This window comes from Gallinula chloropus (genome assembly GCF_964237585.1).
Source record: "Gallinula chloropus genome assembly, chromosome: 5".
NCBI classification, from domain to species: domain Eukaryota; kingdom Metazoa; phylum Chordata; class Aves; order Gruiformes; family Rallidae; genus Gallinula; species Gallinula chloropus.
The window spans coordinates 17,971,253-18,115,431 of NC_140090.1; the positions used below are offsets into that span (position 1 = coordinate 17,971,253).

General features: G+C 40.2%; 1 protein-coding gene across 2 annotated transcripts; it reads right to left on the reverse strand.

Annotated features, from left to right (window-relative positions):
• Nucleotides 1-4,045: 4,045 nt before the first annotated feature.
• RBMS1 (RNA binding motif single stranded interacting protein 1) lies at nt 4,046-78,454 on the reverse strand. 2 transcript variants are annotated; one of them, XM_084265740.1, is made up of 14 exons: nt 77,870-78,454; nt 69,697-69,872; nt 44,727-44,785; nt 41,800-41,891; nt 28,297-28,454; nt 25,002-25,081; nt 16,260-16,366; nt 15,340-15,389; nt 15,152-15,245; nt 11,963-12,013; nt 9,737-9,847; nt 9,065-9,145; nt 7,746-7,830; nt 4,046-4,921 (listed from the first exon to the last, which is right to left on the reverse strand). In XM_084265740.1, exons 1-13 carry the CDS (start codon nt 77,876-77,878, stop codon nt 7,753-7,755), a joined length of 1,146 nt encoding a protein of 381 aa, XP_084121866.1. In that variant the 5' UTR covers nt 77,879-78,454; the 3' UTR covers nt 4,046-4,921; nt 7,746-7,752. The 2 variants fall into 2 exon arrangements, with proteins under 2 accessions (XP_084121866.1, XP_084121865.1); XM_084265739.1 differs by having other exon boundaries at nt 16,251-16,366.
• Nucleotides 78,455-144,179: the final 65,725 nt, after the last annotated feature.

Below are 144,179 nucleotides of genomic sequence, written 5' to 3' on the forward strand. Positions count from 1 at the left end.
CTCTCACAATAAGACACTGCTGGACAGGATAGGATTGAGAGTCTTATTCCAACACATGTGAAAGTTTGCAAATAATTTTGGAGTGGTTGATCAAAGCAAAAGGAACGAGTGCAGTGAAGCGTGCACGGGAAGAGCAGGAGTAGCAACTCATATAAATATTCTGGCACATAAAATGCATTTCTCATATGATGTTTCTGCAGAAAGTGAGGTGACAGTTTTAGTCAATCACCACGTTTGTCTGGTGTGGTGGAGGTACCACAGCATAAATTAAAGCTAGAAGGGGAGAGCAGAACAGCAATTTTCATTTTTGTTTTCCTCTGAGATTACCTGACAAAGAGTGCCAGGAAAGTGCTTTAGACTACTCTGACTTACTCCACAAGTATTCTAGCCCAACACATGCAAACAGTCATTAGCAGAGCTCAGCTGATCAACACTCCTTTGTTCCGCTGCTGCTAATGCATCGCCTGCACTTGTCTTGCCCCTGCCCAGTTTAATTTAGAAAATAGAGGAAGATAAAAGACTTTGTACAGCACCTAAAGAAAGGCTACTTTCTAATCACTAGCAACCAAGAGGGTCTGTGCGTGGTCTCGCACAGAACATTTCTATCAGTATAAAAATCATTCTACATGGGCGTGATGCTTGTCGGCATTTGTTGACAGGTAAATTTTAGGAACAGCATGTCTGCAAGTAAGGTTCAAAACAGGTTGTAAGCAAGAGGATGGAGTCGACGTTTGAACGAGGCAGTTGGTAATAAATAGGAGGTTTATTATATATAATAAAAATATATTACATAAAGTCATTGCCTTATTGCAGATTGCCTGATAGAAGTGATACATATAACCTTATTACATTCAGGCAGAAGGCACTAATCTGAAAGCATTCATTCTTATCAAATATATTTGGGGTTACAGTAAGAGAGCTAAGTTTATCATAGGGCTAATTAGAAAAGCAAATAGATAGCAAGAAGTCTTTCCTACCTGCATTATTCTGAGTCTACTGTGCATAGCTTTTGTGAGGTAGCATTCATATGTAATTCAAAAAGGCTGCTTATAAATCCAAGATAAATTCTGTATGGTGGTGAACAGGAATAATGTAACAAAACCCTTTGAAAGTTTTCTGCATTCACCTTCCCATCCACTGCATTTTAGACAGGCAACATACTGGGCCAGTATCTAAATTAACACCAAATGGTTAAACAGCTTTTTTCCCCCCACAGCTGCAAAAGTCTAATTGTGTTTAGTAGCACACAGTGTGAGGGCCCTTTCTCTTCATTAACAATAAGAGCCATGGAGGATATCTTCACTGCAGAAGCCAATGCAAATCATTTCCTAACCTCTAGGCGAGTCCCTTTCGCTAACTCCACTGGAAACACATTCATTCTCAGTATCTTGCATCAGCATCCTGCGACTGATGCCTGTGGCTGCGCCCTGCCTGCAACGTGACCCCCAGTGACCCACCCTGTAGGCTTCCAGGCCAGGCAGAGTCCTTGGGATAGCTCAAAACCAGGAGCATGATGTCAGGGGCTGTCTCCCAAGCGGGACAGGGTTCTCCAGGGTGGCACAGCCTGCGGTGAGTGAGCCTCCCTTTTGCTTAGCCAGTGCAGGACCCCACTGTGTCACTCAGCCATGGGGTGCACCCTGGGGTGCCCAAGTCTAGGTCAGAGCCCCTCTCCTGCCATGGGTGGTCATACAAAGCTATGTTGAGGACTGAGTACCTGGAAAAACATTTGGCCGAGGAGACACAGTAGTTGATATTTTACTCTTTCTTTGCCAAGCCTTATGTTGGGTAGAGCAATCCTCTCATCAGAAGTGGTGATCTTGCCAGAAGGATAATAAAATCGGAGGTTATCTTCGAAGAAATAAAATACTCAAAGATTGCAGCTGGAAGGCGAACGCTTGGGATAATTTTTAATTCCTGTGAAGTCTCACCTCTGCTCTCCTGAGCCAGGTATGCCAGCCAACACCACCGCACGGGCCAGACGAAAGGACTTGCAGGCAGCAATTCAAGGTTATGAACTTCCAAAGTGACCTTCCATCTCCATGCTTACCTCTTGCTTTTACAACTATAGCGTGCAGGGCTGGTTATCCACAACCCACAGTGTGGGCTGACGCACAGAACAACTGAGTTCTGGTGTTCGAATCAAGTATTTCATGATGTCTTTCTCATGCATCTTTTCCTGTTGTGTCTGAAAGAACAGGTGACCGTAATGTGGTTTGAAAGAGTTAAAATTTGATTTTAACAAAAGATAGAGGAGGGAAAAATCCAGCAGAAAGCAACTCCGAGCACTTCAAAAGAAATGCTAAGGGTTTACCATAACCTGCTGGGGATTTCCCCCCAGTAAAGAGGTGGCTGAAGGAAAGAAGCAATGCATTTTCAGTTTTTTGGATCTTTTTTATTCAAAAGTTTTCAAAGAAATAAAACAGAAAAAAGCTAACAATCTAATCAAATTTACAGTTCAAAAATGTCTTTTGGCGTTTAACAACAAGTCCTAGGAAACAAAACTACAGAGTTATCTTGAACCGGACAAATAAGTTACCACTGGCAAGTTTGTGGCACTAGTAAAACAAAAATAAAAAATTAACTCTCTTGATCATATAGATATCTCTATGAAAATCTTTTTTTTTTTTCAATCTGTACAAAAGGTCTTTCTTCATAAATTAATTTTTTATAATTTAATGGCTGTCTACTATGTGATGTTTAAGTAACTGATTATTTCTTTATGTACAGAGGTTAAATTTCCCAAATCTTACCCAGACAATGAGTATGGCACTTAGTTCAGACATTTCTGGCAGCAGCTCTTCCCTCCCTCTAACACAGCTATCATACTGCAGTTTTAATTAACGCAAAAATATCAAGTAGTGAGAGATCCAGGCTTGGAAAGTTACCAGATACAGGCAAGGTGCTGCAGGAAGTCTGGACTTTTACAAAGCAGTAATATTCCAGGGAGCATAGAACCAATAATACCACAACTTTTTTTTTAAAAAAAAGAAAAAACAAAAACACATCTCTTATGACTATGTATTTCACTAGAATCTACACTTCTCAGAGCAGCAATTTACTTTTGAAACTATGAAATGTCACCGACATCTATACTCCAATACTCACACAAAATTTAAAAACTAAAAAATACTTGAAAGAAACAACTGCTTAGCCCTAGCTCCCGAGCTAGGATGATTTGGTCTGTGGAAACAGGGAGGGCCAGCAACCTGTCCCAATACAAAAGGAAATAAACTTTGAGGTAGATAACTGATCATATACAGCTGACCAGAGAAGTACACAGTTTTGGAAGACAACTTAATTTATCATTCGATTTAAAACATATGCAATTGTAATAAAGAGCTTTAGTAGCAGTGAATTATCTAATATGTGAAGTACAAATAACTGTGTATTTATGAATCAGGAATTTCATAGTTTCAAAATTGGTTTTCTTTACACTTAACACTTGTAGTGATGATGTAAAGTGTGGCACTGCTTGGATCCAAGTCTTCCTTCATGCTTTTGTGTCCATACATCAATTAAAATTATAAAACCTAAATGCAAATGTACAAAAAAGGCACATTCTCCTAACCGCAAACTGGTCCGGCAAAAATAAAGAGTACAGAAGACGTAATGCTGAGACAAATCAGAATTATTGGTTACTGGCTCTTTGTTCTTTGGTAAAGTTACCTTTTAAAAGTGCCAAGTCTTTTTATTTTTTTATTTACCTACTATAGAGAGCTAGTACCCAATCAATTATGCTTCCACTTACATCTCAGCCTATGTTTGAAAATGAGTCCTTTAGCTTTTGCCATTTCGCTGTAATAGCAACTTTTCGGTTTGCTAAGTCTCAGCACGATCCTCATCCTAAAGCACTATCATTAGTATAAAGGAAGGACAGAAACATTCGGTGATATCCCCACCCCAAACTCCCTACTCTACCTATGCTAAAACTAGAACATCAAGTTAGTTTCTGGGAAGAAAAAAAAAAAAAAAGGCGAAAAAAAAGAAGATTTTACATTGCGTCATACAGCAGAGTTCCTAAATCATTCAAACTACCAGAGGGACCTATTGGCATATGGCCTTACAAACAATTTATCCTATTAAAATTTCCCCAGTCAGAAAATGTGTTTCACACAAAACATTTTTCCCCCTCTTGCATTTCACTACCTTACATATTATGTGAAAAATCATTAAAAACACTTACTACACATTAAAAAAGCCAAATTTTCAGCAATTTTTATTGACTACCTTTAAAAGCCCTATGCTGCTGTTTTACAAGGCATAATAGACCAGCTCATTTGGTCAAAGCATTCTACACCATTAGTTTGGACTACTTACTGAAACAGCTACAGCATCGAAAGATTTAAGGCAAATTGGAATTCATAGAAAAGGATAAGACACTTCACACTACATTAAAAGAAAAACAGAAAGCTAAAAGACCAGACACTATAACTGCAACACAGCACTAAAGCAACACTCACACACTGCAAGCACAGAACATCATCTTAGATGTTTTACTATTTTAAACTTCAGAAAACCCATTTCATACAATTAAAAAAAAAAAAAAAGGAAAAAGAAAACAAACAAAATAAAAATAAACCAAAACACAAATTCTGTCATGCACGTGAATAAGTCTTCGTGGTCATCTGTGCATACCCAGAAATTTGAATATTTTTTTTTTTGCGTCATAACACTTGATAAAAATTTTTCTTTTTTACTAAAATAAACCTGTTCATGGGAACAGCTACTAGGTGAATTTAAGGTTTTTCTTATGCACCTTATAGAACTTATAGCAAAAATAGTTTTAGTTGATTTCATTATAAATAACATTTTCAAGAACCTGTGCAAAACTGTCAATAATTCCTAAAGCACAATTGATCAGTAAAATCCATGATTGTTTCAGCCTTTGCACCCTTCTCCAGGCCAGGTCAACACTGGGCATCTGTAAGACAGAAAGGTCAGAGCTAGAGCAGCGGTACAATTGCGCGGGGTTTTCCTAATGTAGCTCCCCTTAAATCCAAATCATTTGCTGTTTTCCATAGCTGTGAGAAGACTAAGGGAACCCAAGCACAGATTTGAGAGGCAACCCAGGCTGCAGCAGGGGTGCTCAGCCCTTCCCCGGATAAGGCTCTGCCAGGATCTGGCCGGTGCCGTGCTTGCCCCTCTAAGCCCCGCTCAGCATGCGGAGTTCCCGCTGGGGAACTGTGAGACTGCACTCAAAGCGATTTCCTTCTTTGTTGTTTTGTTATTGTTGTTTCCTTTTAATTGACCAAAAATGGTTGGGCGTGTGAGCTTATTCCTGCGGCATCTCCGAGGCTTTTGATCTCTATGGAAAGGGAACACAACTTTCTTTCGGTGCAGCCTCAGGGAGAGACTCTGTACAAGTTACAACAGCCAACGCAGAGACAGCTACTCCGTGTTGGTTAATACTTAACAGCAATTCAGGGCTCATTAAATTTGAAGGCAAACTTCTCAATTTACTGTATTGGCTTATTTTGCCATATGGGTTTAAAAAAAATACCCAGCTAATGAAAAAAGCGTAGGTGGCTTTTGAATTTCTCTAGGCAAGGCAAAGTCTGGTATTTTAAGGTTTGTACGTTTACAGGTGCATAATGATCACAAGCAGGTTTTATCAAAGTTCTTTCCTATTCTGACATGGTAGCAACTTTTTACAAAGAAGCTATAAAGTTACTGAATGCAGCCATGAAAGGAAAGAGGAAAGAGGCTGTGTATTTCTGATGGACTGAGTCCACTTGTGCAACTGTGCTAGCTGCCATTTACCTCTTATTTATGGCAGTATGTACACTGACTTTTAATAATGCCTTCCCAAAAGCGCTGCGTGTGCATTTAGAAAGACATTTTAATTTGACAATAGTAACGAAGCCACGACAATTAAGAGACCACACTGTTTCCCATATTTAGGGCAAGAAATAACTGTCCGTTCCCTCCCCTTCACACGTCCGAAAAATGACAAGTACCAACACGTTCCAGGGACAGAAATATCAAATGCCATGCTCTGAGGCTGAAATCAGCTGAGTAATATTAACCTTCCCCACGTGCCCGCTGCCAGAGCGGACGCAGATTTCACTGGCTCCCCACTGCATATAAACACAGGTAGCAGGTTCTTCTCTGAGGATTCAAATAGGTGGAAAATGGGCTTACAGCAAACACACAGAGCTGGGTATTCTACATGGAGTCAGCATTATCGAATGCATCGCAAAGGGCAACATATCTCACCCTTTATGGAGAGTAAAGGCCACTCCTCCTGCCTGGCCCCAGCCTATGGGAAAGATACTGACAGGCTGGGGGAGAGAGAGAAACAGGATGGGGAGATGACATGCGGGATTACGCTCCACTGCCTACCACTCATCTCTGGCAGTAAGGAGGTTTTACATGCCCACAGGGAAGACTTAGGGCAAAAGAAATAATTATTTGAAAAGTGGTTAACACCAGCTGATAGCCTTGGCATAGGAACCACGCAGGAGCCATGATTTTAACACTAGGAGGTGGGAAACAAGAATAGTCTGTGGCTTCGCTTTCTCCCTGTCCTGGATGCAAGTCAAGGATGTGGGCTTTCTCTAGATGCCGGCATTTGGCCAGACTACAATAATAAACACAGGTCATCTGTTGTGCTATGCAGACTGTGCCATCTGTTGAACATGCGAAGTTTCCCCATTAGTTTGTTTCTATCTTTACATTCTTGAACATATAAGAAGTTGTTATGTCAATAATGGGGAGGAGAGCAACGTTGTCAAATAAAGCACCTGACCTGCACAATCAAAAGCAGCAAAATGAGTGCACTATTAGTTCTATACATTTTAGAGAAGATCTCACACAATTACAAGTTCCTCACACATAACTGATTATGATTTTTGAGTATGTAACAAATGCTGTTAGAGCTGTAGAAAAACCCTTCTAAGACAGTCTCTAGCACACGACTGCAACTGAACATAATTTGTTAGTATGAGGTCTTAAAAAATTTGATTTAAAAAATGCTGCAGTCAAGTTGCCTGGTTTACAAAACACTGAAATGTGAGTCAAGGAACATCTAAATTCCAGAATTTTAAAACACAGAGGATGGAGAAGGGGGTGGTTAGTGCAAACAGTATTTTCAGGATGGCAATCTATGCTACATATTTTGCATGGAATGAGTTTGGGTAAAGCTAATGACTGATTAGTAAAGAAAGGCCTAGAGGAAACCTGGAGTGGGAAAGTAAAACAATTCTGGAATTAAAGCCAAGTAAAGATGGGGATTAAAATTTCTGGATCAAACTGCTTTTTTCTCAAATAAAGGGTGAGCTCCGGGAAAAAGGGTCAGCACGGATTTCTACCAGACCCCTGCCTGTGGTCTTTAAGTCAGTTGCAAAGCTGCTTCCAGATCTTACATGTACCACAGAACTAGGGGATGTTATATGTATAAATACAGTTCCCTTTAGCATTGTGACTCTAGTGTTTTTCACTAATTCAGTGTTATTCTTGTGTACAGCATGCTGCCAAGATGAACAAATTAAAATACAACACAATTCAGTTATGGTATAGAGAAATTATTAATACACTGTTACTCATAATTCATTAACTCAATTCTGGAACCTGAATGCTTTCTTTCCTGGCTTCTAACTCTGGCCAAATTCTAATTAACTTCACTGCCTGTCCCCAGATACTATCAGTGTTATTTATATGATACATATATTTTTTAAAAATCAATACAGAATATGGTAAATTATGAAACAAAATAACGTCTTTCACGTCACAGGATGAGCCCCTACCTCACAGTTACTTATTTTGCTGATACGTATATGGAGAATGGTCACTGGACGTCTCTACTGTAACCTGTTGTTGACCACTGGCTTCCTGCAAATAAAATGGAAGACAAAGACATGAGAGACAAAAATCAGGCAGTGTTAACCACAGTCTGTACTTCCATGCGGCTCGTGCAATTAACAGTTCTCAAATCTAAAGTCTTTCTAACATTTCTCAAGTGAGGTATTCCAAATTACAAGTGTTAACTTTGCATTGATTTACATTTCAGCAAACGGAGAAATAAAAGGATCATGCAAACCATGTATTCCTCCACTGCTTAGATGAAAATGTATAAAAACCCAAACCCTTTGACATTATAGAAATAAATACATAAAGGGAGCAAATAACCATTCGTATATTGTCTATTTGCAAATGCAAAAGAGCATTGTGCTCCACCCCTCTTGAGGGGCAGCAAGAAGAATGAGATCTACTTACCACACGTACAAACACTGCCGCCTTGAGTACTGTGGCACAACTGGCACTAGGCAACAAAAAGAATTGTAGCTGGGATGTCACCCACAGACCCCTGGAAAGCCGGGAATGAATCAACTGACTGGGCTCTGGCAGACAGTGCAAGGAGCAGCTAATTGCCACAAGGCCACGTGGGCAGATGCATACACTGAGCTGGACAAGTTCTGGGCTTTCTGGACAGAGACACTTTGAAGTTACAAATGACTTTTGTGCTCTGGAAGAGACAGTCTAGAGCTCGCTCTGAACATAAGTGCTGCAGCATACCCTGTCTGTCTCCTCTGTTACAGAAGTGTTGACCAATAAAAGGGTGCAAGGGAAGTCAAAAGAGCAGACAAACTGCTGTCTACCCTTTAATTACACCCTTTAACTGGACTTGTAGAGGAGTTTATTAGGCAAATATACATGGTGTTCTGAGATGCCAGGGAAAAATTGGGATTCTTTGCAAAAAGCTACAGTCAAGATGTGTTGGCAGAAATGTGTGCTGATAGGAAACATAAATGAAAGATCAAAACCAGCCTGTTCCTATTGGAAATTAGGCTTCACAAGACACAAGGTTCATCTGACCTACTGAGCTATGCTTACACAGAAGACTGCTCCAAGTACTGCAGTGCGACAAGCACAGGTCAGTGTTATAATCCTAGCTACATTAGATGAGAATGATGACACTTTCTAGTTTTAACATACACTGTGTCCAGAGCACACTCCCAGTTATGCTAGGCTTTAAATGGTAGTTCTCCTAGCAGGGAAAACAACAAAAAAAATCGAGTATCATATTCATATTTCTCCTCTCAAGTCTTTTACAGAATATACTGACCTCCACAGGAACCGCTGCTGTCTGGACATGTGTATACTGGGGTATGTAGGCTCCTTGCATAGCTGTTGTGGCTGGCATGTACTAGAAAGACAGACAGTCCATTAAGTTCAGTCAAAGCCCAACATAAATTTAAGAGTATTCAAAATACTGATTATGACATTTGTTAATAGATATTGAGGGTTTCCTAAAGCAACATACACAAGGGAAAGTGTTTTCTGTCTGAAATTAATAGGCCTTTCAGAATAACGAGATATCTGTCCTCTGTTAATCCCAATCATCATATTTTTGTTTTCTAATTCTATCTGCATAGAAAAGAAGGGTCCCTCAGTTTAGAAGCTAGACTGCATCTCTTCTGGTTCAGTTTCTGTTCCACATTTCGTATTACTTCCTGCATCTCTGATCTCCTGAAGAGCAAAGCCAACTCCAGAGTGACCTCCTTTCATTTTCTTTGGTCTGTTTTATTTACTCATTCCCAATTTCTGATCAGTTAGCAGATTGAATAAAAACTGCTAAATGCAATTTAAAACACCTAGACAGTTCTTAATATTTTACTGGATGAAAGACTACTTGAAGGATCACTTTTTTCCTACATGCAGGCTGCACATGCACTGTGATCTACACACAGTATTTTCTACTTGTGTAAGTTCTATTTTGTATTAAATTGCCACATACTGTTCCAGTACTGCCTAATGACAGATGACTCATCTGCTGTGTCAGAGGGCTTATCATCGACGCAGGCTGTAGTGACATGGTGTGGTCCATGGAGGGAGTCAGTACAGCACCCTGTTAAGAGATAGAAAGCAATGGTTGCAGCAACATTCATATTTTAATTACATTTTTGATTTGAGAGTCTAAATGCAGGCTGTTCTTTCAAGGGGATGTACCACAAGAGCTCTCCTTAATGCCAAGCACTGACTCAGGACACAGGTCTGGGCTCTCTGGAATATTGTGCTTGAGCAGATGTGCTTTGCACAGTTTGGTAATGGGGTAATCCTGCCCTGACTTCCTACTGAACATGCAGCCCGTGTGCTGGGGACACCTGCAGAAAACACTTTGTAAAACCTGAGCTTAAACAGACTCTAACTTCAAGGAAAAGGTTGGACGTGTTGCCAGGTACAGGTTCACTTAGCTGAAGCTTTGGACTTTCAGGCTTTCGGAAGAAAAGGTCATCTCATCTTTAGGAATGGAGGGTTTGGAGGAACGTTTGTATTAGGGGAAATCTACCTGTCACATATGACATTCACAGACAGGACTGAGCTGCCCTAATTAATGGCTGGTTTCATTAGCAGACACATTTTAGAAGAGTGGGTTAGCAATGCTGCGTAGAAGATTGATTCTGTGTCTAAATACTAGCTACTGCAATGACCTTTCTATCACTCTTGTACTATTTTGTTAACTTCATAAAATTTATACATGTAATTTTTAAACACTTGAGATTGCTAAATATAGAGGGCACACTCAGAAGCTTTCCAGAGTTATCTGAAATGGAGGGTTATCAACAAATGTCCAACCACATTCTACAAAAGCACACTTCCAAATATTTGGTAGGCTTGCAGAAGTGCTGATTAAAATTGATGGAGGCTCAAAACTAACAGAATTAATTGCTGTATACCAAAATCCAGTGTTTGGAGTCAACAGCTAATCCTTAAAAACTAAAAAAGAAAAAACCCTACAGAGTATAACTGGAAAAACACCATGTGATCAGTGTAGACGAAATGAGTCACAGGCACATCAAACACTAAAAGAATTTCCTGTCTGTAGACTGCAGGCTTCTCTGCAAAGCAAATGAGCAAGACAGCACCAGTCTTTGCACAGGCCAAAACTGAACTTAAGTCAGAAATCTAGAGCATTATTTTCAACTGTGAAATCTCCATCTTGTATACCTGTTACAGCATAGGAACATATTAACTTGTGTTAACAAGTTTTTATGCTTAACAGCATAAAAACAACATATATTTTTAATGAAAATCTGTGCTGACAAAGAAAAGTTAGAAACCATTTGTGTGTGTGTTTTACGCCAGAAAAATCACAAATACAACAACAATTAAGTGTGCGAGAGGGTCTTCTGGTTTAGTATCACCTTCTCTGCATGCACAAGAAGAAAATGTTCTGCCAAGAAGATTTACATTCTATAATCTGCATGGAGAGGTTAATTAAAGTCAAGACAATATCCTTTCTATATCTGGAAACAGGCTTGTTTGTTAACTACAGGACTGCATATATTAAAGCGCCTGTTATTATTTGTAATGCTCATCTCAAGAAATCTAATAAGTCTCAGATATAATGGTACTTAATTGACAAATGACATAGATAAGAAGCAAAATATCATGGGGGAGCATAGATTAGAATGCCTGACAGTCTGGTACAGATGCCACAGCCAGAAGTATAGGGAGACTTGCATTACTCATGAGCGGTGAAGCCAGAACAAGCTATGCAGGTTCTCTCAAGTGAGTGCCCATAACGTCATTTATATCATTTCATCCATCTGTCTCTCACAAATTATCCAGTCTGAACTATTCTAGACCCACTCTAAAACCTTGGATCTTCAACTCCAACTCCTGGTAGGGAGACAGCATGTAAAACATTGGTATTTACAAAGTACTTTTCATTTAAATAATAAAAAAGGAAGGTTTCCTCAGGAAGCTGACTTGCTAACTCTAATTGTCCTCATTGCCTTGATAACCTGAAGGCAACTTTCTTTTTTTTTTCCCCTAATAAAATGAGGCTCCAATTCAGGTTACTATCTTTGTTTCTCTTATCATTTTGATCCACGATTTAATCATGATGTAATTGTCAGAACTCTGGAAGTAATTGGGTGGGAATTGATCTGTTTCCTGTTGTTTATAAAGTATGTAAAGCGTTCATACTGCAGTAACACAACAATGCATAAAAACTTACTGGGTGCTGCATTATGTATGGTTGAGGCTGCATCCAAGAAGGACTCTGAACCTAGAACGAAATTAGAATTTTACTTTTTCATTTGTCATTCTTTTCCTGAATACTCCATCTGAGATATAGTAGTAATCTAACAAATCATGTTAACAAGCCCCTCCTTCATACAGTCATTTTCTAATGCAATCAGTGGAGCAACACTGATGTCTATGAAAAGTGTATGTATTGTACCTGTAAATCAGAAAAAAGATTTGGAGACAATATATCACATGCACCTTTCAGATCAGCACACTATGGTTTTAGTGCAGGTCTCAAACATTTTCAAGTATGCTGAAAGTTCCAAGAGATGCATGGGAGATTTCTGCTGTGTTCAAAAATGAGGCACCTTCTTTTGTGCTTGAAATTCCCTTTGGGAAAAGTAATTTGGATCTCAGAAGATACAGCATCATTTGCCTTCTAGTGTGATCAGAATAAAGTCAATTATTGGATTTTCATAAGGGAAAAAGAAAACAAATTCTGTAGGCAGCTTGTTTCAGGAACAAGGAGAAGCTTCAGGAGAACTGTTCTTCTCCAAGACCTTGTGGGTTGTTAGTCCCCAAGGACAGGAGAGGAGAAGGTTCTGAGGAGCACTTCTGCTCTTGCAACTCGCATGTTCACTCTCCAAAAACGCTGACTACCCAATTAAATTAAGGCAGGATGCTTCACTTTGCATGACAAGGTAAATTAAAAAGTTTCAAAGGTAAACAAATAGGTTGCATAGTTATCTTAGTTAAAAAGAGCTGGTTGCAACAGGATGCTGACCTGCACAGCACCAGCAGAACTGACTCGCCACTGCGGCCGGACAGTTAAAGCCCCTCAAACAGCTCTACCATCACTCCCAGAGTCCCGTGAGCGGGACAGGTGGACGGACAGTCTTGAAACAAATCCAGGTGAGGAATTTTCTGAAAGATGGAAGTATTTCTTCCCTCCTTTTGGTACTGACTTTCAGATCAGAGCTTTTTTAAAAATTATTTTTCAATCAGAAAAAAAAACAGCAAACAGGAGTTTAAAAATGGAAAACACTTGAACCCTCCCTATCCTCAGGCAAAAGTTGGATGGCAAAAATACTGGTACAGCCTGACTAAAGCTTTGGCTAATCTACTCATACTATGATAGTAACTTGATTAGTACCATCATGGTTATACACGAGTTGCAGAAACAAACACTAGCCAAAACTTTCTTTAATTTGTTTACCTTTACTAAGAATAAATCTAGGAACAGGTTATACCATACCTCAAAAGAAAAAAAAAATAAAAATCATGCTCTTGTGATATGTCCTGTTGTGTGCATCACAGAATGCTGCAGGTTTTAGTGGGAAGGGCTCAGTAATGAACAAGTGACTAATGCTCAGTTGTGAAACTCTTCTGGCCAAGAACCTCCTTCCTCCCCAGTACAGAATACTTGAATTTAATTTTCAGTTCCTATTACCATGGCACATTAAGTGTAATGGTGTTAATAACTCCATGCACAATAATTTAAATTCCATGGTGTGTACACTGAAATACTGGTAACAATATTCTTGGAAGCCCACTTTATTGTGGCCTGTCCATCTCAATAAGCCCAGAAAAGCAATACTATATTCCTAAGAAGCATGTTTCCATGCCAGCTCCTGACTTTTACTCAAATTCTGAATATCTGACAATCTTATATTGATAAATCATTTATATTTTAATAAAAAACAGTAGCTAATTCTACTTAAATATTTTTCTGGGTAAAAACTTGAGTAGTTTCTGAGATATTGCTGTACAAAACAGAATGATTCAATATACTGAAAAATACAGTACTAGCACTGTCTGCCAAGAGCAAACATCTTGTTGCGTAAGTCACCTCAGAAATTAATATAAAATTAATCCAGCTGCCCTTTACCCCATAGTACACTGCTTCCTACATAATGCTCTGCTCTCACAGGAAGACATTAGACCACCAAACTAATATTAGACAATTCTTCCTCATCTTTTTTACCTAGAATGGGAGGGTACGTGGAAGTTTCTGAAAGGGAATACTGACCAAACGTCCCACTGTGCCTCCATTAGTCTTCTATATGCCTTCAAAGTAGCCTTCTGTATTCATTTTCACCCAGAGCAAGCTAGCAAACTCAGCACATATCTCACTGAAAAGCAAAGAGCCTCTTCTCCTTTCCCTGACATAGAGGTAAGAATCTTCCAAATTTAATTAGTTTTGGTTATGTCCGACCCAAACCACTGATGTTGCACTGAAATGCCAAAATAGATGATCATTTCATTTTTGCTTGGATAATCAGCATCTCTTGAGTAGTCATTACAGAGAATCTAATCTGAGACTGCATTAAAAGCAAAGTTGCTTCTAAACCGAAATGTACGATGCCCTAAAACTGAGCACTCCTAAGGGATTTACATCAAAGTACAAAAAATGTTCTGCATAATTTCTCAGCAGGTTGAGTTGTCTGTCAGTGTCCCTTAGTGGAGACTCAAGATGACACCTATCAGAATTCCCTTTCAGCAAGCTTTGGACTTGGGTCTAATACAAAAAATATGTCTGATTAATATTTTCATTTAGTGTTCAAAGTAAAGTCACGCAGTTCTAGACTATTAAATTCTTCACTCCTAACATGAAAACACTGAAATTGAACGTGAATTGAATTTGAAGTCACAGGTCTCTTTCAAATTTCCTTCTCTCATGGCAAGAAAGTTTCTGTACCCTTCTTAGTACATCTATGTAACACTTCACTTGGCTTTTTTTTTTTTTTTTCAGTGAAACAACCTTGAGCTAAGTTCAAAAAGCATGGAGAAATATCTTTGAAATAGAATTTAACCAAATCATGAAGGTTTTAACTAAAGAATAACTATTTTTAAGATTATTGTTGACACTGAAAGAACTTGACTAAAAGAAAATGGAAAATCATACTTGAAATGCAGAAGTGGTTAAAATTACCTTAGCTATCAGCACAAGTTAGAGACTTTGTTTTGCAAGACACCATGTATTTCATTGAATTGTTGTGCTTCCTGAAACAAATACACCTTTAGTTTTTAAGGCCCTCATTTTCATGCTGTACAGCACAGAGAGGCCACTTCATTAAAATGAAGCATTACCGGAGAATTCATAAAACCAGACGTAGCAACTGTTTCATTGGAGCTTATGTTTATTTATCATTTCAGCTATGAAGTTCTAAACACAAACCTGGTACGTTGAAACCGGAGAAGCAATATATGGCGTAATAGATGTCTGGGTGATCATTCTGTTTGCTGTAATACTGTAAGGTGACGGATAAAATCTAGAAAAAGCAGAAATATTTATTAAATGCCAGTTCTGTACATCTTTCATAGTGCAAACTTTTTTTCCGCTTAGTGCAGCATTTTTTAACGTACCCATTTTGTAAAGCAGCTGTGGTTGGATCATACGTGAGTGTCATTCCAGCCTTTAAAAGAAAGAAAGTGGAAAGGAAGAGTTGACAGAATTTTGATTGTAAATTATTACTCATAGTTTTTCTTTAGTTGCATTCTTTTTAACTCAGAATTTGTACTTAAATAGTTTATTACTACCAGTTAGGGAAAGGTTAATTGACAGAAATAATTCTGTAGTGAAAAGAGTCCGTGGCATTGGCTGTGAATACAAGTTTCCAAGTTCCCAGCATGAGGAACAAAATGCAATCTATGAAATACCTGGCTAAGAGAACGCATGTTTCAGAGGCAGGGCATGAAGATGATTACGTTAGGGTGTTGCCTACAATATATTAACTATAAAAATGAATGGGGAGTGCTGTTTTTCAGAAGACACATTTGAATTTTCTTGTCTCATATAAATGAGGTGTCTAGGCTTGCTAACCGCAGTAAGCCTATGCAACTATTATCTTGAACATTAAAGATTAAAAAAGCTGTGACTGAAAAAAATTAATGCTGGACTGGTATACTATTTTAATCTTATGAAAGTGATGTGCATTTCAGTGCCGCATAAATCAAAGGATTACTTACTACATGTAAATAAAGTTATATTTCAGGTAGTTTTATAATATGAGAAGTCTCTCAGGCACATTCCTGACCAAGTTGAAGGAAATTTTATTGTTGACTTTAATACAGTAGGATTTAAGAGTTTTGCATTTTCCCTTCTTTCCTCTTAAGAAAGATACAGTTAGGTATTTTACAGAGTTGCAAACTGACAACTATGAGTTGCTTGCACGTTTTAATTTGCTAAAGAGCCAAGCCAAGAAGTACCAATGCCTATCATTTTCATAAGTATTCATTATTGTACACCCGCACTAAAGCTTGAAGGGAGAACTTACAAGTCTCACCTCGCCTTCTCTGTGCCACGCTCTTCCATTCTGTATATATTTGTTCTGATTCTGTCTCTTTTTCTGTCCTCCATCGGCAAACTTGCACAACAGAGGTTCTGCAGGAACTGAGAAGAAAGAAAGAAAGAATATTAAGTGAAGTAGTGTTCATACACTGGTGCTCCACACTCCAAACAAGGTATGGTTTTGAATTTATGGTCCCAGTATGACAGATTACATGGAAACATACTAGAACATCAATGCCTGTTCTGCTGAGCACAAAGATAGCTGCCACACACAAACAGAGCATCTGGAACGCCTTATGTCTTTGATTTTAAACTACTGCTCTAAACCTGTTGGAAAGAAACACGGTCTGTGTATCCTGGAGTATGTGTCTGGTGGTCTGGGCATGAATGAGAACTGCCATCTGAATTCTGAGCTTTGCCTCTTAGGAAGTACAACTAAGGAGGGTGGAGATTAAACCTAGGGAAAGGCCTTTAATGTATTTCCCCACCCCTTGGAGGTTTCCGTAATGTTCCAAAGCTTAATCTGTTCTGCTCATCCAGAACAGCCAGAAGAGCTGGCACAGCTCCTCCACATACTCCAGCCAGCAGGGTGGAGCGGGTACATTTATCTCCTGCCACCTTGCACTGAAAAAATGCCACAACTGTCCATTCCCTTTTTATCTCTGCTCAACGAAGAGCACACAATGCAACCAGAAATTCTTCTAGATGCCTCTTTTCTCATTTTCTGCATCCTGTAATGAAATGATATCACTATGCTTTTTTGGGTTTTGCGTAACATAATTCTGACCATCATCTCAAATTTTAACTGCAATATTTAAGCAATGAAAAAGAAAAGTTTGCACAGTATTCTTTCCCTGTTACTAGCCTAAATGGCAACAGCTTCTTAGTACCTATGGCTGAAGCACAGCTCTGCTACATCACACCACACCCTCCCTAATCACAGGGTGGAAGCACTGTTATGACTTGGATATGAACACTTCTCTGCCAATAATTCCTGACACATGAGCTGTCTCAGCTTTACCATGACACTCCTCCAGTCATTCTCTGTTTGGAAACACCTTCATAAGACACAGCTGGATCTGAAAACATGCAAGTTTCAAATGTAGAGTAAACGCACAGGGTGTGAGGGCCACCCGCAAAAACACAACCCCAAGAAAAAATCCAGCGCTCCCTAGCAGGCAGCAAAATCTATTCACATAACTATGGCCAGTGCCAACATGCTCCTCTTTCGTAAATACAGAGTGAGGATTGGTATTGAAAACCTTTGAGACTTATAACCTGGCAAAGAGCTTCTCTTATAAAACTTTGGCACAAAACTTACCCTAACGGCCAAGTCATTGCTGGCGTTGGGTGGCGTGCCTAAAACACTGGGAAAGCATCCACTTCCCACATGATACATCTTTTTATGGCCTTCTCTACAAAAGACAGATGGACTGGGAGACAGAACTGATGTGTGGCTCCCTGTCTCATCTCCAACAGTGACCACGCATCCATCAAGCTTGCATCTCTCCTACCTGTGCACTATTATTCAGCAGCCAAAAAGCTTGACTATTAGAGATTCAGATTTTAGTACTAAACATGACAGTTGCACTAATTTAGAAAGTATTACCTCACAAAGAATGGTAATTTAAATCCTATAATCATAAAATAAACCAGGGAAAGGCTAATGACACTGGAAAAAATACCAGAGATTTAAGAACAGTGGAATAAATGTACATGGAAATAGAAACATAGGAGACACTCGAAACCACTGTCTTCAGAATCTTTCATTTCTGAGGGGACTTTTCTGCATTTCCAAAATTGAGTTTGCTTTGTGGTCTTTTATCATGAGAAACAACTTCTATCTCTGTGTATTTGGGGCAAAAAGATAGTGTATCAATATGCTGATGATTCGTCATTACTATATAAAAGCTAAATCCCAATAATGTTGGTCATACCACATAGCATTTTTATCCACATACACTTTTGTTGAAATAAGAGTTCATCTCAGGTGTTAGTCAATATGGGTAAAATTTTCAGGTTCTGGTCTGAAATTATTTTTACTCTGATCTTACGCAGTGAGGAGGAAAAAAACTATTCATCTGAAAGGGAGAACTGAGATCCAAATACTAAAATTATCTGTACTTAATTAAAACACTCTTGATTTTTTTTTTTAAAGAAAAGCTCTTCCCCACCTTGAATATCTCTGGCTACTCATAAATTATTTCAAACCACCTGGTATTGCAGGAAGCAGGTGCGACTTCCAAAGTACACACTATAAATTTTTGGATGAAGTCAAAAGAAACTGGCATGAGAACAACTTATAAAGACACCAGAAAATACCTAAAAGTTTCTAGCCCCGTGATTCTTTATTGCAGCATTCAGCCAGTGAACACGCTAGAGCCGCATTATGCTTTCACTAAAAGTCCCCACAGTAAATTCTAGAAAACTTTTCTGAAAGCATATTTTGTACTTACCTTTCTCATTATTGTCTCACAATAAAGGTATTTTTTTTAAATGTCAGAATAAACCTGCCCAAATGTTTGAGTAAAATGTTCATAAAAGCCTATTTTAAGAATAAATACAAGTTTTTGTGTCAGTAGGCAACTGAAAAGAACTAAATTTTAAGTGATGAAGCAACTTCTGTGGTGTACTGGAAACACTCTCCTGACAAATTTAGAGACAAAGAAAAGCTGGAACAAGAATTGTCCCCATGTACTAGATTTTACTTATGTAACATCCAAATCCTGCAGCAATGAAAAAAAAAAATTAAAAGGCATGCATTTGTGATTTTCCATAAGTTGGCGCTCCATCTTACTCAACAAAGATCTGGTCATGGGAACCTTTGTTTGTCTGACCTTCCAGCTTCTCTTGCTTCACATTGTGTCCATAAATGAAGCCAAATGCTGTGAAAGTTCCAACTCACATTAAAAAAAAAAAAAAAAAATTAAAAAAAAAAATTTAAGTGGACCGCCTACTTAATACCACCAGCTGCTGTGAGAAGGATCTACAGCATTTGCCTTCCCTGATTCCAGTTCAAGATCTGAACACTTATAGTGAGGACTGCTGCAGTTGAAAGCCTAGCTGCAATTTTTGGCTGCTCTTCCCTACTTGTGACCCGAGTTCTTTGCTTCAGGGACACAATGACTGATGGTCAGATGGAGAGCTGTACGGAGATAAACCTTCCCGGGAGCCAAGTATGATCTATTGATTGTCCTCCCACCAAGGAATGAACATCATCCTTACTCTCTTTAAATCTGAAATTGATTTCTTCATCTTACCTTTCCTCATATTTTTCACAAGTACATAAAGATACTCCCTTGCACACACAAACATGTATATAGTATATATATATATATTAAAAAAAACTCCAGTAAGCTTACAGACAGGTCAAGCAATCTTTTTTTGTAGTCCAGGAAGGAAGGGAGAGTCATTTTTATTGTTTAATTGTTGGGAAGTGTGTAGGCCCAGTGATGAAAAGGATGATTAATCATGACTTGTCTGTATGTGCAAGACGGGGAGGCACAGTATAAATACTCAGAGCTGAATTCACAGCTAAGGGACAGCTGATACAAAAGGCTAAGACTCAGAGTGGACTTTTGCTTCTGCAGGTAAGGCACCATGTTTAAAACACCTGCTCACTGACACTTCATGAAAACCAAGGGGTTTTAGAGGCCCTCTGAGCTGCAGCTATGGAGGCGCCTGTCACTGTGAGCTTCAACGGCAGGTCAGAGCTGTACAACGTGGCTGTGGCAAAGTGCTGACCATCTCCTCCTGCCCTGAATCACCCTCCTCTAACGCTGATGTTTTTACAGTAAAAAAAGATGTGAATGCAATTGTTTGTCCAGAGAGTAAATACTTCCTTGTCATACATATGTTGTGCCCACGTATACGTTAGAATTCAGTCTTTGTTTAGTTCTTTGGTGTCTACCCAAATATGTGATACTACAAATGCATGAACAAAATTGATGTTATGTTGGGCTTTGTGCTTACACCCTTGACTTTACACAGCTAATTTTATCAACTTTTCAATAAATCCTGCTTTCATATATTAAAAATATACAACAAAATAGCTTAAAAATACTATCATTTGAATCAGTTTTCAGTTAAACTGCATCCTTTGGTGACTTTCATTGCTTATTTTCTATTAAGAGAGCAGATGGGACTAATGAATTCTAACATTAAAACTTCACTTTAATGATAGATCAAGGCTGTGCAGATAGAAACCTTTGCCAAAAGCTGTGGGAATTAAAAAAGAAGCACAAACCAAGATCTCAGATTTCAGTAGCTTTATATGTTTAAATTAAAATGAAATATATACTCCTTACCATCCTAATCTTCACTTAAATGCAGTGTTCAGGGTTACATTTCTTTAATAATTTACACAGGGTTTAGTAATTTGCCACAGGAGTGTATTTTGAGTGGTTTTAAATAGCATTTTTCTATTCAATTCCAATGTTGCTTTTAAAAACTAAGCAGCAATTACAAACGATGAGAACTAGAGCAGTGAAAGCTTCTAATCTTTAATGGGTAAAATCTTGGTTCCTCTGCCTTCAGTGTGACAATCAGAAGTAACACCAGCACCATGACCTCTTGATACTCTTTAGCAGTGGTTTACAGACAGTGGTTCATGGATTGTTTCTAAAGGATCTGTGAAAAATAACTAAGAAATGTGAGTTTATGGTCAAGAGGCTTTAATTTACCACACAGCGATCTGCAGTGCTGGATACTTTGTAAAGGTAAGTAAATAGAAACAGCTCAAAAAACAACTGCCACAAGGTAACTACTTCAAGGCTCCCTTTTCACTCCTCTCCTGCACAAGAAAGATGTCCAAGACCAGAAGAATTTCAAACAGTAGCAAGTACTATACCGAGTGGACCTCCTAGTCTACAAGTAGGAGCACGGTTCTCACACTTGTCTTCAATTTCCTCCCTACAACAAACCTGAGCGAAACAATATTTGTCCTAAGTAGGAAGAGGAGAGTGGGTCATGGATGACCCAATTTTATGGTCATCACCATAACCCACCATTCCTGAAGCAAAGATGGTATGAGTTGCTCAGAAAAAATGCTCTCTACCTTACACCCATTAAAACAAAATCACCCAAGTTATTTTTCAGTCAAAGTGTTAAATAACCATAGAATGCATAAGGTTGGAAGGGACCTTTAGAGGTCATCTAGTCCAACTCCCCTGCAGTGAGCAGGGACATCTCTACTAATCCATAAAGCCTATGCAATGCATGAAACTAACTTCTGTATTTATAATTTTAAATGTAAAAGAGGAAAATGCACTCAGACTTACACATACCTTACATATGCCATAGAACAACTGTTTTCTGTAATTATTTATATAATTATTCTCACGTATCATCATGTAGCTACATGCTGCTGTGATAGGGAGAAGATGCTTTTCATGATTTCGCCCAGCAGAGCGTTTCTAAAATTATTCTAGGTCCAACACAAGACAAAAAGACAGTGAACATTAAGTATCATCTTCAGAGGAGGAAGGCCAAGCGTGCTGCTCTGTCCTCACTATTCATCTTCCCTGTCTTGGCTCCTTATAATAGTCTAGTTACTGTTTCCTCCAATTCATGTCAAGAGGATCATGTCTCACGGGAGAGCAGAAAAGCATTAAGTATCACATTATTCACTGAAAACAATCATTCTTTAAAGAGCAAAGTAGAACTAAATGCATAAATTATTTCAAGATTATAGCAATCATGTAATAAACATACAGTTGAGAACTAAATACAAAAATGGAAGTCCTTAACTCACATAGCAAAAGTACAGCCCCCGACTTGTTCAAGTGGTGAAACTAATACACCACTCCTAGGAGTTCTAGGATTATACCAACTTGCAGTGCATTCAAAAGCACTCCAAGCTATCAACGTTCCTTCTTCCTGACTGAAGACAAATAAGGACACACTAAATATTGAATATATTTTGTTAAGTGAATATGGAGCCAGAAATAAAGCCTGAGTAGCTTGTTACATCTGGGTTCAGCTTGTTCAGTGTCACCAACACCTGGTCTCTTACTCAACTCAACAGCCAATGCTGTGACTGTGCTGTGCTACCTCTGTCCCTCTCAGGTTCACAGAGGTTTTTCTGTCCTGTCTTCTCATGCTCCTGAGCTGGTTTCACCTACACTTCCTATAACTGTGTTTAACCCATTCTTCCATTTAAATCCAAGCTTAGTTAAAATAACAAAGCTGCATTATGAAAGCATGTTTTTGTTGAACAGATGTTCTTCCTCCCACACCTATTTCATTATAGGCCCGTCTCTCCTACCCTCCTCATCCTGATAACACTGTTTTTATAGCCAGCTCCCTTTGCTGATTTTAGCCAAGTTTCTAGGACACAATGTTTTAATTTAAACATAGTTCCAGTTCTACGATTTTATTTTTTATGTATTTGAACTTGCTCCACTCCAACCCTGAAGGATGCTAATCTATTTCAAAACATTTCCCTAACCTTTGTTTGTCCAAGAGCTTTCCCATTATATCCACTATTCTCTGTGCAGGTAGTCCAAGACCACAGTCACCCCATGACTGCCCCACACTTTGGCAGCCTGCATTATAATATTATGCATAAGCTGCATCCTCTAAAAAGATTCCATTATTGGGCCTGTTCTTGCTATGTGGTAAGGAACTCCAGGAAGAATTTGAACTCCATAAAAACCTTTCCAAGGACAAATGTAACTTCACAGCACCAACATGGAAAAGTAGAGTTGGGGCTGTACCCTGCACCACAAAATTGTGTGTCTTAATAAACAAGGTTGTCAGGACTCCTTTATACACCTAATTAGCTGTGTTTTTCAGAGTCATGGAGGGTGGGACACATCTCACTTAACTAAATGTCTGAAAGACAGTTACCTAGTTCTGAGCAATAGATCTAGACACTCAGTAATCACAAGGACAGCTGACAGCAAAGATACAGCAGTCTTGGGAGGAGTGTGCTGCTTCACGTATTTTAGACAAGAAAACCCAGTAAAATGGCAGGTATGCTCTACAAGTTCAGCCTGCAAGGTGGATTACATCTTCAGACCCCTCTTTAGCATCCACTTTCTGACAATCACCAGTTCTGTACAAATTAATCCCACTTTTCTGGTAAATGTTTTCCTCCACATTGCAGAAATCATTCTTGCAGTTCCATGCAGCAACTTCTTATTTCTACCTGGCTGAACCCGATCATACAAGGGTGCAGCTCCAGCTTCAGCAATGGCCAGTAGAGCCAGAACATATTAGCAATGACATGCTTGACAGCTCATTCACTGAGAACAGGATAATGCAAGTGAAAGTAAACCCAAGCAAACTAAAAAGCACTAATAGGAGGTTCTGTTACAGCTTTTTGCTGGTTCTACTGGAACAGAAACCCCTACATGTTTCCTCTTGATTTCTCCATGCTTTTTACTCTTAATTACGTCCAAGCCATAGCAGCTCTATAAAACTAATCACGGAGGGTGGATCAGAGCACTGTCAGCGTTCAGAGCAAATCACTTCATGATCTCTTTGCCCCTAAAGTGATTTTCCATCCCATAAAACACAGATTGCTAAATATATGAAAGAGAAAAGTAAATGCTACAGCCCCTACATATACCAGAGTTTTAAGTAAATGATCTCAGCAATCAATCTCAACACAAAGGATCTGCAAAAGCCCAGCCAGGGAAGTCAAAACCCTGCGTTAGAATAGTGTTGGTGTAGGGAGTGGTTTCCTGTGCTCTGAAGCAGCTTTCCATCCCTACCGCAGCACAGGCTGCCCTGCACTGGAATAATCTTTCAGGGATGAGAGATGTACGTAGTTTCACTAAACAAGCTGCATTCTTGTCTGCCTGCTGGGCGCTGCTTTTCTCTTATTCAGTGTCAGGATCTGGCTGCAGAGAACATTTCAGAATCAGGATAAAGGTGGCTTCAACAACCACATCGACAATGAAATCCATAAAAGTCACACTTGGGATTCTCAGTAAAATGGTTACTGAAAGCTGCCTGGAATGTCAAGCATGAATTCTTTCCTCCTTTATTGTCCTCTTTTCTTTCCATTTTACTCTGCTGGTCTGAATTTCCTTTCCTCATTTTTATGTGTTTCTGGAATATACATTTTGTCGCTTAGAAACAGTGCTGACAAAGCAGGCAAACTGATGAGGAACTCGGTGTGATGACAAAGTTGCCCTACGTAGCTTCTCTGCATTTTGCCTTGCACAGTATTTCTAGAAGTAACATTCTTCACTGACTTCCTTCCATCTTCCTGAAGGACCTCAAAGCCTACTTCGACTCGAGAGTCACAGCTCCAGAGCAAGAGGAAGTGCCTGGCATTAAGGCACTGCTGCAGAATCTTTTTTTTTCCCTAGTGAAATCTCTTTTTAAAAAATTACTTCAAAAATATCATCAACAGATGGCAAAATAGTCCATTTCTGTGTCTCTCAAAAAAATACTTGTCCATGGACAACCAGCCAAATTCTGTTCTGATACACATACAACACATACTTCAACTGGGATTATGTGGGATGTAAATTTGTGCACAGCTGGTTTAAGGTATCGTAGCTGCTAGTCTGAACACTACTAGATTCCTAGAAAAGGTTTACAGTAGAAAAATGATATACTGTGTTCCAAGTGAGCAAGTATTACAGTCATCCAACAAGACACAGTTTGATTTTAATAAGCCTGCCTCTGAATGAGAAGCCAGATACAACAATCAGCGTAGCAGGCTTCCACTCTGTAAGCAGTAACCCATTCATACATCTTGTTAGAAATATATGCAACATACCAGAAACTCCTGCTGGTGTCTTTATGAATTTTCCATTAAAATGAGCAATCACTGCTTCACATTTTTCTGTTGACTCCATCCTAAGAAAATAAAGAATAATTTGCATAAATTAAACACTCATCCAGATTCCCACATTTGTGATTTTTTTAAAGCATATTTCTTGCATTTTCTTGCTTTGCTTTTGTAGCCTGCTTTCCCACATGTGAGCAAGAGAAAGGATGTTTTCTAAGAACACAGAACTTCAGAAAGGTAAAACTAAGCTCAGTTAACATTTTATGCACTATGAGACCAAAGCCAGCACCAAGCTACAAGGACAATACCCTGATTTACTGAGACATAAGGGAAAAGGTAACTTGGAGAGCTGCAGTACAAAGAGCCTATGCTGTCTTGAAGAAGCAGAAAGACCAACAGTCACTCATAAATGAATCCTTTGTCTCCACGATATATACAACAAATGTGAATGCCACTTTGAGAGAGGATTCTGAAGTGTCTGTACAGTTTAAGAGTAATAAACTCAAATATCAATGTGCCTAGCTGCATGGCCCAAACTGCCTTTGCAGCTTGTAGCTTATACTTACCATCCCAACTAAATGATGTACCCGTCTCTTTTTAAGTGTCTCCAAGTAACCTCCAAAACAGGAACCAATAACAGCATAGCTCTGACAACTAATGAGAATTTACCCAGCATCCTGAACAGGTTTGTGCACTTATGTTGTCAAAACTAGACTTAATAGACTGGATGGACGACTGGTGAACTACTGCTAGTCTGGGAGTGGCTCCAAAGGTTGAAGCTACATCCTTTTGTGGTAGTGTGGAGGTGTCAGTCCTAACTGCCACCTTGGACTAAGCTGCAATGGATGACTGAGACGTGCAAGTATAAGCACATTCACTTTAAAAGAATATCTTCTGCATCAGGATAATATTGAATAGAGACTTTCTTTTTGTTTTTTTCATTAAGTTCTGGAATTCAGATCCGTAAGTTAAGCCAATGGCCTCAGCTGCAAAGCAGCAGTACTAAAAATTACTGAGCCTTGGCACCTTTGTAATTCTGTAGCTTTTCTGCACGGGGCAACAAAATACCGCCATAGACAACAAGCAAAAACATTAAAAAACTAAACAAGAAGTGTTCTTCATGGGTTCAAAAATGCCTTCTAGAGAACTTTCAGAAGTTCTGGACTGTTGGATCTGCATCAAAGAAATTTTTTTTTTCTGACATGAAACAAACAATATAATTTAGTTTCAGACTCAAGTCTGGACTTGATAAAATATATTACCTCTTATTAACCTAATAAAATGCTCCCAGAGGCAAAAAATTAAAATCTTTATTTAATGTCTACATGTTTCTTGGACAATTTTAACTAACTATTATTTTCCAAAAATGTTCCAATACGTACCTTGCAGAAGGGGAGAAATTCTGATTAGATATGACTGCAACAGTTTATTCTATACATTATGTATAATATATGTATGTAGTTTAAAAATGTATATTAAAATAACTTCACATTTATGTATACATATAAAACATACGAGACATAATACTGAACATATTGAGAAAACATTTACGTTAAAACTAATATCTTCTAATGTCTTCAACGTAAGTGAGGTTTTGGATACATACATGTCTTTTGGACTTTTACATACAATTCTAAACCACTTCTGGCTATATTAGAATAAAAGCACTCCTAAAATACCACTAATTCAAGGTAAGGTTGGTAAGCAAGTTTAGGAAGAAAAGACTGAATAAATTCATAATACATACTGAATTTTAGTGTGCATTCTACTGGATTCTGCCTGCCCTTCATAGCGTCAAAAAGCAAAAGCTGCATTAAAGCAAGTGTCTGTATTTTTCAATACTAGTAAATACAACTTTGGGGTAAATATTGGTTTGTACATCATCCAAAAACACAGAGACATATTCTGTGTATAACTGTATGCAGTTCCCACTCAAAAACTTATGCATATGCTTATATGAAAAAAATACAAGTGTACAAATAAAATAAAAATGCCTAATTAAATTTACACACAAAAAATATTATAAATGCTTATTGATTTATTTAAAGGGGACAGGGAGAAATTTTGGAAGAAACCAGAGTTAAAGGAATATCATTCCACTTTTTAAAAATTTTACTCCTTTGTTGTATCTTCTTGAAACTCAACAGTTTACCAAGCAAATAAATCAGAGTGGAGGGTGTGGAGGTAATTTTTAAAATAAATAAATAAATAGCTGACTCACAGGGAAAACAATCCCTACAAATTCTGGCTTCATCAGGCAATATAATTTGTCCTGTGCATTAATTTTAGGTTCTGCAGTTCGTTCGAATACAGAGCTAATTTAATATTGGCTGAACATCTGAATTACTGGAATTTGACCGTTAAGACATTTACACCAAATATTCAGAATCCCAATTCTTTGCTGAAAGCACACCCCTATTTTTGCTGATGGAAATCTCCAATCTAAAGCCTGCAAATTTTGATTGCCATACTAGGTTTTAAAGCAGGACTTAATAAGAGATAGAAAAGTGTCAGAAAAGCACAGAAAAGGTTTTGCTGAAGAGACCCCAGAACAAATAACCGAATTAACTAAGAGAAAAACTAGACTCACATGTACAGAGTATTTGGGAGGTATCTACTAATTTATGGAAAATATTGTTGATTTGGGAGAGATATTTGACCAAGCTGTCAAATATTTTAAGGTGAGATTTACTGTAAGTGAATAAAAATATTTTCTTTCCCAGATGACAACATGTTAATGAGCCAGAAAATTCAAAGGGCTGACCTTCAAAGGGCAATGATGAGTTGATTTTCTCAGAGGAACTAATGAAGAAAGAAAAAAACCCAAACAAAACCAGAGGAGGGGAGGAGAGGTTCTTCTCTTGGTCTCCAGTCCCAAATTCAAGCCTCAAAGTCACGAAATGTTCCACAAGTTTCTGTGAACTACTGCACAACTCTTGCTCAATGGCTCAGAGATCCAGGAGAAAGTAGTACAGAGGAGGAAGTGGTGGAGAACGAACTCTTACTCTAGATAGTCGAACTCTTACTCTAGATAGTCATCCAATAAAAGCAACCGATTCAGATTTACTCATCTAAGCGAGATGAGACAGAGACATATTTACTTTACCAAGGGAATAATTAACAAAACAGAGCTGGTATCTCCATCTACATCTCCTTTTTCTATAAAAGCTTGATCATTTTCAATAATGTTGGCCTCTTCCTCCCATTTCTGTCTTTTTAATTAAAAAACCAAAAAGAAAGAAGAGGGGAAAAGCTGCCAGGGCAGCTAACTGCACTGAAGTACCTTGCAAAGCCAACACCACGGCTTGTCCCGCTTGAGTCCCGCAGTATCCTCGTAGAGATGACCTGCCCAAACGGTTTGAGCATGTTCTCCAGCTCCTGCTCATCCATTGAAAGCGGCAAATTGGAAATGTATAAGTTAGTCGGATCTTGTTCTTGTTGCTGAAAGAGAATTTAAAACAATTGTTACTGTTGTTGCCACTGGAAAGACATTCTTAATATAAAATATAACAATTACGTATAACTACTGGTACAGATTTCTACTTCTCAGGTCCCTTTCTAAAGGCTGCTCTTCTCTAGTATGAGTGACCTCCATATTCTCTCACTGTACACAGCATTCCTGAGAATAGCTCCCCTTCTCCTATTACTGCTGACAATGACATTTTTAAGTGGAGATAAAGGTGAATAATTGACCAGTTTATAGTCTCTGTTACAACTTCATGTTTCAGATTTTTCTGGAAGAAAAAAAAAGGCAAAAACAAGACAAAGGAAAGAAATTAGCCAACAAGGAAATAGAAGACTGGTGGAAAGACATTTAAAAAGCCAGATGTAAATTAAAAAGAGAATAGATTGGAATGACAACTTGAAAATAACACAGGGGAAAAAAGGAGACAATGCTTTTAAGAGTATGTACATTGCCAGAATAGGCTGATACACACAGAAATGAGTAGGGACACTGTTGACTTCTCCCACATAGGAACATTTTGATTTTTCATCAAACTTTTACATAATATATTTAGATAATACAAAAACTTTCTCTAAACAAAATGAGAGACAAGGGTAAACAGGAGATAAGGGAGGAGACATAGTCCCATCTTTGCCATTCCCCTGACCTTAGGCTATCTGCTTTGTGTAATCTATGTATGTACCACCAAATTCCATCTCAATCAAATAAACGTGTTTGTTGAGATTTATTGTTTCCACTGATTCTTCAGCTGTGGTTAGGGAGCATCTCACATCGCTCTCATACCCCTAACTCCTGGCCAAACTCCCTGATGAAATACATCCTGCATCTACACAGATCTATATTAACTTGACCCTCACAGTTGTGCAAAACTTTGATGTTGTCAGTGTGGCACCCTGTATAGATATAGTCTCTGCAGAACATTTTTGGCGTTAGGAATTACATGACCTGAAACAAACACAATTCTGCTGGCGTATCCCTCAGTGTATTTTCATTCCATACGAGAGGGTTAACTGATTTACAGGGGAGTTTGAATCAAACCAGAAAACAAAATGCAAAACCACAACACCTTCCTACTCAAATTAAAGCATTTATTAAAGTCATGATACCTGTATGGATGGTGATACCTTCTGACACAGATTAGACATCAATTTGTCCTTAAGCTGCCCTTACATTAATAACACTTTTGAACCTTTGGTAGTATATTGCATTATTTAATAATCTCCTATCCTGGATATTAGCTCTCAGCTGGGGTTTGTTTTCCCTTGGACAAAAAAAGAAGAAAAAAAAAGAAAAAAAATAAGGAGTGGAGGCTGGGGAGGGAGGTCATGCCTTTTAGGCACAGAAATCCATTCTTATATTCCAAAACCTAAAAAAAACCCCATAACCGTTAAAAATGAAGAAGCAAATTCTGTGCTTATGGACCTCCACTAATTGCATTTTCAAGCCAAGTCTCACATTCATTTAAAGAGTCATTTCAAGTTTTCTGTAGAGACTTTTAAGAAATGTCAGCATCAAAGGACCTACAAATGGGAAGTATGTTCCCATTACACCCTCCTGATCTTCACACCATGCCATGGACACGACTAATTCCTAGCCACACTGAAATCACACACACCTTATAAAGCATACTTTTCCAATGTCCAAGTGTTATCCCCGTCAGTCCCTTAACAGTCCATTAGAAATGGCATTTGACTGCTAAGTATGTTTTATCCTGCGTTACCTAGTGGGAATATGCACCCAACAGAAGTTTGTGATTTAAATTATCTGATTCCTCTTTCATATTAGAAAATCAGTTCAAAGAGAAGACAAGAAAATGGATTTACTGAGAGGTTGGAACTGATGTTAACATTCATTACAGAACTACTAAGTCAGAAAAGACCTTTGAGATCATCAAGTCCAACTATACCTGTCCTCTACTAAGGCATACCCTTGAGTACCTCATCTACCCATCTTTTAAATATATCCATGAACGGTGACTCAACCACCTCCCTGAGCAGCCTGTTCTAATACCCAATGACCTTTTCAGTGAAGAATTTTTACCTAATGTCTAATCTGAACCTGTCCTGGCACAGCTTGAGGCCAATCCCCCTCGTCCTATCACCTGTCACTTGGGCAAAGAGACCAACACCCACCTCTCTAAAACCCCCTTTCAGGTAATTGTAGCTGGTGATAAGGTCTCCTCTCAGCCCCCTCTTCTCCAGGCTAAACAACCTCAGTTCACTCAGCTGCTCCTCATAAGATTTGTTCTCCAGCTCCTTCACCAGCCTGGTTGCCCTTTCCTGAACATGGGCCAGGACCTCGATGTCTTTCTTGTAGTGAGGGGCTCAAAACTGAATACAGTATTTGAGGTACAGCCTCACCAACATTGCTGGGAAGTCTTCAACTGTGATGGGAAAACCTGCTATACAGTAGTGACATCCTTGACATACAGTCCACATTTCCTCAGGCAGGAATGTGAAATGAAGACAGCTTTCATGTTTTTAGAATTAGTTTGTTACTTAGACTGCATTAGTCAATTTGGATTTGTACCTTGAGATGTGCAGGCTTACTTCCTTCTTTAATGAACTCTATTAGCAAAAGCTTTATAGGAGGTTTTAGCCACAAGTATTGCAAAATTGCATTTGTAACTGTAGCATAATTTCCTGAAACTCAGAATAGTATTTGAAAGAAAAAAAAAAAAAATCATTTTTTTTTTCACTTTTTATTATAAACGGTAAAAGATAATGCACACAAATATCTTAAAACTTGCCTAAAAAATACAGAAACAGTATACAAGCTGGAAGACCAGACCCTTTGCCTATTTTTATCTAATTTGTTACTAATGTTTTTATTCTATATCAGAAAGTCTGAATTATATTATAAAAAACATTCTCACTAAAAAGCCTAAGAAAATTTGGAAAGATAAAAAAGGCCCCATTTTGCTCACACTAATAAAAAAGTAATTTACATGCAAAAAAGAAATGCTTACATTCAGAAACACCTAGCAGAGAAAGATAAGGCAGTCAACTGAAAGATGTCAGAGCAACCTCTCATCCAGGTAACTGGGGAAGATGACGTTCCCCATCTCTCGGGCTCTGTTCCAGCCTAGGGTGTTACTATGCTTTGCCTTCTACAGGCATTATATTCTGATTCACAAGCTTTCCTTGCCAAAAGGGATGCAAAGACCTGCTGCGATTCACTCTAACACATGAAGATGTTCCTCCATACACACTGGGAAGCTCTATTTTTTAGCTGTTCACCTGGAAAGAAAACTTCATACCACAAAATCATGTGACAACATTGTTAGAGAAGGGAATTCTCAACTTTGAAAGAGTATTAGTGACTTCACCACTAAACCACACGGCAAATGCTTTAGGAACGGAGAAAAAAAAGCTCATCTGGTGAAAGTGTTCTAAGGAAACCGCTTTCTCTCAACAGAAAGCATTTTGTGATGGAAAAAAATGACTTGCGGCCCATGAATCAATCTGCATTTTGTATTAGTAACTACATTGGGTTTTGGTCAGCTGTGTGCTGAATGAATGACTGGAAAGGCCTTACTTCTGCTTTCCTGACCCTTTCTCTATGTCAGTCTATTACAGCCTGAACACTCCCAGGGATTCAGTTATTTCTGCTTTTGATACTTTGACAGAACATACTGACCACAGTGGAAAAAGGGGAGTTTGAAGATACGCCTACATATGCCCATAGCTAGAACTGGTAAAGACATCAAACATGGGAGAGGAACAACAAGAGCAGGTGAGGATGTCACACCGGGATTCTGGGATACAAGCTGAAATGTCATTTACCTGTAATTGTCCCAGAACAAAACAGCTCAAATGCCCACAAACACATTCCACAGAGCACCAAGGCTGTATCTACACAGCAGGTGCAAACCCACAGGTACACTGGGGAGCAGCAGCAGTTCAGCTATAAGGACAGATCACTGAATATCTTACAGATCCTTATGATCATCGAGTCCAGCTGAGTCAGGATAGATTCACGTAATCCACTTTATCTTCCTTGAAAAAAAAAGACTACCATTGGTTCTCTGAAGACCTTGTTTACTATACTATGATAATACTGTTGGGTTAGACCTAAAGCAAGACTAAACTCTTCCAGGAGAGTATGTGGAATTTTATACAGTTTGGCAGCATAAAACATATGCTTATTAATGTGCAAAACACCTCCTCTTCTCCTGTTAATTACTTACATCATCATGCAACTACTATCATCTCCACAAGACTACTACGCCCTTAAACGTCTATCTGGGTACACTTTGGGAGATCATAAGTAGCAAGTCATTTCCTTCCCCTTAGGACATGGTGGATTTCCAAGCTGACTTCCAAATGGCAACCACAACTAGGATTCCCCATCCATCTTTACCCTGTCGTACACAAAATGCACCTTACAAGCAGATGTTTGCTTTTATACAAGGTTTTGTCACGGAAAATGATTACATGGTTAAAAAAATCAGGAAGTTAGGAGAGACACTTTTAAACTCATCCTTCTGCCTCTCTGGCAAACAGCAATTGAATATATTAAGCTCTGTGACTGACTGACTTCCTCACTGAAACCTGCCTAACTATAGTTCAATTCACATGGTTATCAGAGTTTTGTTTCAGGAGAGAAAAAATAATTCCTTTGATACTGAAGTTTCTCATTTTTACTCTGGAATTCAGAAAAAATACATGCAAACATAACAACTCGCACCAAACCTTGCCTTCAAAGGTAGGGTTTTTTCCTGTGCTTATATTTTCCTGTCCTTAAGCCTGCTTTCACCTTAGAAATCTTACATCTCTTGAAATAATTTGTACCATTTAATGGGAATGATTAAAAAGAGCTACTGAAGTCAGTGGAAAGCTTCCTACTTTAGGCTAGCAAGCTAACATTAAAATATAAGCCAATGAACCATTGAGAGCTTGGGGTGTTTTTTCAATTCTATGTGATTTTGGAAAACTGCTTAAATTTGAGAGTCTTCACATCTCTTGGGTTCTCCTCAGTTAACAGAACCTTCTGCAGGTCCTGAAAGACACTGAAAGTGCTCAATATTTGAAGAATATGGGCAACGTCAAGGAATTTGTGGGCTACTCTACATATCCCTATTACTGAGGAAACTAAGTCATCTTATTTTTAGGAATTCACATCAGCAAATTTCTATTGGTTTCTTTTCACCAAACACCTCTAGCCACATCTCCAGAACTTCTATAGCAAAGCATAATAACAGAGAGATGCAGAACAGTGCTCTTGCAGATGAATGCACTTATTCCTAAAAAGCATTAATTTAATAAGCTGACTATAAGATGCTGTATTTCTTATATGAGAGATAGGAATAATCAACTGCTAATGCTCATTTCTGTAGAAAAGTGGTGATCAGGAGTCCTACATAATGCAAAATGCTCCACCATCATCTGAAAGCAATTAACAAAAACCTCCCTGTGCGTGTGGAACCATTCCTAAACTGCAAGCCAGAAACTTGGCAAAACGATAAGACATCTGTTTTCTCTTGCTCTAAGTAAGGTCAGAGCGAACAGATAGCCATTCAGGAACATGTGACTAGGCACTGCTCACAGCATGGAAGATCCTCTGGCTGATAGGGAACGGATTAAATGCTTGTCTGCCTTCGTATAGAAACTACTTTAAAATTTACAATTGGCCTGTGTCTCACTGAAATATGTCTGTTTTAGCCACAGTTTTAATACTGTCTGACCACAGGCTGTTAACAAGACAATTCAGTGGAAAAAAATCACTGCCACAATCTTCACTTGTTCTCCAGAATTGCATAAACAGTCTATATGATTAATAAGCTGAACATTTTAATTCATCTTCACAGGCACATCTGTATTACAAAGAAGAATAAGAACTGTCTGAGAAGGAATTTTGAACTACAATAAGCACTGTGTTCACGTTTGGAATCAGAATTTCACTGCAACCATCCGTTCCCTTTTTACTCCTTGGCATTCTTGCTTTCTCTTTGCTAGAAGGGTACCAAGGTGCTCCTGGGGTGTTCTGCATCTTGCTCACAGATGCCACTGTCCTCAACAGAAAGATGAATGAGCCCACCATGGTTCACAACAGGGCACTGGACCCTCGTCTGAACAAGCCACAGCTCCGCTTCGCAACTGAGATAAGACTTTTGTGGGTTGAAGCTGTGTACTCAAGGGAAGTGGTTGCAAACGGTCTGGTTTAATGCAAATACAATTCCTGAAATGACGGTCATTTAGCCCCCAGGTAAGCAAAATTTGACTTACCTTCAATTTATTTTATAATGACTTTTAAGAACTTTTATGAATGAAAGGAGGAAAATTTATTATATTTACTGAAACTAGTCTATTACAGTAAGATTTAGTACTATTGCTTTCAGAAAGTAGTACAAACTGGGTAAAAAGAAAACTTTTCTTACAAAACAGTCACTGAAAACTGCTGTAGAAGTCTGCCTTAGTTAGCTCCTGTTTGCCTGTAATCTGTTCCTTGGCATTCAGAAGCCCAGATGCAGAATTAAAAAAAATTGCAATATGCCTACCTTCTCTAGTCAGATTAAGGGCACTAGCTGCCATGGTAACCTAAACTTACTTTCTTACTTTACTCTGTAGGAAAGAAAACTGATTTAATTCTCCAGAAGGTTGCCACAGTGAAGACAAGTACAAAAAGTAATACATTATTAAAAGCCATAAAAGTTAGCTGTTTCTCATTTTTACTAAACTCAAAACCATGTTCTTCATCAACAACATAAAGGAAGACTGCCTTTAATAGATTATGTTTACTAGCTGTGGAAAAGCCTTGATTTCTGTTTCAGAGATGAGGACAAGTGGGTAAGCAGCCTTTCCCTCCCCAAACCCTGTACCTGCTGTGCATTTCACACTTTATATAGTGTGACAGTTCCAAACATGCTTGAAAAAAAGTCACCTAAAGAAGTCTAGAACATTACAAAACACACATTGAACTTAACTGGAAAGAAAAAAATAAAGCTACCAGCACATAGGGAGTGCTGCACGAGTCTGCCTTTGTAAACATCAGATTGCAAATTTGTGTCACCTCTGGGTTCTGGAGGATTGATGTGAACTCAAGACAATGGGTGAATATTTATCACAAACTAAAACCCAACCTCAAGCAACAACTTTTAGAGTTTGGTCTGTTGCTTTGAGGGCCAACAGACCACTCCAGGAAACGGAAACTGCTTCTTAAGAACAGTGGAAGAGGCAGTACATCATGGTATAGCACACTTGGCTTTGTCATCACAGACATTCCTCTGAGACAACTCAAATAAGAAAAAATTTTGAAAATGGCCTTAATTTTTTGTACAAGCCTAAAATATATGAAAATATTAAGTGATTTTTTAATGTGAGAGCTAATGCAATATTCTTGTATGGAGCATGCTTGATTGCTTTCAGTGGACATGAAGATTTTAAAGGGAAGGAAATTACAACATCAATTTGGAGCCCAAATTCCCAAAAACGTGCAACTGTGGGGAAATCTCTGAATGGATAAACAATGAGTCTTTCCCCCCAGAAAGCACATCAGGACATGAAACAGCATTCCTTGGCTCAAATTAATGAGGTTACTGACCACAGAAATCCTCAACATCCACGACTGCTTTCAGGGGTGCTGTATTAAGCAGCATACATTTCCTAAAGGAAAGTTTGGTTTCTACAGAAAAAGATAAAATAGGAAAAGGCAAGCTGGAAAAGAATTAGTATCACTTTTTTGTTACACATGGTCTTGATGTCCTTGTAGTATAACAAAGTTGTATAGAGTGAACTATAAACCTCATGAACAGAGAAAGAATTGTGGAGGAAGCATGAAGGAAGCCAAGGTCTCCAACAACATAAAATCAGGAGGATTGGGCTCACTGAGTCTGTTGTATTTTTACTTTTTATATTTACATATTAGTTCACATCCAAAAGAATTAAATCCAATTTTAGATTTAAAACGGCCACTTTTCAAACCATATGAAACACAGTTACTTCAGTAACTACAGTTGAACTGAGTTAAGTAGCACTTGATGATACAGAATTTTGTCCAAGCGCTGACTCAAATGCCTTATGTTTAGTTCAAGGTCAAAAACTTGAGGATTTAGGTGACTCATACTTCCAAAGCATTTAGACCTCACCACCTCTAAAGCATCCCTTACACATTCTCACTACAAGAAAAACATTGCAGTGCTGGAGCATGCCCAAAGAAAAGCAACAAAGCTGGTGAAGGGTCTGGAGCACAAGTCTGATGAGGAGCAGCTGAGGGAACTGGGGTTGTTTAGCCTGGAGAAAAGGAGGCTGAGGGGAGACCTTATTACTTTTAACAACTACCTGAAGGGAGGTTGTAGTAAGGTGAGGGTTGGTGTCTTCTCCCAAATAACAAGTGAAAGGACAAGAGAAAATGACCTCAAGTTGCACCAGGGAGGTTTAGATTGCATATTAGGAAAAATTTATTCACTGTGTTATCAAGCATTGGAACAGGCTGCCCAGGGAAGCGGTTGAGTCACCATCCCTGGAGGTATTTAAAAGACATGTAGATATGGTGCTTAGGGACATGGTTTAGTGACGGACTTGGCAGCATTAGGTTTACAGTCAGACTTCATCTTAAAGGTCTTTTCCAAACTAAATGATTCTATGATTCAATTTTTTAAAATCTCCATTCAAAATGCCAATATGCAGTAGATTTTCTGTGTGCATCTATCTTCCTAAACAAAGTAATTTGCTATCTGCTCTGAACAGCGTAGAAACCTACAGTTATCTTACTGATTTTGCCTTCAGGGTGGGGGAAGAGAAGAGAAACATTTCTCAGAAAATTCATTCTGACAGCAACCATAACAACTTTTCTAACAAAGAAAATGGGCAAAGCTTTTTGACTCTAATACTAACCGTACATAAGAATGCACAGCTCTGTAAAATCAGAGCTTTTAAAGTTACTATTATTATTGGTTTATTATCAAAGCACTCCTTTAGGAGTAAGGACAATAATCTAAATACATTTCAAGAAATTAAAATTAATGAGAATTAAAAAACGTTAGACATTCAGGCACTTAGTAACCAGCTTTGAAATAACAGTACTCTTGCAAGACATGTATCTGCTCTTTCTGTATCTTATCTCTAGAGAAAGAGATAAGCTATTGGTTTTGTACTGGGTCCTGAGGCAAACTGGCTACCACTACAGCTCACATCATAGAAACAGAATCATAGAATAGCATGGGTTGGAAGGGACCTCAAGGATCATAGAGCTCCAACGCCCCTGCCACAGGCAGGGCCACCAACCTCAGGCCTGGATCTACACAAGGTTGCCCAGGGCCCCATCCAACCTGGCCTTGAACACTTCCAGGGACGGGGCATCCACTACTTCTCTGGGCAGCCTGTTCCAGCCCCTCACCACTCTTCCTGTAAAAAACTTCCCCCTAGTATCTAATCTAAACCTTCCTTCCTTTAGTTTTAATCCATTCCCCCTTGTCCTGCCATTGCCTACCCTTTTAAAAACTTGAATCCCCTCCTGCTTATAAGCTCCCTTCAGGTACTGGAAGGCTGCAATGAGGTCCCCCCACAGCCTTCTCTTCTCCAGGCTGAACAAGCCCAGCTCCCCCAGCTTCTCTTCATAGGGAAGGTGCTCCAGCCCTAATCATCTTTGTAGCTCCTCTGAACCCCCTCCAACAGTTCCACATCCTTCTCGTATTGGGGGCCCCAGACCTGGACACAGGACTCCAGATGTGACCTCACGAGGGCAGAGTAGAGAGGGACAATCCCCTCCCTGTCCCTGCTGGCCACCCCTCTTCTGATGGAGCCCAGGATATCATTGGCCTTGCGAGCTGCAAGAGCACACTGATGGCTCATGTTAAGTTTCTCATCCACCAGAATCCCCAAGTCCTTCTCAGCAGGGCTACTCTCAAGAAGCTCTTCTCCCAGTCTGTATCTGTGTCTGGGATTCTTCTGGCCCAAGTGCAACACCTTACACTTGTCAGTGTTGAACCTCATTAGGTTCCCCCGGGCCCATCTTTCCAGCCTGTCAAGATCCCTCTGGATGGCTTCCTTTCCTTCTGGGGTGTCTACCACACCACTCAGCTTGGTGTCTTCTGCAAACTTGCTGAGGGTGCACTCAATTCCATCATCGATGTCATTGATAAAGATGCTAAAGAGCACTGGTCCCAAGACAGACCCCTGGGGGACACCACTTGTCACCGGCCTCCACCTGGACATAAACCCATTGACCACCACCCTTTGGCTACGGTCTGTTAACGAGTTTCTTATCCACTGGATGGTCCACCCATCAAATCCACATCTCTCCAATTTAGAGATAAGGATCATCTCCTGATCGCTTTCTACAGCCATTTGCACACACTGAAAAATATGTGACAAGAGTGAATGCTGGCAATACTCAGTGTGAAGGGAGGAGGGGGCAATAGCCCACTACTTCCACGTTAGGTTTCCATTCAAAAGCTACTCCCATCCCCTGGCAATGCATTATCACCTTACGTAAGCTCTTAGCAGCATTGTCCGACCAACAGGAATCATTGGAGGCGTCTCCACTGCAGTAATGACCAGAAAATATTGTTAGCCAGCGCAGAACACTTCCCAAGCTCCTCCTTCTTAGTCAATTGTCCCCAATTCAGATCTCAGAAAGCAGAATAACTCAAGGCATACTGAAGACATAATGTTTCTTGACTGATGGTCTGACACTGGGTTCCTTCACTGATACTATCACCATGACATCTCCTGAGGGGTGGCCACTTCTCCACCAGCAGTGATATTCCTAGAACATAATTGGCAGGATTTGGCCCAAAGCCATGTCTCAGGCCCCAGGCCCTCCTGGTCTGCCCAGCAATAGCCAAAATATAGTGGGTGAGACTACATTTTTCTGGAGTCAAATCAGCTTGGAAGCAGACCACTGAGTACAGCGTGATCTTATAACCCACGGACAGGAAAAGCTCAAATATTTAAAAGTTATCTCAACAAACCAAATAACAAAGGTTTTAATATATTTATAATCTGAACCACTTCTTCTAAACTAGTATTTGCAGATGACCTTGCTAATGTGAGTAATTTCTAATTCACCAACATACAGCCTCTTTCCTTCCACTCCACCTCCTGAATGAAGGTGAGAGACAATCATCTCCTCTGGAAAGAGGGCAAGAATACTGAGGAGAGGTGCTGATGGCTGCCCCTGGGCACAGTGCAACACCACCACCTTCATATGGACAAATCCTGCCAACAGGTATTTATTTCTCTTTGAAACTGAAGCAGTTGTGGTGGTCAGCAAGGAAATCCATTGGCCAGACAACTGATAAACCCCAGCTCTTTCCCTGTGATTCCCTGCGACATTCACACTCAAGCCTGAACAGTTTCACTGCAACTAGCCCACTTGATGGTAACACCCAAAAGGATAAAATATTAAATACACAATCACAAGAAAACTTCTATAGTGTCCTGTACATGAAGAGTCTCATTTGCTCATCCTGCCAAAACAACTATAAGTGACAGGCAATTCCCTGTCTGGAGAATCCAAGAGCAAACAGGATTTTTCAGACAAAAGGAGAGCAGTAGTGCCCAGGAAAAAAATAAAAAAGAAACGAAACCCAGTGGCTCAAAATAGGCAAAAATCAAAGCACTCAACCCTTAATCACTTGTGACTGTTTGTTGTGGTACTGTTCATCAGGTTACTTTTTTAATAATTCAAACACACTTTCCATTAAGAAGCAGAACAAGTTTCACCAGAATGCAAACTTTATAGCTACAGATTTCCCACAGGCCGTCAGGCTTGACACAGTGTCAGAAAGATCAATTAAAACTGTCAGGTACTATGGCACACACTTTTTATTAATGCTAACAGAAAGAAATATTAGTAATATTCTAGCTAACTGTCAGAGGAAATGAGTCAGAAAAAGATACTATGGGAAAAAATAAGGAACTATTCATTAATTACTATAGTGAATTATTAGACCTTCTCCATCTACTCAAAAAGGCAAATCAGACGTCAAAATTCATTAGGAAAAAGAATTTACACGACTTGACATTCTCTTTTTTCCTCTCCTACCTAGATATCATATCCATAAGATGGCAGACAGAAGCTTTGAAAAATCTGCTGTATGTTTTGGAAGTACATACCCAAAACCTAAAGATTAATTAAAAGGTCTTTATTACACCTACATAAAACCTTATAAAAGAAGAAAAAAAAAAAAAGGAACCTCAAGCATTTTCCAGTAAGCATGTATGTTTGTGTCATGGCTGTAATGAAACATGCATTAAGTATGAAACATATGGTTTCCATTTTGTTGCCCTGGAATCCATCCAAAGACGTTTTATGTAGTTAGCTTAACTGTTCTCCTCAGCTGAGAAGCTGTGGAAAATATCTCATCTGAAAAAAATCTGTACCTAATGGATAACTATAAAAGATTTGCTAGAACTGCAGCAGACTACTTTATTAAAAAAAGCCTCCAAGATAATCACTTAATTACTAGATTATTTTTTGTAATTAGAATATAATTTTCTAACACAAAAAATTTGCTTTAAGAGGTACCATAAATAACATGGACAGATTATTTTGGTGATATTTTCTTTATTTAATAAATTTATACCTGTGTTTATGGCACCCTGTTGGATCCAGGCCATCTGACCCAACAAGAACGCCTGACAAAATCATTACTAATGTATCATCTCCCTGATTTTATAGATTTGAGAAACCTACCTTGTGCTGAAAAAGCACTGTTCTAAGGATCACTTTTGGCTAATAGCTGGATTCAGAGGAAAGGATCAGTAAAAATACGAGACAAAGAAGATCAGATTTCTTTAATTTTAATAATGCTTGTGCTTGCCCTGATGCAGAAATAGGTTGGGAAAGAGTCGGCTAAGAATTTCAAGACATCTATCACAAAATTTAAATTTTACTTATATAAGTAACAGAGAATACACTAGAAAGGCTGAAGACAGAGTCACAAAGTTAAATTTTGCCATGCTTAAAAATTCATCCTCAGTTTGTGAGGCTGCTAACCTCAGTAACAAGTAGGCAACTTCTAAAATCTTTCATGCCTTAGTGCTGTGAACTATTTCAGTTCCTGGAATTAATGTTGTATTTAAACCGTTAAGCCTGCTGTAGTTATTACAATTTCATTGCTAATCTTTCTTTTGAGAAAGCCAATGGAAAAACAGTATCATAAACAAACTCATAAATCCAACCAGATCAGGGTGGAGACTTTTCCTTGTTATGTTTCTTTATTTCCTTAGTTGAGATGAGCTACCTTAATATACCCTCTGCGTGCTCTGTAAAGGGCCTGAAACTTGAAAATCCACATTGCTGATGCTCTACTAACATACAACCTTGTTCATCTTCACAAGCTGTTGCAAGAATTATCCCGTTACTGTAACTCACCTTTGCCATCTGTGCTTGGACTCCACTAGCCTTTAGAGCAGAAACTGCCTTCTGAGCAGCCGCTGGGCTGTCGAAGTCGACAAAACCGTAACCTGAAATGTAAAAACACACTTCATAAACCAGGTGGCAACCAGCTTATAATCAAACAGTTAATATGCTACCAGCATGGTTATTGAATACAATTTTCTTGTTGTTGAAGAGGGCTAATTTGAACTCCAAAGTTCTTTGTGTAGTCCCAAAAAACCTATCTGTCCTTCAACCTTGAACTGGTGGGGACCCTACCCCAGAGGGACAAGTCCCTTCTTATGCCCACTCATTATTGGGATTTTGTTGAAATTGCTAACAGGTGGTATGGTGGTTTGCTTTATGTTATCTGGTATGTATCTTCTAAAAGCCAGTGCGACATCGTCATGAGTTTATTTCACAGAGAGAGATATCACAAAGTAAAGCATAAGCACTACATTTTCTAAACTAAATTCTCTGTCCAGTTTCAGTAACTGACTAGTAAGCCTCTAAGTTACATGTCTTTTATGCAAAGCTTGGAGAGGAATTTATTTTAAAAGATTTATGTCTGCTGCATTGCAACCCAATTTTTGGTTAATTAATTACTTCATTGTATGTACATAAAATAGTTAAATTTAAAAACTGAGCGAATACTCAACTTCAGTGAAATCAAGTGAGTTTTTCCCACTGTTGTTACTGAAACCAGGATGTAAAAAATTGTCCTGAAAGCATTTTCTATGCCATCTAATATAATCCTTAAATGCTAAAGTAAACTCAAAGTTAATTGCAACAATTTCTATATATTTTCAGTAATTTCTTTTCTTATTCTGTACAAGAACGTACAGCTAATGGATTCCAGAACACCTGAACAGCAATATGCCTTAGCCTTTACAGACACTGACCTTACAGGCTGGGATTTTTAATGCAACCTATGAAATGATTCTCACCAAAAAGCAGTCAAGAGTTTGGAAGACACTTCCCCTAGATACAAAACTAACTCGACATTTTTCAACCCCCTTCCTTCCCATCAGTGAACAGCTTTAAATATTAAAAGGAATCCCTCTCCAATGTCTAAGGTGGGTTAAAAGAAAACAAACAAAAAAGTATCAGTTAAAAGAAGTCCTAGAAGAGTAAAAAATGGAATTAATTCTTGAGAAGGTAGTAATACTGTCTTACTGAGGAGAAAAAGGTTGCGTAAAGATATAAGTGAATCAGTTTTGAAGTCCTTAAATCAGGAAAAACAACTCAAGCGGCCTTGTACATCAGTGCAAGTTTATTTAACCTGCCAAGAAGTTGAAGAAAGCAGCATATTGTTCTGTGTAACATGTGGTGTTGTGGACTGTTAAATCTTGACATGAAACAGAGTGAATTAGCTCATACAAAGTTTTGTGCTGCCAAGGCAAAACTAGCTTTCCATCCCCAAAACTAGCTCTCCAAACCCATGACAACACAGGTTATCAACACTACCCCACTGCAGCGTGCTATACGGATGAAGTTACATTCTGATACCAAGTGTGCCATTCCAGCTGGCTTTGCCATCTTCTAGGTGATATATAAACTCAATTCCTCATCACACCAGTTAGTTTAAATCCCATGGTACGTTTTTTGGGTTTTTTTTGGCAAGAGACAGAGATGCTGTCAACCTTTTGGTTAAAATCCAGTTAGATATCTCCATTCTGCCTACTTATGTTCCTACTGCAATTTCAATGACACACAGTGAGCTTCCCTGCAGCCTTACCTTGCTCTGTATTGTTATAACAGACTGTTAGGTACTGCTTTTTACCAGTGAGATTTTAAACCTGTATTGGAAAAGTCAGCTTAAATCTCTTAAAACATTAATTTGAGAATTCCTGTATCACTGACTGAGCTATTGAAGCCTTCAGGAACTGGGGGAATGGACAGACTAAACCAGTTAAGTGCTGTCACACTTATCAGCAAATTAAAATAATTGAAAAGGGCATCTCTTCTTTCCTAGCCATAATATATGCAGTGACATCTGCATACAAGCTAGGGAAAAAAATTTCTAGAAATTTCAGTTTCTGAACTGTCAGCACCTCTTTAATTGCTTAAGATGGGGAGCTGAGAAGCTGAGTCCTTGCACTGCTTCTAAGTTCCATATTAATGATGAACTTTCTTCTTCTGGTTCTACCTATCAGCTTCGCGCTCATTCATGAGCTTTATGCTTATTAACATTGCTAAATCAGCTGACTTAATTCTTCACTTTGCTTGAAAATTATCCTCTTAATTGTCAAGAAGAAAGTCTGACATCTGATATATCAGTGTCTGTTACCACACCTTCTCCCACCATGCAAGTTGCTGGGCTATGTATGATCTCACCACAGTTGCAGTGACTGATGAAAATCAGTGATCTGATGATGTGTCCAAACCATCTGAAGGAGTTCTAATTTCTTTCCAGCTACAATTACTTTGGTGAAAATGAACCCCCTCTTTACTCCCAATACATTCAACAAAACACAATTAGAGTATTGGAACATGTAATTAAGTGCTGCTTTAAACTACTCTAATCAATGGAGCTGATTACCACAATATATAATTTTTTCAGATGCTTAGTAGAGTTGAACGGTCTTCGGTGAGCTTCCCTAGTTTCTCAAGGCAAAAGGGGAAAAGCTGCTTTTAACTCCACTTTTGTTTTTAAAATAGAGGCGAACTGCCAGCCAGCACTGTGCATGTCAGCTTCACTCCGGCTTGGCGGCTCCGCTGACACAGGCTGTCTGCCAGCTCCACTGGAAAGAAATGTACTCAATATAGCAGGGCAAGAGCAAGGCTGGTTTAGAAATAAGACTAGGGAAGGCGGAGGGGGTGAGGGGGGGGGAAGAAAAAGGTTAAAAGCACTTTAAAATTAAACATTAGCATATTTTTAATAGAATCATTTGGGACTTTCAAGTGAATATAAACATACATACCTTTGCATTTGTTTGTTGTCTTATCCAAAATAGCCTTCGTGGATACAATTTTCCCATACCTACAAATGTAACAAACATATGTAAGGAAAATAAGAAAAGAACATCCCAATACAACAGATACCAAATTCTGTAACACCCTTTACTTTTACCAAAATGGAATAACGTCTAGACTATATAATTATACAGTAAAAACTCATGCCTAGATGGAAGTGACATAAAGAGTAACCATTTTTCAAGCATGATCTTGTTCTACTGTCCCGATGTTCTCAGCAGAATCACAAAACAAGCCAGAGAAAAAGGGCTTTATAAAAAAGAATACATTTAAAATATCAGTACATACAAGAAAGTATGTTTTAGACATAAGCTTGGACTCTCTCACAGTATATGGATTGGATAAAGCAGACAAACTGCCTTGTCAGCACCAGGCTTGCTAGCTAACATGGTATAGGAAAAAAAAACCCAAAACCCCACAACTTCGGGGGAAAAAAAATCAAATAAAAACCCTCTCACTTTAACCCATCTCCAGACAAATACAAAGGATTAAAAACTCTGTTCTGGAAGGCAACAAGTGCAAGCCAGATTTATGAAAATAGACCAACAAAGGTGGTAAAGATTTTCCCATATTATTAAAATGTTTTTTATTAGGGGGGTGGGGGATGGGCGTTTGTTTTGTGGTTTTCTTTAAAGAAAAGTACAGTTTCAATTTGAACAGAAGCAACTCCCTTTGCCTGCATCAGCAGTGGAAACAGAGCACAGGTTTCCCCAAGCTCCTTACCACAACCTCTTCTGCTTGCTTGTGAGCCACATTTGATAGTGTTGTGAGTTTGTAAGAGAGAAACAATGCAACGTGAGTATGTTTTCACTCAAGAATATAATGTAACTGACTATATTAACAGATATACCTAAGCACTGTGGGCTCAGAGGTTCTTTATCATTGTAAAAGTACTCAAAATGAACTGAAAATTATGAGAAATGTTTTCAGCATAAGCATGTTGAATTTGAAGATGAAGTTTTGTCAGCTCACCTGCTAAATATAACTTCAACAAGGTATCATTTCAAAGAGATGTTATTTGAAAAGACAACTCAATTTCTACAGTAGCTGTATCAGTCTTGAGCTCTTCAAAACAGGCAAGAAGCCTAATAAATAAAGTCACGCTTAAAGTACTCAAATAACTGTTCACTTGCCAAGTGATAGTTATTCAAGAATGTAGCCTATTTATAAAGTACTTTTCCCCTAAAGAACATTTAGATACAAGTTTCAGCATAGTTATCTGCTCTTTGTGACACATTTTAAGCACCTTCTGTTTCTTCAACCAGTTACTGTATGGCTTCAAATAGTTGTAAGGGGGCAAACCTAGGACACTAGTCACTGGGTATTGGCTTCCTTATTATGTCTGAAATCGTGAGCATCTACACTGACATAAAATAGAACTAACCAATCTATAGCCCCAAAACGTACAAGTGTCAATGAAAATCTGCATATACCCAAATATACCAAGCTAGAAGCTGTAATAAAGCAGCTTCTTTACTATAAAATAAACTTTGTGCCTAATGGTTGGAGCACGTGCTCCCTCATTGGTGCTTCTTGTTTTCCAACTGTGCCGTTCCACTCAGAACTGTCCCTGCATGTCAAAACTTTCCCCAGAACTTTTCAGAGTGTAAATGTGGAGAGAAACAAACTCTTCAGGGACAGTCTTCTTCCAGATCCATGATATTCTTGTGGCCGTAGGCACTTGCACCCAGCACTGTATTTGACACCAGCGTTCTCCATACCCTACCAGTGTCCCTAAGCTTCTCAAAGTGAAGAGCTTTCTAAGTTTTTTGGGGAAAAAAAAAATCCCTGATGGATGGTCTTGTCCCTGCTACTGTTTCAGTTCTTGAAAGTGTAGAAAGTGGTGGTGGTGAAAAGCTACAGCACTGGCTATCTATGTAAACCAAGTAACCGCAAGCCTTGGGCAGTTTGGTCACTGAGGGGAATCGGGGGCTGGCTCTGGACTGCACTGGCCCTGGACTGTGCTGGCCCACAGATGCTGACGCACACCAGCCCATAAACATGTGTCTGCATGTCTGTTCTTTACAACCACTTCATGGACTGTCTTCCAATGTGCAAGACAGCTAGTGATTTAATTCACTGTCCTAGATAGCACGGCTCCTGCAAAGAACCAGCTGCCATGGAAGACTGCCAAGAAGTGGGAGTCTAAGAATTATCTGGAGAACCAGCATAACAATAGCAGCTATCGCCAGGATTTCTCCTACGATTTTCCCTGTGAATACTCCTCCCAAGTGCTAGCTCTCCACTCAACAGAGTCTACCCCACCTCAGCCTGGGCAGCAGTATAAATCCCCTTCTTGCTCCCACCATGTGGGCTGATACTAGGAGACGTTATTCCTTGCAGTTCCTTTAAGTGCTTCCTTCAAATGGAGACTCTCATGAAAATCTACTTCCTTCCTCCTGAATTCCACAGTCCTAACACAGGCTCCTGTGCTCGACTGCTCATTTGTTAGGTGCAACAAATTGAGACTCACCAGAAACCAATGAGCTATGAAACACATATAAGTCACAGTGCAAACTAATATGCATTGCCTACTTACAAAAAGGAATATGCAAGACAAAACATATATTCCAAAGATGTCTATGATGGTAGGTCTTGCATCATCCCTCTCAAAGCTCACATGTATTTAGTTGTCTCAGAGACCCTGCTGAGGCTACCCTTCTGCTCCAAAGCCTTACTGCGTGCTTGGTGAGATTTGCTACCCAAGACAGAGCACGTGTCTCATGTTTGGCAGAATCAGTTCTACAATGACTAGTGACTGGTAAATTAAGTAGGTTATTTTTCTCCCAAAAATAACACCAAATGAATGTGATAAAGAGCTCTGGGGGTTGTTTGCTTGATTGGAGGTTTTTTTGTTTCGGTTTTGAGGGGTTTTGAGTGTTGTTAACACGTTTGCTGTTTAGTCTGAATTATCTTTGGAAAGGGAAAGATGTTTTCAGCTTTGCATCTCTTTTCTATACAGCACTTGTACCAATGTCAAATAACATTAAGGGAGGCGTGGGTAAGAGACAGGTAAAGCATTGCAAGGGTTCAGTGGCTATGGGATTAAAGGGGGTACGTCCAGTAAGAGTCTGTCTACTGGTGTACAAGCTATCAGCACAGTACAGAACAACAATACAAATGTATACTTGGGTATGAGATAAAGAAGAAATTCGTTCAAAAGCCAAGTTGGGAAGACAAGTGGTGCTGCTACTCAATAGGATAAAGCTTACTGCTGTCTATTACACACTCTTTGTGCAGAAAGGAAAAGGCAACCCCACCTACTCAGCTGCCCCAAGAAGATCTACGGGCTGGCAACATGAATGTCAAAACAGAGCCCTATACCTTTGTCTTAGATACTTTTCCCATAGAAGGCTTGAAGCAAAGCATCCACATACACTATTTAAAAAAAAAAAATTACATTGTTCAAAACATGGTCAAAGTGAGTGCAAATAATCACACTGACAGATCTATTACAAATGGTTAAAAATACTTTCAACATTTAAAAACATCTCTGGAGCCTAATTTTGGTGACTTCCATGTGACGATGAAGAAAGAAGAAAGGGTCCTTAGGAAACTAAGTACACTGGTCAAACCAAACCAGTGTTTATTTTTCTCCCTTTGTACATCTGCTAGTATAATGAACATACTTGCAAACGTGAGGGCGATAAGATGCCATCATGAGCATGACAAAGAATGGGGAACGAAGTAGCTTGAAGTCTCTGCCACAAGTGCTACTTTGAGTGTTGAAAGAACTTATCTCTGTGTGCTTTAGGGGAGGTACAATAAGAACAGGCAGCAAGAGGCTTGATAGGGGTTGTCTGGAATGAATTGTTCCAATCGTTGTCCATAATATACCTCATACCTTAACATAATATACCTCATACCTCCGAGCTCACAGTGCTCCCCTTTGCAGTACTTTCAAACAGTCTCCCAGTGTGTGCTGCAAAGGGTTTCTCTAGCACCTGGCACTGACTCGGACACCAGCAGGCCAGAACCACCCCTGCTACCATGAGACGGCTCCTTGCCTTTTAGAGCTGCTTAGGTCCTCCCATGCTGAACTGTCCACGACTTTGTGTTGAAGATGAACAGCGCTCTCTCTTTGTCCACTCCTGCTGTGAGAAAAGCATTCCTAGATGGCTGGAATGCTGTTATTCCCTGCATTCCTATAGTGCTGTCATAACTTCTCTGCTATGCAGAAACAATGCTGCCTATCTCCTGTGTTTATTCTGGATTAATTTTTACACCTTAGCATCTTATCACTGCCCTTCATGGAACACTATTTCTAAGAGCCAGAATCATGGGGCAAAGCCAGGCATGGATTTCATAACATATAAGTGGCTCTGAGTACATGAACTCACCATCAGGTAGAACTGTGAAAGGATAAAGAACCTGGGTGAACATAAACAGTTCAGTAGGGAGCCAATATTCTCATCAGGTGACCCAAAGACAAGAGACAACCCAACAAACAGGCAGATCCAGCATGGAGGGTCACGTGAGAAATGAGATCAGTTTATCCTAAAATACACTGCAGATGCTGAATGGATCCACATCAAAATAAACCTTGGGCTAAATAATTGGAACAAAATGGATAAAGCAAATACTTCCAAAGCAATTCCTGTATATTGATTGTAATGCTAAAAAGAACACGCAGGCAGGGGTGCTTAGTCTGTAAATCAGACTCACCTCCCCAAACACAGAGTATTGTATTTTGAAAATGTGTAAGTGAAACTAATGGTCTTAATAGCCAAGTCCCCACCAGAGTCTATCTCCCTTGTAGAGGATGTGGAAACCTGACCCATTCATGGTGACTGAGACCTGAAGCAGCAGCACCTGAGCAGTCCATGAAGCCTCGTCTCTTCTATAGCACCTGGTGCAAAAGGAGCCAAGAAAATTCCCTGTAACTGAGAAAAAGAGTCAAGGGAGTTGTCAAGCAACGGTGGACTTGGTACAGCTGGCTCCCACACCTCACTGCTCTTCCAGTGCTCCAGGCATTTCTAAGCCAACAGCACAGCCATGGGAATATAATCAGCCCCAGCAATCTTTTCTGCTGGATCCAGAAAACACCTCTGAGTAGTACAAAAGGTTTTATCTGGCTTCCATACCTCCCTCTCCATGCTGCATCTTGGGAAAGCGCTGTATTAAATCTTAAGCTCTTGCTCCCTTTTAAGCTCAAATAAACACACGGAGATTTTGTTTCTCTGTGTATCAACTTTTTTATTTCCCAGTAAGGGGAATTTCAGAAAATAACTGTCAATACAATGCTGCTAGTCCTTGTGATAGCCTATTCTAATCCTGCTATTTAATTATGAGTAAATGTTCTCTTACAAAAACTTGATAAAGCAATTTATTCAATCCAGCAGAATACCGAGTTTGGAGAACAGAACCAAACCATATGGTTTCCATTTTTAAATTCCTCTTCACCACATCTATGCCCTAGTGTGGAAGGAGACATTGCTGAGAACATTTTGTCCGCGTTTTGTTTCCTGTTGTTGGAAGCCACACGGTTCTTTGAGAAACTCTTTGGAACTTCTCAGTTGCTTTATGGTCATCGTGAACCTAAAGATTTGCTACTGGAACACAGTGAGGACCTAACTTCAAAAGCTGCAGTTACAGTCATTTTATTTGCATGGTTAATGGATATGCATAATCTACCTTACTACAAACTGTGTTTTGAAGTTTTCTTGATTCAGCAAAATCTCCTATACTCGACTCAGCCAGATGTCCCCTGTTTCAGGCACTGGATATTTTACACTCTGTGCAAAATCGGACTTCCCTATGAACCTGAAGTTAGAGCACTGTTTTGGTGACATGGTTAAATGTCAAGTATGTGGATTTAACACAAAGGTAGTTCCTTTCTTTCTTACTACTCATCCCTTTGACACTCTGGTACTTCAGAGAGAAAGATGGCATTATTAAAATATCAAAATATCCAAGAACTCCTCATTGACATTTTTTATTATTTTACTTGGGAGATCAATAGTATTTCCAAATAAATCAGAATTTATTATTCTGGAACCCAACTACAGTTTTGATTGTCTTCACAAAATGACTAAAATTACATTTTGTCCATTAATGTAAAGTCTATTTTGGATGAGCTAGAATCTGTGTGCTTAAAAAACCCCAAACGACAAGAAACAATCCCAATCCCTCATATCTTTGACTTTACTGACAATTCATTAGTCTTACATGCTGCTGTAAATTCTTCACAAGATCAAGAAAGCTTTCTTCACATTCTCTCCACCTTTAATACATCTACATACTTGTTTTCTTCATAAGAATCAGAGTATAAAAGCATAAATCACCATCACTGGTGAAGCAGTTACCAATACTAGTACAAATCAGTATTCCTTTGGTACAAACAATCTTTTCTTCAGGCTCAGACTTTCTCCAGACTTCCCCAATAAGTAATCAAAAGCAGGAAAACCAGATGCAAAATCAGATATACTATCAGCTCTATAGTTATCTGTCCTTAGAAGAGCAGATGCTCGGCATAATGGACATACAGATTTTGGTGAAGCGGAAAAAATGCCTTCTCAGTTTCTTGGACAGTATTAATTTTAATAGATAAAAAGTAGTGGTTTATTAGTAGATATTTGGTTTACAGTCTATAAGCCCTATGCAAATGTAACTACTCCATAGCTAGAAAGAACCAGGCATTGAAAACTAACAAATAGCAATGTGACACACAGAAAGAAGGTTTTGGAGATTATTATTTTTCAGCTACCCATTTTGTTTTTCTTCTGAGTAGTTATTTCCTGCCTTAGCCATGGGTGAGCTGTGGGGATCGGGAAGAAATGTTTTCAGAATCAGGAAACGCTTGCTTCCTCTTGCTTTGGAGAGATGGGAATGATCTCTCCATTCCTCAGAAGTGGACTCAAAGTCAAGGGGAAAATGTCCTATTAGTATCCTACAGCCATTTTTACGACATTTTGCAAAGTTTTTTAATTAGTATGTTCCTTTTTGCACCAAATTGATTATCTTAAAAGCATGAGCCACAGTACAACACCCTTTCATTTAGCACAACAGAGGAAAATTGCCTTTTTTTTTTTAGTATCTCTGGGCGTTTAAAATGTTTAAGACACTAAACAGCATTCCTAATGTGGCTTCCAGTGGGTACTAAACCAACAGTTTTACAGCCATTCCCTGCAGAAGTGTTTTCCCCTTAAATCTTAAATCAACAAATAAAGTAATGGCATGTTTATTTAGTTTTACTTTATAAGGTTAAAAATGTTGCAATATGTGAAAAAAACAGTTACTCTTCAGTACTCCGATGACACAATCATGGAGAGAGAAGAGAAAAGAAAATAAAAGAATCCATGAAGCCTCTCCCTTAAAGGCTTTTTGCTTTGGAGGGGAAGGCTCTTGTATTCTCCCCTGGCAGGCATTGAGAAGAATTCAACCCATGTTACTTTGAGAAAAATACAACATCACTAGAATCACAGTAATGAGAAATTTAAAAACCTAAGTATAAAAATCCTTACATTAGGGTTTGTTGGGAGGGGGAGCTATTTTATTAATTTAAAAGAAAGAAATAAAATAAAAAAAAAAAAAACCACAATGATCCTGTAACTTCTATTCTGGGCTCTGACAAGTTTATCAGCATCTGTTGCTTTAGTCGTTCCACTAAGGATGTGAATACAGATCTTTGGCAGAACTATGATTAATAGTCACCTACTCTTTTGGGTGAGATTCTTTTCAAAGCCCTGAATCTTGTTCAACTGCAACGTGATTTTTACTACTGAACACACAGTATTTCATTTTCATTTAATCTTTCATAGGCTAGCAAGATAATAATGCTCAACTTTTTGGGAGGGAGAGACCAAAACAACAGCTCTAGACACTGAAAAAGGAGAAAGTAAGAGCAGCGAAGGTGGCAGAGCCAACCTCCAACACTGCACAGATCATCTTTCACAGGCACCTAAGGATTCTCATTATCCCAACGATTATTATGAAAGCCAGGATGCTAACATGCTGGTCCTAAATTTCTTGATTACCTATCTCTTTTAGCTGAAAAGACACAAGATGCTGCATGCTGTGAAGAAAAATGGAATTTCAAGCAGCAAACTGAGGAAAATGATCCCATTCAGTGTTTGGTGCAGCCACTGCCCCTGCAGTAACCCAACCTAACTTCTGACAAGCTGTGGTGATTTAGCATAATCTCTGAACCATCTGCTCGGCTATCTATCAGTTCAGTAGCCTTGTTACTCTACAGTTTATAGGTTAAGCAGGATAAATAAGCTATCAGAAACACAAACGGATTTGCCTCTTTGACACACTTTGAAGTGCAAGTGTTGTCTCAGTGACCATAGCTTGCTTTCTCCCACACTGAAAATAAAGAAAATAAGAATCATAGTAATGCATTAACCAAAGTGCCTGTTCTTTCAGAAAATAAAATTGTCTGTCATCATCTTTACAGTTTATGAAATCAACAGTTCAGCAGAGCTAAGTAAATAGTTCATTACTTATTTTTGCCTACTCTTTTAGAAGATTTTTTCTATTTACCCATTTTAAAACTCACATGTGAAATATTTTAAAAGGTGTGAACTGCGTAGGGTTATGTTCCATTTCCAAACACCTGTTTGCAGGGACATAAATGTTGGTCGGCATTAGAAGTGCTGTTTCCTGCCAATGCTGGGCTGAGTTTAGTGACCAGCATCAGTGAAAGACCCCTCTGTGTTTTTCTTAGAAATTCTGTGACATTGTTCTTTGAGAAAAATATTTTCGAGTTGGGTGGAATACAAAGTGACGTGTGTAGATTAGATTGAGGGGGTTAGAAGCTGATTTCTTAATATATTACTTCTGATACAGCATATTGTAATTTATAGCAAGTACACTTACACTGCAAGAATCAAAGTTCTGTCACAGACACCGAATGGAGGATCATTCACATGAAAATGCAGTCATTCAGATAGTCACAAACAATAAATCTCAGAATTATCATAAATATATGGTAGCTGATTTATGATAATTTAAGACATTCACTTAAGAAATTATCATTAAATGCTCTAACATTAGGAAAGAAAATAATCAAGATGTTTGCCTCTCAACTCCTGGCTCACAAAGCAGGCTGCGCTTTCTAACCTGTATCATTCAGCATCCAGTTTAGCAGACCAAACTATGGAGAATCCTTAACTTGAGAAGAAGAGATAATTAATTTTAAAATCTATTTGGAATTCTTGGCTACCCCACTTTAGTACTATAATTATTCTTGCTCAAAAAACCAGAGGACACTCTACATTTTCTGCAGGAATTTGTGCATCTCCTGACAAAGCTATTCAGGTATAGAGAAAGGGTTTACAGTTTCCTACAGCCACAAGATGGAAGAACAAAGCCATGTTATTTTAAGAAAGCAAATGGTCTCACCCGGTTGTTTCCTTACTCTAACACTACAGAATGGACACCAATTATGCCTATTTTTTTTGCACAAGGAAAAAAAAATAAAATCTGCATTTTACACACAACTGAAGCAAACACTGAAGCAACATTCTCTGAAAATATATTACCAGAGTTCTTGTGATTCCCAGAAAGAATATAAAAATGTGAGAGCACAGTTTCACATAGCCATGAACGCTACAGGGTTTTTTTTTTAAAACATAGTTCATTTTTAAGCAAAATAATAAAGTTCTGAACAGGTTCAAATTACAAGTCTGGAATATTATTTCTACAGTGTAGTAATTTCTTCTTTTCATACTGAGAAATGATCACTAATCAAGACAATGATTTGGGAAGATGAGAAATTAAACCAGATGAATGCTAATGTGTATTTATAAGCCCAGCTCATGGCAGGTCTGCAGACGTGCATGTATTGATTTACCACTGCTAGCTGTTTTAATCCACAAGTAAGGCAATATTTCTACACGTAACCATAAATCTTGGCAAATTTCAGCCTTGCCAATTTTGCAGAGCCTACACTAACAGCTTGAAAGACTAAAACTCTGAAGATATAAGAGAGCAGTTCTTGTTATTCATAATTTATAACTCCTTTCTCTTCCCCATGCTAAACAGTACAGATCAGGTAGAGAGACTAATTTATGCTCCTGAGCTGAAGACCTTTTATTTTTCAATTCCTCCTCCTCCATCCAAGGAAGCCAAATTCAGTCATTGTCACTGTATGATGTATTGTCCTGTATTTTGGTTTTTCCTAAGCATATTTCTTTTTCTTGTGGGAGAGAATTAAGGACAAGGCAGGGGAAAACAAAATCATTTACTAACATTTTCCAATACTTTCTTCTTTTGTTTTAATCAGAACAGTATAAATCAAAAGGTGTTATTCAGCCTACAATCCTAAAGGTGTTACTCTGCCCACAATCCTAGCTAGTGTGAATCTACCTCCTAGGTGGACAGATATACAGACACCTGCTAAGGCTATAAGCTTGCATACTTGCAGAAGATTACTCTTTAATTTATTCTTACCTATTAATTTAATTTCTGGTGGAGGTTGCTAACACAGTCTTATATATCCTCAGTTTAATAAATGACGCCCCAAAGAATATGTTGGAGAAGTCTTGAAAACTGTAGAATTGGGGATCGCCAAAGTCCAAGAGCACTTTCAGCCACATCCCATTTCCTAAACCCTGACCCATCTGCCAACCAAATAATGAAAAAAATGGTCTCATATATTGTGTAAGTCATATATATACAAGAACAGACACATAAGCATATAATGACTGTTCTCACATTTATCTTGCACGAAAGACATTTGGTCATTGTCTGTCATGGATAACTTTTTTAAAGTGTCAGGGTGCTTTGTATTTTTTCCTTTCATTTTTGTAATATTAAGACAACACAAAGCTATCAGGATGAATCCAAGATGCAGCCTGCTAGGTTAAAACCCCTGCTACACAAAGATATCTATTTGTTCTTACCCACATCTTGCACTAATTTAACCACCTAATCTTGGATACTGCTGGCTGCCCCTCTTCTGTCAACGGGGCAGAAGAGGAAATAACCCAAATACATTAAGATAATCTCGAGTGTCTCTGAACTTCTTTAACAGTCTTTCTTTTATACAATACTAATGGTAAAATCCTGCTTTCAATGGCTATTCCATACTGGAATTGACACCTAATTATGAGGAAACTGTACAATTAATATTGGAGTCTGATCTCCTTTAATTTCCGATAACTTAATGTCAATCACACTAGAACAGCACTAAATGGACAAATTACTCAAAATCACCACTGAACCTTCAGAGGCCTTGCCCCCTTAATAGCACGGCATGTAGATGTGATCCCCATTTGAATCTGCTTCTCTAGTCTCGTGTCCCAGCTGTGCTGAATAGCAAATATCTCCATTTCAATAAGGAAAATGGTTGTACTAAAGTAGTTCTCTCCAGGGGTCAAAATACTTCAGAAGGGCATTTAAGTGGCTGTATGTTATTGAACAGAAACATCAGCTCACATATTACTGATTATAACTGCATGGCTCCATTGAAAAGATCTCTGCAGTAGTATTAAGTGCTGAGATAGGGACAGAGGAGTGTTATGCATTAAAAAAATACTATCCATCTGTTGCCAAAATTTAGATAGATGAGCAATCACAAGCTGTAACACAAAATCTGAAGTGCAACCTTTGTGGCTGATGCGTCAGGGTCACATTCGGTGACAGTTCCTCAGTTTCACATTGCTTAAGATAGACAGTCTTTTGAATATTGATTGAAGCAAGCAGGAGGCAGAGTTTGATTTCTGCAGTTTTGCAAAGAGAATGTAATAGACACTTAGCTGGATATTTGCTTTCAATAGCTTAAATATACCATTTTCTTTAAAAACACCATTAACCTGTTCTGATCCCATCACTAAAGCAGCGCAGCCAAGTACAGCTGATGTCTTCTGGAACCACCACACATCCAGCCTACTCTTAGCCCTGAGCAGCAGACAGGCAGTCACAGCATGCTGCCATCTGCCACAACAAATATACCCCCACTGCTCAAACTAATACAGTCCCCAGACTCTCATTTCCAGTCACTTTTGTATAATGACTATGTCAAGCACCACCTTGGTAGGATAAACCCCCAGACTTGCTTTGGCTGGTGTGCCTGAGGAAACACTTGGGCTTTGTTGGGCTTCACAGTGAGGAACACAGACAAGGGAGATTAATCCTGACCTAGCAGGGAAAAGCCAACCCATGAGCATCTGTGCAAAGGGGTGACTCAAGACTGGGTTGACTAGGCTCATGGGAAGCTGACATCTTCCAGTTGGCTGCATCAACTGCAAGTCTGGATTAAACGAAGTCTACATTAAACGAACATGGATTCAAAGTTTCTTAAAAGGAGCAGCCATGGTGGTTTCACAAGTCCAGAGCACCAGCAGCCAAAGAAGGGACTATTCACAAAACACATTCTCATACTGAGCCAAGAAAAATCAACCAACTACTGCATGACTGAAAAGCTGACAGGCAAGCCCGAAGTCAGTGAAGTGAATTCTGTATCACAGTTTTTCTTGAACAGATACAACAACACGTACCAACAAAAGATCTTGTATGCCATGGTGACAGTGTTTCAGGGCTTGACAGACCTTTTTTATTATTGAGAGCCTGAGATGTCTATTTCCTTGCCTGCAAGAGGGCAGCAGAATGAACTTCAAGAACTGTATGAAAGAAGCCGTAAGTTCTACTCAAGGATGAGTCTCAATGCCTATGCTTCAGTTTCTAGAACAGTTCATTTACTAACTTCTCCCATCAGTTTATCTAAACAAGATGCTTAAACCAACCCAAACAGAAATCTTAAAATATTTTTATGAAAACCACTCAGAAGCAGGAAAATGTATTGGATACAGCTATCTCTCAGAAAAGGACTAAGAATCCAAAGAGGTAATGGCTACATCCAGTGTCAGTAAGTCACTCATTAGTAAAGAGTTAAATGGTATCTAGGTCACTCTACAGTCTTTCCTGCACACCCTCAGCTCACTGCGTATCGGAAATGCTGTGTGGGAAGGCCAGGGAACCAAACTCACAGACCAACTATGACTCAGACTGCAGTAATTTAATGATACTTTTTTTCTCTTAAATTATCTTCGGGATTAAAAGAATCCACACCCTCTACATGAAACCAAATCATGGTGAAAGGAAGAAACCACAAATTCACAGGTCTCTGAGTCAATGAAAGGTATCTAGAGGGAAATTAATGATTAATGGTGAAGGTCTCAGACTTTTCCTATAAAATACTACAAGGCCAGAACAGCAGAAGGAGAATTTTAGCCCCAGTTAGATGTTCTTCTGAAAGCCCTAGTGAGTATGATCTCAGCAACAAGAATGTCAGAGAACTGGTTGCCAAAAAAATAAAGGAGAGGTGTCATAGCCAAATGCTGACCTCTTACACTAGAGGAAAGCAACTTGAGAGAAACAGCCTCACATTTCTTCCATCACTGAAGAAGCTGAACTTAAGAGTTGTGAAGCATGAGCAGAAGACCACTGTAAGATCCTGAAGAAGGCAGAACACCAACGACCCAGATACAAATACAAATTCAGTTAAATCCCTGAGGAACAGTTAAAGTTTCTGTAAATTCTGTCCCAGACGTTTGGAAAGGACACTAATAAGCAGAAGAAATAATTGCCCTCAGAAATACTCCTTCCTGATTACGATATAAAATTACGAAAATTTACTCTTCCCTCTGCACTTCAAGCTGCCTCCCTCCCCTTCACTTAAAGAGAGGACAAAAAAAGGCACACTAACTGCCACAAAAAGAAGAGCCAAGCTGAAACACTTTTACATGCCTTCTATCACAGGACCTCATAATTTTTCATCCAGAGAAACAGAAACTAATTTCCCTTTTTTGTGGCAAAAAATTAACTAGTTTTGTTGCAATGCTATAAACAGTAGTGGATCCCTTTTTCAGACGGGTCTGTGTTAGTATATCACAAAGCACATGGCAAGCCTATTATAAAGAATTGAGCATCTGGTTTTACAGCTATATATTTAGATGTATTATGATCTGTTTCTAATTAAATGATATCTCTTTTTTTTTTTTTTTTAATCCCATGAGATAAAGAAACTAACAACGTTCCCAAAACCTATATCCACCAGGGGATATAAAGCACCAAGCACCAGGATGCTTGGTCCATAACCAGTTACCTTTGAAACTGAAGTCCTGCTGCTGCTCACCTTTCAGATCCAACCACTGAGGAGTCCAAATCTCTAATCTACTCTGATTAAGTGAGGGGTTTGGACCCAAGTGAGGCCAGGTGGATGGCTCTATCTTGAGAATACAGACAGTGTCAGTTGATTAAGGAGTTCCAAATAACAATTAAAAGGGCAACATCTTCTATAGAAGAGACCAAAAGAGTCACCACAGATGAGTCTGAAGTCCCACATTCTATACTGTTTTAGACCAACACAACATCTGATTCAGGTCATTGTTTCAAAAAGGGCAATTTATTGGTTAAATGGAAACTTAAGAGGAGTTTTCAAAAAGGAATTGAACTCAAACTTTCCTCACCCTATCTGCCCAAGAACATCTTAACAACCTGGACATTTTTGTGATCTACTGAAACCCACCCAATTTTTCATATCATCAATTCTACTCCAGTTCAGTTGTCCAAAACAGTAAGCCTGTCCTTAAGATTGCCATCTTAATCTCAGTTCAAGCTGTAGATGGGAAACAGTTGATTAGGGACAGTCAGAGCTGTCCCCTCTTCCTGGGAGGGCCACTCTTTTCAAAATATTTAATGACATTTGCGAAACCGGGTAATTGAGAGTAAGTGTCTTAGACTTCAAAGAGAATTAACAAATACTTAACTGAAGAAGCAATTAATAAAAGGGGTGGGAAAAATTTCAGAATTTCTCACAGAACAAAGTAACACACAGTTCACTTGGGAAGAATGAAAGACTGGGACAGATTATTATGTATTTTCCTGATGTCACAGCTCTGAGTATTTGGAAGATGTTCAAAAAGAATTGATCCTAATTTACATAAGGAATAAATTCATGCTGGGGCCTTGGTATGATGATGGATTGTTTTCAGTAGCAGTCCTGGCTGATCATCTTTCACTCCTAGCACTGCACCTCTGTACTGCAACGTGAAAGCCCTGTAATCTGCCACTGAGGATAAAGGAACAGGGAGCAACACTTTCCCTCTCCGTATTTGATATCTTCAAAATACAGCAAATAGACCTTTGACAACAAGTAAAAAAGCTTTAACAAAGTTAAAACAAGGCTTGACACAGTGTAAAAGTAAGTAGCTTCAAGTGTGGGAAATGTAGGGGGTTGAACACAGAACATCTGGAGGGGAAAGAAAAAAAAAAAAAAAAAGCAGCTGCTTATTTACAAATACTCCTTTCCAGATCACAGCACCACAAACCATGATGCAGGGCAGAAAAGACACACCACTACGTCAGCCCCACTGGATAACCCACCATGCTGATACCTTCAGGCCTTGAAGACAAAGGGTCCCTCTCCTCTCTGCCAAGCAGCTCCTCCAGAACCCACCCAAGGCGTACAGACCTAACACAGGGCAGATTTCTGCCCCGGGGTGCTGCACAGCTAAAGGCTGAAAAGGAGGAGAAAAATGAAAAAAAAAAAAAAAACCCAACCCACACTAAAAGAATGCACTAGAGACCATGGATTTTATCTGGCACTGTGACATTATGCAGCTGACAGGCTCAGCCTTCGCTATCAAACAAATCCTAAATCTGTGCTCTGGAGCCAGCGCTAAGTGGTTTAAAAACCCAGTACTGGCACCACGGGCTGTGGCTCCCACGGGTGCTCCGTGCTTTCTAGGATCAGGCTTTGCAAGCACACTGCAAACAAACTGGAGTCACGCTTGCCATCACCTTAGGGGCTCAGGTAAGCGTTTCTGTTCCACACCAGGTTTGCTAAGGCACCGGTTCCTTGGCCATTTTACATACACGCTAAATAAAGTTATGCGCTGAACTGTAAAACTCTGCTCCAAGCCTCTTCAGTTACTCTACCAGCAGAGTCCTTGAAACCAGAAATATTAGCCTGGCTCTTTTTCCAGTGTTTAGATCACTTTATTTGACATTTAGGGTTTGCAAATAAAAGATTTGAGACCTCTCCAGTATTTGTATTACCCTGTATGAAGCTTTTTTCCCCCTCCTACTTTTATCTTCTATTAACACTTACTTCACAACTGCATTCAGAACTCAGGCATTGAAGAAAAAGTCATTACTAATGCCCCAGAATAATTGCTGATATTCTGATAGACTTGTGAAAGCTTGTTAGTGACTAGGTCTAAGCCAAAAACCAGGACCAGGATTTGAAACATTGATAATGTGTAAGGCCTTAAATCAACAGTGTTCTCCTAGGCAAAAACTCTGATCCAACTTCATAACTGCACAGAATAGAGAAAAAAAAACATTTAACAACAACAACAACAGGCATTTTTGGCTAATATGCTTTGATTAAGATGGTCACAACAGCAAACTAATTAAATGTATCAATAAATTATTAATAAATTAATAGTAAAAATTAATGAAAAAACACACAATGTTTATTTGGGGGGACTTCTCTTGTGGCAATAAAGCAACAGATTACAAATGTTTCCTCTTTTGGCAAAATAAGAGATTTAAGTAAGAGAAGAAATGGAAGGGCAGTATAGGAGTACAAATCAGAACACATTTCTTCCACCAAAATTGATTCTGTTAATCATTAACTCAACTCACCCAGGTTATTTCAAGTGGAATATTTGTACTAGTGACATTGTCAAAACAGACCCCAAACCAAAGTCTTCTCTTTTTTCTGTTTTTCATTGGTGCGTTTTGCTCTATGTCCATTATCATAACATTATCAACAGGCAAACTCATTTTTTTTCCAGGTACTGCACAGCTATCGAAAAAGATTAGATATTTAAATGATCAAATGTTAATTTTCCTCCTAGCAGCCCTTTAGAAATTTGATTTTCTACAGGGTTGGTCTGAGTTTTCAGTAAGCACTGCTCAAACTGAACTGAGGCATCTTTTGAACGTCAAAATGGCAGAATTTTAGGGTAGAAGTTGTGGGAAAGGATAAGCACTAATTTTCACTTTTCTCTCTTTTTACCTACATTACAAGTTTCATTGGAGGTAGTAGGATCTAAATTTGTATTTGTTATGGATGATTATTTAATAATCTGGGTTGCACGCAATTTGGGAGTGTAACTTTCTCAAGCCTAAATGCAGCTTTGCAACAATGTGTGTGGGGTAAAAAAAAAAGATTGAAAGGTTACAAAGAAATAACTGGACTTACAATGTGTCAACATCAGACAGCTCATTTTTTCATTTCAAGGAGCTAACATGACTGAAATCAGAGCTAAGCAGAACTAACCTTTAGCAAACAAAGTCAAGACTTCACCAGATTTCTATGAGTTATGTGAAACCACATGAGATATTAGACATTAGATAAAAGAATCTGTTTGCAAATACTGATTCTGCTTTCTATGCTGAATGAGAACAAGGGCAAGTTTAATATAAGCACGCACAGGCAGAAATCAACTTGAGCTCTAAGCTCACTTCTGAAATGGTTTGTGATGCCTGCCTAAGCAGTCTCTAAGAGAAGGGACAAGTTTTGGCATCTGCCTCATAGAGCCCACCGTGGAGCGTGATTAGTACTCATTAACGTTTTCGGTAGTCCACTGAAATTAAACAATCCCCTTCAAAGTGTTCTTGAATTAGTGGTTATTCCAATGAACAAATGCTGTGCTATCACCTCCCATCTGAGACAGGCCCCTGCCACGGGTAAACTCGGGACCGGGACCCTGATCAAAGGCATTCCAGCAGCCGCCACAGGACACTTTTTCCCTGCGGCTCAGTGATAGGGAACAAGGGTTGCATCTCCGGACAACAAATACCTGCAGACTTGCAAACACTCACAGAATTTACAGGCCACAGATGACCAAATCACCTTTTTGTTTTCCAGTGAGGGATCTTTGATGGCGGTAGCTTTTACCAGTCTGCTTTCCTAGTGCTGCTTTTACAAGCAGCTGTGTCTGAAACATTCCTTCCACTCTCCTCCCTCGCCCCCACTTCCTAAAGGAAATGCCATGGGATTGCCTCTCCTCCAGCCCCACACTGCAATACAATCCCTGTCTCCTGGGGGAGATGGTGCTTGCGCAATTGCCAGGTCCCGCATCTGTGACCGCGGCGCAGACGCAGTTCCTCGGTGCATTTGTACTCAGACTTTTTTTAAGAGGATGTGCTGAGGGGAACTGCTGATTACTGCTCGGCTAAATGAAATACTGAGTTGAAAAAAACTTCAATCTTTGCTTAATTACAAAATGGAAAGAGAAAATTAAAACTGTATTTGTTTTAAATCCGAGGCATCTCAAGAGACTGTCTGCATCCAGAGGATAGTGCTGTAGAAAACAACTCTTTTTACTTTTTTCCTCAATTACAATTTTCCCCAAAATACATATGGCTCCCTAATGACATTCTTCAAGAAGGCATTATTGTATGAGAAAAAATACCCTGAAACTCCTCAGAGAAGATTTCAGCATAGATTTCATTTGATCATGAATGTAAAGCTGTCTAAATTTTATTTCTGCCTAATTGAAGTGCAAATATTGTAGGGAAGATAGAGCGTCTTCTTTCTTCCATCACATCAGGCTAGACACTGCATAACATGACTGCTGAAAGCAGTTGCTAAAACATGAAGGAACTGACTATTTAAACCAAAGCTCACATACTTGGGCCAGTGGCCATTCCCATGGCACACCATGCATATGCCTTGCTACTGAATTCAAAGTCAGGTCCTAACAACAAGGAGCATTTCAGTCGCCATGTCGGGCCTACTTCCCTCCAGTGCATCTGGCAGAACTGAACACTATTTCATCTGGCTGCAGAAATGGGATACTTACTTTTGATAGCAACCTCTCAAAAGATCGCTAGCTCAGACATCTGTACGAGCATACTGCAGCCTCACGGAAGCTCGCAGAGCCGGTTCACATACTGTACTGGCCTGCAACTCCTCCTCTGGCAGTTTTCTAGCTGAGAAACTGAATGCATCAGCTGTGCAGAACACGGGTCAGATTATCTACCACGGGTGTTTCTCTGCAGCGCTGAGTTGGTGTCCCACACCAACGTGCACCGGCACAGCCAACGCAGCACTGCCACTACCACCTATTACCTCTAGGGAACACACCTTCATCGTTCTTGGTGTTATGTTTTGTTAGGAAAAACAGTTGGAAAAAGTACATTTAAGGGAATTCTGCTGCAGTTTATACCAAACCCAAGCCATGCCACAGTCCCTGAGGAAGGAATAAAGACAAAGACGATGCTGGGACCACACCGCATACAGCCAAACACTGCAAATCACATACTGTGCAACTCCTGAAGAATCTCTTTCTGCTACCAAATCATATTCTACAAACCTGGTGTTATTATTCAGAGATGTATGCGATAATATTATTTAAAAAGTGCATACAGAAATGTCTAAAAGCACTAATTGTAGAGACATGTAGAGGACATCTTTCCAACCTAAAAAAAAAAAAAGTATGGATAGGCTACTGCTGCAGCATAATCAGTATTAATACTCATCTCAAAAGGAACAGTTTCAGAGACACTGATGTATGACACTTAATTATATGACGTGAAATCGTATTCCACATAATTATGACCACAATATTTCACTGTGGCTGACAAACCATGAAAGAAAAATGCAAGAAAAATGGACAATAAAGGAGAAAGGAATGAAGAAAAATGCCTTTAAAAAGTTGGAGGAGTTTGGTTTGAAATCTGCCATTCTGCTTTCCCTGACCTACATCATCTAAACAGGGTCAGATTCACGTGCCCCAGGCATTTCCTTAGACCCAAGTGAGCAGCAATCACCTGCCTGGATCATTCTGAGAGGTAAATGCAAAAGACAGACTATTTCCTACAGACCAACTATGTTCTTTTTCTAATGGGCTACGCTGAGTAAAATTAGCAGATTTCTTGCTTTTAACTGACCACAGGGACAACAGCTCCCTGCTACACTAAATGCTTGAGCCCCAGTTACCACTTCTTGGTTCTGAGTGTATTTGAAGGAGATGGGAAATGGCAGCACAGTGAGAGGTCACAATTACACAGCAGGGGAAAAACACGGAAACATTATATGTCATTAGATGTCATGTGACTTAATGAAAGAGTGTGGTTTATTAAGAGCAGGGAATTGAAACAACTTCGAGGTGCTCCTGCCCCAAAACAGGGGAACACTGGAGTATGCAACTACAAAAGTGTCCCGTGCTGTGGAAAGAAAGCTGTATAGCACACCTGGCTCAAAGTTTTCAAAACCACCATTAGGTTGTTGTTAGTTTTAGCCATGCTGGTGCTCGTGGTGGTGAATGTTTGAAAAGGAATTCTTAAAATACTGTCTCAAGAAGAAATATGATTTCCCAACACACATAAGCAAAAGCAGCGCCTACCAAGGGTCTGGTTTTGTGTTCCGACCATCCTGGTGCAGAAACAATGGTCTGTTGTGGCAATTATATCACTAACTTTGTTACCTTAAACCAGCTGCTTTCCTAATTGTAATCCCATTAAAAACCCACATTACAACCAAACAGCAATAATGTAAGGGGGAAGCCTTAAGTGAAATTGTCCAGAGCAAAACCAGATATTAAAAAAAAAAAAAAAGTTTAAAAAAAATAATCACATACTACAAACAGCTCAATACAAGTGACACAGAATGAGCAAACAGGCTGGCAGGGACCGTGCCAGTGGGTGGGCTGGTGTGAGGATGTGTGCTGAAAAGAATAGGGGAGACCTGGGTAAAGCCTCAAAGCTTAAAATCTCACCCTTGGACTGGGGATTGTTAGGAGTATCTGCCTCATCATCCTCATTTAATGATGTAAATGGGACAAAAGGAGGTCTCTGGAGAAATTCAGTTACAGAGATGTCATGCTGCAAGCTAATAAGAAAATAATAAGCAAGATGGTGGAAAGCACGGGGCTTTGGAACTGTGTGGCTTGGGCATAAAGTGATCCCAGCGAACCACAGTACTTAGTGAAAGTCTGGAAAGCACCTAGAAAACCTGTCAAAGCAAGTTACAAACTCCTGGCTGAATCTCCTAAGGCACAGTTTCTTATGTCCCTAATCACATAAGCAGTCTCAACGATTTCAGTGAATAACTGGAATGGATTTAATCTTGCATTTTCAGACCTAGACATTAAATAAGGTACAAGAAATTGCTGTCATTGAATAAGAAAGTACAATTAAAGCCTAAATAGTGTATTTATAAGCAAAACCCCCAACACAACAGCTAAAGGATGTACATCAAGCACCAGCAGCCATGCCAGGGGAAGGGAGTACAATCGGGCATGGCTGAGCCCAACACCACCCCAGCAACCCTGGAAAACCAGTGCTTCATGGCAAGAGCCTCACTCAGTAAAGTGGAGCTCATGCAATGGCACTGTGTAGTTTGGGAAAAGGAACTGCATGGCAGAGACAGGCTGTGAGGGTGGTTGCAAAAATTCGGTCCAAGTCCCACAGCCAGTGCTGAGGTCAGGCAGCTTCCTGCAGGCTTCCCCAGACCGTGCTCATCGGCTCCTTACTCTATTTTTTCCCTTCCTCTGCTCTTGTCCTTCTATTTAGCTGATTTCTCCTGTCTAGCCTCCTACGTGAAAGACAGTATCTGTAAACCATTGCATCATTGCTTTGCCTACCCTCACATACCCGATGGAAAGCTCCTATGGCCAGGACTGACTCATGCAGTGTACCCTCAAGACTCCAGGCTCTGTTTCCGTGTTGGCTGTTGTGACATCCTTGCAACAAACATAATACCTACCTTATTCTTCCCCACACTTCTGCCTCTGGCACAACTGATATGAAGAAATTTGTTTTCTCAATGCAGAACTGGAGCAGCAGGCTCGAGTTTGAATGAACTATTCAAAAACGTGGCAGCTTCATTTCCCACACAAAAGCCAATAATGCTCTCTGAAAAGAGCTGTACTCAGGTAAGCCTTCACAACAAAATTATAATATGCTCTTTTCATCTTGGAAAAGAGGAAAATGCTTCACCTAACAGAGCACTAGAAAGAATTAGGCTGATGAAGGTGGAGAGCAGATACTGGCAAACTGCGCTCCTGCCAGGAAAGTGCTTTTCCATAAAACTGGTGAACACGTGCTCACTGCGTTCATAAAAACTGCGCAGCTGTGTTACAACAGGAAAGCAAGCCCAACACTCCTATAATATGATAAGAGGTTTCTCTAGTGATTCATCAAAAATACTTAATCAAAATAAAAACATGGCCAAAATTAGCACTGTAGCTATTGTGACTGAGAACTGAAGTAAACATATTGACTCCAAGTCACTGTATAATCAGACCAATACATGAGAACTCTGTATATTCTTCTACCTCATATTCTAAGGGGTTATATTGAAAGCAATATATTTCTCTAACAACCATCACTGAAAATAACTCTTCAGTACAGCATATGATACAAGCCCATGACGATCAGAGGGGAAAATCTGTGCAGATGGGATGTTTCTGGCATTTGTAGTGACAATGACATTTTTCAACCATTATTTGCCGACCCACAGGTGTTTTTCTGTCCTGCCTGACAAGAGCCAAAAGGTATAAGACAAAAGCCAGTGACCTTTTTCTCTATAACCACTGAAAACTGCTTATTGACAGCTAGCAAGACCATTTCTGCAATATGCAGAGCAGCTTTTCTACCCATTCTATCCATCAAGGGCTCCAGTCGACACCTTCTTAGGATGACAAGTTCCACTCTAAACAGGGGAAAAGGAGCTAAAATCCTCTAAAAACTCCCAAGTAAAACCTTAGGCATTTGAAAAGAGTACATGAAATTATTTCAGAGATCTGGAGTAAACAGCAACTTCTTCATTGACTTCCGTGTCCAAGATTTTATTGTCAATTTTTGTGATGTCTCAGCTTAAACAATGAACATGGCAGGTTCACTTTCAAGAATATCTTGTCCTCTGTGTCGTAGAAGTTTAGGCAAATTTGTGGAAAGGAAGCATTTTGCATTTGTATCTTTCCATAGTCTATAAGAGTGGGTTACTGAGCTTCTGCAATAAAGAAGAGTGTGTTGTCATTTCTATCTTACTGCAGCGTCAAGTGAGTTGCTAAGGGGCTGTTTTGGCAGAGGAGCCCAAGGCTCTTAATAGATTACCCAGATTTTTGAAAGGTGTTCCAAGCCTAAAATTTCTGGACATCCCACTTGGTTCCTCAGCAGAAATGGAGAATTTGGAGACAGGGCCTCCTTTCCTCTCAGTAAGACATTTCGGAGAGAAATAGCTCACAGGAAGAAACGCCACAACCTTCCAAGTCTGTAAATTCACGTCAGAACTGATTTAATAACTTGATGACTCCAGATCTTGCCTTTATTTGCAAAATGCGAGCTGTTCCAACTACAATTGTATATTGGACAGCAACTACAACAAAATCAGAATCTTTGGCTACCCAAGAAGAAAAGGACCGGTTACAGCTACATATTGAACACGTTCTTTTCTAGGATGTCCAGGCATCGATGACATCTAAGACTGTGCAACCCAAAATGTCTTCAGAAGGAGATTAAGGAGCTATAGTAACCACTGCACAAATAGTAGTTACTGGGCGGCTCCAGTGCAAAATAACCTCACAACTCTGTCCTAACATAACATGAGTGAGCAGGCCAAGGTTTCCTCATCAGTTCAAAAGACAAAAATGGGAAGGAAAAATCCACTTCTGTAGAGTACGCATTGGCAACAAAAATTCAAGTGACAAAAGGTCACTGTCGCATGGGAAGCTGTAATGTTTAATTTATCAATGAATCTTTTCACTGATTGATAATTCATTCTCTTTTCTGTAAAACACATGGATTGCATTTGCTGTGGGAAAATGACCAAATGGAATCTATTTTTTTTTCTATAAAGACCCGAGACCAAGTTGTTTGTATTATAATATTATGACAACTGCTACACAACTACTATCCTGAAAGGCCAAGTTTCATTTAAAAAAGAAAAAAATTCTTCTCTATAAACTAGATGTCAGAACTTTTAGAATATTCAAAATTAAATGTGCCTCATACAAGCTGAGATCCAAAACTTACAGGTTTTTCTAGCTATTTCACTAACCTCTCTTGAGCATGTATTTTTGTATTTGCCTAGTTATTTATCAGCTAAATCAGACAAAAAATTACTTTGAGAATCTCAGGCAGTACTGTTATATACAAATCTTAATGATTCTCCTTTCATTCAAGAGCAATTTGGACATTTTCTTACAGCTATCATTGAAATTTTAGCTAAGTACTTTTGATTTCAAAATAACCCCAAAAGTGCCCTATAAATTTCAGTAGTAAGGGTTTTAAAAATTCAGTAAAACATTCAAGAAAAGTGATTTTAAACAGTGCAAAACCAAGCTAGTTGCAGTCTCTTGCCATCTGACCAACATTTGAAAGTAACTAAAAGGAACGTTTTGCTGTTAAAGTTAAAAAGCAGATGCAAAAACTCACATAAACAAAACAAAAAAATATCCCATGTTAACAGCATTGCCTGAAAAACTTCTGCTAAGCAAAGTCTACCCAGAACTCCAGCCACTAGAGCGGATTCTTATGTGGATTGACTATTTATAATCAAAAATATAATTGTGCAGTAATGTACAGCCAACATAAACTAGTCTGACACTAAGATAACCATTCAAATACACACCTGAAATTTACAGATCAATTACTTGTGGAGTTGTATCAACAGATTATCTCAGTAGTGAACAGAGGAGACCCTCTCTTGCAAGTTCTTAATAGCATGTTTCACATTCACAGGTTTTAATTTTCATTTATCTGTGGTTTCAACAGCATCAGGCAGCAGTATGGGTGATGACAGCTCTTAGTAAAGCAATGGGTTGCTTCTGTTCACCACTATACTTCAACTTTCTTTGCTTCTCCAAAGCGCCAAACACACTCTTCCTTCTGATTGCCAGGGAAGTTGAATCTGGTTTTCTTCCCTCGTAATCCAAACATTAATTTTGTATACCTACTAATAAAAGCTTTTAAGGTATGACATTATAATTGATATTTAGGCATAGTACTTACGGTTGGCATAATTTTACCAGGTCCTGATCAGTGGTGTTTGGAGGCAGTGCTCTGATGTAAAGGTTTGTTTTACTTAATTGATCCCATCCTGAGTTGCTGCTGCTACTACTGTTGTTATTACTGCTGGTGGTGCTGGGACTAGGAGGAGCCATTGGGTGGGCTGGTACAATGGACTGCTGCAAAGGAAAAAGCATGTTAGAGGAAACTACAGATAGCAATTGCAACATGCACATTAGCTCAGTCTGAAGTAGCCTGTTTACCTTTCAGAGCACTGGGATGAATCTGTACATAATTACTCATGTACTTAAATACACCTGCTTTCACACCACGTTAGGGGACAGGATGCACAGGCACTTTTGAATACACCCAACCACCACCTGAAGCACACTCAGTGCATGACACAGGCTCAGATTATTTAGAAACCTCTGCTGAATATTACTCACAGGATTTTATCACTCTTCATTCAGGCATCTGATGTGAAAATGAAATAAGGGATATTATTCCTCTAGGTTCCAGCAGGTATAAACTAAGTCTATATCACTATTTCACATGTCATAAATTAATTACTGTGGCAGAGATGAAGATTATACTATTTCCCTAATCCATTCAGAAATATACAAATAATTAGAAGCCTCTTTTGTATCTTTTAGCTTCTAGGACTTCCTACAATACTGCGAGTGTGGCTTTTTAAAGATCAAGAAGGAGCAGAGACAGCTTAAGGACACGACTTTTTATTAACTGCATGCCTTGGCAGAACTTTTCTACTGCCACTGATCTCAGTATCCGTGGATTATTTCAAAAGTGTCAAGAAAAAGAATCTGTAAAATGGCAAAACATTCACGTATCATAAGGAGATGAGCACATAAGCATTTCTACAGAGTCCTCAAGCTATCTAAGGCTATTGCTCTTAAAATCAGACCCTAATGAAATGGGAAAACATCCTACTAGAGAAAAATCTGCAGTTGAGCAGTCTCAGTCACTTACAACAGCATTGCAGGGCACTGCACAGAAAATATTACAAACAGGTCTGTGTAAGGGAGGACTACTTTCACAAATACACCAGGGAACTGCAGCGACCAGTAACAGGTCTTGTGACTGCAAGGGTTTGACTGACAGAACGAACGGGCTGCTTTGCAGCCCCTTCCCTGCAAAGCCAGAGCCTCCACGGCTCCAGGAGCTCAGAGCGAAGAACCGCCCAGTGAACTGCAGGGGAAAGGCACGGTAGGGGGAAGAAACAATAAGTGGAATATAAAAGGATATGTCCATGTAGACTCACTTCTTCCTACCCTGGTTCCACAGTTGTGCAGCCACAGCCTGAACTGAAACAATTAAAAAAAAATACCTTCCCTGATCTGGTTCACCACATGTGGGTTTGCACTACGCAAAAGCTTCGGCTGTCACAAGGCAGGGAACAGGACTGTGTAGGCAGAGAGGAGGGGGTTACAGTTTGCCACGGTTTAAAGCGCCCACGAAACTACAGCCTAGTTAAACTTTCTGAAGATAATCGGGAAACTGGAATGAAATTGTAAGTGGGGAAAAAAGTACAAGGGCATGCATGCCTTGTATCAGATACTTTGTGACAATAGTGTGTTTCTTTTTTGTGTTTCCCTAGGACCGTTTTGAAATCTTCCAATTTGGTAGATTGCAAAGTTTGCTGTGCAGCAATCACAGCCTGGAACAGCAAACTGCAATACTCACCACAAAATCAACATTGATATGTAGAAAGGTTGTTGTTGCCTAATTGAATTGAATTGAAAATTAAAAAAACCCACCCCAGACCAAACCCCCTCATCATTTAAAATTTCAAAACTCTGTATCAGTATTTCATTGCCATAGGAGACCGATTTGTTTTTAAATAAAGATTTTTAGAAACATCAAATGTCTTTTAAAAGACTTATACTTGGAGTTGAAGAGCTGATCTAGAGTTTCTTCCAGGCACGATTTAAAATGGGAAAAAGATTAAACCCTCCCTCCAAGTTTGTAATGGAAACACTGACGGATTTTAACTATAGCACCACAAGTCGGGTTGTCAGATCCTTCTGCTTCCAGTAACACCAGGCAATTATTTTTAGGGTTATAAGCAGTGCAGAATGACAGAGCAACTAGTTTCAAAACATTTTCATAACAAACTGAACAAACTTCGCCTGGCACGGTGCTACTCCACTCTTTTAGAAGCCTTCAGCAGAGTTCTCAACATGCACACAGACTTCAGATGCACAACTGCTGTGGTCAAGGTTTCAAGATGCGCACTTCCCCCGTGCTGCCATAAAAGTCAGCACACACGTACCAGTCATCATCTTAACCGGTAATTGCTATTGGAGACTGAGAGCCTCTATTCTGTTTTTCAGTACCTTTGGTTCAGTTTGCTTTTACTACTTGCAATGTTTTTCCCTTAAAACCTTTGGGTTTCTACACTATGAATAACTGGAGTTTTGTAAACTTGTCACCAGCTGGCCAAAGGCAGGAGAGGAGAATGTGTGTGTCTGCGGAGGGAGAGCAGGAGTCCCGACTCTGTCTTCCTGCGAAGCATAAACACTCTGTTCTGAGAAATTTAAACTTTTATTTAAACATGAGGATGCTCTAGTGATAGTGGTCACACCCAAATATGATGGGAATGTAAATGTGATTATAGTTGTCTTGCTCAGTTTACAGACAGAGGGTTTTTCACTGCTCCCACAGACACACATACCTTCACCAGACTTAAAGGCTTTACGAAACACAGATGCTCCCAAACCCTGCAACCCAGGGACACACAGACAACTAACCATTAAAGGATGGTGACATCTTAAAGCCATACAACTTAAACACATTTTTTACATTAAGACCTAATTTTAAAAGCCGAATCACTCTTTCCGATCTGTTCCTCATCGACAGCTACTTGTAAGAGCTAAATGACAGAGGTCCCTCTTTTGTTCAAAGGGGCTTTTCTTTTCCAGTTGCAGTTGCTGTAAAAGGCTGGGCAGCGGCGGCGCGGGGCCTGGCGGCAGTCGCTGTGCTGGCACTGCCTCCTACGCTCACAGCGCACGCCAACAGAAGAGTTTTTCTGCTGGCGTAGTTGCATCACCTCCCCAAACGACAGAAGCTAAACTGATAAAAGTTCTCTTCTGCCGGCGCAGCTGCATCCATGCCTGGGGTTTTGCCAACCTATGGATGTCAGCAGGGATGTATGACTTTTTTTCCACACCCCTGGCTGATACAACACTCGCTGGCAAGACTTTCTGCAGTGGAGACCTGGCCAAAGTTTGGGGTTGTTTGTTTAGAAACAGCTTTCATGAACATTAAATGAAAGCTTTTTATACTACCTGAAATCAATTTCAAAAGTTTTGTTTTACAAACTGTAGTCTCTGCTGCAAATTCACAGCAAAAACTGTACCTAAGATTTTATTATACAGACTTCACAATAACGTAACACACATAAACCCACAATCATTAATTATTCTTTTTTTTTAACTGCCTCTTAAATTAAAACACTGAACACAAGTAGAGTAAGGACAAAATGAAGTAATGGACCCTTATTTCTTGCGACAATATTCCTGTTCAAAAAAAACCCAATTTTCGCAGTGGTTTGCCATTTTCTCCTTAGTCTTCACTCCCAAAGGTAATGAGCAATCACTCTTTCTCCACACCAGTTTCCTCACTGTCTTCTTCAACAAATATTTTAACAAAAGAGGTCAGTGGTGTAACAATCATCCTATACACTGTATGATCACCCCATCCCGTTCTGAAGCCAGCTGTGAGGAACTCCCAACACCTGATCTCTGAGGGACCTTCCCTCCATCCCTTCACAGTATGACAGCAGGAAAACCACAGGTACTCATTGGGAAAAGGAAAAGCTCAGCAACAGAACAGGCGCCATGGAGTGCCTTGAACCAAGGAAAACTGCCTGCCTGTGTTTTCTTCTTGATATAAAAACCCAAATGGGAATAATCACAAGTATTGAAAAACAACTGGAGAATATTCTCATCTTTATATGAACCATTCCTGTCTTTCTTATAAACCACTCTATGCTTCAGGACTGGAAATGAGTCAGAGCAGCATTTTGCCTGCCAAGGAGAAGACTCTCTTTGCTGTCAACAGGAAGAAAAAAAACACACCAAAGGACTCAACCACCCAACCAAAACAAAACAGAACAACCCTGAGAAATTCCTTTGACCTGGGAGTTGAGACACTGATCCTTGCTGCCTTCAGACTACAAAAGTCCAATCAAACTCCAACAAGCAAAAGATAACTTGGATAATGAGTGTCCCATAACAGAGCATGATTATTATGGTAGCAATCCATTTAAATCTAACTTTGTGTTAGAAAAACACATCTATGAAGTTATATAACATGCTAGCATTTAATTATAAATTCCTTCGCTCAGCTAAAATTCCTGGTGGGAAAAGTACCGTGACTTTTAACAACAGAGCTAGTTCTCACACTTCAGCTCTAAATTCAAGCCATAAATTACAGCATACATTAACTATCTGATTTAGCCTGAACTGCTATTCGGATCATCTCATAGTTTCAAAATCTTGTCGCTGGTGTTTGCCTAGCGTTGGTCAGGCGATTAAGCTTCAAGTACCTGCTCACCCTGCCTGACTTGGCCTAACCTCCCTGATTTCACTAAACAGCATTTCAAAACAGCACCCTCTGTAACTGGCATTGATACAAGAACTACCATGCATTTTTGTGGATCTGTGCAAGTGATAAAAAGTATTAAATTACATGATTTTGGAAATTTTCTGGATATTACTAGACTTAACAAAATATTAAACTTTGGTCACCTAGTCTCAGCCTGCAAACTGATGGCTGTCGTAGAAGTGCCTATGTCCCTTGCACTACTCTATTTCACCATTTCTATCATCCGATCTGAGATGTTATGGCAATCAAAACTGAATTTCTGGAGGCTTCTCCATGTCCAATTCTCAGTGGACATGAGTCAACCGTAGAAACAGAAAGATCTGCTGCTGCTGTCTTGACACCTCCTGCCTTTGGGTAGGTTCTCTGTTGTTCTGCCTTCTGTCAGCACTTGTCACTAGAAGATTCAGCAAGTCAACTGCTTTCTAAGCATTTTCAGGATGATACCAGTATAAAGCATAGAGAGCATCTCAAAAGCTGGGTCCTCCAGACTCCTATTGAATACCTCCTCAGGAGGGAAAGAACCCTGAGACCTGCCCCCTTTTTCTCCTTTAAACCACTGACCTATACCTCTCTTTGCACAAGTAAAGAACATGGTCTCATAGCAACACTTGCAAGGGTCAACAGAGCTACTGCAGCAAGGGCTGAGACCACAGATACAGTGTCTCGTGATCAGAGCTATTTGCACACCCAGGATCCAAGCCTACTCCATCTACCCTTAGATAGCAAACATGGGTACTGGTGCTCCAGCCACACAAAGCAAAAAAAACTAGGTGCTGGGAAGAGGCAGGACCCCGTGGGTGGAGTTGGCATCAAGCAGAGACTCTCCCTGTTATGAAATATCACTGACAGCCCTGGAGCACCTGGAGATCCAGCCCTGAGTTTCTCCCAAAAAGCTCTCTAAACCTTCCATATCTTGGCATGAAAGAACTAAATACTACAGCTGGCATTATGACAATGATGGATAGCAATAAACAGGTTGAAAAATCAAATGTTTAAAAAACAACTCCACCAACCAACAATGAACAGGAAAAAGCAGCCCCTCAGTTTTAATTTTATTCCTTAGGTGTTAAGTTTTAGGACAAGCTTTGCAAGATAAAAATAGAGGGTTATGCCCTTTTTCTTGCCTGTATGTTATCTCCAAGTCCTATGAAAACTATTTTTCTAAACAAAGCTGACAGGCTTCTCCATACTAAAAAGAAATAAAAGGAAATGAAAACACAGATGGGTATCATTGCTTATCTGTGAAAGTTTAAAAAAGTTATTTTCACTTCAACTTTTTTTTTATTTAAATCAACATTGTCTTTTCTCTCAATCCATTGTGTTTTAACTAATTTGCACCACGTTGCCAGTAAGAACAAGGAACATTTCTGGCAAAACCCTGGAAAGCATTCCATCCACCTTTTTTCTGAGCCATTTAAGAAGCCCTTCCTTGAAATACAGATAAACAGGAGTAGGTGCATTTCTCAGCTTCCTTTTTGAAAGATCTTCACGAAGAGTGGCTCTGTCAGCAATGAAACAAGACAAAGTCTAGCATAAACCCTTAGTCACAGCTCAGTTGCTCCTAACAAATTTCTACCTAGGCTATGCTGATAGCTCTCCCCACTGGCAGCTATTTTGCTTCTTTTTACTCAGGATGGTGAGAGGACAAACCACCCTTCACAGTAACACGATAGGACTAAACCTATTCTCAACAGAAAGCAACAATTACTAACGACACAGAGTACAGAAGCAAACCTTTCCAGCTTGTTACAAAATGTCACGTTCCCATGTTTTTAAAGGGATCACAGAATCACAGAACCAACGGACCAGATGGAACCAATATTATTTAAATTCTACATACTAAACCTTAATGCAACAGCAACCTTCTGCTACAAACCCTCTGCAACAAAACTCCAGGTCTATGTATTTCCTATTTACGAAGACACTTGAAGAATGGGAGCATAATCCTGCCCACAGTGAAGTGTGTGACAAAGCCCATGCTGATGGTAATGAACAGGCTTTCCTCAAAAAAAAAAAAAAAAATATTATTACTACTTACAAAAAAGTTTCTAACTTGGAGATAGCAGGAGAGATTACAACAGATCAAGCAATGGGTACAGGAAGCTCCTCCTACTTCAGGTAGCTCTTCTACAGTCTCAGTGATGATGAAAAAACTGGAGCTCACCAACTGTATTGATTTTATCCCATCAGGGATTTTTAAGTGCTCCACTGACTCCCCTACTTCAGAGACAGTAACAGGGGCTGGATAGATGACACCAGCCACACTGCAGCACAAAAGCCATGACAAAGGAGAGAGACAGGAGTGCTGAGCTGGGCTGTGTCCTGTTCCTTTGCAGAAGCTATCAACCCTTCGCCCTTCTACTTGCTCATCATGAATCAGAGCATCCTCTTCCCTCTTGGTTTTATACCTGGATTTCCTGGGCAATCCCCTGAAACAATACATTAGTACCATGTCCCAGCTGTGACGGAATTAGACACATCTGAAGCAAAACATTTGAGTTTTAGTTTCTGAGACTTCAACGTGCTGCAGCAATCCAACAGCTAGTCTGCATTAAAAGAATATAAAAAGAAAATCAAGATGCTGAAGTACCTGAAGAAAAAAGAGCTTGGTACTAAGATCTTCCAGACAAAAAAGCATGTAGATGTTTTTGTGGTTAGCCCTCCATTGAGCAATAGACACAAAAGAATTCACTGCCAGCTTCCTTCTTAACTCTAGTAAATACGCAGACCTATTTGCCTTCAGTGAAACCAGCCAAAACTTTTACTCTGGACCCAGAGAGAAAATGGCACTGAATCCCTAGACTACATTAAAGTTTTTCTTCCACCCTGAGGACTGAAATGGCAATTAGAAGAAAAGCACATCCATTTTCAGGGAGGCTTACCTCACATACGAATGGGTTTATACAAGCCACACTGAATACAAATAATAAAAATAATCCCTCCCTTGCACTACACATCTGCTGGTACACATTAATAGCACGGTATAAAATCTTACCATGTTCTCCACAACAGGAAACATCGAAGGTATCACTGGTAGGAGAAATGGTTCAACTGAAACTGCAATTAACTGAGAATCTCCTGTGTCAGACAATAGGTAAGACTAGACCCAAGGATGGTCACATCAGAGCTGGCAAGTCACATAAAACTCACAAACACTTCGATGGCAGCTCAGAATAAAGAACTTCAAGACTAAGTAAAAAATAAACCAATAAGCTTTTTATGACTCAGGATGTGTGATTGAAGAGGGGCCACACTGAGTCATGTGCTAGTAGGGAAGTCCTACATAATGACATGGGCACTATTTCCAGCAGAGCCCATGAAACACCAGCAATAAGCACATGGAAGGTTTCCTGGGGCATTGATGGCAGCAGCTACGAGGTTTAAGAGGAAGAGCGCAGAAATGTAGTATTTTCATCTGCCTCTTGGACTATTTCCACACTCGCAGCATGAAGAGGTCCAGAAGTCCCTAAACTCGAGGGTCACAGCAGTCCCTTCTTACTGTATATAGGTCTCTGCTTAAGCATTCATTAAACAGGAAACTCCTACTCACCACCACCATTTAAAAACTCTCCAGGCATCAGCCCAAAACAGATGTAAAAATCAAAGAAAAGAAAAAACATTCAGGCAGTTGTTCTGCTTCATGAAAGCTGTCGCATTCCCAGGACAAGTAAAAGTCATCCAGCCAAACTGCAGCTGGCACATATAGGATTCCCATAAATAGTTTCACTTCTCCATCAGCCATCGAGTGTCTTGCAAAATTTTTTTAATTTTTTTTTTTTTTTTTTTAAAGGGGAAGAGGAAGACTGAGGGCATTTCACAGCACTCAGACCAGCTTCAATTCCCGGAAATATTCTGGAACAAATTATTGAACAATCAGCTTAAAAGAATCTAGAAGATAACAAAATTATTTTTTAAAAAAGCAGACAGAATAGATCTGTCAAAACCAGATCACATCAAAACAATCTCGTTTTCTTCACTGCCAGCGCAACCAGCTTAGTGGATAAGGCAGAAGCACTGAATATCTACAGATCTTGACTGAGACTTCTGACACTGTCCCCATGTGACATTTTCATCAGCAAAATAAGGAAATACTGCCCAGCTGAGTGGTTCCCTTTCTAAGGCACTCTGTAGCAGAAACAGAGCTGGGGACGGGAGTGGAGCACACCCAAGTAAACTCATTATTAGCTCTTGGCTTGCGCTGCTACGGGAGGGGAGGAAGCAGCACAAAGGGCACACTGAAAGGCATCATCGATCCCATCACTGCCTCATCCATCCCAGTCCTCAAATTCAGAGTGCTTCTGAACCTTTATGGTTTTAACCACTGCACAGTAAGCACAGTTACCCTAAACGAGACTGATGATCAGGAGGCACACCCCCTACATGAAAGTACAAAATACTGCTCTGATTAGGATAACATGAAGTTCAGGTTTTTAAGAATGAAAAAACCCTAAAACAATCAGATATCTCCTATTAAAAAAAAATGCAAAGGAAAAACAGGGATTATTTTTTCTTCATCATGGAATCAGGAAACAAGTGCCCTGAGATCTGTAAATAAATAATTCATAATATCTTCTTACTGCATTTATAGTGTAATGGGAAGAAGTAACATACAAAAAGCAGCACCACCAGGTAGAACTTAAATGTACGGAAAATGAGTCAGCTGAATTCATCCTGAGTATGTTTTGGCTCCCTTGTAGGAAAATAAGGGACAGCAAGTAACCATTTCTCCTAGTGAAACCCACAAAACTAAGCTCCAGCAGTAAGACTTCCCTGCATCACACAAGGCAGTAACTTCTGTTCAGAGGACAGACTCTTCTGGCAGAAGAATGTGGATCTCCAGTTCAACTGCTGTGGTGTTCACTATTTTTGTCATTACCTGTGTTGAACCTTTACCCCCAATGCCAATGAATGGGGCCACGGACAATATTCAATGCGATTGAAAACTTCCTGTTTTCAAGTACTTCTATTTAGGAAATGTTCAAATGTGCTTTTTTGTGGGCAAAAGTAACTAGGGCTTTAATTCCTTAAAGTAGTAAATATGCAACATTCATGAGGCTATCATCTTTTCTTAACAATTAAGGATGCCATCCATGATTGGTTAGTCCAACTAAGTCTGTAAGACTCATCAGCAGCTTTATGAGATCAAGTGCTACGTTAAAAGATAGCACAGTACAGACATTTAGATACCTCAGTTTACTCAGAGAACTGCTTGGATACCTGCATTACAAAGACTGGCAGTACAGTCTTTGGCTGATCTTTAGTTCTTTAAAAAAAATAGAGAAGGAAATGATTTATTTTGAAAAGTTGAAAACTCTGCAGAAAAGTTTCTAGATGTTATTTACTGTTCTTCCATATTGTATTAGACTTAAGATTTCTGATAAGCTCTTCTAAGTATTGCCTCTTACTTAAGAAGTGTCACGGGTTTAATGAAACACAGGAGAATTTCACAGTTCTTTATCTGAGTTTTTATAATAATAATTATTCATTTTAATAATAATTTAAAATAATAATAGGGGGAGTGGTTTGTTATTGTTTTCCAAACTCTCATTTTTTCCCTCAAAACTACGATTTCATCACTCTGCTCATCTGGCTATCGTATCCACCCTCCCTCCATAGACAGCAATTAGAGGATAGAAACAGCACTGCACTGAAGATGCATGTCAAAAGAAGCATCTGCTTTTTTGGCAAACTCCTCACTGTTGGTGGCATTGGAATTACTGCTATACTGTTTGTCACAGGGTTAGACCACAGATGGCTCTTTTGGCTGACATGGGATCTGCTATGTCATTTTTTGTTTATTCAAGTTAAAAAATAAATTGAAGAACTTGTGCCCGACCAAGTACGAGAGAGTCAGTTCCCATCAAAATCCCTTTGTCTACACTTGCTGGTTCCATATGGGCAGCGTACTATACCCAGCACAGCCACAGCATTGTTACTGTGCATCCCTCTATTCTATTCGAAAGGAGAGTATATACGTTCTTCTTAGCAAGGCTTTCTGCTACCGCAGTATCCAACAGGTAGCCCAGTGCAGTATAGCCCAGACTATTCCAGCTTCTCCTGATCTATGACATCATAGGTGGGACAGTGCAGGCAGCTGGCTCTGGCCCTTTCTATCATACTAATTCTTAATCTTCCTCTGACAGACTATACCTACTTCACTGCAGCCAGTCTCTCCAGCTGAAGACTGGCATGTCAGAAAAAAAACACCTGTATAAAAAGAAGCCAGTTTTTTAAGTCTTCACCATCAAGACCGAATCCAGATGATCCCATGAGCCAGCTCCTTTGAGCTACACAATTTAGGCTTTCAAGTAGAGCTCAGTATAGGTACTTTATCCTTCCTACTCAGTTTGCAAATGTCTTTCCTTTTATAATTGTCTGATGTATTTCTGTGTCTCCAGACCTAGCTATCATAGAGGTACCAGCACAGATATACCACACAAGCACAGCACAAAGGTTATTGTAACACTGACACTGAGACAGTCCAGTTCTCTTGCTCAGCAGCTTGTTATATGTCTATGCCAAATGACAGTTAAACAGACATCAGTGAGAATGGTAGCTGCTTACATCACTCTCCATGGGAATGAATGACTCCTCCAGGAGCTGGTCCACAGGAACACATATTCTGATTATCACTGCACTTCCTAGTTACTCCACTGTGAGTATTTCCATAGTCTTTTACAGCATTTGCCATAGAAGCGAGGTCAGCATGATCTGTGCTGGGCTGAACATGCCTTTCACCTTTTTGTTACTCACTTCTGACGCTTAAAAACAATGTGCTTGTGGTTCTCATACTCTGCAGCATGATAAAAAGCAGCAGATCCAATATATGGGCTGTAGTGAGTTGTAAGAGGACACACATAACACTAACTAGTAAAGCGTCAGGTCGCCAGTGTAACTAGGGGAGTCAGAAACAGTAACAGTGCCAATCAAATACAACTTGAGCATTCCATACCCCACTGCCTTCCATGCTCTGCAATCACATGAAAGGGAAGTACAAGACACTTCTACAATTATTCCAGCGTAGGTTGAAGTGACTATCAACTAAATTTCATCAGGAATGGAACTAAGAGTTTGTGCTAAATTTGTCATGGTATTTTGACATTTAAGGAGCCCATGGTTGAGATGGCATTGCTGCAAGTAGGATATGTATATATGACACTACATACATGCATATATACATCCACGAGAACATGAGCAAGATCAGTAGCAACTTTTTCACTTATGTAAGGAGCTGCCTGTTTTCTGCACTTGCACACATCGGCCTTGCTCCGCTCTCTGCCAGTGGGTCTGCATTTATTTACACAAGCTCAAAATCTGCCCAAAAGTTTTCTACATTTCAACACTGTATAAAACTGACAGACCAGAAGACACGAGTGCATAACCTTGGCAAAACTCAACATAGGGCTTTTCTACAGAGTACCAGGGAGGAAACTCTGCTCGGTTTACACACTCCAACGAAGTTTTCCTTAGATTTTAACAAGACTGTATGTAGTGTGTCCCACACTGCAAATGAAATTCCAAGACTTTACTTGTCTGCCTACAATACAATGTAGAAGGTCAAATCTCATTAGAAAGGAACTAGAGTTGAACTTGATTGTTTTTAAAACATCTGCCTGTTGCATCGTTTCCCGTTCGAGAAGGGGAGCGTTGCAAACCCCATGCAAACCTCGGTGTGGGCGCCCGGCTGCACTGCCCGCAGCGTGGGTGTGACACGGCAGTAGTACTTACCAAAGATTTTCATTAATGCAACTCTATCACTGCACTTACATGTGTTAACTCCAGAATGGACGAGCTGCCAGCTGTATCTTCATGGAAGGCAACCAATACCTGGCACAAGTGATCTAAAGCAAGAGCTGAGGAGGAGGTGTGTGCAGAAAGACCTGATGTAAGTGTCAAGGACAAGTCTCTAAATTTCTGGGGCAAACGGATACCCATAAGCTTTGGCATTTCTCAGAGATGACCTGGCATGGTTACACAGCCATAGCAAAGTTCATTACATCCAACCTTTTTGGCCAGATGTTCACTACAAGGATATTCAACATAAGAGGCATAAAAGGTACATTTTCTACAGATGTATGACATAATATACAGTCATCTTCAGGACACCCTCTGCTCATCAGTAAAAGAGAGAGTGGTCTGCTGTGCCTAGAACAGTTTGCACAACTTTCTCCTATGGAGCACAGAGATTTACCCACACCCCGGCACCACAGAACAAATTACAATCCGTTCAGCGTGATGAAAGCAGCTACACTTAACTCCTGGGAAAGACAGAAACAAGAACTGCTCATCCAGACGATGAGCAGTTCGGATAGATACCAATCAACAGCCATCCTGCAGCTGCCATTACTACAGAAAACTGCTAAGATGTTACAGACAACTTGAGATGGCTCCAGCTGATCAGGAAACACAGGCAGCAGAAAACGCAGCTTGACAAGCAGCAAGAAACTATCAATGTTTTTCTGATTTTTTTTATCACCATTTTGCCCCATTGTCTTTAAAAAGCGTGTGTGTGTGAGTAGACACATATTGTATCTCTTATAGCTATGTTATTTTAGGTCTGTGTATCCTCTCTACTCAAATTTTGAATAAAGCTACAGGCTGGTTGTGGTACTGTCTTAGTATCACACACTTTCTACTTCTACTTTCCACAAGCTTTTATGACCTGCTTTCTTGAAACTATGTGCTGAGAAGAGTACAAGGAAAATGTTGACATTTGTACAATTTTCTCCTGGAAAAGACAAGGAGGTCAAATTTTTTGTTCCCAGGCATCACCAGATTCCTAACTTGAAAACGTAGCTTGGTTCAGCTGCCTAGAAGTTAGAAACATTTTCTTCTCACATTTCCAGTCAGTACTCCTTTTGGATCTCACAATACTCAGTGATTATGCCCCTCAAAACCTTTTTCTCTCAGTTACAGTAACAGAGATACCGCTTATTACTTCACAGAGAGATCACTTTTCCAGCACCGTTTCAGGAAACAAGACTAGGACGCTCCAGAACACAATGCTCACTATAGTACAAATACTATTTAATCCCATTCAACTTGGATCAAGCAGGGCTTGTTAGCATTTGCTCAGCATCAGTCTCAACAGATCCAGGCTGTTTCTAGCAAAACCATTCAGCTGCTGTTTGATGAATGCCAGTTCAGGCAGGATGTCTACCTCCACGGCCCAGAGGAGTTGTAGAAGTCTGTTTAAAGCACAAAGTTACTGAGCACCAATTTAAGATGATCTGTGTGTTAACTCTTGACTTTTAAGCCATAATAAATAGGAGCATGACACATTTAATTTAAAAGTAGCAGTTAGGGAATCAAACCAACTAGTAAATCTAATCCTCTTTATGCAAAGTTATTAAAAACATAAATGTTTTCCTAAATGCAAGTGAGGAGTCCTTTCATACATAAGGCAATTCACCACAATACTGAGAACTCAACAAATCTGGGGACTTGAAGAAACACAGCAAGGAGTTTGCTAAAATCAGCAAAGCAAATGCCAGCATGTGAGCCTGTTTTTGTAAACAGCAGTTTGCTCCTCTTTGTACGTAAGGAAACTTTCAGTAGAATGAGTCTTTAAATTGGAAACGTAGGGCAAGATTTTGAAGGTTAGGTAACTTCCGGTGGAGCTCCCCGATAGATGTCTAGTTGTACATGCCGTGGTTTAACCCAGCAGGCACCCAAAACAACCACACAGCCATTCACTCACTCACCCTCACACACAGTAGCACAAGGGAGAGAATTGGAAAGGAGAATATAAAAGCTAAAACTCATGGGTTGAGATAGAGACACTTTAACAGGACAGAAAAGAAAGAAGATTAAAAAAAGTGATACACAACTTATTTGCTCACTACCTGAAACTGATGCTCCAATCATTCATGAGCCATCTCACCTCCTACCCAACCCCCAGTTGCATATGGAGCATGACATCGTATGGTATGGAATATAATATCCCTCTGGCCAGCCTGGGTCAGCCACCCTGGCTGTGTCCCCTCCCAGCTCCTTGGGTGCCCCTCACCTTCTCACTGGCAGGGCAGTACGAGAAGCTGAAAAGTCCTGACTGCTTGGCAACAACTAAAACATTGGTGCGTTATCAACATTGCCCTCATCCTAAACTCAAACCACAGTGCTACTATACCCACTGGTAGGAGGAAAATTAACTCTATGCCAGCCAGGACAGCAATTAGGTCTGAACTGATCTTTGACGGCCTGAGCGTGGCATTGAGTCAACAGCATGTAAAGCTGAAGTCTTTCAAACATTATCAATAGAATATTTTAACATGAAAAGCCAATTCCTAATAAAAGTTGCGAAGTAGAAGTTACACTCAGATCTAAGACGTTCAGATAGGGAAAAGGAAAAGGGTGCTATAAGGAAGTCAAAGTTTTAACACTAGTGGTTAGATCTGCTGGTCTGATAAGCTGGCTTTGGTGCAGAACGAAATAAAGAACAAAGATGACTTTGCCGACTCTACTGGCAGCTCAGTTTTCCACCCAACCTTTCCCTAGCTTTGGCTGAAAGACCAACGTGTGATGGAGGCTGCTTGCCCTTCCTGCCTCAGCTCAATCAGCTCCGTGACCTGCATTGCCCCAGAGCCTCAAGGCAAGAGAAGGCAGAAGGCACAGGGACAGGAATGAGGGAGAGGCATGACTGATGGCAGGCTAAGGAGAACTGTAGACAAAATCCACACAAACTGAGACTGCAGTTCAAGGAATAGCTTGAGCTGGCACTTCTGCCAAAAGCAGCAGCAGCCTTGCCCCCATGGCTGCTCTTTCTCCCTCAAAAAAACAAAAGCAGCTCAGACTGCTGCTTTTACCATCAGAGCTGACTCATGAAAGTGGTAATGAAACAGCATCAGGCTGTCAAGCAATCAGGAATTAAACCAACTTTGGTTTTACATACACAAACTAAGACAACTGCAGCAAATACATGTGGTACCTACATCTGTAACTAAGCCCTACAAGCAAGGCAAGAAGCAGCACGCACAGACCTGTCCGCTAAAACTTTGGTGAAATCCTGTGCACATACCACATACAGCAATGCTGCTCTGGCCTTAGGGTCAGATTTTCTTTACAACCTTATCTGAAACATACCCAAGTCAGTCTTTTCTTTAAAGGATGATGTTTTGGTAGATGTTTATCACTTATTAGATCCAATACTTTGACTGCTGAAAACATTCTGGTTTTCCTTTAGAAATGACAATCTTTTCCAAAATCCTCATGCACACACTTCCAAAATGTAAGTGTACTTATGTCTCCTTTACTTATCATTTCCTGTTCTTCTTGAAATCTGGAATTTATATTTGGGTAATGCAAACAGAGGAGCTATTCTAACTGGCTCCCACAGAACTCATCAATTTCTCTTGCATTTTGCCTTCCAATTTGAAACTCCATTTTTGGTTCAAACCAAGAGTGAAGTTTAGTGGGTTTTTTCAGTAAACTACAGTTTTAACTCATGCTAGTTTTTAAACTCTCAGAGATTTTTAATTCTGAAAGAAAAGTGTTTTTTAAGTCATTAAGAATATCACTCAGATGTCTGAAACTCAAGCAACACAATATGACTTATTCTAAAATTAAAATGTTGGTGACTTCACAGTGCATGAAAATTAATGATTCCTTTTTACATCCCAGAAACTTAGTTCTGAAGTTAAGATACAAATGTTTAGCAACAGTAGGCTGAACAAATGCAGGATGCTGCTCCTCAGCACATCCTAAAAGTCATAGGAACACTCCAAATAGCTGCTGGGGTGAATGTCTGACTGCACAATGAATCATTTTCATACACTACAGATCATTGTTAGTTCTGATATTAAAAACAACACAAGAATTAGATAACACCTAGGAAAGCTTCCAGATGTGCTGCTAACACAACACTTCAAATATATGAGGAATTCAACTGCCAAGATGAACTGGTCCTGGCAGCACCGGTAAAAGTCTAACTCAGATGTAAGAGCAGTTATAGGTGAAGTCGCAGAAGTGATGCCAGTGCTTACAGCAGTCCCCAGTGCCTTTAGAAGCCTGTGTGTGAGCACAGCTGGCACATACAACTGCAGCATCTGTGTGAGAGTCTCCATCTCTGCAAGGGGAAGGGCCATTTCACTTGAACCACATCTGGCGTTACGTGTGGCTAGAGATGACGAACACCATGGCAAACACTAGTCAGGAATAAACCAGTTGATGTGGGCACAGAGCCCAACTCATCCACAGCTTTATTAGTCATATTCTTGTCCCTAGTACAAGAATTCAAATTGCTGCGGAATCACGCCTCTCAACACAGCAGAAAGTTACAGATAAAGGAAAATACTTTTGATAAGTACACTTGGAACTGATAAGTAACTTTATAACACTGCAGTGAAAGGGAATGTGCCCAGCTAACGGCTAACAATTTCAGATCAATTCATCACTTGCCACCACTTCCTGCACAACAATCTGAGCTGGCCCTACACTCTGGGCAATTTCACAGAACTGTATTTTTAATAAGCACATTCAGCTCCACTTTTCTTTGCAGCAGACCTACCTTTGCAGCTTATCAATCTGTGCATCCGTTGGATGATTAACACTAATAATCTTGTAAGTCATCATTATTTGCTACAACACTCACAGTAAATTGAACTTGGAAAACCACACACTGCATTTCCTAAAAGAATAAACCAAATGTTTGAATTTATGCAATTTAATTGGATTTCAAAATTAAAATGGGACCAATGGAATATTGGAATAAGGACTTACCAGAGGAGAAGGGGAAAAAAAAGGAGTTAATTTAGAAGGAAAGATAAAGCCACAAAACCACTAAAACTATCTGGATAAAAATTCTGCTTAATCTAGGCCACAGAGCTTCATGCAGTTATTCCTGTTCTGAGTAACATTTTAATCACTGAACTCTGTCTTTCTGCACACTAAACTTCTGCTTAGAAATAAAAAACACCATTGCTAACAAAACCCCAACATCTACTCTATTCTAAAACTATGCTTCTGAACAGCTCTACCAGTCCTGTTTCTTGCCAAAAAGAACTCTGCCACTGTTATTAATCTGGAACCATCAATCATAGTGAACACTCCCACAAACTATAAGGAAACTACTCATACAGTGACAGGCAGAAGTGGAACACAAAGGTTTATCACTCTGAATAGTCTGCTCTGTCCACAGCTTTAGAGAACAGACTTAGATGTATACGTCTATATATTTATGCATGTGTGTGTGTATTTATATTTAAGATACTTAGTCCTAATTGCTGCAGTATCTGACCCACTTCCACGTTAGTACATTTCTGTACAAAATCTACAGGAGGTAGGAAACTACTATTAAAAAATACCTTTTTGAAGAGCCAAACCTAAACAATTTACCTAAGTTCATCCAAAACACCGCTGGCAGGACAAATTGAACTTCATGTCACCATCCTAATCCTTGTACTGTCCTCAAATAAACTTTATAGGTGTGGCTTACCTGGGGCTTTTATTATCACCCAAGACAATGACTCAACACACAACTTGTTTCAGGGGAGGAAGAAGGTGGAGATGGAAACCAGCTCTGAGCAAGTAATTTTGAAAGAGGGTCACCAGAGAAGCTATTTCTATCAAAAAAACTTTTGATAGAAGGATAAAACACACAGATAAGCTAGATCTTTCATTCCATCATCTTACACTTCTATCACTGGCTGCCAAAGAGAGGATGGGTGCCTGCCCCTTCACTCCCCCCCATCAGGAAGCTATAGACTGTGATGAGGTCTCCCCTCAGCCTCCTCTTCTCCAGGCTGTACAAACCAAGGGACTTCAGCCTCTCCTCCTAAGACTTCCCCTCCAGTGGAACATTAATCAGAAAAGCACAAAATAGTGAGGAGCTTCAGAGTAGGCAATTCCCAACAACTCATCAGAATATGTAAATAATGGTTACATGAAAAAACAAAGTGTCTTTCCTAGAAATGACTAAGACAGTCTTCAGCCCTTAGTGACCTCCCCAAGACCATGATACTCCACACCTGACAGATCTAACCTTATGCTTGTTGGCAATCCAACAAAGTCTGGTTCCAAAGTTATCCTGATTTTGTCACTGTAGAAATAAAAATATCAACATAATGCTGAAAGAATTAATGACTTCCTTAACCATTTCCATCTTGCATTAACCTCCATGGGATCATGGAATATTGTGGAATGAAGGCAGCTCCCAGAGCACTTTAGAAAACCAAAAAGCCAAAACATTGTTCTGTTGGTACCACAGTGTGCCTTCAATTTCACTAGCACCTTTAACTAACTGAAATGCTATGTAGTGAATGACAGCTTGGTATTTTTCATCAGAAGAATCACTCAAGCTTTCAAACATGCTCTGCAGCTCCTCAGCACTGCAGGATATTGCCAGTATTCTCTTTTCAGAAGTTGTTTGTAATTCTGGACTATTTACATGTATGCATGTGCACTGGAAGCATTGTTGCTCTAAGACAACAGAGCAATGGTTATCATTTAACTTTTTAAGCTAAGTACTGCAGAAATGCTCTTAAAAAAAAATAAAATCTAGCTTTGCTAAGTGTTTCTCATAACCAGCATCCAGCGCTACATCTCCTAGAATGCTAAAGAAAAGCCAAAACCTGTCCCTGTGTCAAAGGTTCACAGCTAAGCAGTTGTATTTAATGCCCAACTCAAATGTTTTTTTTCCAAATTACATGGACATATTTTTAAATAAGCACAAGTACTGTCGTAATGAGAATTGTGTAAGCCAAATAGATTGGATGGGATAATATTAAAGCAATTTAAATACCATTTGATTCTGCTGAATGTCAGTCTAACACCAACCCTATGATACACCAACCATTCTTCTCAGGTTTCTTACCAGGGAAATTCAAAAGTCTTCTGGGTTTCTGTTTCAATAAGCACTTATCCACGTCAGTAGTCTTGCCGCAGGCAGTGGCACCACCGGGTATGTAAGTATGCACTGGCATAAGCAAGAGTCTTAAAACTCAGACCCACATTTTTAGTACTCTTGTTGAACTCATCTGGAAGACAGACCACTGAACACTTCAAAGAATCTCATCCTGCTCGTGGTTGCTTTCATATCAGACAGAAATCTGGGGAACTGTGTGCCCGGCTCTGCCGCAGCCCAGGTTTATCTGGTGCGGGCGCTGCCTTCCTGGGCTCACAGAAAGCACGTTCCTGGCCAGGGGATGCACTCACTGGTACACGGCACACCCGCTCCGTACCCCCTCTCCCACATCCCAGATGCAGTGGGGCACAGTTAACACAAATGAGCAATGTACGTTACTTCCACGCTACGTATTTTAAAGAGTGTCATGTCTTAAACATGGGATGCAGGGGGAATTGGCCAGCCCCTTTTCAGTGGTCTGTGGAGACAGGACAAGGGGCAATGGCTGCAAGTTGGAGCACAGGAAGTTCCGCACCAACATGCGGAAGAACGTTTACACAGTGAGGGCAACAGAGCCCTGGAATAGGCTGCCCAGGGAGGTGGTGGAGTCTCCTTCTCTGGAGATATTCAAGACCTGTCTGGCCGCCTATCTCTGCCATATGAGCTGGGGAGCTGCTTTGGCAGGGGGGTTGGACCCGATGATCTCTCGAGATCCCTTCCAACCCCTATGATTCTATGCCATAATAGGTTATTTAAAATCTTAGCTAAGTGAGTAACTAAGGTGAGCCAGAGCAGCACACACACGCGTGTGGCAACGCGCATGGTTCAAAATGGGTCACTGTGGCCATCCTTAAGGATGGGTGCACAGGCTACATTGCTGACAGTCACCCACGGCAGCTGGAATAACAGGGTGTCCCCCACTCCAGGAGTAACCTGGAGAAAAAAAAATCTGTTACACAACTGTTTAAAGCATTATTAGCAAATTTTGCATATGGGTAGAAAAGAAGGAAAAAGAAAGAAAAAGACCACAAGACTTGAAATTCATCCATCATAGCATGAAATCTCCTTTGCAACACACTAACCATCTCTGGCGCACTTAGCTGAAAAGCGCTCCCAAGCCTGAGCAACCAGCATTGCACCTGGCCATGCCCAAGAGACATTTCTCCTTCCAAAGCAGGAAAAAACAACCTACAGTCTGGTGAAAGAAGCCTGAGTGAAAGAGGCTTCAATGACTTCAAAAATGAAAAGAAACCTCTACCCTTTACCATCCGAATGGGTTAAGTGTAAAAGGAAACACGGAGCCTTAAATCAGTGTCTCTTCTCTGAACACAACCGGAGGCAACAGGGTTGCACAATAAGCAGAGTCTCCACGGAAGACTGGAAGTCGCCTGCCACAGGGCTGCACACAGGGTAAAGGAAACTTGCTGCTCCTGTACCACCATTTGGGATTTTTTTCCTATTCCTCAGTTTTAAAAATGTCATGGTTTTGTTTGTAAACAAGGGCCTGAATTTGATTTTACCCTTGCCTGTCCAGCGCTTTGGGTGATCTGAGATTGTTACAGCGGCACAAAGACGACCTGACACTGTTCCTGGGAGTCAGACAAACCCTAACACAGGATTCCAAATCACCTCGGAGGTGCCAAACATCTATGAACACTGCTTCAGTTTGTCAAATAGGCTGCAGCAGCCTTCCTGGGAGCTGGTAACACGTCAGACATAAAAGTAGTACCCTGCAGTGACTAAGGATCCTGAGAAAATCTCTCCATAACACTCACCCAAACTCACACCCAAGTCCTGGATTTTGCCCCTCCTGCCCCCAGCACGCTAAAAATGGAAGTGCCACACACATACCTCAGATATCCTAAAGGACTGAATCCTAACATTGTTACGCTGTAGTACCCAGATGACAGAAATATACGAGCTGTAGTTAACCTCAGGAGTCATGTTTCCACTTTCTTGAAGCAAAGCACCATATGGTAGAGGAGATTCAGATATAAAAGAAGAGAAAACAATACAAGGTAAGGAAAGAAATAAATCCCCTCTTCTCCTCTGAGTGAAGAAACAGAAAAAGTACTTAGAATAAGGTGTAGAAGTGCCACTGCCAGTAAGAGACACTGTCAAGAAACAGAATCAATGATGAAATAAAAAGTTACTTACATTTAGTTGCTGTAAAGAAGCATTTCATTCCAGAAGCAGGTAAATGCCAAGCTAGACTAAGTTTGATGCTCACCTTGCCCTGCTGTTCTTCAAACGAAGCCCAACGAGGCCTCCCAGAACAACGTGTTAGTTGTTTCCACTGCGACCTCACAAAGTTCTACGGTTCTACCAACCCAGTAAGTAAAATCAAAACACCCAATCCATTTGACACATCATTTTTCTAAAGCAGAATACTTTAAACAAGTAAGACACACACCAGTGATTTCCTAAACAATTATGGTTAAGCGAACAACACTGCTTTTATGAGGACACATGAACAAAAAGGTATTATTATATATACTATTGCATATTTGTATGTATCTGTAATTATCAGCTTTTATTTTGCAACAGACCATAGAGCTGATACATCCTCTTATCATATATTCAGCAAAAGATGTTTCTGAGTGTTGCAAAGATTTTCAAAATGTTGTCACTATATTTCTGTTTCAAAGAACTTATAAAGCATTTGCCAGCTATTTTTATCCCTGCACCTCAGTGCAGGGGTTAGGCCTTGTAGTTAGTCTAAAGCTTTATTGTTAAAAAAAAAAATCAGTTTACATGAACTGTAACAAATGTTACTAAATTTAAACCACCACAAATAAACTAACTCAAAGTGAGGCGAACCCAGCTCATCTTTAATCTGTTGAAAGCAATCCCTCACCAGCATTCAATTACTTCAACTGGAGTCTAAAACTACTTTGCGTGCCCATGCACAGCCAGAGGTACAATGCTTTATCTGCAGCCTCTTCAGGAAAACAGAGCTAAACCTGTGCTGACCACAGGAACCAGCTCCTATGGCACATGATTGTTGTTGTGTGTATGTTTTCCTAAGTTGCTGGGTTGGGAGGCTTGTGCTTATCTAACCCGTGGTTCCCCCCACTATGTTTCTCCACTATTTGTAACTCATCCCTTCCCTTTCCTGTTGCATCAGGAAGCTGCAAATACAGTGGCTTCTGCAGGGCTGTTACAATTACCACAGGGCGCTGCAATTCTGAAACGTATGCAAAATAACAATTATTTCAACAAGGTTTCTGAGAGCATTTAAACACAGTTCTGTTGGCTTCCTAGAAAACTTCTGACCAACACGCTTCATACAAGATCAACACATCTCCATGGCACTCTTGATCAGGACCACAGCTTTTATAAACCTTCACAGTGTCCCCTAAGCAAGCCGTTTTAAAAATAATCTGTTGTAGAAACAGAAAAACATTCATAAGCAGCCGGAAACAGAGCTGTAAAAAAGTGCCTATTCTCTACTGATTTCTGTTGTTATACACCATCTCATGCAACAAGCAAAGATCCATTTTAATGAATATTTCAGAGATAGAAATTTAAAAAACCCCCAAAAATAAAAACAAACAACCAGACCAAAACAACTGTCACATTGAACTACCATTATTTTTATTTACTTGGTTGCAGCACACTGGGGATGTTTTAGGAGCCATCTCAAGCTCTCAGGAAAGGATTTTCCCCTCCCTTCCTTCCTTCCCCTCTCCTCCCTGCCAGTAATCCTAGTTTAAAGGATCTAACCCTTCTGAAATGTGTTAACTCAAGCAAATTTTTTTAACAGTTGGAAGTTTCAGGGGAGAAAAAAAAAAAAAAAAGAACCCAAAACAAAACAGCAGATGTTCAAGACACAGACTTCTATTTTCCCTTCCATGTGAAGCTTAATGGCAGATACATACTTTAAAGAATAACGCTTCCAGAGATAAAAATACATTGTTCTCCCTGTTAGAAATACTAAACAAAAACCTGAAATTGCTAAATACAGATAAGACAATCGTATCACTTTTCAGAGTCTATAGCATCATGCCTGACTAGATAAGGTGCTTCCTTTCATTTATTTCATTCATTTTTGTGTTACAAGTACAGAACGCACTGACTGAGCAGTTTTGCTCCCTCGAGAATAAAGCAGAACTTCACAAACAATCTCATAGATGCACTTAAAAATTTAAAATAGCTGGTACTTCATAGAGGAGCTGAGCCTTGTTACACCCAGGCAGACACTTTAACACAGCGTGCAACGTAGAGAGACTGTCTGCACGAGCCGATGATGCAAAATGATGTAATTCTTACTTGCTTCAAAAGAAAGAAACAAAACTAAACCAACCCCATTTATTTTGGTAACGAAAGGTATCTGTTTGTCCTTGGGCCTTCCCCTAGCCTCCCTCCACATCACCGAGGTGCAACGTCAGGCTGGTCTGGTCACAGACTGCTCTGCGGAGCTGCGCAGTTTGACTTATGACCATAGCCAGGTCTTGCAAGTTTAATGAGGTTCCTTCTCACAGACACCACACACAGCGCCAACTGGGAAACAATAAAGTAGGATTATAGGTGTAGCTTCATGACAAACAGATCTTAACTTATAGATAGGGTGAAAAGCTAATCTGCATTTTTAGCCTAAAACTGGCATAAACTTTCTGCATTTAACCACTGTTAGAAGCCCACCTTAACCTTCAAGTTTTAACAAAACCCAACCTGTGACACAACACTTGATATTAACAGAGCTGCATGAAAAGATTAATCAAAATCTTTGTATGTCTCTCCTCACATGGGCCAAACACCAAATCAGTGTTAAATTCCTCACGCGCAGCTACGCCCAGTTAATCTGCTCAAAAGCAGCAAACTATGTAAATCTCCTTAGGCTGGCGAGATAAACATTACACTCATCAAAACGTAGCAAGAACCCCTGTTACTGGGCAAAGCTGTCCATAGGCACTGACACAGCGGGTGTCCTGAGCACCCGGGCTGTGGTAGGTGGGACCCTGCGCGTGCCCCCATCCCAGGCGCCTGGAGCTGCTCCTGGCTTCCTCTTAAGAGAAACCTGAGAGCAGAGGAACCTCCCTGCACAAAGCGATTTAAAATCCCTAATCAAATAGCTGCACTAGCTCTGTAGATTCAAGGAGCAGATGGCAGGAGAAAGCCTAATTTTCCATTTACGATAATTTTACAGAGTGTAGAAATATTTACTTCGGAGGAGCGCCTTCAAATTTACATGAAAATAACAAAAGTGGGAGGAGGGACAGAGAATCACCACATTCTCAGCACCACAAACCGAGAGCTAAGAAAGTCTGTATCAAGCAGGATATTGTATGTCATTTTGCTTCCTTTACATTACGGATGCACACATGTGCATTCTTTGCATAGCTGGAGTAACCTTGTTAGTAAAAAATATTAGCCAACGCCTACTTTTTTCAGATAGGATGTGTTGTGATAGGTTATTACTGCAGATACTGTAGGGCTTTCCTTCTTCAACTAGACCCGAATCTTCATTTCAGACCAAATCCCAGGTGAGCAGCCATTCACTTAAGCAGCATCTTAACTTTTAAGCCTAGTAGATTTTTTAATGTCTGCCCATAACAAAGGAAAGCCTTTCAAAAATACACTTCAGAAACATATTTTAGTATTCTTACAAGTGCTCTAAAAGAGAGAAAATTATGAGGCACCACCCAGTTGAATCTGACCTGAAACAGAGGATGTCGACTGGCTCCTACATGCCTGAGTTACGCACTGAAATAGATATAGCAGATAACAAGCGTAATACTATAAGCACAGATTCGTTTATAAAACAAAACATAGTTCTTTAGGAAAACAAAACTATGGGTCAGGACCTACTGTAGCTAACTGCTATTTTGTCAGCGTTGTAAATGAAGGCAGAATTTCACACTACATTATATTGTCTTAAAAATAAGCCAGGAGAGCATCGCTTTGTCTTTTACCAATAAATCACTCATCTTTTCATCTGAATCTGCTATAGACTCTTAAAAATGAAACAGGAAAATAATGAAACTGAAGTACTCTTATACTATCCTGATTATCATGTTACAATAGAGACATACAAGCTACTGAAGAGATTTTGGTTTCATTTCTCAGTTAAATTTTTTTCAGCTTCACATACTAAGTGCTGTTAGCATAGGGAATCTAGTTTTTCCTTTTAGAGGTAAGAGTAGACTACTTTTCCTATACTAACAGTACCTAGTATCTCAGACTAAAGCACAATTATAATTCAATTGTCAAAATATGGGTTACACAGAGCGTGGAGAGACTTAATTTGGACTATTCTTAATTATCAGGAGTTGAAAAACTAGGCTCATAATACTCTTCGAGATCAGCTCATCTCTGCAGGTGAAGTTGGAATGAAAGGGAGATCAGAAAGTCAGTCTTTGAACGACCTCAGTCTACATGAATGAAGTTAATAGGAGTTTTCCAGGGACTTAAATGGAGAAAGGCGCAGGACCTGGCTCCTTATGTAGGAAGTGTTTGAGCAGAGAATGGCTACACACTAACAAAAGAAACCTTTGGTACCCAGGGTCTTAAGCCCACATAATACCCCTGCATTCATTTCTTTCTCTGCCTGTTGGGAAAAAAAAAGGTCTGTTTGCTTTTCTGATTCAGTTGGCCCTTTTAGCTCCTTGAATCCAAGGAGTGCACTGTGAAAAGAAGAGCATCTTATCAGCCTGCTCCAGACCAGCAGGCAAACTCACATCCGAAGGCAAAACACAGCCCTGCCAGCAACAGGCCTGGCCCACGCTGCCCTCCGCTCCTGCCAGCACCCTGCCCAGCACCCCGACACTCACAGCAGGCCCCAAGGGGCCTTCGTTAATTAGCGGTCCTTGCTAAGAAAATACTATCGAATGTATTGGCTTCATTTACAAAGTATGCAGGAGCACCAGACAAGATCATCAGCGTGGGCGTATCCAGGGCATTTATTAAAAACAAACCAAAACCAGCACGCACAATGAGCATGTTTTATTGTGTACGGACTTGAACACTTCGAGTACAAGATACAAAGATAGCTCCACGCATTGTTAGGCAGCATCTGCAGAGCGCTGCTGAGATAACACTCCAGTGACTCTAGGCAAAAAGATATTTCTATAAAATAAGAGGGAGGAAGAGAAAGGAAACAGCAATTCTTGCTTAAGCTTCAAAAAAGTATGAGCCTGACTTTCACTGTCACACAGGTTAGGTCACGCAGATCACACACCAGCCCCAGAACACAAAAAGTCCAAAATTTCGAAGCCCTTTTCCTCATTATTTCTGCCAGCCCCTTCAGTGCCCGGGGCAGTGCGACCAGATCTGCTGCTTCTGCCCTGAACTAATTCGGACCCCGAGCAAAGCAGAACACTTCCTCAGCACTGCTAACCTATCCATCAAATTCCTTAGTCCAGCCGCTAAGAGCAGCGGACACGGAAGGGTTTCTCCTCACCTGGAAGAAGCCTGCCGTAGTATTTTTGGCACGCTTTGTCAAGCCTGGAGCTTGTCAGTGACCTCTACTCCATTTACCCTCTGGCACGCAGATACACAGCACACTTTCCGATCAACTTACAAAGTAATTTATTTGTGTTTTTTCAAATCGAAGAGTCAATGAAAAATTACACGCTCACAGTAAATACTGTAGCTTTAATGCCGACTTTTTTTTTTCCAGGGGAAAAACCCAGTTAAGAGGACAGCCGAAGAGACAACGGCCCAGCAAGGTTGCAACCCAACTATTTCAACTATTTTATTTCCAGCCACTAAACAAACAAACAAAGAAATACCTCTTTCAAAACAGCTCCATAGATGCGAGTGCTCCGAGCTTATCAGAGCGATCTGCCTGCCCATAAAATGTCACAGGATTCCCCTTTTGCGCTTCAAGGCGGAGAGAAGGGGCGAGCCCGAAGCGCGGCGGCGGCTTTGCGGAGGGCTGTCCGAAAGAAAGAACGCGCCGCGACCCTGTCGCTCATTTCAAGGCGAGCGAGCAACATTCAGCCCCAAGTTTCGCTTTGCGGGCCCGCGTTGCAACACCGGGTCCTTTGTAACTTGTTGCCGAGCTCAGCAGGGCCGGCAGCCGCCCGGCCCTCGGCGGCCGCACGCCCCGCACCGCCCGGCCGCTAAGGTCACCCACCCGGCGGGGGCTGCCCGGGCACTCGGCAAGGTCACGGCGCGGCTTCCTTTATTTTTGTTGGGGTTTTTTGTTTGGTTGGTTGTTGGGGGCGAGGAAAAAAAAAAAAAAAATGAGAAAGGGGAAAAAAAAAAAACACACCCCAAAACAAAAAGCAGAGTTTCGTTTTGTAGATCCCAGGTCTCGAAAAGCTCCCAGGCTGTAAGCTGCAACTCACGCAAGTCGCCACCCCTCTCCCCACTCCTCCCCCAGCACCTCGAGAGGATATGGGGGGAAAGCGGGGGTGGGGGAGCCACAGATAACACACACCCCTGCTCTTACCTGCTTCCGATACGGGGTCCGGCTGCCGCCCGCCGCGCTGCTGTTGCTGTTGGGGAAGATCATCGCCCCGCCTGATCCCCGGCTCCCCCTCGGGATGGGGAGCAACTTTGGCGGCCGCCGGGCTGCGGCGCGGCGGGGCTGCAGGGCGCTCCCCGCCTCCGTGCCTTCCCCGCCGGCTGCGGCTCTCCGTTCCGCCCTCCCCGGCCCCCCTCTCAGCGCCGACCACTACCCCGCCGCGGCCGCCCAGCCTGCCATCAACGGGATCTCATTGACCGCCGACGAACCCCCCCAGCCCAACCGACCCCACCTCCCGCCGGCCTCAACCACCGCCCAGAAAGAAAGAGGGAGGGAACGAAGCCGTCGCCGAGCCGCAGCGGGGAATCGCGGAGCGGGCACGGCGCCCGCGGCCCGCCCCCGTGCTGCGCGGAACGGGGCGGGGCGGCAGGGGAGGCGCGGAGCGGGCGCGGGCGCCCCCGCGGTGCTGCAATGGTTGCGCCGAAGAGAAGGGGGGCGGGGGGGGATCAATCGGCGGGTCCGCACGCGGGGCCAGGCGCAACTTGCGCGTTCTGCCGCGGCCCCCCGAGGCGGCCAGGAACACCCCGCGACTCGTCGGGTTATGCAGGGAGAGACGATTTTTGCGTAAGGCACAGCACGGCACGGCCCGCCCCTCGAACGGCCGGGCTGAGCGCGATAAATACTGGAGGTCTTACCTCGAGTTTTATTTGGTTAGAGATGGGGAGAGGGGGAGGAACATCCGGTCAAAGCCCTCGTTAATGCCTCAGGGCAGTATTTGGGAAACGGGGATATCTGACTTCACAGAATTTGGGCCTGGGAAAGGGCACGGTTCTTAGGTATCTGGGACAGATGGAGAAACGGGGTTTCCAACTTCACTCACTCTCTGTGTCGCTTCAATTATTACATCTGTGTTACCCAGTGATGCTGGTAATCTAGTTTTAAAGAAGCCCAGAGGTAGAATTGAGGAATTGAGTGACACTGCAGAAGACCTTCTGGTATGGACATGCATCATCGGGCACCTTTTGGTTTTTCTTCCTCTTTCTGGTAATAGCGCAGCCCTAATCTCATGCACACAAACGTGACGGGGAAACAGCTGGAAAGAAACAAAGAACGGCCAGGTAGTTCATTACTGAAAGGCAGAGTAACATAGTGCCGCTGTCTGACAACACCAGTATCTGCAAAAGCCACCACCTTTAGTTACTCTCTTGAAACAACCTACCGAGTACTTTGGTATCCTTATGTGTTACCAGCACAGACCAGAGCCCGTCTGAGCACAGCTGATGGTGAGCAAGCACCTTCACTGGGCAGAACTACGTTCTGCGTAACTTTCCTTTTTGTTGTCCTCTTTCCAGTCCTAAACTGGACCCTGTTCAGTTTGGCCTTGATTTGATAACACAAGTTTGAGAGCTGCTAATACTGGATGAAAAACCCTGCAGCCACATGGTCATCACTGCCATTAAAAAGTGTCTGATGAAGTAAGCTTGTGCCAGCAGCCTTTATGCCAGACCAGGTACCATCCATCCGTACTGCCGTATCTTCGTGATGGATTGCAGATCATTTCCCACAGCTGGCATGAAGTTAGCACAGAGGCTTAAAGGTCAGATAAATTCACATTCCCTGGTCTGGTTAAGGCTTTGCAACATCAGTTGGCATTACTGCTGAAAAAGCAAATGTTCGGCAAGCGATTCTGTGTGAACCTTCCCTCCCCCCCCCCCCCCCCCCCCCCCCGGCTCTGAGCAAGGTTAGTTTTCTTCCAGATCATTTCCTCTGTCTGGTTCTGCCCGTGACTTGTGCCAGCATAATGGAGGAGGTAGCATGGCAGCAAAAATAGGCAGGAGCGAGCGGGTGGATATGACTGCTTGTTTTGGCAGTGGTATCAGATCATAGTGGCTTAATATGTTCATGCACTTGTGGCTTGATTTGTTAGAAATGTAGCTGTGTGCTCATGCCTTCCCAAGATGTACTACACAGAGTAGGGAATCCGTGCTCTGGTCTTACTTATTACAGCCCCATGGTCACAGATAACACAATCAGCTTCAGTACTGAAACACTGTCTTAAAGCAGCATAAACAGTAATGGTGACAGGCTCCTTCTTCTCAAATTCGTATTCCCAAATGAAAAATAGGAACAATGATATTTTTTCTGCACTATGTCCTGGTCACCAAAGGGGTGGAGGAGGGCTTTGTTAGCTGAAGATGTGTAGAGTGACCACACCTTCCCCTTGCGCAGAAAAGCTTTTCAAAACCCATCAATCATCCCTTGCTTCCTTCCCTCTCCTCTTCCTGCCCCATCCCCCAGGGAAGAGGCTGGAGGGATGTAAACACTATACGCTCCCTGTCCCTGTCATACCAGGGAAGGCACTCAAGACTATTCCAAAGCCGTATCTGAAATGTTGCTCTCTTGCCCTCTCTGCTGCCACATGTCCCACAGCTTCCCGTGACTTGGACACAGATTTCCCTCTCTTGGATTCAGTATGTGACACTTTTCCCTCAGTTACCATTTCTCTTTCCTAACATATTAGAAAAACCACACAACAACAAATACAATTCTGTAAACTAGATCACAGTTGGATGGAATCTGCTTATTTACTGTTGTTAGAGAAAAACGCATCACAGGATTTTCTGGGAAGAAAATCTTGATGTCCTATCCTAAGTGCTAATCTACCTATCAACAGCTTCTGTCCTTTTTAAATGGCTTGAGTAATCTGTGTTCATTTTTGTCTGAAACAGGGAAATAGCTGCCTCTCAATAGCTATGATGATGTCAGCAAAGAATACAGAGCCAGGCTCCTTACAGTGGTGTGGCTGGAGGGAAGGGGACAGCAGACCTACATTAACAGGAGAAGTTTCTGACCAGACCTAAGGACAGCCAGGCATTGCCCGGAGAGGCTCTGCAGTCTCCAGACTGCGTGAGGCCATAAGCAACCTGACCTGATCTCTTCACTGATGCTGCTTTGGGCTGGAGGTTGGACTAGAGATCCCCTGAGGTACCTTCCAACTTGAACCTATGCTCACATGAAAAAGCTGCTTTGTTCTTACTCCAGAACATAGACAGAATTATTTCTGCCTAAAACCCTGTATTTGAGATTAAGTTGATACGGCTCGAGATAATTCCCCGGACCTTTCAGTACATGTACAGTTCAAGATACAGATAACAGTTCCCCTGCATATTTTCTGGGATGCAAGAAACAGGCCTTGTTTGCAAAGAACAGTCTCAGTCTTACTCATTTAGCAATCCCAAACGGAGACACCTAATCCATAAAATGTATACAGATGTGATAAGTTAAATCATATTTTCAAGGACTTTGTTATTAACTGTTACTACAGGTGTGAACAGACTTGCAGGTAGCCAGGCATCTTGCTGCTTACAGTAATAAATGAGCAATTCATTTTGATCCTGAGGGGAAAAGGTCAAAGAACCTCTATTTGTCTGTATAAATTATGTTCAGAGCTTCTTTAAATTACCCCGAGTCGCTTCCTCAGAAATACAGAAAACCTGCCGAGCAGACCTGGTGCATTTTGGAGCTACAATGTTGTAATTATGTGTTCTGTTTTGTTTGGGGTCTTTTTTCTGTACAGTTCAGAAATTTAGGTTTCCTGAGAGACTGGGTAAATACAGAATGAAAGATTTCTCTAAAACTCTGTAGGCAAGTGTCAGTCCTCAAGAATCCTTCCAGTAACGTTTATCAACCTTAACAAAGAGTAGACTGGCGAAATGAAGCCATTATTTTAAAAACAGTTCTAAACATTGAAGCTGCTACTTTACCACTTCTGTTCTAAATCAAATCCATGGCTCCCCTCAAAATTCACCCAAAGTAGCTATTTCCCCTCAGGCCATGCAGTGCCTCTGTAGGACAGATGGTCCCTCAGCCCTGGATCTGCTTTCAAAGGGAAACTTCCAGTCTATTGCAAACCCCTGAGTCCAGACTGGATATCCTGAATTTCCTCCCAACCCTGCTCTCCTGGACAGTTCAGGGCCTCCTGAAGACCCATCCATGAAGGAGTGACAGAGGGCAACTCATTTCCCCACCTTGACAGGACTCAGAAGACCTATGGGCTTTCCATCAGAATGCTCATGGGCTTGAGGCTCCATCCTCTCATCACACAGAGTCTTTGTAACAAGATGCAAACCAAAGCAGGCAGGAGGCTAAGTCACAGCAAGACAAAAATACTTTGAAATATCCTATGCAAACCAAGGAAACCATATGCAGGGCTGAACTTTGAGAGGTATTAAGCTTTTCCTGAAAAGTGTTAATAATGGGGTATGGGAAGCTAGGTATCGTACTGAAGCAGATTTTTTTATTTTAGACTTTGTTCCATCTATCCAGAACTGAAAGCAAGAAAAACATTTATAACAGCCAAAGGAATAAAGTAGGCTTCATTACTTGGGAAGCTCCTTTAGAGATAAATAATCTCATAATTAATTGGTTTTGTTATTATTTAAGCATTCCCAGAACACAGGTAATGAAAAAAAAAAATCTGTATCTTGCTAAATGAGAATTAGAAGGAAAGATCACTAGAAATGGGACATAGCAATGCCATAAACATGCAAAAGAGTTTCTAAATAAAATCTGTAAAATTTCTCTTTTTTTTTAGAAAAAGAAAATTATTACAAAGCAATGACTTCTACAGAAGTCTATGATCTATTAAGAGTGAGGTATTGCAAACACACTGAGAAGCCATTGTTTACAAATGCTGTATTCAAAATATATTCAACATTGAAGGAATTTATTCAACAATAAGAGCAGAATCTCCATGACAATTGCAACCAAAAGGGGAAGACAAATAATCTTTTCCAGCTGTACTGTTTCAAATATTGGTACCAAGAATCCAAATTACTTACATTCTAGCTTAGAAAAGAAAAAAATAAATGCTATTTTATCGCTGATTATAAAGTATCTGTCTCTACAGTGGATTTCTTTTGATTCAAACCTATCAGCTCATTCTCTCCAGGAATCCTCCAACCTGTCTCTGACTTTCTCAGCACCTCTATTGTGGAGTTTTTTTGCCCTTAAACCCAACAATGCCCTGTGAAGAAAACAGCAGTGTTCTGCTCCCTTCAGCTCATGCAGAATGCCTCTGCTGTGGCCACTGGGCTTGTGCCTCCCAGGACATGTTTTGACTCCTCCTATTCATCTTAGCTTGCAGTTCATTCCTTCCATGCTTCCTTAAACGTTCTTGGAAGGGCACTTTATAAATTGCACAATTATAAGTAATTGTTGCCATTCCTTCCCCGATGACTGGCGTTAAGAATATGCACATAGAGAGCAACCCAATCTCTTGTTAACGCCATGCCAGCATGTTAGATTACAGAATGCATGATCTAGTCTTTGAAAGCCACGGTATAGAAGTATTTGCACTGTCAAACAAACACCCCCTTCCTAAATATACCCTGTATATTCTGGGAAGCACAAGTACGAAACAGAATTACTGTAAAGGACTCCTATGTACCAGGAATTTAAGGAGGCTGCTCATAATTGGTAATTAAAATACAGGACAAATCCAATCTTGATTTATGGAAATAACTAGAATTACCCTAAGAGATCTGAATTCTGGCATTAGCTTGATAATGTTGCCAGACACTTGTTTGAAACTACAAAGCCAAGTCTGTAAACAGTAGCCAGATTTATTGCAGAACAAAATAATAAAGTCTGTCTGAAATTTACAAAGCGTATTGTTTTTTCTTTGTTATTAACTATGTAGGAAGTTGTTCATCATTATATTAAAACACGTTTATGTCTTAAGTGAGACAACTAAAAAGAGTCACTGATGCAATACGCTTCCTTGACTGTGCATTTTTTTACATTTTGTGCAGGATAAATTTATGGAACAGCAGGAGAAGGAAGCAAAAATATTCACTAAGTATTTTCTAGGAAACAATGGTTCCATGCAGCTATTTTATTTTTAAAATATATTTTACATATTTACATTTTAATACCAATGTTAATAAAAGATTAAGTAAAACCTGGAAATACATATTTTTTCTAAAACTTCAGGATTGGTATGGTTCCAAAGTAGGGTTATATCCGCTGGTTTTCCAACCAAAACAAGGCTCTTTCTAGCCCAAATCTGTTTGGTTTTGGTGTGTGGGATTTTCTTGGGTGATTTTTTTCATTGTGTGAGCCAGGGTTGAATGGTCACTATTTCATTAGAATCTTAAAACTAAGAAAGCAAATTAATTAAAAGAATTCTACAATTAAAATGTGATTAACAATTGAGACCAGTTAATGACACTGAACAGAGAAATCTGCACAGTGGTTAGACTGGAAAGCCTGACTGAAAATCAGCCACAATGATTTTATTCCTCTCTGTGTTGTTTTCTTGGTATCTGAGTGTGAGAAGTAGACTCAGATTTGTCAATTCTCTGTGGTTATGGGGAAAAAAGTATATACAGACCCCCCTACCTGGTTTTTCCACAACTATAAAACAGGACCCATACTTTGAAGCTGTGAATGAAACATACAATATTTGCATTATAAGCAAATGCTGTACCACAGCAATGAGGAGCGGGCTGGAATCACAACACACACTAAATCCCCAAAATGGCTCATTGTGGGAAAAGAGGGGAAAAGCAGAAAAAGTCATTTAAAATATGTGCCAAAAAAGATGGAGTTCATGTCACTACTGCAAAACCAGACTTGCACACTCAAGCTGTGGGCTTGAAGAATATACCCAAGGGAAAAACAGACCAGGTACCCCTTTGCACCCCGCTGCAGGCAGCAGACCCGCTGGCAGGAGCAACAAGCCGGAGAGGAGATTGTGCATGGTAGGTGTATATGTGTGGATATCTTGGAGCAAAACCACAAAACACAGCTCTCTCCAAACAATGTTGTTGTCCTAAGATGACTCTCTTGCTTTTTTTTTTTTTTTCCTCTGCTTTCCCTGGAAGAAGTGCTGTTGTGTTTGTTCGACAAACACTAGTGGTCAAGTGAAGAACTGACAGCTCTACCTGCTGACAAGCACTGTGCAAATTTTTCCTGTCCTCACACACATCCCTGTCAATTAACCTCATTTCTGACCTGCAAATGTATTTACAGTGCTCAAACTCCCCGGAGTACACTGGCAACACAGTACTGGCTCGCTAGTGTCCATTTACCTCACCTCAGTTGGGAGTGTGAGAAATTTCCATATATATTTCAGAGGGGCATATAAATTTTATCAGTTTCAAAATGATAGCCTTTACCCTCCGAGTCTGTTTTGTAATCGCATATAAACAAAGACATTTGTTTATAATACACAATCTTATTACAACGATCTAATTTGGGGTACGAAGGGAAGAAACAAGATCATGTGGCAGAATTCAGCAAATATTCAAAAATGAGTCTGAATCTCATCTCATTTTCAGTATCTTTAAAATAAAATTATCCACATAAACCTTGACAGAATTGTTCCCAAAGTACCTGGTGTAGCTTACATCTTTGACAGGCATTATGGTTATCAGTCTTCCAAAGAAGCTATAAATTGGGTTTTTTCCCCCTAAAAATGCATTCTCTACCCCTCTTGAGTTTTGAAATTGCATACTAGTCACATTGGTAGCACCTACACACCACCAATATAACACAGAACAAAACGATCAACAGATACATCTTAAGAATAACAAAATTATTCCTCCCGTGTAAATTCAGAGCTCAGAAATGTCCTCAGCCCTGTGGTCCTGGCAATAAAAGATCTGCCCCAGCAAGGCACTCAGCATCTGCAGTGGGAGGTTCCACAGGTGCCCCATGGGCAATGAAAAGCAGGGGCAGAACCCCAATGCCGTGTCCTGACTCACCACCCCGCTGTAGGCTCTTAACAGGTTTTTTTGCCACTTCCATACTGAGCTAAACTAGCAACAAACTTCCTCACTATCCCACGCCTCTGTCTTCATCATTTCAGTTCCTGTAATTTTAAATTCAGAGATGATCTGAATATTTATGTTCAGTAATCAGTAAATTAATCAAGATGGCTAAGACAATTTATTTCAGGGAGTAATTCACAGAGTTATTTACTAATTGTTCTACACTAAGTGTCACGGGCTGGCAGCAGCACAAATCATGGTGGGAAAATATTTCATTGCATCATAATTAAATTTCATACTTATTTAGGTAAATAGTTTCTTAAAGCTGTTTTGAACACATTCTCTCCAGTTGGATTCAAAGTATCGACCAGATACCTCACAACCATGTTTCACAGGTCTGTTCATCAGTATCAGTGCACATAAATCAAAGGTAAAACTTCCAATGAAATCTTGGCCTGGTCAACTGGTGCTTTACCAGTGGGTTCCAGATTTCACCTAGAATAAAAGCACAAGCACTGTGTTTCTGTGTACCACTGAGCACCCTTACCTGCTCAGGGATGCTGAAAAGGAGGGTCTCCTCTCTCCCTTCCTGCTCTGAACTTCATGGGTTCGAGCCCTTTGCTTGATCCTGTCTTTCTTTCGCTCACTGCTTCAACTCACTGATCCAGCAGAACTCTTTCAGCTTTTCTTTCTGCCATGACTGGGAGCTGAGTTGGGTCACAGAGGTATCTAACAACACCACCACCACAGATGAAGTGGCACGAGCACGCATCCAGGAGGAGGCAATGAGGGGAAGCTGTGTGTCCCCACGGGAGGAGATGCTGCTGCCTATGTGGCTTTTCTGAGTCCAGGGGCTACCTCATGGGCTTTTACTCAGAACATTTTTCACTAACAACCACTTTTTAAAACTGTGTATTTCCAGTCAGATTCCAGAAAAGTGAGGTTATTGCAAAACCAGAGCCCGGCCATTTTGTGCAGATGCACTGCAACAGAGTTGGGTGAGCAAGTTCGGATAATGTAAGAATTAAGTTGAACTTTTGCCCCTAGTTCCAGCATTCTTTGAAGTTCTTCCCTGCCTTGGCAACTCCTTCCCCTATCTTCCTCTATTGCAGCTTCTGTCAGAGGCTCTGCATAGCCAGGATTTTCTCCATTCTGGGATCTTCAAAAGAATTTTGCACTAAGCTCCCCAGAGACCAGATCTTCACAATGCTTCAGTGCTTGCAGTACAACTCACTGCACTTCTATCTCAGCAGAGCAAAACTCCCGTCAGTGTTTGCTTAACAGGGCTCTCAAGACAAGAAGGGTTTCAGCAGAGGGTTATGGGAACCTTCCAGAACTACTTAGGAGGAGGAAATAGATCTTCTTCTAGCAGGAAGCGTATTTGGATTTTTTGCCCTAGTATTTTAACATGAATCTATGTGAATGTGTGCCCTGGCAAGCACATCGGGTTTCTGTTACCTGACCACCAAAACTACCTGATAAAGAACTGCCCACTTCAGGACATAGTCTGGTTGTCCCCTACAACACAGACAATTCACCTTTCCCTGTTTTAAACATCTTTGAAGAGTTTCCACACAAATATTTGTTTGCATAATTACTGATGGAGCTTTGTGGCATTTTTCAGAGTTACCTGTGGGATACATTGTTTAACCTGACTGATGAACTCTAGACCAAAATACCACCCAGCCGTATTGGGTAAAGCACACACAAAATTATGTTTGGGCAAACAGGTGGATTTTGGGGGCCTGAACATAACATTACATGGCTGCAGAACATGGGGCTGGGTACTCTAGAAACAAGAAGTTAATGGCTTGGAAAGGCAAATGTGCTTGCTTCTTCTACCTTCAGTGTAATCAGTTACTTTACAGCAGACAGTCTCATTACTATAAATTGCAACTAGAGGCATTTTTGCCTTGCAAAGGAATTCATAAAAACATGTCAGATCATGTCAGCTGAGATGTTATATAAATCACATTCTGTACAAACTGAAAAAATACGTTCTGCATCCAAGAAATTCGATTGTTTTCTGAGTAGAGCCCACTGTTTCACAACTCAAGAAGAAGGAGTTTTAATCAGGATTACAGACACCATTTAAAGGACATGAAAGTTGAAAATCTAAATATGCCTAAATGCTTCCATTTCAGTGCCCTGGTTCATTATATTTCCACTAAAGTTGCTACTTCATTCCACAGAAGGGCTGTTCCCAACGCAGCCTCAGACCATTTAAGCATACGCATTAACGTCTGCGCTTGCACGTATTCAATCTAGTGACATTACCTGGAGAAAAAGAAGCAGTCTTAAATCAACTACAAACATACTGACAGAGGCATGAATAAAGAAAACCCCTTATTTTGTAACACTGCTTTCAACTGCAGGCTCCTGACCCCAGTCGCTGAAACCTCTGAAACCTCCTGACTTCTTTGACATTACTCGCTCTTCAGCTTTTTCTTATCTACTCCAGCATTCAGTAACTTGAGGAAGAATAAAGCCTTTTTCCTACCGGCCACATAAAATATGACAGTTTGTGTGAGTAAATCATGTAGGCACAGGATTCTGCAGCAGGTAGGCCAGAGTGAAAAAAAGCCAGAGAGCTGTATGGATCCCTCGGTGACCATATTCAGTGAGCTCTGCGCTGGCTACACCAGCACATTTGACCAAACTGTTCTTACTCAACGAACAGAAAAAAACCCAATCAAACAGAAGCAGCTAAAATTTTGAGATATAAATGATTTAAACTGCAAAATAAAGTCTGATCTGAACATTCATTTAAAAAAAATAAACAAGAATATTATGTATGTTGTATCAAAACACATAAAAACTGAGCACTGCACCATTTAAGCAAAATCACACAAAACAAGTAACACACAATGGCTTCCTTACTGTAGTTTTTAGTTTTTAGAATGCTTGTAGAATACTGAAAAAAAATCTGTTTATTTTCCTTAAAAAAATAAGGTGAAGCCTTTGAAATGTCACCAACGACATGGCAGACAACCTTTGATTGTTTTAACAAAAGGCAGTTTTAAATTAACTACAAGGTTAATTCTAGAATGCATTACCATAACATTTTCATTTCAAGTAACATCCTTTTATACTCCCTATTTTAGATTCCTTGACTACAGTTGGTTTAAATGCTTAAAACTGCCTAATTAATGATTTTCTACTATGTTTGTCTGATAAAATTCAAGTATTAAATCAAAACTGTGCTGGAACTCCTTTGTTCAAATGTGCCACCAGCCAAGCAATGTGCCTCTCATTAACTACCAGCTACTTTTTGATTGTCAGTGTCAATTGCCTCCTCGGCAGCTCATCCTATAATGGAAATGATTTTATGATACCAACCTATGGATCTCAGTTTGTGCTGGACTACTAGACTGCTCCTTTCAAGAACTGTAAAACTATAAACTAAACACACTGAAAAGGAAAGAAGAAAAAAAAAAAAAGTCATGCCTTTTCATGCTGAGAAACTCCAGGCTTCAGATGACGCATAGTGCTTAATGCTATTTACTGTACCACTGTAATTATTTGGTAGCTGATCAAACTAATAAACATACCATTTGGCAGAGTGGGTACTTCTTGTAGTGAGTAGATGTGAGCTCCTTTTTTTTTTTTTCCTTTTTTTTTTCCCCACTGAGACTTTGCTACTCATTTCATATCTCATCTGATTTAAGAGATGTGTCTCCCCACCACAGCATTCCCTCTCCACATCCATGCCAGGCAGGCACTGATTCCACCCTTCGAAGCAGACATTACCACACTCCTTAGCTGGCCTGAATCAACTGTTTAGGCGGGTGTGCTATGAAGTGGAAAAGTAAACTGATACAGTTTAAATCTACAGATACAAATATACATTTTTCCTTATGGGTTCATTTCCCAGTTCTGATGCAGAGAGCAGCTAGAAGACAGAACAGGCTTGGCTAGACAGAGGCAGAGGCAGTAACGTTGAAATCCCACCCAATAACTGAGGGAACAGCGGTGCTGAGATGCAGCCTGACTGCAGAGCCCTGACCAGCCTCAAAACTGAAAGCAAGCAGCCACGCAGGGTTTTACGTAGCAGCACATAAAATATTTTCATTTCAAGAGACATTTGCAAACACAGACCATCCTTAGTTTTGTCTTCAGATCTCAATTACACTTGCAAATGAAATCATCTTTGTTTAAAACCATACTTCGGGGTAAGACACTGGAATACACTATATGCACAGAAACAAATTAATCAAGCTCCACAAAGAAGGAAAATGGTGTGATTTACCCATCCGAATATCAGTGGTTTAAAAAAACAAAGTGGAGATGTTGCACATTTAACAAAGAGCTTAAGTTCATAAATTTCCTCACGTGTATGGCAAATCTTTCTTTAAAAGCTGAAATCATGGTTACAGTAACTTCCTATTCAGTCATTTCCTTAATTAAACCATTGAACTTTAATGTGAAATACAGCCATTACAAAACCAGAAAGGAATCTGAACAATAACAATCCAGTCAAATGGGCAGCGCAATAACCAACAGTGATGTCAAGAACTCTGGCTGATGCTTTTTGGTTTGAATCAATTATGCTGTGATTCCCTGAGATACTAAATCAAGTTTTAGGAAACTCTGTACTGGATCAGAGCTGCACTAGCCACAGGACGCCACGCAGTCAATATTTAGCACAAATGGGCTCTCCTTGGTAAAAGTTATTTTAAAAATGAAGAGTATGGGGTTTTTTTCCCGCAAATTTTGGAAAGGTGAGAATTTTAGCCCAGTGATACATACACATCATCACAGTCTCCAATATCTGTACTGCTCTGAAACTGAAGATTACCCAGAGGCATTTTTTAGTCCCCATTTGTCTCATTTCTACTCCAACATCGCAGTCCCCCGTGGTGCCCAAAATTCCGGTGTTCTCATTTTAATCAGGCACTTTCCCTTGGACAGTTTTTGCATTCATGCTTGTCTTTCCCCACAGAAAATGATACGGACTCCCCAAAAGCCAATGCCTTGGCAGATGCTGGTCATCACTGCTCACCCTGGGTAGGTGTGAAGTCACAGTCACCGCAGGGAGGGATGTCTGTGTTTTCAGGCTGGTTCAGGGCTGAACAGGATGAAAGCCGACAGCACCTTCACTTTTAGGAGATCAGTAAGTCATTAAAAAATAAGAGTAATAAAGGTTTTTACAGAACAAATGCTATCATTCTGCTGTAGGCAGAACATATATATTCATACATAAATCTTTATATTTGATCAGGATTGTTTTTGATTGGTAAAATAAAAGATTTTGCAAAATAATTTGCAATATACATACACTGACTTTTTCTTTTGGTCTTATGTATTTTACACCCCCCAACGCTGAAAGGTATATTAGATACATGGAACCGACTGATCCAATGGGTCCATGCCTATCAGACTTTGGTTATGCTTAGACTTTAAATTGGGTTGAAGAAACAATGTTTAATTGCTAGTGTAAATCTTCTTGCACAGATTGATACTCAGTGAAATGGGCATGCTAAAACTTAGAATTTTTCCAGGTACCACCATGCATCCAGGAATTTTAAAATAACCTCAAAACAAACCAGACAAAATGGTGTTCTCTGCCTCAAACGAGGCTCTTCTAAATGTTTCTCCTAGCTGATTTTACACTTAATTGCTGAAAAAAATCCATAAAGATAAAAATCAGAAAAATCCCTTAATTATGCATTTTAAAGTGCATGTTGTCTGCAGTTTGATCCAGCTCCCAGACAGTGGGAATTTTTCCCCCATGCATTCAACAGGAATGGTAGGTATCATGTTGCTGACTTCAACACTGCAATCTGATTTACGCAGGCCAGCCCAAGTGGATAGCTACTGAAATCAGCTGGATTCTTTTATGGGTACAAGATAAAACTGTACAGATAACAGCAAAGATTGAGTGCTAGGGACTGCTGATTTATCTAATTGGCTGCACTAACATATCAAGACTCCCTGGCTTTGCCAGCAGAATGCCGCATGGGAGCAGGCGGTGCCCCAGCACATGCTGCCGGACCCTGCCTTCGCTCTACGCTGGAAGGGGCCTGCAGCAGAGGTTCCTGGAGAAACAGAAACCTTATTTTCACAGGCAGAAACCCAAAGCAATGGCTTTTTGGTCCCATTTACGAAATCTAATTTGGAATGAATCCAACATTTCCCTGTTGCAAGGTGCTTGTAAAGCACTACAAGTATCAATGAGCTAGTAATTAAGTAATAATAGCCATAATAATACTGCAAAATTCATATGTACTAGATAAGACTGTAATCCTGCTGGATGATATAAAGCTAACTACTTTTCCCTCGAAATTGAAGGCAAATGTAGATGATACTCAGTAGCACGCTACTATCAGTACTGCTTTTATTTCACACGCTCTATTAAGAGAAATATTTTTCAGTAGTTAAAGAAAACAACCCAGTATTGTACAACAACCCCATTGAACAAACAGCCTGACACACAGAGATATCAAGGCTTTGTTTGTAATGAAGATACTTTATTAGAGGGAAAATAAATCTGCTTCTGGGGCGGATCTCCAAATTGAAAGGTTTTTTTCAGGTGATGGAAGTGAGCATTGTGCTGGGTCTCAGGCCTGATTACTTCCTGCAGGGATGGTTTTGTCATTGTGCCACCACCCCCTCCCCTGTGACTTCTAAACAACCCAGGGTCACTGTGTCCTCTCTTTAATTAGTATCTCACTGCTGGAGGGAGGGGAGAATGTCGAGAGAAAAAAAAAAAAAAAAAAAAGAATGAGAAGACACTGTAAACAAAGGTCCTCAGGGGCATCTTAACAATTTGGACAAGGAATGGAAAAAATGCTCTTTTGTCGGCGGGAAAAAGGGAATAAGTGGTTGGGGTGGGCAGAAGTTTGATTTTAGTTATATAAATTTGGATAAAATAAGGAGAAATCATGCTAGGAAAAACCCTCATTTTCTTCCCAAAAGGGCTTTATCAGACGAGTATATAATCTACATTTTACAAGAAAGTTAACTAAAATAGTGTTCCAACCACAAAGCAGCTGAAGCCCTAAGGTACACTCTGCTTCCCTGAGAGCCATAACCAAGCTCAAGTGGGGTGAAAGCAATTTATTTAAAGAAAACTTCCAATGCATATTTTTTGTACAGAAGTATTGCAGTACATACACATTTTGTATGAATGAGTAGTCTGTTGCATTACTGCCACTTACACCTGCATTTTCCACAGAAAAATAGATATTCCAAAACCAAAACAGCGTAAAAATAAGAAGCCCACTGCTTCACACTAATTAACTTGCCCTCAAAGTTGTTTAGACTGATGAATCATAAAACTTGCCAATACTGCTAAAGACTGTCCTTATCAAGTGGGAAATACTGTGCACACAAACACACAGAGGCCAAAACGTTTACCATTTTTACTTTCCAGAATCCACAACATGACACCTGGGATAAATTCTACACGTGTTAATTGTTAGCTAAATACAGCCAAAAGGTCAGTGCTTACATAAAATCTAACTTTTCTTAGTATTTAGAGTATTTTACAGTATTTCAGATTACTTTTTTTTTTTCTGCTCTCTCCTGATAAATCAGGAAGGGAAATCTGATTTAAAAGCAAAACTCCTGCTGAAAGGAGGGTTTCTGTTCAAAGCTGATGGCATGAGAAGTTAAACAGCAGTGTGTCAGTCACTTGGCTGGCTATTGTAGCACATAGTAGGTGGCCTTCCCCCTCCTGGAATTTCCTGCTCCAAGGTAGGCCCTCAGGTTACCCATGTCATGAGCAAAGGGAAAGGGAAGAGAAGCCACACATGCTTCAGAAGAAAACCATGCATGTAAGGAGCAGCAGAAGACAGACACATTTGGAACATCCCAAGGGAAACAAGAGCCCCAAATTCAACCTGGAGCCACTACTCACACTCTGTCCTACCACCTGCTGCCATGGCATTCAAGATCAGGTCTCTCAATTCCTGCTACCAGAGTGGTCACAGTTTTATGTAAAATAATGAAATGCTAGTATGGAAGAAGGGGAACAGGCTCTTTAACTTGTGGCACTCATGCCAAATGTAAGAAAACCACATTCGAATCTTTGCACTTATATTCTGCTTCCAAGATACTGAATGCAGAAATATATGCAAAATATATTTAAATCCTTAGGCACATACAGAATTAAGTACCAACTAAGGCAGGACTTTAGTGGAGTGCCCTAGCAACTGACTCAGTCCCTTTGCTGATTTAAACATCCTGTTTCTCTGTTTAAGATTTAAATACAACTGAGCAATTTGGGTTTGCTGTGTTGTTCTTTTCGGTCCTGACCCATGAAGTCAGGTGGTACAGCTTCGGTACATGGATGCTTTTGGTTTTGTTTTGCATGTTGAAGCTCATGTACCCTGAGCAGCGTAGCCACCGCAAGGTGGGTTTCATCTTCAGTGGCATAAGGCTGGATGCAAACTGAGCGCTACGCCGTGGTTTTAGTCTATACCGCAAGAGCGACACTCAGCCAGTACACAGTCTAGCTCAGTTTCTACCTTTGGGTCGTAGTGTAAACATATCCAGAATCTCACATTTCATCTTACATATATACAAAAATACAGAATACCTCCTACCCCTCTGTATAACATTACAGTGTTACCAGAGGACAGCCTGATTTTTCTTTTTTTTTTTACTGAATTAGATGTAGCTTTAAATACCTGTCTTTTAATCAGTCTCATGATTTTCGTGACCGGACTTAGGATGCCAAACACTTAGGGCAGGTAAGAGTGCTATTATTCTCTTCTCTCACCTCACACAACTACAGAACAAACACTCTCCTTTAGAAAAAAACCCACATCCCAACAACAACAAAAAGTAACCCAGCAAACTAATGCACTCCCCAGTCGAGGGGAAATAAAAAGCACATTTGAAATGTATGAATTTTAGCTTTAAAAACATTGACATTGATTAAAGATTTCCATAGTGTACAATTTACATGAAATTACCTCAGCAGGGTGAATGGATTCGGTTTCATAATCACAAAGTTCCCTAACTCCATGGTATTATATTCCAAGCAAGCTTGTATATTAAGTTTAATTTCACTTTTCTCAGGAAGTGATTTTACTCGAGATTGAATACAGCTGTTAGCACAGTTCACTGTTCCTAAAGTGTTTCTATGCAAACTGAAAAAAGAGCCATTTCTGGAGGTGAGGATTCACATCCTGATTCTGAAACAGAATACTTTTGAGAAGCCAAGCTCTGTTTCCAGAAAACGTTACTGAAGAAATAGTCTTCAAATATTTAAGTATCAGAGAATGCGAGAAAGGTCTGTGTAATACATTTGATGACTTAAATGAATTGCTCAACCCTCTCTGACAATGCAAAGCTAGCAGGCTCTCTGGCTTAACAAAAAAAACCATAATGATGGATAGACCTCGTCTTGTTTTGTTCCAAGCATTAGTATTAAAACCCCACTTATTGAAGGGGGTGTAGTTTCATTTATTATTTCATCTTGATTCTGTTCTTTTAGCATACACAGAAATGTATGCTGGCACACAGAACTGGGCCTCTGCAGAGGAAACGCTGCCAGCTAAAAACACAGGATGTAATCGAGACCACAAGAGACACATACTCAGTTATAAATGTAACTATGCTGGAGGTATGGGAAAGGAAAAAAAAAAAAGCCCTCTTATTTTTCACTGCCAGTTTTAATTGTTTCAGTGACATTTTCTCACTCTTATTTTGTGCCAGTATAATGAGAAGAAAAATAATCAAATTTAATTACTTTTGCAGCTAAGGTAACTGCAGGATTCAGCGTCCATTCCTCCTTGAAGTAACTTACCGTTTATTTTATGCACATCTCAGATGACAAGCACATATGCTTCCTGCAACGCAAGCGTTAGCAGAGCCCTATTTGATCAAATTAGCCTGAAATGCTTAATTAAAAACCCTACTAAAAGCCCCTCAAAAAATAAAAATCAACAAAACACCACCACCCCTAAAAAAATAAAAGAAAATATCCAAAGAAACTCAAACGTAAGACAAGCAGAAACCCATCGGAACAGCCACACTCCCCGTGAGGGCCGCAGCCCAGCCACTCCAGCTGCTAAGAAGCAGGAAGCAAAACGGACTGAAAACCCGAAAAAATGCTAAACCAATTACTTTCTGTCTACAACAAAATGCTTTCTCTGAAGCGACCAGGAGTAAGCGAGGTCCTAAAATGCTCCCAGCTTTAATAACAGTATTCATTGTAATACGGTTTAAGACTTTCAGAATTCGCTTTTAACAGGCGGGCTGCCGAACGCGGGGTAAAGGCCCAAAGCCCGGCCCCACGAAACAGCCCAGGCCGCCGTGAGGCCACCCCGCCTTGCTTATCGCTCCCGTCCTGCGCTTCCTACCGCGGCGCAGCGATTCCCCTCCACCCGCCCCGGGGCGGCTGCGCGGGCAGCCCTGCGGCGGGCGGGGCGCCGGGGCACGGTAGGGGCTCGAGGCCGGTGGTACCGCCTAACTACACGGCTGGGGGCAGCGGGGCGCCCCCTCCGCGGCGCTCGGCGGGAAAGTCCTGGCGCCGCCAGAGGCGGGCCGGGCCAGAGGCAGCCACCGGCAGGGCTGTACCGGCTGCCCTCCCTCATGAACGCTCGCTGAGGAAGAAGCAGCGGTAGCTCCTAAGAAATAAGGCCTGCCGGAGCCTCTGCTCTCAAACAGACCGGGTGATGACGGTGCGTCGTACTCGCTGTGTAACTTTCCCCTTAACTTTACTGAGAGCAGCGGCGGGAACAGCCTGCCCACAAACACGGGAGGATTTTGAAGTCCTGAGTCTCTGTCAGCCCGTCAGCCATCTTGTTCACAGCTGCGAACTGCCCGGGAGGAACCGGCCCCTCAGAGAAGCTCATACGCTAAAATTACCCACTAGAGGGAGCCCATAAATCCCTGTGATAGGAAGAATAAAGTATCTTCAATTAAGGAAATTGCATTTTTTCTTATTCGGAAAGTTTGATCTATTTGGAACACTTCACCACCTACCCACAACCCCCAGTTCTGCAGAGCTGCCTCTATATTGCCAACAGCCTCACTGACTCATCGCAGTATATAAAGCCACCTTGAAGTTTTGAGGCTATCACTGTTACGCAGTCTTTATATAAACTCACCAGTTCATAACGCACTTTAAAAATAGCATGCAAGCCAAAACTCTCCCTAAAATATTTGTGATGTGCATATGCTTGGTCTGAAAGGCAGATAGGTGTGCACACACAACCAGAATGCAGGTCACAAAGACATTTTTACCGAGTAAATTTTGGTTTCACTAAAATAATCAGATATTTTTCCTCTAAATCCAGTGGGAGCAGACTTAGTTTAGATGCACCAAACTGGAGTGGTCCCTACGCGCTTCTCCAAACCACAGGCTCTAGGGTTTCACACGATCTGCAGGAGTGAGGGAGTTCTTGGGCCATCAGCTAAAAAAGCAGCTAGAGATGGGCACAGTTCTGGGATGTATTTGTCAGTCAATTTCCATCCATTTAAAATGCTTTTCAGCACTTTCACAAAGCGGGTTTTGTGCAGAAGACGTGTTTAATCTTTATCAAATGACCTAACAGCATAACTAGAACTTTCTGCATTTCCCATTCAACATTTCTCCTTAGGAAATACAGTTGCTGCAAGAAGAGAAGAGAAAACCACTTTGCACAAAAGCTTGAAACACACAGTTGAGCAGTAAAAAGGCACCATGTGTGACAATAGATTGGAGTCTATTTGTTTCAAGTTTGACAATACATGCTTTTATTCTACTGAAATCTGTATCGTTACCCGTTTGCTTAAAACTTCAGTAACAGATTGCTGATATACTTGGAATATCATTTACCATTTTAATCAAGTATGTGTTACCCGATGGCTACAGTTTAGTATTCCTCGGATTCTAACCTGTACATTAATTTTGATCTTATTTCAATGAAAAGACTACAGTACAAATATCCAGCTATCCAAAGCTATTACAAATGGGAGATGAATAAATACCTAGTTTTAAGTTTGTTCTTTTGAGTCCTCCAGAAAAGAAGGACACTTAACATAAAAGGACTCTAGTGATTACCATGGCACGCAAGAAAGCTACATATAGAATCATAGAATGCTTTGGGTTGGAAAGGACCTCAAAGATCATCTAGTTCCAATTCTGCTTCTGCCACTGCATGAGTCCTCTGCTGTGCATTCATTCCTCTGCAGTAAAATACACTGATAATGCTGGGATTGTGCTTTAGAGCTATTTTGAACCTATCAATGAAAAAGGAGGCATTAATACTATGATATTAGAGCTACGGTTGCTCTTTATCCACTGTGTTTTTTTCCATTCATAATTGAACATTTAAAAAACCCTATTATTGCCTGTACTTCAAGCAACATTTTTTACCCTTGAAATTTAAAGAAGATTTGATGTACTTTGACCTTTTATTCAGTCCAATATTGATTATTGCCTTTAAAGCAGTTCTACTTGTGCGTTTGTAGCATGACACTAGTATAATAGCTAATAGTTTCATCTGTGTTTCATGTCTGTTTGGAATCTTGATGTTTATGCCAACATTTTTTAAAGCAGTTGACTTGTAATATTTGGGAGACCCAATTCAATATTTTTCTCAACCTAGTACTGCTTTTGATCCCTTTATAACATAGAAGAGAGAGTACAATACTTACAGTAGTTCAAAAACATCACTTACTATTAAAGAAAATGACATTTAAATAAAATAAAACGTTACTGAAACATGCAATCAATAGTCACTTGACAAGCACTGGTTTAGGCGGGGTGAGGAAAGCCATTAGGTGGAATGATATTTCAATTTATATTTTTTAATCTCAGGCCTTGATATCTTTTATCATTTAAGAACATTGAAATAGTGCATAAAACAGGTATAAACTGTATAAAGGAAGTGAATAATATTCTTTCAGTGGTCATGGTAGAATGCACAGCACCCCTACCGATTACCATCACCTAATCCTCAGTGTAGTGTCTTAAAACCTCTGTTGTCAACATGGAAGACACAAGTATATTAAAGTAGGATAGTGAAAAGTTCCTTGCACAGCAGAGCTGAGCTGAGAACTGGAGACAGTACCTACACAGATTGCTGTTCAATCTTTTTAAAGGTGATGAATTGGGATAATTTAGCTTATGACCTAAGAGTCAACAGAAGAATTTCAAAGATGACAAGAGATAAGACGTGAGCAAATTTAAATGGTGGTGATCTGTTACCATATTCATGTTTAATTGCTGCTGGTTTTAACTAGGAGAAATAAAGGGAGACAACAGAAACCCTGGCAGTTACATAAGGGAAAGTGATATTTTTCCATCTACCTTGCTGAAGTGATCTGGCAAGCTACTGGAAGTATGAAATCGATAACAGCTCTATGAAATATGGAGAATGGAAATATGGAGGCAGTCATCAGACAGGAAGCTGTGCATTTGCAGCCTGCAGACATTCATAATGGGCATTAGATCTGATTTAAGCATCTGATAGACAAAAAAATATATATTTCTGGACCAATCCAGATTTTTAGTTTAGACAAGAGAACTAGACATTGTGTTGACAGACCAGCTTTGCAGCAGGAAAGCTGACCCCTGTTTGAAAACAAATTCAGACTTTTTTTACCTGTACTAGAGAATTACATAGTTGCAGTATTGCTCTTCCAAATGCAGAAGTCAGGATTTATTTCTGTGAAGATACAAACGTGTTTTAATAAAAGGGATGGTTTAGGCATTGCAGTGTTCTCAGAGGTGTTCCTGCTGCTAGACTTCCTACTGTCTTGGGTACTCTTGGACCAACCTTTTGTCTTGATAATTTGCAGGCTACCTAAGATGCCCATTACTGTGAAGCTGATGGCAAGCAGGTTATCTGGGATAGGAGAGAGCTGGGACCCGCCTCGAATCCCCCATGGTCTGGGTGGTCATTTATTCTAGTATTAGAAGACTACTAAAGATATGGTTTAGATTTAGATTTCTTTGAAGACTCTGGATAGTGGACACATTATGCCCACCTAGGTTTGCTGTATTTTCATGAGGGGCAAGGTAATAAAGAATCACAACCCTTGCCTGTCCTAGTTAGGAACACACAGGAAAACCACGATGATCACCACACATTGATAAGGACATTCCTTGTTTTCATGCATACTCAGATCAACCCTCTCAGGGCAGGGGACTGTGTTACCAACATGTTTTTGTATCTCCTTTTATTTAAATTTTATTTCAGTGGTGTATCAATAGATACAACCAATTCTAGAGATAAAAATAACAATTCTACACTATCACTTTCTTCCAAATGCATAGACAAGTTCACAGCATAAAATAATGCTGACTGTCTTGATCTATGTATAGATTCCTTGCTCAGTCATAAAGAACAGAAGTCAGGTCAGAGAGGAGGAGAATTATGAAAATAATTCAGTACTAAATTGGAAAGAGTGGAAATAGTGGATGAATAAGAGAGACAGACTGGATTCAAAATGTTCTCCTACTGTGACTGCTATCCTAGACAGCTTTAGGATGCATTTCATAGACTCATAGAATGGTTTAGGTGGGAAGGGACCTCAGACATCACTTAGTTCCAAACCCCTGCCATGGTCAGGGACACCCTCCACTAGACTAGGTTTCCCAAAGCCCCTCCAACCTGGCCTTGAGCAATTCCAGGGAGGAGGCTCCCACAGCTTCTCTGGGCAACCTGTTCCTGTGTCTCACCACCCTCACACTGAAGAATTTCTTTTAATCTCTAATCTAAACCTATCCTCTTTTTGTTTAAAACCATTTCCTTGTCCTATCATTCCATGTAAACTGTCCCTCTCCAGCCTTCCTGTAGCCTGCCAGTACTTAAAGGGGCTTGGAACCTTCTCTTCTCCAGGCTGAACAAGCCCAACTCTCTCAGCCTGTCTTCTTAGGCTGCTCCAGCCCTCCAGGCATCTTCCTCTGGACTTGCTGCAACAGCTCCATGTCCTTCATATCATGGGGGCCACAGAGCTGGACGCAGTACTCCAGGTGGGGTCTCATCAGAGCAGAAGGGCAGAATCATCTCCCTCAACCTGCTGATCACAATTCTTTGGATGCAGCCCAGGATATGGTTGCCTTCTGGGATGCAAGTGCCCTTTGCCAGACTGCTAACATTTGCTCATGTTGAGCTGAGAACATTTGCCTGTTCTTTGAGAAGAAAATGGTGCCTTCAGCTGCAAAACACAGAGCTCCCCCGGGAGAAGTAAAGAACTTTGCCTCACATAAGCAATAATGGTGACATGGATCCATACAAAAAAGAAGACACTTGCATTAGCTATAGTTTCTTTATAGATTTCCCCCCTGCCCCAGCTTGTGTGCTTGCCATCACTGCAGAGCAGAGAACAAGGCTCACTCTTAGGGAGTAAGAGTTGTTGCTGGAGTAAGGCACAAGTGATTTCCTGAATTCAATATTTTCAAGTAGAAAGTTCTGCAAGCCTGTTGCCTGCCCTGTCAGACAGCAATTTGTTTCCTCAGTACTGGAAATGTCAGATCTCACCATGCAACTAGAAGCTGTGCTTTACAGAAGTTGTGCTTGTGTGCAGCACTCAAGTATGCAAGTACATCAGTGTTTTAGAAAAATTAAAATATATTACAGTCACGTATGGGAATATCGTAGTTCCATAACCACATGCTAATGAACATGATGTCTTGTCATTTAATTATAAAACACCTATTAATTTTTACTCAGTTTTCGGAGTATATAAAATAACAATCCTGGGTTTCATCCTTCCACAAAAGATGGACCAAAGAGGGAATGACAGTTTTACTAATTATTTTCCAATCTAACTCATTGAGCACATTTTTCTATTACACCCAGAAATTTTAATTACTAATTTGATTTATTTAACATTTTTCATTCTTGAAGCACTGCACAAGTAATGAATCTTCTCAACGCTATTATTAATATTTATTATTACTGTTTACTACTGTTACTAAACTCTTCATTTACAGATGGTAGAACATCTGTAACCATTTTAGGGGACTATTCTCAAGAGTAAACAGAAGACAGCAAGCTTTAAAGACTTTTCCCCATTTGTGCATCAGTTTTTAAAAGCCTTTTCACTAACTCAGCATCAAATTGAACACTGAGTGTCTTAACACCTTCGTGATCCAATCTTTTGCTCATCTCTGCTGTGTCAAACCTCACTGACAAGGGCCAGAGATACATGTCATCTACTCTTAAACTTTCCTGATGAAATACGGAATAACTAACAGCTCCCAAGTTATCTGTAGTGGATCATTGCAGGACGCTGGTGGTATTGAAGCAGTCTCTTAATTCCCAGTCTCTTTATGGCCTTAAAATCTACCTGATGCCCCAGTTTTTGGTCGGGTTTTTTTTTTTCACTGAATGTGATCTTACTTGTTGCCTTTGAAATGTGCAGAACAGGGAGCAAGACATTCAGAGAAAGGGTGTTCTACATTTGGCCTGGCCCTCACTTACTGCCCCACAGCCAGCACTGCATGATCATCACATTAAATCTCAAAAGCTTTGGGCTTTTTCAGTTAAAGACTTGCTTAAATTTAGATTAAGACATTAATCTCAAAGTTAAAATTAAAATTAATCTTGAAGTTAAACATTAAATCCCTCCCTTCTCTACCTCAAAGATAGTTTAGTAGCTCTGGAAATGACAAGATCCCTTTTTCCACAAAAGGAGGTACAGCATGGGCAGAGGGAGAGCAAGCTTCCCTGCACTGCCCTGTGGATCTCCTTCAATTCTGCTTTTGGAAGTTTGCCTTCAAAAAGGAGCGACTGTGCAATTCTTCTCTTTTTTAACTCTGCTGAGCACACAGGGAAGGGTGACAGCAGAGACAGAGGCCTCTGTAACTGCAGCAAACACAGGCTGAGACCAGCATCTCATTTCACATTACAAACAGCCATTGAACGCTGACAGCTTTGTTCACTTCCTACCAGCTACTATGACTTTAGACAGTAATATCAGATTGGAAATCATGTATGTTTGGGGGAAAAAAGGAATTTTTTTTAATCAGTTGTGGATGGAATAAAGACATGTCAACAACATTCATGCCTTTATAAACTTCATTCCCAATCTAAATATCTAACGTGCTATAAAAGATGGGACAGTTTACTAGGTGTAAAGTAAGTGAAAACTGAAGTCTCAGAAACCATGTCACTTTTGCTGAGGTTACTTGCAAAGTCTGTGAGAGCAAAGGCACAGAGGAGCAGGTCACAGATGCAGAAGTCGATTAAAAATTATTTATCTTACAGCAGTGTGGTCCAATTGACTCTTTTATTAGCCAAGAAGAAGATAATGGATATATCCCCCATCTTCCAGAAATCAGGGCATGGAAATAAGGGCAGAGCTTTAAATATAGAATGAAGCATTTGATCTGGAAGATGGATGTGCAAGGAGGGTCCAGAGACAAAACACCAACAAAGCTGAACTAATTTCTACAGCAGTGTAGGGATGACAACAGCAAACCTCACAAGAGTTATTGACAGTGAGCCCATTTATTTCATTCTAACCTTTTCCTTATTAAATGATTAAATATAGAATTTCAAAATTACCTTTATTTAATTTAAAATGAGCTTTAAGAATCTTGAAAAGTAATTGAGGTAAAGAAACACTTAACTCAGCCTGAAGCAGAATGCTCTCAACTTCTTGTTTCACCAAAGTCTCTAAAAATGTTCCAGTTCAGGTAGACTCTAAGTGTATGGCCTTCCACTGCCACTTTTCAAATTTCAGCAACTCAAAGATCCTCAATTTCTTCAGATAGTTCTTGTCTTATCAGATATTGGCCCCCAAACTATCCAGTCCTTTGATCCACTTTATAGCATAAAACCCAGGCAGCTTGGCTATGTCTGTGTTGAAACTGTTCACAGAACCCTTGCTTTAAGGCAAAATAAGTTTCTTTAAGGTGTTGGGAAGTTAGAAGTTGGCAGAGCTCCTCAAGTGTGGAAAGAGCTCTGCCTGTGGCACCCTGCTTCACTGTGTACACCCAGCCGTTGGCTGCTGTGTTTTTCTTGTTTGTTTTTAACTAACTGCAGATATGAAATACAGTGTGTCATGCCCTATTTACATGAATCAAAAGCTCTATTTACAAATACATTAGATAGGGTGTCCTAGCCTTTGTAAATCTGATTTCTCTCCAAATATAGTATGTTTTTCTCATTGCGTTTTCACTTTGTGAGCTTATTTCATGTCCTGTGGTATGAAGATGATTTCACCAGTAAGAACAGACTGACTGACTGGATTATTTTTTATGCTGTACAACAGCCATCATTAATCTTTACTAAGAAAAGGTACCTCATTTTCCCCTATTTCCATACTTTGAGATTAAATTAATTTCCTCATTTCATTCGTAATAATGAAAATAAATATCCATTCTTTATATATTTCAAATAGCCTTTTATCATGCCTGTTGGTCTGCTTTATACCAAAGACTACAAAATCTAGCATTAAAATACTTTAATACTGAAGCACAGGATTTTCTCTGGAAACTCCCTAATTCTTGTCTGAGTTTCACAATTACTTTTTTCCTAGACTGTACCAGAAAAGCAATTTTTAATATTTAACATCTTAACCTCTTCTTTACTTACAGATTACAGGGTGGGGGGCAGGTGGTGTGACTAGGCCATATTCTCCATGGCAATAACATTTATGCAATGCATGGATACTAGCGCACATTAATGTAAATCCCTTTTGTAAGATCTAAATGCAAATAACAGTAAGCACAATTGCTGTTCTCAGACTGTCAGGATCTAGATCTGATGTTTTACTTTGCACATCATCAGCTGTCGTTTCCTCCAACAGCAAATGAGAATTCACCAGTGCAAAGTTTCTTATACATTTCTTTCCGTGACAGTGCCAGTATAAACATTTCCCCCCTTATCCTGCTTGTTCCTGGTATTCATTTTTGCCATTTATTTTTAACCTGGACCAGTTCCCAGATCTATTTCATTGTGTGGCCCCACTAAGAGCTATGCTGGCATTGTTGATGGGGTAACGTGGGGAGAAAGAATGGCTGGAGACAAAGAAGGATGCTTAAAGTTGGTACTGCTACAAAAGAATACATCTGAAAACACAGCTTTAGATTTACAATGCATCTTCTGTATTATAGGACACTGATCTGAATTGAGCTGCAGACCTTGGAGTACAAATTACAAGAGCTTAACGTCCGTCTCCCGTTCATCTCCTTTAGACCTGCCACTTGCACCAGCTGCTTCTATTGATGCCATACAGCAACAACTTTGTTTGTTGACTGCTGGAGAGCAGTGAATGTGCTTCCTACAAGTTAGGCTTTTGCAGATGAGCGTTTGCAAGCCTTCCTGTAGTAGTTTGAAGTATTGCTGCCTCCAGGTGTCCTTTTTGCTCTTCTGCCAAAAACGCCTGAGTAGTAGAGTGAGCAGAAGGGAATGCCTGAGCCTCAGCTGCTACAAGCACCACAGCCTGTGGTATCTTAGCTCAGCAACCTTTTCCCCCACATTTCCCCACCCTCATGCACCACTGGGTTCCTTTCCATGCACTCCACCTCCTGCCTGTGAGAAGCATTTTATTCCCAGAGGACAGTCTGAGGAGGAGGCTGGAAGGTGAGCTTTCCTGTGCTTGCAAAGTCCTCTGCTTGGGCTCTTCTGTGTTCCTTTGGCTGCTGTCCCCATCTCCTTTGTGCAATGGATTTTTTTTTCAGTGAAGCTGTTTCAGTCCCAGATGTATTCCTGTTTCACCTACTGCTTACAGCAAACCTTCTTTGCTACCAAGTAGCTTTCTGTAGTGAACCAAGGTGGGACACCTTGTTCAGGAAGCAGTGCTTATGATGTGGCGTCATCAAGGAACATCAATTTGAATGTTAGTGTCAAACTCTGTAAGGCAACAGCAGAGGCACAGACAGATGTCCCCTCACTGCCTCCACTGAGATGGTACATAAGCAGGGAGAGGCTAGGCAGTGGAGGGAGTGTGGTTAGCAGGGGAAAGTAATGTCTGAAATCTATGCAGCAAGATTCACCAGAGTCAGTCTCTAAAACCCCTTAAATTATTGCTTGCATAGGAAAAGTTTAAAATGCATTTTTCTCATGTTTCTCCATTCTGTTACTGATCCAGAGTCAAGAGGTTTGTGGTCAGGATTAGAAATAAGGAGGCACAGCCCATTGCTGTTTCAATGTTAATGCCATTTGTGACACATCCTGAGTTATGACTCTAACACAAGAAAATGTCTCATGAGCAGAGTTACTTGGGTGGAGCTTTTAGCTAAACAAAAGCTGAAAAGCAGCCCATCAATGCTTTCTCTGGATGATTTAAAGTTGTAGTCTTGTTATAAGAATTAACCTTAAGAAGGCATTAAGGAATTTCCAGATGAGGACTGTTCTAGGGCCTTTCATGGTTTGGCAGTGATACACTGCAGTGGGTAAGAATCCACTTGTTACTGTTGATTGTATCATATTTAATAGATAGTACTACATACTATGTTATTAACAACACAGCTGCCACCTCTGAGTTTCACTGTCATGCTCTCTGACTCTTTCCTCAGTATACCTTTAGACAGCACAGGGTATGTCTATACAGTCTTCTTCCAGTAGACCTGGGATTACACGCCCTGTGCCCCTGGACCAGCAGTCACTTCGCTGACACCTCAGCAGGGGTTTTTAGCTCAGGCTAAGCATTGCCCCAACACGGTTTCCCTTCAGCTCAGCACTGAGACAAGGTGAGCTTCTGTCAGCATGATAAAAAGCCATGTGAAAATACCTGCAGGTATGCCTTAGGGGTATTCACAGCAGCTGCCCTGCTAATTGAGGAACACCAGGAGACCTCAGGAAATTCTCACTGTACACAGAAAAGAAAGGTTGCAACATGTTTCCCACTTACTCTCCTCTGCCATTTGCCATGCCAGGTAGGCAGCAGTCCCTGCCCTTGTTGGTTTTACTGTGAAACTGGAACTCAGTTGGCCAAGTTGCTGGAAAACACCCCCACTAATTTAGAGGGCTGATAATTGCATTTTCTTGAAGAGAAGCATACCCCAGGGAAATAAAAAAGAAAAACATGAGGACCCTTTTACTCTCTACTGAGAGTTGCAGAATTAACTTTTCTCAACTGTGCCTCTCTCTGCTTGGGCAGGGCTACTGTAAGAGTTTCATGTATAATGAAAAGGTTCAGGCCTTCACTGCTCACTTCATCTGCCATTACAGCTCCCCTAAAAGGCAACAGGCACTTAATTTTCTTCTCGATCCATCTGCAACGTGTATTGGCCCTGCTCAGGAGCTCAGGGTGCCGGGAACACTGGGCAATACCCAGGACCCAGAGCTTGTGTTTAAGCCGCAGCTCCCTGCCAGCTGGAGACACATTTAACATTCCCTGCGTGACTTCAGCAGTTCAGCCGCTTTCCCACATTCCACAGCTGGCCTCCCACCACCGCTCAGCCTGCAAGCACACACACCACACTGGGGTCATATTCTTGCCATCAATTCTCAAGTAGAACTTGCTAGTGAAAGCACCAGAGAGTTCTGTTTAAAACGCAATGGCACCGCAAGGCCCAAACGGCCTGGCGGCTCTGAAGCAGCAGAGCTACGTACAAAAAAAGTACTTTCCCTTTGCTCTTCGGCTCCTCTGTGTTTTATAAAAGGTCTGCATATCTTGGGAGCCACAAAATGGTTGGGTGGCAACCCTGTAAAGTCCCAGAACAAATCCTTGCTACTATGAGTAATCCCAGTGCTTTACAACAGGACACATTTGGAAAGAAAGCCCATCAGGATTGCATCTGTGGAGGTTTATTGTTAATAGTCCTTTTTTTCTGACTGTAAATTCATGCTGCTTCCCATGCGCGCCACATCCATTTCTGTCCTTGTGCAGAAGTTCAAAAAAGGAAGCATGGAGTCTGGAGATCTTAGCTTTTAATACTGTGATTAGCTTCATGGGTTATGGTGGTTTGTATTTTTTTGTGTGTCTACATGCTGAACTGGCTCATGCCTTTTTGTCATGCTTTTAGTGTCATGAAAAAACAACGACAAAGTTCTGGAAGAATTGATGCAAACATGTAAATTCAGTCAACAGTGAGTCTTTATGACAGCAGCATTCTGTCAATTTATACTTAGAATTTATCTCTTTTTTTAAAAAAAATCCCCAACCTATTAAAAAAATGTACAGGTTAAGCATCAAAATTTTATGGGGACCACAACTAGCGAGAGAAACCTATAGTACAATCTATATATGGTTTCCTTACTTACATAATTCCAATCACATCAGTGGCGAGGGACTGTGCACATAAAGAATAGTGGCACAAAATTAAACCTGCACATTTGGGTGTGTTGGACAGAAAGGTTTACAAATGCATTTTAGCTTTGCCTAGAAACAGTGAATGAGACTGAGTGAACGTATCATTGACTCTCTGGGGTACAACACAAGACTATTCCACTGAAGTAACGATTTGCATAGCTGAAGTGAGCTTGATGTGGATGTGTAGAGGTTTCCAGTCTACTGAGATAATCACAGTAGCCATGAAAGTGGTTCATGGATCTGGACAGGGGACCAACACAACACGTGGGCATTACTCATGTATCATTTTAGGCCTACTTTGGGACATAAATAGGACCTCATCCTTGTGTAGTACCTTACACTAACATCATCTGGATACAAACATATATCAGAAAATAACTACCAGAAGATGTAGTTTATTCGTGTTTTAACACTTACTTTACTAATGTATGAGTGAATGCCTTAAAAAAAAAAGACAACCAGCCATACTGCCATTACAACACAAAGGCATTTGGCCCACATTTCGAAATATCAGGTAACATCCTCTCACTTGCTTTAAAAAGCCAATTTGAGTCAAGGCTGAAAGAAAAGTATTGCTCAAATAAGATGCTATCTTCCTTTTACAATTCAAAAACCCAGAGAAACTTATTTGATACAAACTATTTTCTATAAACTCATTTGAGTGAAGTCCCAGTTTATGAGTTAACATAACAAATAAAATACAGCTAGCTCTAAACCTAGCTAATGCAGATTTATCATGGAAGCAGTGACAGCCCCTTATCTGCACGGAGATGGCTGGCACCAGTATGCAGAGGGACTAGCTACAAATGCACACCATTAAGTATTATAAGAAGAAAAATGTGCTGCCAGTGAGGAGAAGATAGATTTATATTATCAGACATTAAACCTTTATTAGGACAGGATTATTTACAGCCCCAAGACATGCAGTGTAGCACAATATTCTTATGGCTTTAGAGTAAATATGATATTTGCAACTGAAAGCGAACCAACTGTAATGGCTTTCAGAGTTTCTCTCTCTATTTATTGGGCATAAGTCCATTCAAATTGGTGGAAATACTGGTGAAGTTACCCAAAGGTGACAACAAATTTCCCCACCTAAGCTAGCAGACAAGCCTCTTCAGCCCACAGTGGATAAAGCTGTGACTATACTGCCACGTGCCTTTAAATTTCACTGTTGCTTTTGCTCTCCTCAGTCTACAATCCTTGCACAGCTAAATACCGGTCACTGCCTCAACCCAGAGCATCCCCACAGGGTGCTTACTTCCTGCCTACAAGCGCAAAGCTGTGTACGAAGCGAGTGTAGCAAACAGCGAGTTCCTCAGTCTACACCATTGTTATCCACTGATTTATGTAGTTAGAGCACCAACATACTTGACTTTGCAAGCCAGGCACTTTCTCTGGATTCTCAGGACATACAAAACCCCATCTAAATTAAAAAGCAAGAACTCACTGGATATCAAAAGGACTTTGAATTAGAAGTATGAGGGAAAGGTACTGGCACTAGTTGGCAAAGTAACATCAGCTGCATCTGGCAGAAGGGCCTGATTCAAAGGACAGACATTTGAGAAAATGTGTTTCAGAGGCAATAAGGTTGCTGCACATTTGTAGACAAAAACACTTCTCGGTGGGGCTGCTTGAAAAAGCACTTTCTAGCACTGTTAGCAAACATGATGCAGGACTGCTACCGAAATTGTTTATCTACCCTTCACAGAAGAGTCCATGCACTATACCCAAGTTCCGTGTTTTCAAAGCAATAATACTGGCATGTCACCATTCTCCAGTTGAGTATCTGTCCAACAAATTAGATGCCAATTTTTACACAGAAATTACTACACAGTAGACTCCACTGAGGGACTAAGGGTCTGAAAACATAAAATTCTTATTATCCTCTTGCTATCTGCTCTCGTATAGAGAGGAATATAATTATTCTAACATAACTGTAATAAACAGCAATTTCAGACAATAGCTGAATAATTTTTGGTCAGTGAGCAGTAAAAACTGCTCAGGGACAGTGACAAGAACGTATAGCTTAAACATTTTCATTTCAGGTCTACAACTACTACAAAAACCTGTTTTAATCTCTGATGAGTGTGCTACAATTATCTGAACTTGCACAGGATTAGTAGTATTCATTCCTACAGAAAGCAAAGGTCAAGAGGTCTCAAATAAAAAATATTTGAAAGAAAACATTGTCCATTTGAAGCATTTATGTTTACAGCTTGTTGGTAAGCTTTAAACTGTTCTTGTCTTCTGGATGCAGCTGAAAGTTCAGAGCATTTTTCACATACAATACAATTAGTGTTCATCTTTCTGCAGTGTCATCACCGGCACACAACCTAGTTAATTGTCCTAGATTTAAACAAGTCATATACTGCACATTTAAATTCATATCCTACATTAACTTCCATTTTTACATACAGCCATTAATATTACCAGTTTTTCATTAAAAATGTTCATTCAGATATCATCTCTACATAAAAATAAACAGCTTAATGGAAACTGAGTGCGGCAAGTTAATGAAATAAGGTTAGTTACAAGCATTACAAGAACTATTATGATGTATATGTATGCAAAAGCGGTATCCAAAATAATGTCTTTTAAAATAAAATTTAAGAATAATTAGAACAAATACAAAATCGTGTAGGTGACTCTGGAAATTCCTACTGTTACGATGTGAAACTCAGAAGTACTTGAGACTAACAGCATGCCAAACTGCAGTTCCAAGTCAAATTACCCACTTTTGAAGTCTACCAACCGGCTTGCTGCTTTAGCTTTCCTTTATTCCTTCAGTAATTTGTGTTTGCTTTTCTTGGGTTACTGTACCAAAGCAGGGCTGAGCACATAGATGCTTACTAGTCATTGAAATAAGGGTGCAACAGACCAATCAAAATTAATTTTGCCATATGTTAAATAGCTATTAGTAGGTGCTTGCAACCACCAAATTCAGGGACACATTCACAGGTCAGAATTGAGTTCATGCTTTGATATGCCCTTACCACTACTTTATCTAATTTAGGCTGTGTAGGTGAAAATGCAGCTATGCCCCTTGATGCACTTCGCTCCCATGGGCTAGAATTACAAGTGAACCTTCTCCATTCCTGTTTATGTTGTAAGTTCCAAGAATGACTCTCGTATGAGTACAATGGAGGTCTTTTTAGCAGTATGCTGACATGAAAGAAAAGTTCAGCTATGCTGTTTAATTGTGTACACTCCAGTGCTAGGCAACTCTCCAAACCTTACTGTAAACATTGTTTAAGGTTCATCCAGATCAGCACGATAATGAAGCTTACGCTTTTTATGCTTAGCTTTAAATGACAATTGCTTTTCTTCAGGGTTTTATAGTTACCTGTGCTGAAGCACAGTCAGAGACATCGTACTGGGCTGACCTTTTCCTTTTACAGAATGATGGGCTGTCCTCTAAAGCCCTGTTCTAATATTCTGTTTACATGGCATCGTTTTCCTGGACAGAGAACTGATCTGTTATCTTTTGTTAGCTTGTCTGGAGAGCATATTCATCACAGCCTAACAAATGGCAATATTAGATTATTAAGGAAAAAAGCGCACATTCAACAAACATCATGTTGAATATTTTAATGGAGCCAAAAACACTTAATAGTTCCACAAACTATGTATGGTTACTCTGAACAGATCGTTCATGTTCTAACAAGTAGGTATGCACATAATAATGTAAAACTGGCACCATTAACTCTAATGTATAATCATTATGAAGTTATTTTTGCTAATGTAAAGACATCTTCCACTACAAAAATATAGAGCTGAGGCCAAAAATACAGGACATGTGCGCTCCTCCAACGGCGAGTTGTTATTAGAAGCGCAGACTGGGTGTGTGTAGGCAGACAATTATGAGACAAAGAACACTACATTCCTAAACTTCAGTTCAATGTAAGAAGAAAGTTCATTTATTGTTCAAAGGACATAATTTACAGTGTTCCAAGTTTCTATTATATAAGTGCTTCTGTATTTTATGCTCAGCGGGACAGTGAAATTTCACTGAAGAAACGTCTGTTTGAGTTCATACAAATGCATAGTCTTGATGTGAAATCCCTTTTCAGGCAAGTACTGCAAGATGTACTTTTTATAACTGGCTTGCAACTTAACACAATAACCAGTACAGTATTTCTCCAAGCCCAACTACATATATATGTCTAAAAAACTAGTCAGAGTTCAACACACCTACACTTTTATTGATGTGTGTGTCAGAACCTAGACAGTTCAGAGCTATGGCAAAGCCAGGAAAAAAGTACTTCAGATTTGATCTGTAGAGGTCAGATGGAACTTCAGATTTTTGAAGATGTGAATATTCTTAACTGCTGGAATAGTTCCAAATGCTGTTCCCGTGATTAAACATTTTAAGAATTGTGACGCAGAGCTGAAGGTGGTTAAAGTTGATAGAAATTAAGTATTAGCAAAAAATAACATCTCACTTTGTTGGAACTGAGGTGTATATATAGTTCTTTTGACAATGAGATTAATGTGTTGCTTTGTTCTTTATCAGGTCTCCAATGAGTCTGACATTATCTCCCGAACTATTGAGATTTCCCTAATAGTACCCATTAGTCACAGGACACTGAATGCACATTATGCAACAAAGTTTTCAAAAAAGTAGTAATCTATCTTAAACCCAAGAATTATTATACAAAACACCACTACTACCCAGTTTGTTTGTACCCTCCTGAGTCATTTTGTCTCCTGTGTTTCACTGAGACATGAAAGCCCTCAGTGAGTCACACACACCTCACACAAAGGATTCCTGACCTGTGTGGAGGGCTGCCAGGGTGCTTTAATAATATAAAGACTACCAACTGATAAGCTAAATCAATTACCACATCCCTTGTAGTCCATAGCATGCAGTGGCAAACCCAGAGAAAATCCCCCTCACCACCTGGGCTCATGTGAACAGAACCTCAGGTAAAATAACAAATATAAGACAACCTGCATTTCCTTTCCTATTTATTTTATTTCAAATAAACATCCTTGTCTGTTTTCCCACAGAAATTTACTCTATGCCATTTTGGCTGGACCCTCAGCCATTCCTTATATTGCTCAAAGGCACCAGGAGAAAGGTCTCCCCAAATGTGAGAGCCATTTAGCCAAAATTGTGCCTACCACCTTACCCACCTGGTACAACCACCATCTGGCCAAGCAGCAGTATCACAGGAAGAAGATGAAATGGATGGAGTCCAACATCCCCATTAAACCTGACCAGCTTCGGTTTGTACTGGGAATTAATTCAGGAAAAGCAAGTGGAGTTGACACTACAGAAAGTACTGCTTAAGGTCAGACCAGCTCACCTGTACCTGCAAAGGTCTGGGCCACTGTGAAAACCAACAGCTGGGCAATTCTTGTCAATCTTGGATGCACTAATATAGACAATAAAGTTTACCAATTTATTATTTTTTTGTTTCTAATAACTTTTTTTTTAATAAAAGACTGCTGAGAGCACCTGAGTGGATGGCTTCTGTGCAGGCACCAATAAGAATTTTGGAAATTAATTGCTTAAGATCAGAAATTCCAAACTTAATTGGAGTGAGAAGAATTTTAAAAGAAATTAAAAATACTTAAAAGGGTCAAATGAAAAACTCTAAGAAATTAACTCAAGAGAAAAAACCTTTTTTCTTAAAGAAATATTACTAAAATTTAAAAGAACGGCAGGAAATACAAATATATACATTTAAATGCTTCATGTATTTATGCTCCAATGCATCTCTAGAAAAAGAAAACATACATTGTTTACCCAGCACAATGCTCTCTTTTACTAGAAAAATATTTAATTTCAAGTATTTCTAATGTGTAATTTGATACTCAGTTCTTAGCTACATATCAGTCACGGGACACATTCCACAGTTATGAAGTATTACCTTGAGAGATTTTAGGCTTCCAAGCACACGGCCCATTTCTGCCCTGGGATGCAAATGTACAATTCTCTTTGAAGTCTATAAGAGTCACCGAAGTTGAATATGCTACAGACTACAATGAGGTTTTTGCTGTATTTAGAGTCAAATTGTACTCAGCATTACTTGTTTAACTCCATTCCCCTCCAATTTTAATTGGAGGGTTATAACTGAGCAGTTGGTCTCTCATGCCAACACACAGTGAAATTTAACTTAATTAAATTTATGTCTGTGTATATCACTGCAGATGTGGTTTTAATAAAGCTAAGCAACTTCATATCCATTCTTCTGAGTAATGTAACTTTTTATTTCTAAAAATACTACTAATATAAACGTGTTAATATAAACACGATACACACATTTGTGTAATTACTCGTGTTCTGCACTACTGCATATCCTAGAAACCTTTCCATTTAATATTAAATTTAAGATACCTGTACCTTCAGTACTTATAATTTTCAAGAAATGAGACATCAAAAAGAAGGCAGCACAATGCCAGGTACTCTGGAGCCCAGTCCTGCACACTGCATGCAGGCAAAATGCTCGCTTACCAAAGAGAATGAATATTCATTGTGCATTTATGTACTTCTGGTGTTACTGGATTTGGTCATATAATTAAAATGATTAAAATTATTAATTAGAGGACAATATAGTTAATAGAGTTTTGGTTGACGTGGCTTTAGCACATCAAGTCAGCTTAATTAAGTCTAGTCTACATTTGGAAAGTTACCAGCATGACTCTGGAATAACCCCTGATATGGATGTGTAGATATGTGAACATCTATGTAGGATTTATAATGCTCAGCAATTCCAGAAAAGCACTTCCTTATAAATCCCATTATATTTTTAAGTGCAGACAAGCTCTAAATGTTAACATCGATATTCTGCCTCTTCAATAGCTTTTACTCTCTAATAATCCAGCGTGTTCACTTGAGTATCATCAAACCTTTATGGCTTTGTCCTGGAAAGAAGCAGAGACAGAAGCCTCGTTTATGCATAAAAATTCTATCAGGTTAACTGTTTAAAAGACAACAACATTTATAAGTAATGCCATGAGAAGGCAATCACATTTCAGAATGCCTCTTCTTGTTTAGCTGGCTTTGAAAGTGGATTAAGCTGTTTTGGACAATGGTACTCTTATTTGAGAAGAAAGCTCTGCTCACTTGAAATTATTTGGGGATAATTATTCCAGAATGCCTAATAAATCCTTATACCTGGCCTTTCCCCAGTGCTCGCTGTGCTAGTGTTGTGCACAGTGCTTGCACAGCAGGTACCTCTCAAAGATCCCTGCTGTCAGAATAAAGGAATTAGATGCCAAACACCATTCTTAGAGGATCACTGCACAGGAGAGGTGCAGGATGCCACAAAACTCTGGGATTTTTTTTTTTCAAACTAACATCACCAAAACAACTAATTACTAAAAAACAACAAAAGGAAACAACCAAAAGTTTTAAAAGAGATATATTAAAACTGACCAAAATAAAAAGGATCCTCTCTTGGTACAATGTAGTTATAGCTTCAGGACAACATACTCACAGTGCAAAATCATTATTATTTGTGTCTCTTCTCCATAAAATTAAAGCCCTTTTTGGGGCTGTGTTGCTCCACAGGGGTAGACTGACAGAGAAATACAATCTCTGTGCTACCCCTTTGTAATATCATGATCTCCACCACCTCCAAAGGCCACAGCACAGCTGAGAGTGATTCTGGCCACCTTACAAAGAACATGAATTAAAATGCACGCGTCATCCCACCTCAGCAGTAGGAACTGAAAATGCTGTTCTCTGGTAGTGACTTCAGTACTTCAAACCTCCTCTTGGCCCTGCTTTTCCCTCTAAGTGATCTTAATCTAAATAGAAAGCCACCTCTCCGCTCACCTGGCAGGCTGGAGTGTTATTTCTAGTGCAAACACCGGATCGGCACAGGCTGCTAGGATGGACCTTCGCCTCTGAGCCCACTGACACATGCCCAGGACTGCGTGCTACACCACCGAAGTGTTCTGGCATGCTACAGACAGCACAAATGAACGATGAAAACTGTAGCATAAGTAAGCATGTGGCATTATGTGCAAACTTTAAAGACATGAAAATATGTTGCTATAAATTCAAAGTTTCACTCTGGCTGATACACTGTATCACTCCAACTGAACTCTGTTCGCCAGGCTTTCTCTGTTAAATATTTATACTGCCTCCTGATTTATTTTTTTTTCTCTTTTTAGCCACTTTTGCCAGGACTAGTGTGTGATACAGCACAGTGATATTCTGCCCGCTGCCTGGATGCTAACTCTATTTATTCTTTGCTATACCATATCTTCTCTTGGGTTCAGATTCATGCTAGACCTCTTACAATAACAGAATTTCTGAACATATAAAATATCAAGAGCAGCAACGTTGCCAAAGCACTTAAGATTGTGGTCAGGAAGTCCTTGGTTTCGGTATGATCAGAAAACAGATGTATAATCTACCAGAAATAAAAAGAAGCGGCAAAGTCCTCAATTTGGAGTTTACCTCTGTAACTTTACCTGCAGTACCACAGCATGGCTGTACCAGCTAGGGGGCAAAGATAACTGCCAAACTTGTCCCACGAGTACCTTCTGTCCTCTCACAATCTATATAAAACAGGGCCTTTCCCAGAGGTCTTGCCTATCTGTTCCCCAAAACCTGCCACTGCTTTTGTAAAAATAACCTTTAGTTCTTGCTGAACTTTAGCAGTCCCCACACCGAGTTCTCGCGGAACGCTGCCTTCAGCCTCCTTTTGTTGGGGATGCAGCTCCCCACGGATGGCCTGGCAGCTGAAGGTGTCTTCTTGTGCCATGCTCTGGCACACATGCCACAGCCTCTGCACTGAACTGTGCTGTTTCTCTTCCCTGCTCTTTTCTCTCTCTTATTCTTTTACCTTATCTGTTCTCTACAGCAATTTTCCTCTTTCAGAATTACTTTTCCTTGTATTTTCCCACCATACAGGTTTGTATTTTTCACTTAACTTTTCCGCTTTTCCTATCTTAAATGACAACACAAAGCTCAAGAGGCAGGTCTAGAGCCAGCTTTTAAGAGCCTATTTAGCCCATTTTCAGAGATAGACTCAATGCTAGGTGGGCAAAGAAAGCAAAGCGGAGGAACCATCTCCCTTCTGTGCAAACCCATCACGCCTGAGGCCAGCTGCTCTGGGTCTCAATGTGGGACTAACGCAGGGAGTTCCTCCAAATGTGTCTATTCCAGACTAGTACCCTGTTGTTACCTCATCGGTATCCTCAGCCTTTCCCTTTCCTCCCCCTTCCTTCTTTCCAGATACTATTCCTGTTAAGTATCAATTATCAGAAGATTCTCACTAAAACTGCGAAACATCTGTCATTCCCAGACACAGCTTTCAACCCTCGAGAATCCCAATTCAGCCTCCTGACACTCTCCAGCCACTAGGCAAGCCAGAGTTGCTCATAAGTACATACAGCCATTGGTACCAGTGAGCCTTCTTTCTACTGTCTGCAAGGGATCCAGAGCAAATGGCTCCTGAATTCTGCTTTAAAGCTACAGTCTGGCCTCAACAGTGGTCTGGTAAGACCAATCTGGAGATTCTGCAGCTCATTTACATTGAAAAATGAGGGGCTGTAATGAAATAAATATAAAAATTAATGTTCAAATGTTTATTACTTCTTGAGATTAAAGTGAGATTCTTGTGCACCATTTTTCCTGCAAAGACTAGATTCTGTGGCCATGTAAATTAGAGAACATGTGGAGCTCAGTATCAGCATCAGAACAAAGAGTAAGGTCTTAGTTTATGAAAAAATCGCTACTAGTGCCCATTTTACACATGAATGCCTTCATTATAGTGACAGCAACCCAGGATATTTTATAAATAATACACACACATAGGTACTAGGTTGCCCAATATCTAAGTTACTTGAAGCACAGGCTGCCCTGCAGAGTAGACACTACACAGTCAAGAATCAAAGAGTAACAATAAGTAGTCAAGCAAGGAAATTGGATCAATGGTGAATATTTCCAAAGATTCATAGGTAAATCTATGGTAATTCATAGGTAAATCTAGGTAAAACTACATATCCAAAACATTTTAAAAATGTCTATATACAAGTATTAGCAACCACCACCAGAGCACAGGCACGTGCAGCATCCTCCTCAGATGACAAAAGCAATTGGGTGAGATGCAGCACGTTTTCCATCAATGAGGAAGAGAGAATACTTTTTGGAAGACAACACTCGGATAAATCTCTAGTCTTAAAAATGTGTGCTGCAGAAACACCAGTTCTGTTATTCAACATAGGTGTGTTTCTAGACTTCACAAAACTACCAGTGAAAGAGGAGCCATTCACAGTAACCTTGACAGAGCTGATGAGAGTAAATAAACATGAACAATGACCCATTATATTTCATATAAGTTTTTTAAAGAAGCATTTATTATTCATTTGTTCATTATTCAATTATTCATCTGACATGGAATTCTACTTTCAGTTTTAAAAGGAGGGAAGTGGTAGCAGGTATAAAATATGTGTAACTGCTTCTCTGTCTCTTTTGGGGGCCACACAGCAAAGAAAATGTCAGCCATTCTTCTTTCATTTTTACCAGGGTTTTTTACTATGTCTTCCAGAAACAAGCATGGCTACTTAGCACGTAAGTGTTAGATGCTGGCTAACACTCCTCGCCTGTCCCAGGCCCCCAACTAAATAAAAGTCCAAGAATAGCATTTAAAATTCCTAAGAGCAGAAAAATATATCTTAATTTCTTCCCAATTCTATATTTTTATTAAAATCTTAATTTTATTTATGTCCACCTACCATCAACGTCAAGGCTCTAGGATAAAGAAGGGAATCAAGAAGTGTTCAATTAGGTAATTTTTTTTCTGTGATGACAATTTGGAGTGATAATGCTGCTGTTTCTGCAACTGTCTACCCACAAGAAAGTCACCTTAAAGCCAACTTAATCCCATCCTAGGACCATAAATATGTATTTTGGTGCCTAACAAGAAACCTGATTTTCAGAATTAACAAACAGCCACGATCACATTACTGAGTTAGCAGTGTAAAAATTAGCTGACATTTGGTGGGGTTTACATGTTTTTCTCTTAATCAATCTGGCTGACAATTATAGCTGTCATTTTTTTATTTTTTTTTTTTTAAACAGCATCTTCATGATTTTTAAGCAGCATCTTCAGGCTTTGGGATCATGAGCTTCCTATTATTATACCTGCAATTGAAAATCTGGGGGAGTGAGTATATAAAAGACACTGGAAAGAAGTGCTAATAAAAGCAGAGCAGGCTAAAGAAGCTGGGTGGGTGGATGAGTTTGGAAGCCCCTTACATACCCATATCTGCTGCAGCTGATGAATTTACTGGAGTTTGAAAGAAAAGCGACTTGAGATATAGCAGAAGTGTCAGGGAAAAGCAACAGGAACATGCTAATTCTTCCCATTTTTTTTTACTAGAAATTCTAATGAGAACACTGACACCCTCGTTACTCTGTTCCTCTGAAAAATGTCTGCTTGGAAAGACACAAGATTTACTTTGGGGTTAATTATCGTTTTGTTTAATTTTTAATCCATGTCCAAGACAAAAACTTATCAATAAATTCAGATTTGATGCCGGAATAAGAAATGTCACCCTAAAGAAGTGTCATGAGAATGTATACATGTCTATCACAGTTTACAGCATCGTTTTGCATCACTATGGGGCTCTGCCAGGAGAAAAACAAACAGACAAACTTAAAACCTTAAATTTTAAGAAGCTTAAACAAGATATTTGCTAAAATGGGATAAGGGAATTTGCATGCTGAAGAGATTATTGAAATGTCATTTACATATTTGTTGCATGCCTGTTCTGTTAAATAGAAAAAGGGAATTCCTTCCATACCTTTCCTTTCCAAATACTGTGCCATAGCTTACAATGATGAAACAGAAGGAATGGTAACAGTTACTTCAGAGCCTCAGGGGACACATGACAGACTCATGCAGTAGTTTGGAAAAGACCTCTGGAGGTCTTCCAGTCCACCTTCCCCCCAGGTGCAGGTTCAGTTAGATCAGGTTGCTCAGTACCTTGTCCAGTTGAGTTTTTACTGTCTCCCAACAGGTTCCAGAACCTCTCTTGGCACCTGTTCAGATGACTGGCCAACCTTACAGTGAAGAGTTTTTTTTTGATATCTGCTTAGAATTTTCTCCTGTCACAACCTGTGTCCATAGTGTTGCAGCCTATTGCCTAGTCCTATGATGAAACTACCAGATCTTTAGACAAGGGTAGTGCAGTCAATGTCATTCACACAGATTTTAGCAAGGACTTTGACATTGTGTCCCACTATATTCTTGGACCCAAGATCAAGACGTAATAGTCTGGATAAGTGGACAACTAGATTGGGCTGAAAATACCAGTATAATCAGGCTTAGAGAATCACAGTCAGTGGATAATACTCTTTCTGAAGGCCACTAACAAGAGAAGCACAAGGGTCTCTCCTGGGACTGCTGTGTTTAACTTTTTAGTATCAGAGAAGTGCCAAGTTCTGCACCTGGGCAAGAAGAGTTCCTTGCAAGGATACAGGCTGGGGACCAACCAGTTGGGAAGCAGCTCTGCTGGAAGGGACTGTGGCAAGCAGCAACGTGAACATAAACCAGCAGCTTGCTCCGGCAATAAGGTGTGTCTCCTGGGCTGCGTTTGTCAGGAGGAAGCGGCAGTGACTATCCCCCCATTTGACAGACCTTATCTAGAATACCACAGGCAAATTTGGGCCCCCAGTAAAAGAAAGACATTGATAAACTGGAGCAAGTTAGGTGGAGGGCCATCAAGATGACTGGAGGCTAGATCACATACTCTGTGAAAAGCTGAAGGAACTGGGCTTGTTCAGTCTGGAGAAGAGGCGGCTTTGGTGAGACTTAATAGCAGCTTTCCATTTGTAGAATGGAAACCTCTGAGGAGGTTCTCAAGAAGGAGCCAGGTTCTTACAGTAGTGCATGATGTGATGATGAGTCAATGAGCATAAGAGAGGTTCAGACTGAAAATAAGGAAAAAAACATTCACCATGAGGACAGCCAGTGTTGGAACAGGTTGTACAGACTGTGTGCCTCTGTCCTTGAAGACTTTCAAGACTTGACTGGATGAGGCCCTCAGCTATCTGGTCTAATCTTCTAGATGACCCTGCTTTGAGCAGAAAGTTGGATTAGAGAGCTTATGAAGTCCCTTCCAACCTGAATCATCGTGTGATCCTATACCTGTGCACCTCCAAGAAGTGTCTGGCTCCAACTTGTCTATATATTCTTATTTGGTAGATTTAGACAGCAATTAGATGTCCCTGTAGCCTTTTCTTCTTAAAGCTAAATAAAGCCATTCATAGGACCTGAGGATAAAACAGGGAAATATACATATTCATCAGAGGAGGGGAAAAACCCTCACCCGAATACAGTTACGGAAAAAGCAGAGAACATAAACATAGAGTCATGTAAAAAGGTCTTACAGAGAGACAGTGGGGAATTAGGGAAGGAATCTGGGACTAGGAACAAAGGAATTGCTTCTGCTCTTCAAGATCCCTGTGTTCAGGGAAACTGGGGTTTGACTTGTCTTTGTCAATAATTCAGCTACATCAAAGAAACAGCTGAGTATCACTGCTTTTTCCTTCTACCTGGAATAATCATCTCAATTTTGGGCTAAAAGATGGGTCAAAAGAAGTAAGAGGCATCTCAAGTCTTTGACCCTGTTAACAGAGATGTTTCCCCCTCCAAAACATGCCCATGTATTCTCCTTGCTTTAATATGCAATTGTCAAAAGCAAATGGTCACTAATCAGAAATGTAACCCAGAGGAAACCAGAAGGTCACTGGCAACACTCATGAAATTCAAACAAAGTCTGTATCATAAACCCTTCCGAAATGTTTTTTCTAGGAGACAGAATGTTTTAGCTAGTACTTTTCCAAATGAGTCACTAACACCCTTGTCTTAATTCTGCAGCTGCTGCTAATTTGAAGTGCCAGCCTTCTCCCCTCTTTCCCCAGAATGAAATAAAATATCAATGTTGCACTGTGCTGAAAATGGAAAGTTAGATGTAACACTATGCTACAAGGCCTGGGGTAGTCCCACTTACATTTGATTCTTTCTTTCCTCCCAGGCCTATACCTAACTTAAGACCTCTCAGCAGTTGATTTCACACTTTCTTACACACTCATTGGTCATAAGAATGAAAGACAGGCTCAAGTGGGTTTTTAACATGTAGTGTGCCAATATCTAACAGAATTTTAAACAATAAAAGAGAAAACAAAGTCATAGAAAAATGATGCTACCAGCTGCATGTATATATACACACACACGTGCATGTGTGTGTGTGCATGTATATATATATAGTGCGTGTGTGTATATGCAAGTATCAGATTTTGGTAACCTAAGAGCACTATTATATCTTCCTTTGGTTTGGATATTTTGCCTTTTTGGCCAAGGACATGAAAAGCCTTTTATTTAGAAAAGTTAAGCACCACCATTTTGATGTACAAAAGTGAGACCCAAGAGGCTACACTTCCCTCAGAGACAACTTCCCCCATAGCTATGCAAATCTCAAACTCCTTAAGCATCATCTCATTAGTTGCTCTACTGTAAAAATGTCTTATGGTTTTTTGGGTTTGTTTTCAGCCAGGTGGTTTCTTGATTCAGGTCCCTGACTGATCAAATGGATGGTAGTGCCAGCGCCGGGGAAGGGACAGGAATGAGTTGCTGGGGGCAATGGGGAAAAACAAGACTGCCCCTTTTGGCTGCTGTGCCTAGTTACATAAAATTAAAGTGATTATGTAGCTATGGCCTGAGGGATAGAAGAGGTCACAGATACTACCATAGCCTATAAACTGCTATAGAAAATGTGTCAGTGTGTGTTGCCAAGAGACAAGCAAGGGAATTCAGTTCATAACCTCTAGTAAAATCCACAAAGTGAAGCCCGTTTGCTCTCCCCTTCCACACAAGGCCAATACTTTCAATGCACAAGAGTCACACCGAACGTTTTGCATTGCATTTTGCATTGGTAAGCTCTGTTTATCTCTCTGAAATGATTCTGAAGCACTTTTTACAGGCCTTATGTGTACACTGAGATGTCAGAAATCTAGCTTAAATATATTTTGCAACGTTTTCATCAAGTTAGAGCAAGTGAGACTAACTGTATTCTTACAGTCTCAGACCACAGAGGCTTCAAAAGGTACCATGGCACTAGTGAGCGGTGGTACCTGATTACACCCATGTCCAAGATCTCTGCCTTACTTAATTCAAAGATAATATAATTCATCTTAGAACTTAATGAAATTACATTTGAATGCAGATCTCAGTATTTGCAGCTGAGGAAGACTAAGATAAGGCACGAAGTCAGATAATAATTATCACCTATTCGCCACAGTAAATATGACCTGAATCTGTCAGGCACCTGTGTTTTGACTGAAATGAATTAAATTCAGACAGAACAGATTTTTATCAGCATGTTTTTCCAACATTTTTCACTTCTTTAACAAAGTGGGTGATTTCCCCAGTTGTGATCACTTCGCACAGCCCATAGAGTCTATACCATACAACAAAAATGAGTGCATAATTTCTAACATATTTTTGGCTAAATCTGAGCATGGATCTTCAAAGGACTATTTCTCAAACCAAAAGCATAATTTCATGAAAAACTAGGGATTTTTTAAACCATTGGGTTTTCCTCCTGATTGTGACTCCTTAGAAGACAAACCGAAATAAATTACTGTACCAAGCTATATTTTCCAGTTTATTCCTCCACCTTTCTTCAAACTTCTTTACTGCTATCGCATCAAGTGTCCTTCATTAGGAGCACCAGTAGTAGCAATTACCTTTCTAAGTGTGATGGATCTACTGTCAACATTGACAGCTCAAATCACTGCTTAGCCCTTAAAGCAGCTTAAAAATTGTCTGTTATAGGTGGGTTTTTTGATTTCTATCCTAAACAGATATCTGAAAGATATTGTCTTATAGAAAAATAGATTTAGAAAACAATGCTTTACTATATTGTATTATTCCCCACTGGAAAATTTCAGTAACTTTACCTATCTTTTCTTTGTTCCTTCAACACTTAAGTGCAAGCTTCAGAATTTACTCTCAGGAAATTTCATCCTTGAGACTGAGACCTGAAGGTTTATGCTCTAACTAGAAGGTAAAGTATTTTGAAGCATAGGGTTCCCTTTACAAATGAAGTTAAACATCTGAACAGCAAGCTCAACTCTGGTTTACAAGTAATGAGAAAAAAACTGCAGTCATTAACAAGACTAACAGTTGAGCTGTGAAAGAAAACATACTTTAAAGAACTATTTTATTCAAAGAATATTAACTTTGCCCTCCCAAAATCTACTGCACACCTTTCATAACTGCCTTGGGATCCTGTATTGAAGGTAAAGCTGGAAAATACACTAGTACAAATCAGACCTATTGTGTAATTCTGTTCTCTTACAGCTGTTACCTACCTACTGGATATAAACTTCATAGACTCAGTTTTGGAACGTACCCAGCGCCTGGGGGTTTAACAATCAAACACAAAAGAAAAACAGCACTGAATAAATTTTTCAAGCCTTTTTCAAGTCATATATTGGTTTATCGCTTTTTCATACAAGTCAGTCCCATAAGACTATCAGACTCAGGATCTGACTCATACATCAGCAGTAAAGTTACTACTGAATCAAGGAGAGGGACCAAGATTTTGTTGACATTTGTTAAATGAGGCCAATCACGCAGTATCAAATTAAGCCCCAAGCACAGTGTACTCTAGGGATGAGTTTACTCTCAAACTTCTAGAAATTACA

What these genes read in the sequence shown, in the direction of transcription:
- RBMS1 (XM_084265739.1), bottom strand. An exon ending in TCCAAGCACAGATGGCAAAG is followed by an intron (nt 28,455 to 41,799) that starts GTGAGTTACAGT and finishes ATTCTCTTTCAG; the next exon opens with CAACAAGAACAAGATCCGAC. An exon ending in GACACCAGCAGGAGTTTCTG is followed by an intron (nt 16,367 to 25,001) that starts GTATGTTGCATA and finishes CTTTCTTCTCAG; the next exon opens with TTCCTGCAGAACCTCTGTTG.